Consider the following 144,179-nt stretch of genomic DNA (forward strand, 5'->3'; position numbering starts at 1 on the left):
GATTCAATCCTGGATAAGAAGGCTTTCATGGCCGGAATTACTGGGTTGTTGTGCATTTTCTGGGCTGTGTGGACATGTCTCAGAAGCATTATCTCCTGACGTTTCACCCACATCTATGACAAGCACCCTCAGAGGTTGTGAGGTATATTGGAAAATTAATCAAGGGAGGTTTATATATCTGTGGAAGGTCCAGGGTGGGGGAAAGGACTCTTGTCTTTGGATGCCAGTGTGAATGTTGTAATTAATCACCTTGATTAGCATTAATGGCCTTGCAAGCTTCATTCCTGCCTGGGGGAATCCTTTGTTTGGAGGTGTTAGCTGCCCCTGACTGATTCATGTCTGTAAGTCCTCTCTTTTTAGAGTGTTGTTCCTTATTTACTGTTGTGATTTTAGATTTTGTTCATTTTCATGGTTTCCTCCTTTCTGTTGAAATTTACCACATGCTTGTGGATTTCAGTGGCTTCTCTGTGTTGTCTGACATGGTGGTTGTTAGAGTAGTCCAACATTTCTGTGTTCTCAAATAATATACTGTGTCCGGGATGGTTCATCAAGTGCTATGGCTGACTTCTCTGGTTGAGTTAGTCTGCAGTGCCTTTCATGTTCTTTGACTCTTGTTTGGGCAATCCTGCGTTTGGTGGTCCCTATGTAGACTTGTCCACAGCTGAATGGTATACGGTAGACTCCTGCAGAGGTGAGAGGATCCCTCTTGTCCTTCGCTGACCATAGCATTTGTTGGATTTTCTTAGTGGGTCTGTAGATAGTTTGTAGGTTGTGTTTCTTCATCACCTTCCCTATGCGGTCAGTGGTTCCCTTGAGGTCTGGTAAGAACACTTTTCCTCTGGGTGATCTTTGTCTCCCCCCCAAGGGAATTTTTATTAATCATTATTATTTTATAATACATAATAATAGTTACATTTTCCTTTTCCATTCCCTTCTCCCTCCCCCACAGCCAACCCATCCCCCTTCCCTGCTGGCAACTTAAACCTTATTTTCTTGTTACATGAGCCTTCTTTCCATTCTTTCCAATTTTTTCTTCCAACTTTCGTCATATGGTTTAACAATCTGTAGCCATCTGCTAAATGGAGTCCATATTTCTTTAATTTTCTTCTGTTTCTCACGCACTGTTCCCACTTTATAATTAACTGGATGCCCATCCCCTGTAAACGATTAAATCTTTTTTCCATCTTGTCGTTTGTCCCACAGCACTTTATAACAATATTACTGCACTTTAGTTCAAATGTCCCCTCCATTCTATCTCCCTAAATTAACCTGGTGGTTCATTCCATTTTACTATTTCTGTACTCATTTTATGCTTTTAAATGAGTTTTATGATCATTGTAATGTATTGTTTTATAGTGTCGATTTTAATGTGGTTTTATTTACTGTAATGTGTTTTAACTGTTGTATTTGTTTTGTTAGCCGCCCCGAGTCCCTGTCGGGAGATGGTGGCGGGGTATAAGAATAAAGTTACTTACTTACTTTGTCTGACCATTTTTTTTGTTTCTTATAATGTCCATAATATCCAGTTGTATTTGATTCCACATATATTCATACCATTTTTCAAGTGTCCATTTCTTTTTATCCTTCCATCCCCACACTATTACTGTGTGTGCGGCTCTAAACATGATCATTCATTCTTGGTCTTGGTCCTTAATTCTTCTGTCCCCATATATCCCTATTAACAGAATTTGCATATTTATATCAAATTTGGTTTTAGTATGTAATTCAACCTGGGTTAGAATTTGGTTCCAATTTTTTTTTATCTCTTCAGATTCCCACCATAGACGAGAGTACCATGACTCCCTACTCCCACAATGCCAACATTTGGGATTTAACCCCTGAATCATGTGTGCCAGCTGAATTGGTGTTCTGTACCATTTCGTAATTATTTTCAGTTCTAATTTCTTATATTTGTCTATTTTTATTTTATTTAAACCATTGACTATCTTTTCTATCTTTTCTTTTCCTAGGCCCCCTTCCTTTTCCTACTTGTTTTCCATTATTCTATACATAGACTCCTTATCTTCTATCATTCTTCCATATATTTTATTTAATCTTTTTAAAAAAAGGTAAAGGTTTCCCCTGACGTTAAGTCCAGTTAAGACCGACTCTGGGGGTTGGTGCTCATCTCCATTTTTAAGCCAAAGAGCCGGCGTTGTCCATAGAAATCTCCAAGGTCATTTGGTCTGCAAGTTCAGCAGCTCAGCGCTTTAACGCACTGAGCCACTGGAGGCTCCTTCATTCTTCCATATATTTTATTTAATCCTTTTTTTTAAAAGGTAAAGGTTTCCCCTGATGTTAAGTCCAGTCGTGACCGACTCTGGGGGTTGGTGCTCATCTCCATTTCTAAGCCTAAGAGCCAGCGTTGTCCATAGACATCTCCAGGTCATGTGGCCGGCATGACTAAATGGAGCGCCGTTACCTTCCCGCCGGAGCGGTACCTATTGATCTACTCACATTTGCATGTTTTCGAACTGCTAGGTTGGCAGGAGCTGGGGCTAACAGCGGGTGCTCATTCAGCTCCCGGGATTTGAACCTGGGACCTTTTGGTCTGCAAGTTCAGCAGCTCAGCGCTTTAACACATTGTGCCACCAGGGGCCAATCCTTTTTTTTTACCAGATACAGTAGTCTCTCACTTAATAATAATAATAATAATAATAATAATAATAATAATAATAATAATAACTTTATTTTAATACCCCACCTCTATCTCCCCAAAGGGGACTCAGGGCGGCTTACATGGGGCCAAGCCCGAATAAAAACAATAGCAATATAAAACACAACAATAGACAAAAGACATGCACAATTATAAAAATTTAAACATTAGCCATTAAAAACAAATGACAAGAACTAATAAAAACATGGATTAAAATGGAGAGGTTGTAAAAATAGACTGGGTAAGGTGCACCATATAAATATTGGAAACACGAGGTGACTGATAAAGTGCTTATCCAACATAAACGGGCCAGCAGAACGTTGGATAAGCGAATATGTTGGATAATAAGGAGAGATTAAGGAGAAGCCTATTAAACATCAAATTAGGTTATGATTTTACAAATTAAGCACCAAAACATCATGTTATACAACAAATTTGACAGAAAAGGTAGTTCAATATGCAGTAATGCTATGTAGTAATTACTGTATTTATGAATTTAGCACCAAAATATCACAATATATTGAAAACATTGACTACAAAAATGTGTTGGATAATCCAGAACGTTGGATAAGTGAGACTCTACTGTAGTTCAATATGCAGTAATGTTATGTTGTAATTACTGTATTGACGAATTTAGCACCAAAATATCATGATGTTTTGAAAACATTGACTACTAAAATACGTTGGATAAACCAGAACGTTGGATAAGCGAATGTTGGATAAGTGAGACTCTACTGTATTAAAAAAATGGGTGATCTTTGTCTTGACCCTCATGGCTTGTTCTTGGCCTTGCAGTTCTTCTGATGTCTGTAGTGGAGCATCCATTGGCCTGTAGAGCCCAATTTAAGTGGTTTAGTTCACCTTGGAAGAGGTGGGATTTGCCTCCTCCAATAAAATAAGATGGCTGGGATTTCTGGGAGTTGAAGTCCAAAACACCTGGAGGGCTTGAGTTTGCCTGTCTAGGCTAACATCTACAGTAGAGTCTCACTTATCCAACACTCGCTTATCCAACGTTCTGGATTATCCAACGCATTTTTGTTGTCAATGTTTTCAATACATCATGATATTTTGGTGCTAAATGCACAAATACAGTAATTACTACATAGCATTACTGCGTATTGAACTATGTTTTCTGTCAAATTTGTTGTATAACATGATGTTTTGGTGCTTAATTTGTAAAATCATAACCTAATTTGATGTTTAATAGGCTTTTCCTTAATGCCTCCTTATTATCCAACATATTCACTTATCCAACATTCTGCCGGCCCGTTTATGTTGGATAAGTGAGACTCTACTGTACTTTGCTAGTTTTTTTGTGTGTGTGTGTGTCAGGAGTAACCGGAGTTGCTTCTGGAGTGAGAGAATTGGCCGTCTGCAAGGATGTTGCCCAGGGGACGCCCCGGATGTTTTACCATCTTTGTGGGAGGCTTCTCTCATGTCCCCGCATGGAGCTGGAGCTGATAGAAGGAGCTCATCCGCACTCTCCCTGGGTGGGATTCGAACCTGGCAGCCTTCAGGTCAGCAACCCAACCTTCAAAGCTTTTATCCCCTAGGCCATCGTAGGCTTTGCTAGTAAAACTGAATGACTGTCGCAAACTGATGCCTATCTGAAAAGCATGTCCCCAACAGGAAATGTTTGGGAAGCTCTGCCTTAAAGGGACAGGCCAGTTTGGCAACTCCAGTGGCGCTGCTTTTGGACCCAAAGGCCATTCATTCCTCCCAAAGTAAGTCAAAGCTGATCCGTTCCTCAGAAAAGGACGGTTTCCAATGACGTGGCAGCTGCAAGAGCCGGTCTCTCCTTCCTTCCCGCCTTTTTCCTGACGGAGCAAGGGCTCTCTCCGGCGCTACCTTAAAATCCGGAGCTTGCTGGACTCCACCCTCCTCGCTTCCAAATGCGAATGGGAACTCATCCCGTCCGGCTCCACTGAAAAATCGGGTGGAAAGAGAGCCGGAGGAGGCTCCGAAAGGGGAAAGCAGGACGGCGGACCCGGCGAGCCAGGCAGAGTCCAGTGGGGACCGTAAGGCAATGCTTGTGGGGCTTTTGGAAGGGATGAACCCGGGTTTTTTGAGCTGAGAGGAACGGGAGAGAAAGGAGGAAGCGCTTTGCCCCAGCTCTTTGGAGACGCTTGGTTTTGCAACCTCGGGTCGGAGTTAGAGATAAACTTGCTCTCCAGACTGAAGTTTGTCGGCTTGTGAGCTGTGTTAACAGATGCTATCAAAGCCTGGATCTACACCGCCACAGCATACACGTTGAGCTGTATTGTATGGTCAGTGTAGAGATCTATGCATACTACTATACAGTAGAGTCTCACTTATCCAACGCTCGCTTATCCAACGTTCTGGATTATCCAACGCATTTTTGTAGTCAATGTTTTCAATATATCGTGATATTTTGGTGCTATTTTGGTGATGTTGCCCAGGGGACGCCCCGGATGTTTTACCATCTTTGTGGGAGGCTTCTCTCATGTCCCCGCATGGAGCTGGAGCTGATAGAGGGAGCTCATCCGCATTCTCCCCGGGTGGGATTCGAACCTGGCAGCCTTCAGGTCAGCAACCCAACCTTCAAGTCACGAGGCTTTTATCCCCTAGGCCACCGGAGGCTTTGCTAGTAAAACTGAATGACTGTCGCAAACTGATGCCTATCTGAAAAGCATGTCCCCAACAGGAACTGTTTGGAAAGCTCTTCCTTAAAGGGACAGGCCAGTTTGGCAACTCCAGTGGCGCTGCTTTTGGACCCAAAGGCCATTCATTCCTCCCAAAGTGAGTCAAAGCTGATCCGTTCCTCAGAAAAGGACGGTTTCTAATGACGTGGCAGCTGCAAGAGCCGGTCTCTCCTTCCTTCCCGCCTTTTTCCTGACGGAGCAAGGGCTCTCTCCGGCGCTACCTTAAAATCCGGAGCTTGCTGGACTCCACCCTCCTCGCTTCCAAATGCGAATGGGAACTCATCCCGTCCGGCTCCACTGAAAAATCGGGGGGAAAAAGAGCCGGAGGAGGCTCCGAAAGGGGAAAGCAGGACGGCGGACCCGGCGAGCCAGGCAGAGTCCAGTGGGGACCGTAAGGCGATGCTTGTGGGGCTTTTGGAAGGGATGAACCCGGGTTTTTTGAGCTGAGAGGAAGGGGAGCGAAAGGAGGAAGCGCTTTGCCCCAGCTCTTTGGAGACGCTTGGTTTTGCAACCTCGGGTCGGAGTTAGAGATAAACTTGCTCTCCAGACTGAAGTTTGTCGGCTTGTGAGCTGTGTTAACAGATGCTATCAAAGCCTGGATCTACACCGCCACAGCATACACGTTGAGCTGTATTGTATGGTCAGTGTAGAGATCTATGCATACTACTATACAGTAGAGTCTCACTTATCCAACGCTCGCTTATCCAACGTTCTGGATTATCCAACGCATTTTTGTAGTCAATGTTTTCAATATATCGTGATATTTTGGTGCTAAATTCATAAATACAGTAATTACTACATAGCATTACTGTGTATTGAACTGCTTTTTCTGTCAAATGTGTTGTATAACATGATGTTTTGGTGCTTAATTTGTAAAATCATAACCTAATTTGATGTTTAATAGGCGTCTCCTTAATCTCTCCTTATTATCCAACATATTCACTTATCCAATGTTCTGCCGGCCCATTTATGTTGGATAAGTGAGACTCTACTGTATAATGCAGTCCGAAGCTGCAGGTCCTGACATGCTTTTGGGATGGAAGGGCCAGGCTCAGCCATAGAATGCATACAATGCAATTTAAACCGCATTAGAGGAATCTACACTTTAAAAAATATCATTTTATTAAGTACAGTAGAGTCTCACTTATCCAACATAAACGGGCCAGCAGAACGTTGGATAAGCGAATATGTTGGATAATTAGGGATTAAGGAAAACATCAAATTAGGTTATGATTTTACAAATTAAGCACCAAAACATCATGTTATACAACAAATTTGACAGAAAAAGTAGTTTAATATGCAGTAATGCTAAGTAGTAATTACTGTATTTACGAATTTAGCACCAAAATATCACTATGTATTGAAAACGTTGACTACAAAAATGCGTTGGATAATCCAGAACGTTGGATAAGCGAGACTCTACTGTACATCATAGAATAGTCTGGAAGTATATAATCGACAGCTGTTGCATATAAACATTTGATGTTGACAAGCTGGAATGTGTCCAGAGGAGGGAGAATAAAATGATCAAGGGTCTGGAGAACAAGCCCTATGAGGAGCGGCTGAAGGAGCCGGGCCTGTTTAGCCTGCAGAATGCTCTATGAGGCACATTCTTAAAGAAGTGGGTATGTTTAGCTTGCAGAAGAGAAGGCTGAGCGGAGACATGATAGCCATGTATAAATATGTGAGGGGAAGTCATAAGGAAGAGAGAGTAAGCTTGTTTTCTGTTGCCCTGGAGACTAGGACGTGGAGCAATAGCTTCAAACTACAGGAAAGGAGATTCAACCTGAACATTAGGAAGAACTTCCTCACTGTGAGAGATGTTCAGCAGTGGAACTCTCTGCCTCAGAGTGTGGTGGAGACTCTTTTTGAAGTTTTGAAATAGATGGCCATCTGTCAGGGTGCTTTGAATGCGATTTCCTGATTTTTAGCAGGGGGTTGGATTGGATAGAATAATAGAATAATAGAGTAAGAAGAGACCTCATGGGCCATCCAGTCCAACTTCCTGCCAAGAAGCAGGAAATAGCATTCAAAGCACCCCCGACAGATGGCCATCCAGCCTCTGTTTAAAAGCCTCCATGGCCCATGAGGTCTCTTTCAACTCTAGGATTCTATGATTCTATATAATATAATACAATATTACACCTTCGTTCTAGTTATATGAGTCTACACTGATTCAGTTTGCATTATATGACAATGTAGATCCAGACTCAACAAAGAAAGAATCAGCCTTTTTGTACCAAGGAAGGTTGTGCAATCTGAATGCAATTTTTACACGGCGGCTGCTTGTTTTGGCACGTACCGGTTAACATTAGTATTTCTGGATAATCTTAAGAATAATTGGCCAGGGCTTCTCTTTCTAGTCCTCACTGGGTGGAGATAGAGTCTTTCTTGATCTGAAGTTGGACATCCGGAGACGAGCTGCCATTTCCATGTGTTTTTCTAGCCAAAGCTTGTTAAAGAGCTGAGTTTGCCTCAACGGTTTGCCGCCCAGCAGGCCTTTGCATGCCAGGCACACATCTTCCAACATGCACAAATCATTTAGGGAAATGTTGTTACAAAGAACTCTATTTTCAAGGCATGTCAGAGAAGACTCCTAGGCCAAAGTCCATTTTACCACAGTCCTTGGTAAAATTAAAAAGAGACCCTGGTGGCACAGCGTGTTAAAGCGCTTAGCTGCTGATCTTGCGGACCGAAATGTTTCAGGTTTGAATCCAGGGAGCAGAGTGAGCGCCTGCTGTTAGGCCCAGCTTCTGCCAACCAAGCAGTTTGGAAACATGCAAATGTGAGTAGATCAATAGGTACCGCTCCAGCAGGAAGGTAATGGCACTCCATGCAGTCATGCCGGCCACATGACCTTGGAGGTATCTATGGACAACACCAGCTTTTTGGCTTAGAAATGGAGATGAACACCAACCAGAGTCGGACACAACTGGACTTAATGTCAGGGTAAAACCTTTACGTTTTACCTTGGATTAAAGAAGGGAAAAAGTCGGAATAGCTAAAGGACTGCATTATTCATGCAACAATAGAGATTGTAAGGCTTATCAATCTCTGTAAAGAAATTCCAGATGTTACGACTACTATAGGTGATCATTTGTGTCCAATGCTGATTGTCTTCTAAGGTAGAGTCTTGGTGGGTCAGTAAGTGAATGTAGAACTCTATTCTTCATCCACAAGGTCTTTTGCAATGAGAACATAGGTTTCCAGGTAGAAGGAGGTCATGTCAAGGGTTTGCCTGGCACACCTTCCTCCTCATAATCCACAGCACTGTTGATCCCAACTGATTTCCAGTTAAGAGCGCTAGAGGGCCAGGGCTTCCCAGATCAGGCAGGCCCCTACCCTCCTCTCCTTCAAAGGCTCTTTCAAAAGGCCTTTGACACTTAATTTGTTGTCGGACTGATCTATCTGCCCATTTTATAATAGCCCCATTCTCAAGCTGTTGCCAATGTTATATTGCATTTTGTCCATTTTGTCCATTTCTACTGTGAAATTACCTTCCCCATTTCGGCCCATTTTGGCACATTCTGCACTTTGCCTGGGTTCTATGAATTAGTCTCCTGTGTTAATATTGTATGTTTTATGTCAATTTTAACGATAGTTTTTACTGTAATTGATGTTTTTATTGGATAATTGTTTTATTGCTGTGTTTTGATATTTGATTGTTTTATCGGGCAAGGCCCCATGTAAGCCTCCCCGAGTCCCTTCGGGGAGATGGGGCGGGATATAAAAATAAAGTTATTATTATTATTATTATTATTATTATTATTATTATTATTATTATTATTGGTGTTTAAACCACACTGTGTAAGGTTAGCTTCAAGCCCATCTTTAAATCTCTTTTGTTAACCACCAACACTGCATTTTCCCTTCTTGAGCAGAGAATACAGTGTTCCCTCGCTACTTCGCACTTCACTTTTCGCTCCCTCGCTGTGTCGCGGAAAAAATTATTATTTATTTATTTACATATTTACCCCATTGCTGCTTCTCCTCCTCAGGACTGCCCCCTTGCTCCGTGCCCACCATGTTGCTCTGGCTGCCTCTGCTCCTGCAGATAGGGAAGAAGGAACATCGCTCCGCCCAGTGAGTGAGTGAGCAAGCAAGGGAGGCTGGGTGAGAGAGTGATGGTGGGCTGCTTCAGCTGGGCCACGCCGGGAAACATGGAAGAAGAGGGGGTGGAGTCCTCCACGAGTCCTGCCCTCTCTCCTGAGTCCTCCACGTTTCCCAGTGTGGCCCGGCTGGAGCCGTGACAGAAGCAGGAGCTACTGCTACTGCCACCCACCCTCACTTTCTCACTCTCTCACCCACCCTCCCTCACTAATTGGGCGGAGCAGCATTCCTTCTTCCTTGGCTGCAGGAGCAGAGGCAGCCAGAGCAACATGGCGGGCATGGAGCAAGGGGCCCCGCCGGTGGTGGTAGGGAAGGCTTCACTGGCTCCCCGGGGCTTGCAAGGGGGAGAAAGTCCACCTAACTATTAAAATAATGTATAAATATTAAAATAAATACAGTGTCCCTACTTCGTGGATTTTCATTTATTGCTGTTGGTCCTGGAACGTAACCCTGGCAATAAGTGAGGGAACACTTTAAAGTATAAAGCTGCTTTAGGAAATGATGATCAAGCATTAAGGGGACGTGGCCTGTCCAGCAAAGTTGATAGAGCAAAAAAAGAAAAAGAGGAAAGCCAAAATTTTAATGTGTGTTTTAAAGGATAGCAAAGATCTGCTTCTATTATTGAGACTGAAATCCCTTGCATACTTACCTGAAAGTAAGCGTAGTTGAGCACAATGGGAAAGAGCTTTGGGTGGATCTATGAGGGACTGAATTGTACAAATGTTCAGATATCTATCTTTGTTTACTCAAGTGCCAATGTAATTTGTAAAATGTTTTTGTGTTCCTTTCCTCTGTTTATCTGTGACCTCAGTCTACTACATTCCAGGCTTCAATTATTTCTCTTTCTGCCTCTTGATAAAAACAACCTGTAATCTAATATTAATATTTGCATTCCTGAGGGTTTTTTTTTTAAGTTCAGCCTGACGTTTTGGATATGTAGGGAAACTGATTGCAGTCTCAGAGAACAGCAAAATTATTACATAAACCTCAGTGTTGAGCATAGATTGTAAAATGTCTTTGGCGTATGACACAGCCTTAGTCAGAGTGCGGTTTTGGAGATGAATCTCGGTGCCAGGCTCAACTAACATAAAATACCACTGACTTTATTTTTTTTAATAAATTTAATCCTTTCCCCAAGGATAGTGCACATAATTTTTGCTCCTACAGATTTTGTTCTCATAACAATACTCTCAGGTACCTTGCTGAGAGAGAGAGAGTGAGTGACTCACCCAGGGTCATCTCTGTGAGCTTCATGGCCCAAGGGATTATTTGAATCTTGCTTTTCTGGATCCACAGGGATGACTGAGATGCTATGCTTTCCAGTGGTTCAATGTATAAAAACATTGTTTCATGCACATGTTTTTAAAGTTGTATAAAACTACTTTTGTATATGAAACATGTATACGAAGCATAAGAGAATTTCATATGTAGACTTGGGTCTCATCTCCAAATTACTCATTATGTATATATGTGTAAATGCATATATTCCAAACCTCCTCAAATTCCAGACCTAAAACACTTTTGGTCCCAACCAATTTCAGATAGGTTTAAAAGGTAAAGATTTTTCCCCGACTTAATGTCCAGTCGTGTCCGACTCTGGGGGTTCATCTCCATTTCTAAGCTGAAGAGCCAGTGTTGTCCGTAGACACCTCCAAGGTCATGTGGCCGGCATGATTGCATGGAACGCCATTACCTTCACACCAGAGTGGTACCTATTGATCTACTCACATTTGAATGTTTTCCAACTGCTAGGTTGGCAGAAGCTGGGGCTAACAGCGGGCGCTCATTCTGCTCCCTGGATTGGATTTCAGTCCGCAACTTCAGCAGCTCAGCGCTTTAACACGCTGCACCACCAGGGGCTCCCTAGTTTCAGATAAGGACTATTCAATTTGTACTCTGAAACAAAAAATGATCCACTTGGGTGACTGTGATAGTGATATTTTGGATAAGGAATGCTCAATCTGCATAGCATTTGGAGTGTCACTGTTGTGATTCTGGTAACTATGTATTCACAAGTTAAGGGCATCATTTTTCTGTAGGATGGGAGAAGGAGTCAAGCTCCAGATGTTGTGGGACCTCAATCCCATCTGAAATAGCCAGTGGTGAGGAATGCTGGGAGTCACAACCCTACAATCTTTGAAGGGCCATATGTTTCGCTTTACTGTATTGATGCTAACAATGATGAATATTTGATTTCATCTTCTTGAACTTCTTGAGCATATATCTATCTTACAGTATCCTGCCTTGAATTGCAACTTCCATCATCCCAGCATTTTTGGACATGCTTACTAGGGAAGATGGGAGTTATAGTCTAGCATATCTAAGAAAACAGATTTGGGAAACGCTATTTTACTGTAATGAGGATGTTGGGGTGGTTAACTAACATTGATTGAAATCACATAGACGACATCTTGGTTTAATTCACATTTTAAAATAAAGGTCTCCCCTGATATGACTTCACATGGTTCTTGAACAATGCCTAATGGTGCACCCATGCCACTACAGTACAGTCTCACTTATCCAAGCCTCGCGTATCCAAGCCTCTGGATTATCCAAGCCATTTTTGTCGTCAATGTTTTCAATATATCGTGATATCTTGGTGCTAAATTTGTAAATACAGTAATTACAACAGAACATTACGGCATATTGAACTACATTTTCTGTCAAATTTGTTGTATAACATGATGTTTTGGTGCTTAATTTGTAAAATCATAACCTAATTTGATGTTTAATAGGCTTTTCCGTAATCCCTCCTTATTATCCAAGATCTTCGCTTATCCAAGCTTCTGCTGGCCTGTTTAGTTTGGATAAGTGAGACTCTACTGTATATGTGTGTGTGAGATAAGGTGAATCAATTAAAGACCTTTATCAGACTTTAAGGGAGCTCTCCAGGGTGCTGAATTCCCTAATGGGCCCAGCATTTTGGACAACTTCTTTAAAGCCAGCCAAAATATAAAATGGATTCACATCTGCACTGACATTGGAGACATCAGCTGTAATAGCACAAAACTGATAACCAAACCATTTTAATTTGTAATTCAGTAGAACAGTTAGCAGCATCGATGACATGGTGACAAGTTTTTGTGTGTGTCAAGGTGTGGGGAATTTCCATTTGCTTTTCTGTATTGTCTCTCTGCCTTAAACCGTTCCTCCAACTCTTTTGATCCTGCATGAAAGCAGACTTATCGATGTCTTACCGTGCTATTCCCCCATGTCCCCTCTGGCCATTTTAGGCCAATGATGCCTAAAAGATGCTTTCAAAATACTTCCTGGTCTGACTCCTGGACATAAAGCTGCCCCCCATCAGTGCATGACAAAATTGCTCCCTAAGGCACTGGGTGGCACTTTAAATAAAAATGAGGATTTGAGGAATTCAGTGAGATGTGGGTAAAAATAGCCTTATGAGCTATATACAATGCATGAGATTTACTTTCCTCAACCCTGGAGTAGAGCCTTTTTGTGAAGTGAATGACCACATTGAATGACAAGTAACTAGGTGAGTTGGATAAGTCCTTCAATTAATTCAGTTGATTTATAATAATGTATTTTTATGACTATTTTAAGTGTAGTTTTAGCTACAATAGTTGTCAGACTTAAAACTGTTACTTTAAATGAGGAAGAAGTTTAGACCTGCTTACTAGGCCTGTGTGATCCATAAAAATGGCTCTAAAGTACTTGAAAAACTAGGGGCGATGGTGTTTCATTTCTAAAATGTTTCTAAAGTTTTGGTGGTGAAAATTTCAGAACTCTAACCAGACTAATGAAATTTTGTTACTATTTTGTTAATGGTGATTGCGCATGCACATTACCGCAATAATTATCACTGTTGGGGAAAATTTAGAGGCTCCCATCTCCCTCATTTTTAAAGCTTTTTGGGGTGAGGCTTGCTACAATGGTATAACACATTTACCACTTTTAGCCCACCAAATTTCAGAACGTTTCACTTATCCACAATTTTTTTGGGAATTTTCAAGGTTTTCATTAATAACATTTTTTTTAAAAAAACTACAAGAGCTATGTACTTGAATTCTATACACAATGCACAAGAAAATCAAGGCATCAATCGCCAGAAGTTTCAGAAAGATTCACACATCTACAGATTTTTGGGGATTTTTAAAACAATTTTCCTCTAAAATGCAACAACAGCAATCCCCTTGAATGTCTGTCTTTATGACACAAAACCACATAACTTCAACTTTGCACAGATTTATACTATTATTTACTTACTTTAGTCCTCTTTGCAGATTCAATAATTTTATTATTATATTAACTCTAAATGGCGACTGCTGCAGCCAGCCTTCATTTGGGTCCTTCAGCCCTCATTTACGTCCTGAGCAGCATTGCATTCTGGGAAATGTAGTTGATGGCAGGGCCTTTTGCACTATCTGCCACTGGGGGCCTCACTTTCCAAAATGACATTTAAAGTGGCTGTATTCTCAATCTCCATTAAGTTTAGCCACGCCCACAGCATTTTCCTTATGGCGACAATGGGGCAAAACTCTAAGGTAAAAGAATTGGTTTTAAAGCACTTTACCAAAGTTGTATGAATTTTAACTGCATCACAGCAAATTACAAAAGAATTGAAACTTAAGAATCAAAGCAATGAAAATATTCAATTTCTTAATATTTGGCGTGCAGCGTCTTTGCGCATCAGAATACGTGTCGTAAGTATCAAGCAAACAAAGAACATATGACTTATGACTATTTCCGCTATGGACACACATGCCTACTGATTACACCAAGCAGAGTAGACACTTTGAAGTAGTAGAACTCAAATAAGAATAGAGTCAGTAGGTCTAGTTGGGACTAATAATAGGATACATGCCTTAGTATTTTATGTATGATATTTTTTTAAATTCAAAAAGTAAACATCTACATTTTATATTTAAAAATATGAATTTTATGCACCCTAGCTTTACAATGAATGCAGACTTACCACAGTTAACAAAGCTTGTGAGACTGAAGCTCCCTTTTACAAAGTTTTTTTTATACTGTCCCTTTCACTTTTGTTGTCTACCTAGTTAAATATATATATTTATCAGCATCATCCTAAGAAGATGGTGGGAGAAACTTGGAGAAACACAACTTGCTGAAACATGTTAAACTGCTCTTTTTTTGGTGTGTGTGTGTGTGTTTGTGTGGTGCAAGCATGTATCTCTATTCTCTCTGTGGTATTTCTGTTCTCGGCACCACATTTTCTATTACAGCTATAATGCCCATAAAAATACATCCACTTTATTAACTGTCTATATGTAAAAAAATCTCTGTGTATCTAAAAAATCTTATGCTGTGATAGATTTTTTGAGTATTCATGGTGCTTAAATCTTAAATATACCTAAATACAATATTTGCCAGTTAAATACTGAGAAAACTGTATAAAATAGAACCGTGTTTCTTATGCAGTTCTTACTTGTCCTTCATCCCTAGTCCTTTTTCTTCATCCAGCAGTAAATATGATATAAAATGACTTGGTGGGGCTTAAAGATGGGAAGGACTGAGAAAAAACCAGAAAAATTGAGGGAAAAAAACAAGTTTAGTCTGTTTTTCCAAGTTGTTTCCCAATTTTTCTGGGGTTTTTCCCCCAGGCCTTCTTCCTCTAGTGGGGCTACTGGGGAGTGTAGAATAAGGCACATGCACACATGTGTTTGCACTCAGTAATGGCTGATTATATTTATCTCACTGGAGTGGTTAATCCCTATTGGGTTTTAATGTTAACTTTTGAGGACTGAACCCTATCTTGGAGACAGGGTTCAACACTGTGAATAGCTCCTTCCTAGATGAGTGCACACTTGTTCTGAGTTTCTTGGGAAAGGTGGCAGAGGCCATTTGAATTGAGTAAGTAATCTCTTACAGTGTCCTCAAAAACAATCCTCTGAGAAATTGGAACAATTCAATAGAGTTAAGAGTGGCCTGCATACCTTAGTTTTGATATTGGATGTGCACCAAGTTTCATTTTCAGTATTGTCATTTTTTATCTGGAGAGAATATTAGCTTTGTTATGTTTTGGAATTCTGCAGTTGGAATGAGAATCATGGGCTTTTCAGATGTTGTTAGAAGCTTCCAGCAGCTCTAGCTAGCTTACTCAATAGTAAGTTGCTGTTCAGAAACAGTCAGAGAATTGCACGATTCCCAACTCTTGCTTAGAATAAGTTGGTCATGCTTTCTTCTTCATAATTTGATTGTTTTAGTCTATGTATAGAAAATTGTGTCTAAGTTGGGTTGGGAACCCCGGCATCTACTTGGGTTTGGTTCTAGGATCTCCCCCCCCCCCCCCCAATGGATATCAAAATCTATGGGTGCTCAGGACCCATTATATGCAATGGCCTGGTAAATTGGTGTCCTTCAAATAATATGGCAAAATTAATCTCTTTTTTTTTGAGGGGAGAATTTACAAAAATATTTTCATAATCTAGAAGGTTGAATCCATGGTTGCAGAATCTGATGATACAAAGGGATGATAGTATGTTGTTTTGGGTATGTGACTGTACTCTTTCAGTTTTTGAATATTATGTTATATGGCAGTGGTTCTCACCCGGTGGGTCCCCAGATGTTTGGGCCTTCAACTCTCAGAAATCCTAACAGCTGGTAAACTGGCTGGGATTTCTGGGAGTTGTAGCCCAAAACACTTGGGGACCCACAGATTGAGAATCATTGTTATATGATAACTCAACAATGGAGTAGAATACTGAAACATTAAAGACACCCAATCCAGCTGGAAGAAATCCTCATGTTGAAGTTACTTGTTTTTCTTGTTTCTCTTTTTATTGTGACATGTTCCCCTGTGAAATGAATGTGAGTGCAGAGTGGTGCTCTTGTGCTCTGTTTAGAGCAGACCCAAGCCCTTCCCTTGTAATTATGATCTCACTTATCTCTTAAGCAATGTCTTGCCATTTCCCCTTTCTACTTTGTTGCTGCTTGCTGATGTACCAGCAAAATGTGAATTTCTTTAATGTGAATTGTCTAGCATGATCTTGGTCACAGACTAAAGCTCTGTCTTTGCAATCATGATATATGTCAGCATTTCCTTCGAAATCTCTAGGTCTTCCAGGCAAACTCTATGGTAAACATCCCCTGGAAACTCACTATAGAATTGGACTAGAACCACAAATGTGGAGAGCTTACTATATTTAGGACACATAATTCTTTTTAAAAATGGCAGCAAAAATAATAATCCATAATTATGACTTTTGTGGCAGTATCTTTCTTTGAAACTATGGGGCTTCAATTGAATTGATTCTGCTAAAGAGATGTATTTGTTGTCCATTTTTTGAGAAGGAATCCAATCACTGTGAGTGGTGGGCTCCAAAATTGCATTAGAGAGTGGTGGGTCGGGTGGCAGTAACAAAAAAAATATTTTTGATGGCTGCCTGTTAATGGAATACACAAGTGTAAATTAACGCTATGCCTACATATGTTTGTTTTTGTCATCAGGGAGGCTGACCTCCATACTCACCACAGGCCTCTGAGACCTATCATAGAGCCACGCAAGCACCTCCCCTTAACAGTCATGTCCAGAGGAGGATGGGGAAGGCATGACAGAAATGTTTGACCATATCCCTGTAGTAAAACTCAGAATGATCACATCAATCACTGGGTTGCAGAGGACACCAGTTGACCCCATAAGATGACATAATTGCTTCCTTGCTACAGTGGCATAGCCAGATGCTCCTGCTATTTTTTCCTCTCGTCCAGGCATGAATGGTGGTGATTGGGGGATTTTTGTAGCTTTGTGATAGGTCTTGGGGATGGTAAATGGCTCAGCTACCTGTATTTCTGCAGGCAGAACTTCTACTAGATAATTACAGCCATTGTTTCTTCTCAGGAATACCTGGGAATTGTCATTCTGTGAGTAATGGGCACTAAGGATTGATTCTACAGAGCATGTGATAATAGTCTTTTATTGTTTTATCATCTCGTTCTATTGCGAGGAACACAGTGCAGCCTTAGAGTCAGTTCTTTGATTGGGTTCAATTTATGGGAGTCAGTTGTATTTTATCTTGTGTCCTCTTCTCTTCTGAAGACTATTGTTAACCATTCTACCTTTTAAACTGATTGTGTAAGTTGCCTGTCGCAAGACATCCAAGGGACTGCCTTGAAATAACATTATGAAATGTAAAGAGAAGTAACCGATGCATCATTTTAAGCAAAATTCTTATGAAATTTCCTGCTTTGAAATCATTTCTCAACCAATCACAAAAACTGAGTGATCTCAGCAACATCTGTTGATGACTTCTTCAGCCTATCTAACATTGTATCTAAAAGTAGCCTTCTTCAGAATCTGAACTCTTCCCATCAAATCATTTCACCATCTTCAAGAACTGACTTCTGGGATTTTAACATAGATATGGGAGATCACATTCATGTTACAGAATCCTTTCTTCACCCCAGAAGTTATTATTGAAAACTGTAAGATGTGTAAGTTAGAAGCGAACCCTAATAGATCGTTTTAGTACTGTTACCAAAATACAATTATTATAAGGAGTCATGGGGAGAAGACATGGCTAAAATCATTACGAGATCAGTACTGGTTTGCCACTAGATTTGCTGCATGTTAGAAAGAAAGAAGGTTCATTCCAAGTAGAGAACCTCTCTTAAGGATAATCAACAATGGAGAGGGGATTTTGCCTTTTAATATTGGCAGCAGGGATCTGAAAGTGCTAAATGGAATAAATATATCTACAGAGTGAGTTTTTAAATTATGGAATTTGTTTTCACAAGAACTTGTGGGTTCTATCAAACAAGACATACCTAATTTAAGTGTTAACTTCATCTTTAAAAGGCCTTTAATTCTCAACCAACTTTTTTTCCCACCTCTTCCTCTGCCCCCTTCCACACAGCTGTATAAAATCCATATTGAACTGGATTAAATGGCGAGGTGGACTCAGATATTTCAGTTCAATCAGATATTTGGGATAATTCTGGATTATATAGCTGTGTGGAAGGGCCCTTAGTCGCTAGATAGTTATATTAAGGATATTGCTTTAATTTTTCAGCTTATGTGAAGCTGTATGTAAATTATTAAAATGGGTAGAAACCTGGTACCACTTTTTAGCAATCTCCATTAGGTATTGTGCTTTAAAAAACCGATAGCTGTCTGAAAGAATGACTATGAAAGAGATTTAGAGGTGAATGCATGTTTATTCATAGGTATGTACCAGTGTGTTCAGTGGTACTTATTCTTACATATATAGATACAAATTTTAATTTTAAGGCTTTCTGGAAATGTTCCTGACAGTCATTACTGCAAGGTCCTGAATCTGGCTGCAGCAAGGCACACTTGGTAATCTCTTGTGTTTGTCTGATTTTTAACAATCTCAGTCTCCACAGTTAAAAAGAAATTAAGAAACCGCAACCTGGGGGGGGGGGGGGGATTCATTAGTAAAACACTGTGAAATAAATATTTTTGGTTGCAATAACTTGTTCCAGCAGAGCAATCTAATCTCCCTTAGCATATTTACCATCATATTTTCCATATTATTTTATTAATTAAAGACATTCTATTTTTATCAAGATGTACCACTCACAATTATTTCATGCTAGTAACCCCAAGGCTCAAAGTCATCAGTTTAATAGAGACAGATTTGGCAGACCAGTTCAAACTTGACAGATTTTTTTGAAGACTGATTTTCTTTTATCAAAACCACAGAGATAGAAATGATTTGTGGTAAGGCGAGTTACAAAATATTTCTCCTCTCCCACCACTGTTCACATATAATTACTTTTCTTCCGAAGCCTCCCTCATTCATTTTTGGACTGAATTTGCTTTTTTTGCTCCCGAAACTGAAAAATGCTCTCGCCAGTGAAGCTTGCCTGTTGACAATTCTTCACCTTTTAGAATCAAGGTGATTTTTTTTCTCTTTTTCTTAGGTGAACGGTTTTCATGAACTCAAAGGCTTTGCTGTTCCCTGTTATGTTGGATGACTGATGTATTTTAGCCTTGAAGTTTTTTTTTTAAAGATTAAAAACATTGTAATGGTTTTTTAATGAATGTCTTATTATATGATATGTACTTTAGCAATGTTTTTTTTTAATTCTGATCTATTTCTGTTCATTGCTTCAGGGTCCCTTTTGGGTATGTCTTATTGTATTATATGTATGATTCCTTTTGGGCATAGGAATGATTAACACCTTTAATAACTAACTAAACCAGCTAACTTTAATTATTGTCTAAAATAGCTTTAACTGCCTAAATCAGCTGATGAACCTGTGTGAGGAGAGACACCATGAATATAGTGGGGGAGCTGCTTCTGTTTCATGTCCTCATAATTTTTCTGCTCCTCCCAGTTTTTGCTGGCAATTTACAAGTTCAGTAACAGCTTCCAGAATGGGGGGACTTCTGTGCTCATCTCATACAAGGGTTATGCTGAGAATAAATCAGTTCAATAGAAATGTTCCCCTGCTGTAGGAGTTGCAGCTGAAGTTTGAGCAGCCAGCGCAAGGCAGCAAGATGAGTATGCCAGTCCTGAAAGTGTACTCTTGATCAGAAATCAGAAAAAACTACTCTTTGAGAATGGGTGCTGGCCATGTTAGCAGAAGGATTCTGGGACTCATTTAAAACTTTTTAAAGTTTGCCTGTGCCCACCTTATACTTGTATTTCGTCCCACATGAATAAACACGCATTCCAAGATGTGAGGGAAGTTTCATGCGCAAGTACTCAGTGCATGTTCTATCAAGTCAGCCTTTACCAAGTCAGACTAATGTTTTGTCTGAGAGTTGTCTTATCAACATTGACTGGCAGTGTCCTCCCAGGATTTCTGATGGGTGTTTATGCCAATCCCCCATTATTTGTCAAAACAATATTCAAGGACAACATTTATATAGGGTCATGTACAGTATCAGTATTTTGTATTCCCGGGTTTAGGTGTTCCTTTCTTGGGTCTTTTTATAACAATGAGTTCAATGTCTTTCATATGGAGAACTAAAGGAGGGAAAATACATTTCTTTGTATTATTAATATACAGGTGTGATAAATAGGAATAGAGTTTGGCATTTATTGCTGAGATGAGGTTCTGAATTGGTAATTCCGACCATTTTCCATCATACCACAACATGGTATAAATAAACAATTTAGGATGGCAAAAATTAAAGCAATATGGATCATAGTTCATAGTAATTCTATTAGGGGTCTGCCTCCTGTGGTACCCTCCAAGGCATTTTCTTTTATGCTTTTCTTAGGCTGAATGTCTATTTAATTCCTTGTGGTGTAGAAAAGAGGATTGTGTCTGTGTGGTTGTATGACTGATAAAGGTGAATGGAACACATGCTGTATTTGTGTGTCTTAGGAGAAGAGTATAGTACTGATACATTTATGTGGCTGGGGCCAATGAACAGGGGGTATTTCTGTTTGTGGGTTTGATATGTGGTTTTTTGTGTAATTTTGTGTAATGTTTGCATCTAGAAAATACATTTTGGTGGAATATATTAATAGTTGAGGTGGTTTGGGGCAATAGTTGGCTTGCCCTTGTGTAGAATGGCTATTCTGTTGCACTAGATTCTGTGCATTCAGAAAAAACTGTCTCTTCCAGGGTGCAAGTGTGATCACTTTGAACATTGTTTTCCTTTTTATTTATATTTATTTCATAGTTATTTCTCAGTCTTCAGTTGCAAAGGCTCTCATAGCAGCCTACAATTATTAATTTGCCCTAGGGTTTATAATCTAATCTTTTACAAAGCATATTCTTTTGTCTGCCTTAGAGAGATCTACATTTCTGTTCACTGAACAGGGATGTAAAGAATATTTGAACATACTCAACAATGCTTAAAATATGTTTGTGAATGTTGAAGAACCCTGATGCAAGAATCCTAGGCTGATTAGAATCTTTTCAATATACTTTGCACAAGATTCACATATCGTTGATTTGTGCAGAAGGCCACAAAAATATTTTTAAACAGCACAAAAAAATCCTGTTTCTGCTCAGAAAATCCTGTATTTGGATTTTTTCTGCATAAAATTCACATGTAATAATTTGCATAAAAATGTTTTCAGCATATAAAATAGCATTTTGTGCCCAGAAATCATTGTTTCTGTCTTAAAATATTATTTTTGACACAGAAAATACAATTTCTTGCACAGAAAATGCTAATTTCTGTGGCGAACAACCACATGAAATTTTGCACGGAATACGTATGTCTAGAATGCCTGTTGGTAGTCCTGATTAGAGTTGACCTGTTGAATAACTGGGATTTACCCAATTTTTGACTCACCATTCAATAATGAGTGGGTGTTTCTACTCTAGTTGGCACGAACCAACAGGATGTCAACCACAGTGTATTCAGTTGTGACTGCATCAGTCTGAGAGGGTTCAAAATATGTTGATCCCTTCCTTTGAAAAGGACAAAGTACCTTTTAAGGAGTTGGTGTATTCCAAAATGCTTCATTGAATGGTACATTTCATTTGGACCTGGGTTCTGACGCTAATTATGTTCCAATTCACAGATTATACAGAAAGCAAATTTGGGCTTATCATGCTATATCCACCGAATAGGAAGATGACATACGCAGTATAGTACATCATGTTGCCTTTGACTTTGATCTGGTAGTATATGTTAATGTCTATGTTCTCTGGTTGAAAATATTTTTAGCACCATGCAAAGAAAATGATTTTCATTTAGCAGTGCTTTTGCCAGGTTATTGGTTTTATGTTATATTAAAAGCAGTTACTTTTCTGTATAAAATTACAGACATAATAGGCTTATAGAGTGAAAGTGGGTTTGCCATGCCCACCAACATTACAGATGAAAACTGGGACACGTGTAGCCACATAACTTTCGAATGTGGTCAAGGTATTATGAATGAGGACAAACACAGAATCTAGGAGTGGCTGCAGAAATTCACGTTTTCCTGAACTTATTGGACTTGCTCCTCTTGTCTCTTTGCTGTGCTGAGTTAAGTATTTTTTGCATTTCAAGCTCGGCTGATAAAAACTGTGTCTAGACCTCTACTTGACACCCCTATCTATTCTGATTACCTGTAAAACTGGTTTGGCCCCACTACCATCTCCAGGTTGCTGCTAGTGGTTGCATGTTTTCTTTATTACCTTCAGTTGGTCCAAGGTTGGATGAAATTCATTGTCTCATTTGCTGTCCCATTCAGATGGTGATTTTCTCAAGGGTTAGACATTATAAAAATGCTTTTTTGGGGCAGGATGGGATTGTCATTAGCAACACTGGAAGCAGTGGTTGTTTTTCTTTTTCCCCCTTAAAACTTTGAGTGCTTCCATCAACAGCAGTGGTAGCAAAGCTTTTCTCAGGCATTTTCCTCACAGAGAGCAATTCTATTGCAAGGTACAGGTTTATTCTTGGACATTGTGGTAAAAAAAATATGGCAATTCCAAATAATGATTATTACAGTTCATCATAAAGGGATACTGACAAGAAAAAAATGGCAATAGGTCTGCTGTTAGGTACTACACACTTTTCACATTGGCAAAAAATGATACTACTGTTAATGGAGCCACCAGTCATTAAGCCTCCAAAAACAACGCTCTATAATAGTTTCAAAATTTTTAGAGCTTGTAAACAATGCTTTTTGGACAATAACTTCCAAACAAGAAGCAAATAGTTTTAGTCTAAAAGTAACTTTCAAACTTTGATTTTGATGCTGCATGGTCCCAGCTCTCCAGCATTTCAGCAACTACAATTTCAATTCAAAAGTTGCTGCAAAGTTTGCATCTCTTGTACAGACTGAATAATTTTACAAATAACACTTTTTGTTTTTCTGTGCTTTCAAGCCATTCCCAATTTAGGACGACATTCAGTAAATCTGTCCTGTGGTTTTCATCTCAAGATTTTTTTTCAGATGAAGTTGCCTTTGTCTTCTGAGGCTGAGAAGGTGTTACTTGATAAGGTCACCCAATATGTGGATTACGATCTGGATTATGATTTTGGACTGCTAAGATGTTTTAAGATCAGGTTAGCACATCCCCTGCCCATTTTCCTCCGGGAATTGAAAACATGGTTGTTCCAGAGCACGTTTGAATGAATAGGCCCAATAGAGCTGTCATTAGAATACTTCTCTCTGTTTTAAAAGCGTATGGCACTTAATCATTGTTACTCATTTCCATGATACAGCAATTTATGAAACCTGTCCCTGCTGGTTTGCTTTTAATAACTCTGATTTTATCTGCTTGGATTTTAATGTATTGTCCATTATTTTATTTTGTGTATCGTTGGAATGTTTTAAGTTTTTGTCAAATATGTTGTGTTGTTGTTTCGGGCTTGTCCCTGTTGTGAGCCGCCCCGAGTCCCTTCGGGGAGATGGGGCGGGATATAAAAATAAAGTTTATTATTATTTATTATTTTAATTCCATGATTTTAATATAACTGTTTATTTTTAATTGGTTGATTGTTTTATACGGCATTGAATTGTTGCCTCTCTCTTAGGCCGCTCTGAGTCCCCTTGGGGTGAAAGGGGCAGGATATAAATATGGTAAATATATAAATATGTTTCTTAACCTTTGCAAATACTTGTTCCTGCCCTTCCAAGACGTTATGCTGCTGATCTGTACAAGGAAATTCAGGAAAAGAAGATAGACTATCCGGCCTAAGCAGTTTGTTTATTCAACCATTCTTTTGTTTTTATCTTCTTGTTTTCAATACATAGTCGCTCACAAGCCACGCATTCCAAAATGTCAGATTTGAAAGAATTTGCTCTGACTTGCAGGTCACAATAGGAGGAAACTAGGCTTAGTCCTGATCCCTCTCTCCCTTTTGCTTCTAGTCTTGGAATTTCTGCTGTGATAAAGTAAAGATAAGATGATGGATTCCACCACAGACATGAAATATTCTTGCAGAGTGGCTTGCCCAGCTCCCTATATCTCCCAACTTTAGAAATAGTTCTATTTACCCAAACAGACTGTAACACTTCCTTGATCTTTCTGTCATCACCTCGTTCTCTGACCCCATCTACTCTGACCATTAAGTGTAATTTTAAATAAGGCTATGTACATGATCTGATCATTGCAGATCCTAGTTTTGCTATACTCTTCTCAGTTCTTTTTATGGTAATGGTTGCATTGTATCTGCTTGACACTATGGGAGTGAATTGTCTCTATTTTCCTAACATTTTCTTTAGCATTTTCTTTATTGGTTTCTGCCTGCTCCCATCTTAAGTGGCAATACCAAAAATGTTCCTGTCGGATCAGGACCTTGTAAGAAAAAAATCATTTTAATGTAGGAGTTCCATCTTTATCTGTTGTCTGAATAGACTGATGTTTATTTAATATACCCAGTATGATACTTTTTATGCTGAAGAAAATTGTATGTAGTTATTATAGATATTTACATGAATTATATTGGGTATATAATTGATTTCATGTTCTTAAAGAAACGAAGTGTATTTCGGTCTGTAAAGGATTCTAATGCCATTCCTTCTCAATTTGTCAAAACAATTCCATTTTCCATCCCCGTCTGCTCCACTTTCCCCTTCCATGATTTTAAACATGCAACTTTCTTCCTTTTTTCTATCTAGGAAGTAATAAGTCACAAAGGGTAATGGAATTCACCAGAACCTCCTTGTATGCTGAAAGAATGTATAAGTGACTTGGGGATATACCATGTATCATAGGCCAGTCATTCATTGCCATTTGCAGCTTTACCTACCACATATTTTTTATTGTAGAAATTGATTTGCTGGACATTTAACTCTCTAAATATATAACACATATTTGCCTAGAAAACAAATATGAAATGGAATATAGGAAGGAGGGCTTTGGGCATCTCAGATATTGGATTAATGTATGACAGTTGAGATAATCTTTGCTCCAGACCTCCTCTGTGTGACATTAGGGCAACTGAGCCAATTGTTACCACAAAATTGTTATAATTTGCAATAAATTGTACCGTTACATTGATTACTAGCCCCATTCTTTTCTTCATCACAGCTAATAATACTTTTACTAACTGAGAATTGTTCTTTAGCTCATGTCTAATGTCTACCAGCAGACATAGGTTTTAAGATATAGATTCATTCAGGTTTAGTACAATTGTGTAGCCTTTGCAAGACTCCTGAATGACTTATTTGTCAACCAGTTAGGCAGTTATTAACTTGAGGAAAGTATGCTGAGAAAAACTAAGATCTTAATCTGCCCAGTAGCCTTTATACACAGCAACATCATGGGGAAAAAACTTTCATATATATTTTTGTTTGTTTGTACATCATGTTTAGAAGTTAATAAATACCAAAAAATATCAGTTTTCTAGATTTGTTTTCATATCGGATGTTAGTCAGAATTAAGTTCTCCAAGAGATGTAATGTATTCATAAACTGTAGAAAGACATCTGTATTACAACCTCATCAGACTTGCTGCTGGAATCGTCATGCATCATGGCAAATCTGGTGGTGCCCGTCGGGGGTCATGGGGAACCCATTGCCCCATGCCCCGCATTGCCCAACTCACCCGTTGCCCCATCCCATGGTGGGGGGGGGGGAAGTGTCGGCTGCCCTGCTTCCCCCGTTGATCTGTATAGTAACATGGGAAGCTTCCTATGTTGCCACGATTGCGGTATACACCAGTTGACCTTCCCTTTCATGATGGAGCTCTGCCTGAAAAGGGAAGGTCAAACAGCCGAAAAGCACCCCGTTTGTTGAGGTCATAAGTTTAACTACACTGCCCCCCCCCCCCAAAAAAAATCACGTGCTGTAGATCAGGGCTTCTTAAACTTTTCCAGTCTTGACTCCTTTTGGTCTGGGAAATATTTATGTCACCCCAGCAATATAGGTATATAAAATAGATATAAAAATCAAACTTTTCTTGATAACAAATCAGCATTTGCAAGGCTTGCTGAACAGATTGATTCAGCCAAAGTATCTTCTGCAGAGTCCACTGTAAACACTGCACAACAGATTCATGTAAATTTCTATAATAACTACTAGGCGATGTTCAGAAAACTTTTACTGTTGCCAGATTTTTGGGACCCCAACATTGAACTTAAGGGGATCCCATTTTGGGTCAAAATCCATAATTTAAGAAGCAGTGCTGTAGATTATATTTCAGAAAAAGGAACTAGCAAAATCATCTTTGAGTATTCCATTCCTAAGAGAACTCTGTGAAATTCCTGGGGACACCATATGTTGACAGGCATCTTGAAAGCACATATATACAAATGTGTGTGAGCAAAAGAAGTATAACTTTACAGGATTTTACATATGGTTTGAAAATACCATCAGTTGTCCCCAGGATTTACTGAGGGACTTATGCCCTTAATAGGATTTGAATACGTTTCCCCTTGGCTCCACATTTCTTGCTGTTAGAATAAATAATAAACACTTTATAATGCTGATGGTACACTATAGTAGGCCAAATCTGTGGTTTCTGGGCATTTCGATATCAACAATGAGCCTGCGTTGAATATATCCCTTTATCAAAAGAAAAGAAAGAGTGAATGATTTACTGCCTGTTAGTCACTGAGTTAAAAAGAGGCAACTAGAAGCCTATTGTTACTCATTGCAGTAAATATCCAGCACCTTCTTAGGCTTTTGAATAAATCACGGCTGTTAGATGAGCAGAATATGATTTCTTGTATGTATCTTTGAGTTGCTGGCTTAAGAAGAACCCTTTGTCTAACAGTATAATGATGATTCAGCTTTGAGGTTACAACATGGATCTGTTAAAGGATGGAGAAGCCCCCTTTTCACCATTGTGTGAACATCATATACTTTCAGCAGAGTGTTTTCAAACAATCTGTGATTATTGAGATAAATTGGGTTCATCCTAGAAAATAAGTTTTAAAAGCCACAGTGATAATATAGTTTTCTTCAGTTTTTCCCCCATGTATGTGGAAAAGATGGGTTTGGGAACCTGATTCATTTCCAAAAAATTGACAGCTTAATGTAATAGAGTCCAACTCCTTGGTCTGAATGCCTGGGCAGGAGACACATTATTATTAGGTCAGAGAGGTGATGGCAAAGCTAAATTATAGAATAATATATTTTTACATGCTTTGTACTTAAAACATATATTAAAGTGTTCCTGTTTAAGGAACTCCACTGGCTTCCGATCATTTCTGGTCCCAATTCAAGTTGCAGGTTATCACCTACAAAGCCCTGAATGGTCTGGGACCCACCTACCTTCGTGATCGCGTTTCTCCCTACGAACCTGTGTGGTCTCTTCGATCGTCAGGGGATGCTCTCCTCTCGCTCACACCTCCATCACAAGCTCGATGAGGGAGAGGGAAATCAGGCAGGCACCCACCCTGGCAGCTTTTAAGAAAGATCTGAAAACCTGACTCTTCCAGTGTGCTTTCAACAACTGATCATAAGAATAATTTCTTCAGCATTGATATTACCGGGCCTGGTGCATTGCTTTTTCTTCCCTTTCTTGGTAATTACTATCCTCTTTTAGCCCACCTCGAATTTCTCCTCTTTACTACATCACTTTTATCCTCCTCATCAGATTTTAATCATGCATTCTTTGCACCACTACCCAGCCTTTTATTTTAACCTGCTGTACTGTTCTTATTTGGCAGTGTTACTTACCATTATATTGTTGTTAAAATGTTGGTTTAATATGTGTAATGTTAAATGTCAATGATGTCTGTTTTATTGTGAATGTATTTTATTTTGTTTATTGTGGAAATTGGGCTTGGCTCCATGTTAGCCGCCCCGAGTTCCTGCGGGGAGATGGAGGTGGAGTATAAAAATAAAATTATTATTATTATTATTGACACAACGACATTGTATGACACAGCAAACAAGATAGATATGCTGGATTTAGTATCACAAAATCACAAGTCAAACACTTCCCAAGTGTCTAGGACTGTGTGATGTATTTTCGGATGATGTGCGCAGATCCCAGTAGGGTGGCCTTTCGTAATTTTGTCAATGTCTATTGTTTCCAAATGCCGGCTGAGATCTTTTGGCACGGCACCCAATGTGCCGATCACCACCAGGACCACCTGTACTGGTTTCTGCCAGAGTCTTTGAAGTTCAATCTTGAGGTCCTGATAGCGGCTGAGTTTTTCCTGTTGTTTTTCGTCAATGCGACTGTCACCTGGTATGGCGACATCAATGATCCAAACTTTTTTCTTTTCCACAACTATGAGGTCTGGTGTGTTGTGTTCCAGAACTTTGTCAGTCTGGATTCGGAAGTCCCACAGTATCTTTGTGTGTTCATTTTCCATTATCTTTGCAGGTTTGTGATCCCACCAGTTCTTTACTGCTGGGAGGTGGTACTTGAGGCATAAGTTCCAATGAATCATTTGGGCCACATAGTTGTGCCTCTGTTTGTAGTCTGTCTGTGTAATCTTCTTAAAGCAGCTGAGGATATGATCAATGGTTTCATCAGCTTCCTTGCACAGTCTGCATTTTGGGTCATCAGCTGATTTTTCAACCTTGGCCTTGATTGCATTTGTTCTGATAGCTTGCTCCTGGGCTGCAAGGATCAGGCCTTCTGTCTCCTTCTTCAGGGTCCCATTCGTGAGCCATAGCCAGGTTATTATTATTATTATTATTATTATTATTATTATTATTATTATTATTAGATATGATGGGTTTCAAAGAATTGTTTCTGATGTGTCTTAGGCAAGCTCAAATAATAATTTTGTCCTTGAATAGCAAATTTTCTTACTTTTATGAAAGTCCTGTCTACTTTGGAAGCTGTTTGTTCTGTACACTTCTGGTGAATTCAGGTTTGTTTTATGTCTTGGACTTGTGAAGCTCCCGAAGGGTCCAAGGGTAAAAAAATACCTGCCAAAGATGCTTACCACTGATCTAGATATTCCTGTAACCAACCTCTGCAGTGTGAACAGAAGGCCTTGTACCTTTGTGTGTTTTTTAGCTTTGAATATGGTTTTATGGATTTTAACTATGAATCTTTTAATACCATTGATATTTAATTCTGTTTTAATGTTTATATATTTGTAAATTTTAAATTGTATTGAAATGCTTTTAATGTAAGTCGCTTTGAATCTCCTTGTCGAGAGAAAAAGCAGAGTGTAACTAAACATGATGATGATGATGATGATGATGATGATGATGATGATGATAAGTAAAGGAGAATTTTGGTGAGGGAAGTTTTCTTGTGGACATTTAAAAAGCAGCACCTTCAAAAATTACCATTCTACACAATTATTAAATGCAGATGATTGTTATTCTCTTATTTATCTTGTTACCATGTGACACCGCTTGTTCTCAAGATAAGGCACAGATAGCTTAGGAACCTAAGACAAAACCCAATCAATGCTGTATCTAATCTGGAGCTCTATTTCATAGTGACCAACCTCTTATTTATCAGAAATGAACACTTAATACCCTCTTGGAGTACTCAATTATGCAATACTTTCTGCAGCAGAATGTGAGAAATGTGCATTTATTATCAGCCTCTCAAATGGTTATCAGTGCCTGCACTTAGTCACTCGGTTGTTACTTTATGATTCAGCCATCAGGTTACATTCCCAGTGGAGAATTGTGACAAGGATCATTGAAGGCTTTAAACAAAAATTAAAAGAGGCTTTACCCATAACTGGACAACCCACGGCCACCAAAAACTATCTGTGTCACACCAACCAATATCTGATACTTCTTTTTTGCATTCCCAATACTGTTGGCAAAAATGCTGTTTCTTGAACCTCCAGTTGGTAGCATATGATGTATTTGATCACAATTTGTACAAAGCTGGTGTCAGAGGAGCAGAAACTATTGTTAATAACAGTTCTGATTGTTCTGATTGGTTGCTACTCAACCTTTGAATGAACATAAGATATTACTGTATACTATTTCTTACTCTTAGTGGGTTTATATTGTCTGGTAGTGAATCTCCAGAATTTTGTACAGGGGCACTTGCTAGCTCTGCCTGAAGGTATCAGTGATGGAATCTTGGATCTATAAATATGTGGCAATCAAAACAGAGAAAATATTATACATTGCTGTGTCCATCATTACTACTTTTCAAAACATAAAAATGACTGGGCTCCATTTATCAGCTACAGTACATCCCTCATGTTTGCAGGGGATATGTTCCAAGAATCCCCGAGGATACCTAAAACTGGATAATGGTGAACTCTATATTTTGAATATATTTGGGCCAGACTATAGTCTGCTGCAGCCTGGAAATCACTGTAGCATGGAAGAGCAATGATGACCAGTGTTGATTCTACTGCAGTGCCACTCCAAAGTTTTTAACCATTCTGCTGTTTGTGCAGATTGGTCACTACCTGTTTAATTCACAACATCCCCTCTTCCAACCAGTAGAGAAATGCATTGTACTTGTATGCTTACAAAAGAATAACCTCTGACCACTTTCCACTCTGTCCAACCACCCAATCAGCACCAAAAACACTGCATCTGGTAATACGTAATACATATCTATTGGACTAGTGTTATGTTTCCTACCATTAGCAATCATTTAATATAGCTTTGAGTATAACCTTGGGTATGCAATGTCTATGGTGGGTATAGTAAAGGAGGAAATATGTTGAAGCCATCTGGTACCAGCAGTCATCCCTTAAAGGAAAATACCAATCTTATATGAAATGACTTTTTTGAGATGGAGTCAGAGAAGGAGACTAAGTCTCATGTTTTCAACATGGCTACCTGTACTAACATAAAGAGCAATACCACAATCAATGCCTTTAGCATAGCTAAATCTGTGTCCATATTTTTATGGCTTCAACTCATGGTTGAAGAAATGCTAGACATACTTACAATAAATTGCCTGTTCCCAAAAGGGAAATTTCTCTTCATATTAAACTCCCCCCACCCTTTATATTTAGTGTTATTCAATGGAAGTAACACAGACTTGCTTTTCTTTATGAATTCAAAGGAAAGTTGTCATATCGTACACAAACTCATAATAAGGTTCCAAGTAATAGCAGTGTTGAGTCATAATCTCTGGAAGATCTGAGTGCAGCATGACGTCTGAAAAAACCTTTCTTCTATTCTCTTTGGTCAAACTACACAGTAAGAAGAAAAGTATTCATTTATGGCTAACTACTTCTCACGTAACATGGTTGATCTGCTGAGATTTCTACCATTTGTTTAGTTCTCATAGCAACCTTATTGGGTAATAACTCCAGTTCCTGATTCACAGGAAAAAAAGAAAGGTGTGAAGAGGAGAAAAAAAATCACCCAAGATGGTCTGGTTCTTAACATTTTCCACTTGTGGGCTCTTTTGGCCTGATAATGTTTATGTCACCTTGAGTATATAGGCATAAAAATCAAACATTTATTGATAACAAATCAGCATTTTCAAGATTTGCTAAACAGACTGAATTTCACTTTTTATGAGGTGCAGCTGAAGCATCCTTTTGCAGAGTCTGCTGTAAACTTTGCACAACAGATTCATATCGATGTGCAAAACAGCCACTAGGTGACGTTATAATTTTTTTTTGCTGATGCCAAATTTTTCAAGACTCCAACATTGAACTAAGAGAAGCCCATTTGGGGTCAGGACCCACAATTTAAGAAGCAGTGGTTTAGTTGATCCTGGGAGATTTGAACTTTAGACCTGTGGATCTAGCATGCTCTCGGCTAGAGCTAATTGGGGATGATCATATGAATAAAATCTTTTAACTTATGTCTGCATAATTGCCATCTGGTTTGATCCGTAACGTTAATCTACCCTGTGTTAGCTGGGGTAACACTCTCCCTGAAGACACAGGCCCATAGTTTGTAGGCACTCTTGTACTTTTTGTAGTGATCAGGAGTGCCTTTGCACATTTAAAACTTGTGCATCACTTGAGCCACTGGATCTGGTCATGTTGATGCATGCTTTAACCACCTCATCACATGAGGCTTTGCCCCGTTGTAGGATGCTTTTTACACGGAGCCGGTACAGAGCCTGCTGGAGCTCATCACATGACATAGGACTACTTCCAGTGGGGCTCTGTGCCAGCTCCATGTGGAAAGCATGCTGGGAGGAAGAAATCAGAACATGGGTGACTGCCCATGTTCTGATTAAGAAAGCTGGGAACAGCATGGACGGGAAGCCAAATTGCAGGGTGCAGAGCCCACCAGATTTGCCTTACTGCCCCATGGATGCCCCCACTGTCACACAGCTTTAGGATCTCAATGTGATGAGGTCCTTAGTTTCATTTTGTTTGGATTACTGTAATGTGCTCTATGTGGGATTGCCTTTAAAGACTGTTCAGAAACTTCAGCTGATTCAAATAGCTGCAATCAGGCTGTTAACTGGGGCTGGCTACAGTGAGTGTACAACTATCCTCACCTTCCCCTGGTTGCAACAGCTCCTTTAGCTGCCAGTTTATTTCTGGCCACAATTCAAAGTGCTGGTAATAAGCTTAAAAGTCACATAAAGCTCAAATCAAGACTACTTGGTAGACTATCATTTTGTAGGAATCAACTGGGTTCTGAAATCTTCCAAAAAGGTCTTTCTCTTAGTTCCACCACCATTACAAACAATATTGGTGGTGACACAAGAGAGGACCTTCTCAGTGGCTGCCCCTCTACTCTCGAACTCCATACCTAGGGAAACCAATATGGCCCTTTAATTGCTATACTTCTGGCAGCAAGATCAAACATTTCCTTTCAGGCAGGCTTTTAAGGAAGATTTTTTAAAATTCTTAGTCAGGGGTTGTGGTGGGGTCTTTTATTTATTCTAAAAACATTTTAATGGTTTAAACTATTTTTAAATAGCGTTCAGTTTAAATGTACTTTAAAGTTTACAGTCTTTGGGTTTTATATTATACATTGCATTGTTTTTAACATTGTTTATTGTTTGAATCTCTCTTAAGAAAAAGCAGCATACAAATACATTATTATTATTATTATTATTATTATTATTATTATTATTATTATTATTATTATATTTAATTCATTAAAGGTAAAAAAGGTAAAGGTTTCCCCTGACATTAAGTCCAGTCGTGACTGACTCTGGGGGTTGGTGCTCATCTCCATTTCTAAGCCGAAGAGCCGGCGTTGTCCGTAGACACCTCCAAGGTCATGTGGCCGGCATGACTTCATGGAGCACCGTTGCCTTCTTGCCGGAGCGATACCTATTGATCTACTCACATTTGCATGTTTTTGAACTGCTAGGTTGGCAGGAGCTGGGACTAAGAGCGGGCGCTAATTCCGCTCCCAGGATTTGAACCTGGCACTTTTTGGTCTGCAAGTTCAGCAGCTCAGTGTTTTAACACAGTGTGCCACCAGGGGCCCCCTTGAATTCATTATAACTGTGTAATTATAAAAACCATCATTATAACACATAAAGGGAAGTTGAGAGGGCTACACAGTTTGAGTATCTCTTATCTAAAATGTTTGGAACCAGACGTACTCTGTATTTTGGATATTGTGTTTTTTTTGTATTTTGCAGTATAGTACAGGTACCTGTATATAAAATAGTTTAGAACATGAGTGGAAGTGTTGGTAAATCCCAACCACTAGGGGGCATTCTTCAGCCCCACCCCCACTCCCCACTTTCAAGGAGAAAAAGAGAGGGAAGAAGATGGAATGGCTTAGTTTGCAACCTAGCTGTGCACAACCATGGTGGCTGTTGATGTTGCTCCTCCTCCACTACCATTCCACACCTGATGTGAGGTCTAAAGTACCATGCGGCATCAGGGGCACTTCTGCTTGTTTGTCCATTGTAAGCAGGGGTGTCACATTCATTTTCATCGAGGGCTATATGAGCCTTATGATTGCCTTTAAAGGGCCAGTGAATCTATGGACAGAGAATCCATAGAAACAGAGAACCAACTATATTATTTTACATAGTGGTCAGTGCTCTTGAGCTTTTACTCAATTTGGGTTCCCAAATACAGTAGAGTCTCACTTATCCAACACTCGCTTATCCAACATTCTGGATTATCCATTGCATTTTTGTAGTCAATGTTTTCAATACATTGTGATATTTTGGTGCTAAATTAGTAAATACAGTAATTACTACATAGCATTACTGCGTATTGAACTACTTTTTCTGTCAAATTTGTTGTATAACATGATGTTTTGGTGCTTAATTTGTAAAATCATAACCTAATTTGATGTTTAATAGGCTTTTCCTTAATCCCTCCTTATTATCCAACATATTCGCTTATCCAACGTTCTGCCGGCCCGTTTATGTTGGATAAGTGAGACTCTACTGTATTACTAAACAACAGCTCTCATCACTTTTAATTATCTGCCTTGTGGACTGGGGGTAATAGGAATTGCAAGCCAATCGCTCTTGTGGATCTGAGGTTGGGGAAAGGTTAAAAAGCATTTTAAAGTCTGAAATCATATCCACAAACCTTGTATCCAGATTTAAACCCACTGTTCTGAACAAAACAAACTGCAGCCTTCCAGATGTTACTGTATCATGACTCCCATTGGCTCTATTAATGATGTCTAATGATGAGGAATATAGGAATTGTAGTCCAGGAGGAACATATAAAATAATATTCAGACCACAAGCCTTGAGTTTGACACATGGGTTCTATGACCTCATCAGACCGGCTTGTTTTTGGCGGCATTCACCATCCCATCCCACGATGTAAAACTACTTCTGGAAGGGCTCCATCATAAAACTATCGAGGAATTGGCAGCAATACAGGAGGCTTCCCACGTTCAATTGCAGACAGGGTCTGGGCGGTGGGTGCTTCCCCTGTGGAATGAGGTAAGGTGGAAGCTGGCCAATGTGCGGCATGGGGTGACATGTTCTCCACGCCCCCCACTGGGCACCCATGGATTCACCACAATGTGTGGCGATTCCAGCGGCCGATCTGATGAGGTCCCTAGAGAGAGATGTGAGGATATGTGAAATGGCAGAAAATATGAATTCATGTCATTTCACAGATCTTTCTGTTTCTCTGAGTGAATCTTTTCCCATCCTTCAGGTATGAATACGCTCCAAAGGTTTTGGATAGGATATACTCAACTTGTATATTGTATGAGCTGTACTTCTGCATAAAATGTATTCAAACTTTCTTTGACTTACATCTGTGTCGATTCTTTGTGTACTCCTTTTTATCCTCCGTGATCCATGTTTTTAAGAGAAGAATTCGATTTGGCTCATTCCCCAACAGTCTCTATTGGATTTTGATCATGTTGTCCATTGTTAATCTGGCATGCTTCAGATTCACTGATTACAACACTTCTTTTCTGGCCTCCAGGTCATACATAGAAATACTGACTTGTAAGATAAAGGCAGCTATTGAAAATAGACAGGACTCAATCTACATAGTGCATTTCTGGGTTTATATGCAGAAGAGTGATGCAATAGTGCAATAAAAAGCTTGTGTACAGGGCCATAGCCAGAGGGGGGTTAAAAGTTCAATCCCCCCCCCCCCCAAATGTGTCAGGTTAAAAAAAACTGGTTTACTTATAAATTGGTTAATCCAGTTAAAATTCATGAGTAAACCAGGTTTTTTGGGGGGGGGGGGTGTTGAACCATGGCTAACCATAAAAGGAAACCAAAAGGGGGGGGGCATTTCCTGTTTCTATTCCCTAGAAAATGAAGATACACTGAATTAGTTTATCTTACTTCCTTCATTCAAAGAGGGAGATAGAAAAAAGAATCAGGAACAGTCTAAATTAGGGATGACTGGCACCCATATTCTTCTGTGCCCTGTTGTTAAGTTGTTGTACAACAAATCAGGTTTTTTTTAATAGGCCATACAACAAAATCCAAAATATACATCGTAAAGATACCATTATTATGCCAATCAAAGACCTCAAAATGCATCACACTAGCTTTATAAATCCATTTCTTCATTAGTGATGATGCAGAGGATAATTCATAATATCAGAGGCTAAGAGCTGCATTTTATTTCAAATTTTGGCTTGAGCTGGTTGGTCAGGAAATTCCACTCAGTCTCTTCCTTATAGATCTGTACACTCTGATTATTATTATGTGAGTTAAAGGTTGTGTGTCTTTTAAAAAAGAAAACCACAAAGAAATAAGGCAAAAGATGCTTGCTTAGGATTTTTCTGGCTACTAAGAGCTTTATCTACACTGTAGAATTAATGCACTTCGACACCACTTTATCTGCAGTGGCTCAAGACTATGGAGTCATGGGCATTCAGGTTTTATAAGGCTTTCTATGCCTTGCCGAACTACAAACTGCTGATGCCTTGCCAAACTATAAACCCCTGGATTCCTTAAGAATTTTTCTTTAATTTTAATTACACGGAGTAGGGGCAATTTTTTTCAAGATCAAAAAAGATATTTACATGTGTGTGTTTGCATGAGGTGTTGTTGGACTAATTGAGTGAAAATATAAAGAAATGAATTAGGAAGAAAGAGATGAATTTATCTATTGCTCTCCTAAATATTTAAGCAATCAGAATAGGGGATTTTTTTTTGGTCGGACAAGTGAGTGTGGAGAGAGTACCAAGGTAGGTGGATCCAATGGAAAGGGTTCACTTTCTTCATCTACATGTCCCCTTTGATACAGTTGGACCCACAGGTCAGTGGTGGCTGGTGGCGTCAATTGCAGTGGGATGGTGAATGTGCCCAATACTTCAGTGCAAAATTTAATGGAGCTGTCCATTACTGAATCCCATGGCCAAAATAGCTTCATTACCTTTATGGATAATCCCTTTGAAGTTCAGAAAAAGTTCATCACCCCATTCAAATTAAAGCTGTAATCCACCACATTCCTAAGATATCTATTTAGTATGTAAATAAGCAAATAATGGACCAACAAATATAGCTGCCTTAGCTTCCCTTTTCTTCATATGTTCAGGCTGGCAACCTTTTATGTTTACTTTCTTCTTCTTCTTTATCCTTTTAACCAATAATTGACATACTGCACTGTTTAGTGAAGTAGGCGAGCCTCTGGTGGCCTAGGGGATAAAAGCCTCGTGACTTGAAGGTTGGGTTGCTGACCTGAAAGCTGCCAGGTTCGAATCCCACCCAGGGAGAGCATGGATGAGCTCCCTCTTTCAGCTCCAGCTCCATGCGGGGACATGAGAGAAGCCTCCCGCAAGGATGGTAAAACATCAAAACATCCTTGCAGACGGCCAATTCTCTCACTCCAGAAGCAACTCCAGTTGCTCCTGACGCAAAAAAAAGTGAAGTAGGTAGTGTAGGAATTTGCATGCATTTGTTACTATTGTTGGACAAACAGCAATGAGTGGGTGTCCCATCAGTCAGTCACATCTAACATGTCGGCATAATGTGTCCCATTCTAGACAATCTTGGAACAGTTTTCTGATTATATTCTGAAAGGCCAGCAAGGTTGCTACTTTATAGTTAAGCTATAGTTGTGCTTCATTGATAGTTGGAAACTTAACAAGTAGTCTCCATTCTGTTTCCTCCTTGCTGATTGTGGGTTGTTTTTCCCTTGCTTATTTTCCAATCTTATTTTGGCTTCTACAGTCTCAGTCCAATGAAATTTTGATCTGCCACAAGAAAGCTTTTCAGGGTTAGGGGGATGATTATATTTCATCTGGAGATATACTGAAGAATAGGAAGATAAATATAAACAAGATGTTTGAACTTCTTTCTTTCTCTTATGCAGACATTGAAAAGAACATATCAATTGAAGTTATCCAGTGTGAAAGAAATATTACATCTGCAAGCAATATCTCTCATCTTGTGATCCAAGTTCAGTTACTGAACCAAAAATGTCCAGTATAGATCCTTATCAGCAAATTACAGTAAGTAAATATGATTTTAGTTTCTGTTGCTCAGGATGTTCTTCCTGATTTTAGGAACTATGCATGCGTAGTTTTGAGTACACCAGTATATGTTTTCAGTACATGATATATATTCTGAAATAGTGTCAAGAAAAAACATAATTTAAATGCTTTTAATAACTCAAAGCATTGAGTTCTGGCTAAAAACCCTGGAAAGAAAGCTATTGTTTTTAAAATGGCAGTTTGTCCTGAACGCCAGTGTGTCAAGTTAATTAAATATTAAATTGCTTTCAAAAATGAGTAATTCATGATTTTTAAAAGAAGCAAAGATATACCCCATTTACTTATGTATAAGTCTAGAAATTTTAGTAAAAAAACAAACACACAAAAATCTGGGTCAACTTGATTTATTGTCAGCTATTCCATCCTGGGAAGACCTAAAAGGAACACTACCCCTTCTATTCTCTTAGCCATAGCACCATATCTCACTTGGTTGACTGCCTGGGTAAGAAAACAGTAGCCGCTTCCAGTCCTGTAGATGGGGCAGGGGGGAGGTTAAGGGTTCAAACCCCCTCCCAAAATGTGTCAGGTTAAAAAAAAAACTGGTTTACTCATGAATTTTAACTGGTTAAACCAGTTTTTTTTATAACCTGACACATTTGGGGGGGGGGAGGATGTTGAACCCTTAACCATTACCCCCCTGACTACGGGCCTGGCCGAATCGGCCTGTGGTGGCTGGCCTCTTGAGTTGGCATTGGTGCTTTCTCCTCTCCTTGGAATGATCATTGATTATCCACATGTCATATCAAAATCCATAATCCAAGCCTGCCCTAGACTTATGAGGTTGACTTGTACATGAGTATATAGGTTTTGACTTGTTTATTCACATTGTCATGATACAATTTCTTCTTTTCACATTTTTTAAAAAAGAAAAAGACCTTTGAAATATATATAAACTTCTGAGATACCTTTCATACTGACATCAGGGACAAATGGCTGGCGAAGCTCCACTGTTTTACTGGATTCCAAACAATAGTTTTAGTGATCAAGAAATGCCATAGCTTTGTATACGTTATTTTCCTTTCCACAGCTATGCTCTTTGCATTATATGTAGCGCTAGCAAGGATGTTGCATAAAGTGCTTTTAAATTCTGGTTTCCAATTAATTCTGCTTTGTGATGTGTTTTTAGTTGGACTTTCTTGTGACATATTTATCGGGACATACCAAACACTGGCTGTAACAGGCTACTGGAAGGCAGGGAATTAGCATGTTCTTTCTATGAATATCTAGGTCTTCCAGAGTGGCTCTGTGGTTCACTTCTGATGAAGTTGACCATAGAGTTGGCCTGGAGGTGTTCTATCAAGTACAAATATAGCAGTTTTTAAAATGTGCATGTTCTAACCCCTGAAAGTGGAGGACACTGCATTGTTATTATTGTTGTTATTGTTATTGAATTATAGTTTTTCAGAATTAGTGGAAGATTATTTTGAACAGTTCTAATTGTTTGAATTGAATCATTTTGAATTATTACTGTTACCATCATCATAGCCATTGTTGGAGCTTAAGGTGATTTACAAAAAATACAGATAAAACACATTTTGTATATAGATTAAATGATAGAAAATGTTAATACTGAAATACCAACTATGAATTTAAAATAATTTAAAATATTTCCATTTAAAAGGTAAAAATAAAAATAGTATAGAATATTATTAACAGTTGTTTCTTTATAAATAGAGTTCTGCATCTTGTTGAAAAAGATTTTTTTTTTTCATTTGCTGACATAAGAAAAACTACTCTACTCTGCCTAGTAAGGACATTCTAGAGCCTGGGACCAGCCACCAAGAAAGCTTTCTTCTGTGTTCACACAGATATTCCTATATGAGTAACAGGACTGAGAAAACAGAAAATAACCAGGGAAACCATGAAGTATCCTATTGATGTATAGTTTCTTATCATAAAGTAATACATGGGCTCCTTGTTTAATCAGAAGTATAGAAAAATACTGTATAGAATGTACTTGGATTCTCTGAAACTAACTAGCAACATGTGCCCAGAAACAGCTACCAATTTATTTGTCACAATGCTGAACTAGTTTGCTGCTAAAAATATCCCACTCCACTTCCTCAAAGTAATCCAATATCTGCTCTGTGGCTTTGGGTTTTCCTTCACACAGTCATATCCTTTTTAAGTGAGTCTATTGTGAATACTTTTCGATAGTGTTTCACCATTCTAGAATTTTACTAAGAGTAGTGTAACATACTGGTTTTCTTTTCTTTTTTTCCCTTTTAATGGAGAGATGCATTGGGAAACATTACAGGTTTTCATGAGGTAACTGTGCATAACTGTCTGCTGTCTGTAAGCAGCTAAGACAAGCTGGTACTGCCACCTCCTGGATGAAAAGTTTCATTTGGAATGAATGCAATAATGTTTAAAAGATAGATTGAGGGCCCATCTACACAGTACCTAAAACTCAGGATTTCCCTTGTTAAAAAGTGGGGTGGATACATGACGTTAGTGCTAAATGTGCACTGATTCACTGCAATGGCCAAAAAAATAGGATAAAAAGTTCCCCCTTTTTAACAAGGGAAATCTCTATTTATATTTATATTAAGATATTTGCATGTGCACATGCACGATTCAGCACAGAACGCTGAAAACTTCCAGTGGATGTTCCCCGTCCGCCCTCCATCTTGTTCTGAGACAGAGGAGACCTGTGAGTATGGTGGGGGAAGAAATCTTGGGATGCACAGGTCTTTGTGGGGACCTGCTCTCAATTCCCGGGTTTTTTTGCCCTCCCTTTAAAGCCGTGCTTTCATTCTGTCTGGAAGCACCCTGAGTTTCCCTTATCCAAAATGCTTGGGACCAGAGGGGTTTTTATTTTTATTTTAGACCTTTGGGGTTTTGGAATATTTGTCTTTGCATATACATAGTGAATAAGGGATGGGGGAAAGGGGAGCTAGTTACACATCCAGCTTCCATTGATTTTTAAAGGAGCTGTCAATCCACCATAGCTTGCAATTTGAAGTGGGAAAGGGAGGCAGAGAGGACTCCTGGTTCTGTAGGGTTTGCACAAATCTCCATTAAAAAGCAGGCACCACAGGAGGAAAACGTGCTTGAAAAAAAGTCAGCAAAAATGGATATGCAACTAGCCCCCTTTCCTCAAAGGCAGAATTGGGGTAGCAAAAGGTTTTGAGTTTTGGAGTCTTCCAGATTTTGGGAAATATTTTCAACTAGTTTCAGAAGCCTACTGCAACAACTGAACAAATGTGGCAACAAGTCAATGTATGTAATATAGGTTGTTTTAGAAAGATGGACCCAATTTGAAACCACTATACTTTGAAATTGGGTTCATCATTTTGAAACTCCCAAACAACCCTGAAAGGAAACATAAAAACAGCAACCAGGGATGATAAACTGTGGTATACCTGGCCACCACAAACAAATTGTCTTAAAAGGCAGAAACTGCAGAAACCTATAGTTATGTGTCAGTTACTCTGTGTGTGTCTGTATATACACACACAAGATTTGGACAATTTGGAAAGTGGGAAGGGAAAAGTGTCAATAAACTACACATGTGCCTTACACAGACTGTGGGTTGCATGATTTTCACCTCTGCTTTTATCACTGCTATCTATGCTTACATCTTATCCGTATCATATGTGTTCTTCCATTTTAAAGTTGTGTCCTATGGATTGTAAGCCTGTTGTCAGGAACTACTATCTCCTTTATTCATCTTAGGTAAACTGCTCCAGGAGATTCCTAATTTTATTTTATTATTTGTTGCAATAGTATCCTGCCTTTCCTCTTATGAACTCAAGATGACATACATGGCTCTCTTTCTTCTCACTATATATTTTTACAGCAATTTTGTGAAGTAGGTCAGGCTGAGAGAGTGGCTAATTCAAGGCTATCCAATGAGTTTCATGGCTCAAGGGAAACTGGAAACTCGTTCTCCCAAGTTCAAGTGCCTTAATTGCTAAATCACACTTAGTTTTTTAATAATCAAACTAAGTAAAATGCTTTTTAAAAGTAAACAAATCCCACTTCTCTGTCATACAAGTATTTGGAAGGGTAGCAGTTTCTGTGAACACAGAAGTGTGAAGTGGCTGATCTCAATTCACATAGATTGGTTTGAACAGAGAACCAGAGTGCATCTGTCCATAAATACAGACTGCAGGCATCTAATGTTGTGTGTGCCCCCTTTTCTTTACTCGGCAGCTGCTCTTCGGAAGGACTGGAGAAGAGTTATTTTCAGCTTAAGTTCTCCAAGTTTATCCTTTCTGAGTGTAATTATACAATACAGTTGAAACAAAGCAGGCAGCTAAAATACCACAAACCTATATTTGTCTAAATCCCATTTGCAACTCTTGTGGCACATGTAACATAAACATTATCCTAAGTCCCCAGAGGTGCAGCAACCCCCTGTATTCACGCTGACATTTAAAGAATGATAAATGCATACATTTTCCTTACCTTTCAGTGTGTGTTTATGAGTAAAAGGACAAAATTATTTTTTGAGCAATTGTGTTTAAGTACCTAAGACATTAGATGTAAGATAACTAGAGAAATAGGTTAAAATATTTGTGGACCCTTTAACTGAGGAAACGTGCAGAGAAGGGTGTATAATTTGATTAGACTGATGGATGGAGCATTAATGTGATTTTTCAGTGTTGCCATGTCTGTTAAGCAGAATTTCACTAAACCAGTTTGGATATAATTTCACTAAACCAGTTTGGATATTTGGATATATTGGATGGTTGCGTTCCAGTAGGTTGAGGGTGAATCCAGCAAAGACGGAGATCCTATGGCTGGGCCGACCGGGCAGTGGGGATATCCAGTTGCCAATCTTGGATGGCGAAGCGCTACGCCCGTCTTCACTAGTAAAGAGTCTGGGAGTCCTCTTGGACCCTTCACTGACGATGGAGGCCCAGGTCTCCGCTGTTAGCAAAACCGCCTTTTTTCATCTTCGGCAGGCTAGACGGCTAGCCCCCTATCTGTCTAGGGACAACCTGGCTACGGTGATCCAGGCTACGGTCATCTCGAGACTGGACTACTGTAATGCCCTTTACATTGGCCTTCCTGTGTCGGTGATCCGGAAGCTCAAATTGGTGCAAAATGCAGCTGCCCGGCTCCTTGCGGGAGTCCCGATGAGATGCCACATAACACCAATCTTACGGCAGCTGCACTGGTTACCAATTGAGCACCGGATCACTTTCAAAGTGATGGTACTTACCTTTAAGGCCTTACATGGTCTAGGGCCGATGTACCTGAGGGACCGCCTCACTCCCTACAAACCCCAGAGATCCCTCCATTCTGAGGACCAAGACCTGTTGGAAGTCCCCAGTTTTAAGACCTTGCGTCTAACAGCAACTGGACACAGAGCCTTTTCAGCAGTGGCGCCATCTCTCTGGAACACCTTACCACCTGAAGTCCGTGCCTTGCGGGACTTGTCGGCTTTCCGCAGGGCATGTAAGACACAACTGTTTCGGCAGGCCTTTGAGTTCTTTAGATGTTTTAAAAGGTGCTTTTAGGATGTTTTTAAAGATGTTTTAAAGATGTTTTAAGATGTTTTTAAATTGTTGATTTTAGCCGGTTCTTGTAAGCCACCCCGAGCTCTAGGGGAGTGGTGGCATATAAGTTTGAAAAATAAATAAATAACTAAATAAATATAATGGAACCTTTCATGTAGTTGCCAATTGCTCCTTCTGAAGAATAGGAAGGAAGATATTACTGATTTCTGTTAAGTGTCCCATGTTTATTGCCAAGAGAATACCGTTTCCCCTAAAATAAGACATCTCCAGAAAATAAGACCTAGTAGAGGTTTTGCTGAATTGCTAAATATAAGGCCTCCCCCGAAAGTAAGACCTAGCAAAGTTTTTGTTTGGAAGCATGCTCATTGAACAGAACACCAGAACATGCAGGATCGGTAAATGTATGTACCATAGACTGTTGTACATGGAAATATTGGTAGTAACAAAAAATTCTTGATAGGATTCACAGTTTGTCTGGTTATGCTGGTTTGTGATGACAACTACTGTACAGTATATAATAAATGTTCTTTTTTTGTTCAACAATAAATGTGAATTCTTCTTCATGGAAAAATAAGACATCCCCTGAAAATAAGACCTAGCGCATTTTCGCGAGCAAAAATTGATATAAGACACTGTCTTATTTTCGGGAAAACACGGTACGATCATGGTGTTGTTAGTCAAGAGACTGTGGCCATGATGATGTGTTTGTTTTTTCTTACAAAGCTTTTTAATTCTCACTGTAACATTTTTCTTGACTTTATTTATTTAATTTTTTTTAATTCATTCAAATATACATACATTTCTGAGTGTTTGTTGCATACAGTACAATATTTTTCATCTATTAGTCTTTCATAATCTTTTCCCAGATAATTCTTTTCAATAAGGGGTCATAGTCTTCTATTTGAATAGTACATATAAAGATATTATACACTCCAAATTAATATCCGTTTCCTCCTTGCCTTCAGTCTATTAGCTTCCTCTATGTACATTTTAAAGTTAATTTTATATTGAGATATTGGATCATTGGTTGCCATTCATTAACAAAGTTCTCTAAAGGTTCTCCTCTTAAGTGTACAGTTATTTTATCCATTATCAGCAAGTCTGTAATGTATTGTTCCAATTCTGCTAAGGGAGGTACCTTTGAGGTTTTTCAATATCTAGCGTATACTATCTGAGCTGCCACTGTCACGTAAAACAACATTCTTTCAAAATTTTCTTTCCAGTTCTTCTTTGAGGATGTTCAAAAGGTACATTTTCTTGACTTTAAATGTGGTAACTCTTTGATCATTTCTATTATTTTGGTAACATGGAGCAGCAACTTTGTCCAGGTCAAACTATCTTGTTATCAGATTTATCTATAGGGTTGGGATGAATGTTCTCATCTTCTGAGCAGTGTTGATGTGCAGCTTAAAAGGACAATACATGGCTTATTCAGTCTCACTCAGTGAGACTCTCTGGAATTTTGCTGGCATAGAGTAGTTGTATTGTCAGTTGTTATTTCACTTGATATGCTGAAATTAATATTTTCTTTCAGTTTTGGAAAAAAACCATCAGAACATATGTCTTCAATAAGGGTATAATCAAATGAGGTTGAAATCTCCTAATTATCATGGAAAGTTCTGTCTGCATATATTTGGAAGGTGTTAGTTGTTAGAAAGAAAAAGACATGTTAAAACGCTCAAGATCCCTCCAAAAAACAAAACCCCAACAACAATAATAGTTGTTGGGTTGGGAACAGAGCTGTGCCCTGGTGCTATACAGCATTGCACACTTTTGGCAAACGCTGTTGTTTCAGAAAATAATTGATACCTCTTTATACAACATCCAAATGTCAGTAATGTATGTATAAAACTTACACAAATGTAAGTCACCCAAAGGATCTTAGCTAGTCAGTGTTTGATTTTACTTAAGTTATTTGGGAACAGACTTGGTTATCGGGGAACAGATAATATTTTTTGTAGATCATGCTGACATTCTAAGTGTAGTTTGTTTGTGCCTGTGTTATATCTTTTCCTTCTTATGAATCTCACCAAGGGTTTCTACTATGTGAGGAGTGTAAAGCACAAAGACATATGTGACGGCTTTGCATGACAAAATAAACAGAGAGCACATTTTCTTATTTGTGTACACTTTCCACGTTGTGAAGCAGAATGGTCCAAATTGAATCATGTTGTGATAGCTCTCCACCAAGTTGGCAGTTGATGGCATCTGTGGTGCCACTAGCCAAAGAGGTCTTTTTGGCATTATAGAATAGGAAGATTGGGCATTAGAGATGATGTTCAATATTTTTGTAAAGGCCCGATATGATCTTCCAAATGAGGCTGTGCTGGATTAATAGAAATACCTCTGTTGAGATGCCCTGGAAACATCACCTTATATAGTCCAAAATCTAGACAACATCTTACTTCAGTAGTCATCCTCTTACTGGTTAGTTACAGAAGGCTTTGGCATGTCATTATATTTATTCCTATTAAAATAACATGCCTGGCTGTGGAAAATAGTTTTAAGGATTATTCACATAATGTAAACAAAGTATTTGAAGGGTCACATACATTGCCAAGTACTTTGCAGAGACATGCTTGTCACTTTAAAGCATGTTGTTAGATTCATTCTTTTGAAAGGAAACACATGCACTTTATGAAGGGTGGTGGTGGTGAAACAAATGTTTCTTCATTCTTAAATATCTACTTAAATTTCCTTGCCAATCCCAAGGAAGTGAAAGAAGAACAGAGACGCAGTAATTATATGTTCAGTTTCAGTGTCATGACTTAGCATTCCTTCTATAAATTCTATAGACTCTATAGAAGTTGGTAATAGAAAACCAGTAGGCTTAGAAAGATCATAATCAGCTTACCTTTCTAAACCAGCTTGGTGACTCTTTGTTAGCAAGTGCTGGTTGCAAGATTAGAAGCTAGAACAATATTTCTTTTGCTCACCTTGCTTCAACAAATGGACATATTTGTCTCAGTAATTTGTGGCATGTTGGTGAAAGAAGGGAAATATTCTGATTCTCCCTGATCATTCAAGGAGACTTTATAAGCCCACATTATGAAGTATGTTTTAATTATGTAAAACATACTTCATAGCAACCCCGCTAACCAGTCTCCATGGCTTCAGTAACCATAGTGACAGGCATCCTTCCATCCCATTTGCTTGCCTTGTTCCCTGTGGCAGGCTGCAACTCCCACAGAATCTAGACACTGGAGCCTCCATGGACAAAGCAAAGGCAGTGGGGTATTAGGCTCTCTGCACCAAACTCCCCAAAGCAACCAACTTCCCAGGTGCCAAATCTTGGGGAAGGCCTAGATGCCAGATCAACTGGTTCATTGATGAAGAAAAGATGCCCTTCATTTACTTGGCTAAAGTAGGGGAACTGGGGAGAAGCTGCCTTACCTTTGCCCAACTAAAAGGAACAGAGGGAGTGCTTTGTTGGCGGGCAGACATGGAGAAGCCTGGATTTGGCACCCATCAATGTGGCTGCTTTTGGGTTCTTAACAGAAACAGCCTATGCCCCAACATATAAGTCTTTCTTTCACCTAGTCTCCTCTGCATGGGCAGCAAAGTCACTGAGGGACAAGGGATTACAAAAATTCTATTTTTGCTCTGAAGGCAAAAATACAGCAGTTTCACATATTCGTGCAAAGTCATGGGAGGTATCCCCCCCATGGATAAAGAATTTATACTGTACACTAATATTCTGAGAAGAGTAATGAAATCAGGTTAAGCCAATCAGTGTACCATTTAAGTCCAGCCTAGTAGAGCATATGAAGTGCTGCAGAAAGGAAAACGCCATCAGCAATAACCTTATCTGGGTTGTAACAGCAGGAATTTCCAACCAACATCTTGTCTAACCAGTTTGTTTGGTCTTCAGTGTATTCTCTCTGTTTAAGCCATCTTCTAGTTGACTGGATAAAAGAATAACAGGACTACTTCTGGCGAGCTTGCCAATAAGTACAATTGACATGCGTATTAAGCGAGCTTGTTAAAAATGATTTAAGGTTTATGTGAAGAGCTATGAACTGTTTCTCTATGTAATTCTGTTTGGTCACTCTCCACTAGAAATTCTACTAGATGTTACCCAGAAGTCTAGTAGAATCGTACTGGAAGCCCAAAATCATATTGGAATCATAGAATTGTATTGGAAGCAGTGAGAGAACCCTTCTCAAGACATTACTAGGTCCTCTTGCATAATTTTATGGCACGTTTCAACTGCAAAGTCCAAGACATCGTTCATTTCAGATTTTAAAAAATAGCAGTCATGATAGTGCCCTGGTACCAATCCCAGGCATAATACATGAGCTCCTGTCTAGTATTCCCACATAGGCACAGAATTTGTTTGCCAATCCATTCATGATGTCAGAAATACATTTAGAATTGAAGGAGCTTCATTGGAATTAAGTGGAAAGGAGAAAAAGAACTAGGTAGCATCAGCATATTGGTGGCACTGAATTTCAGATCTTTGGACGCCCTCTCACAGTGGATAATAATAATAACCATATTATAATTTTAACCATATGTTTTATATTGTATTTAACTGTCTGTAATAGATTTTATATGCGGTTTGTTTTTAATGATGTGTCGGCATCGAATTGTTGCCAATTGTACGCCGCCCTGAGTCCCTTCGGGTGAGAAGGGCGGGATAGAAATATTGGAAATAAATAAATAAATAAACTTTATTTATACCCCCCACTATCTCCCCGCAGGGACTCGGGGCGGCTTACATGGGGCAGAGGCCCAAACAACATAAGGACAAAATATAAGCGACATAATACAAATCACAATATAAAAAAGATAAAACAGTAATAAAATATATCAATTAAAACAACAATACAAGGATAAAAAATTTGCTTTTAAAACACATAAATGGATTCATGCATATATTCAATTGCATGAAGGTTAAACAAAGCCTCAAGGAACTACATAGGCCGGTTGCCAAGGCACTGAAAAGGAATCCATTTGCACCACGTTTGGGAATTTTTACGACAGGAAAGTTAAGTGTCATGGGAAAACTGTGCAAGCATGCTCTATCCCGGTGAAGCAGCCCCAGAGGATACCAAGGATGTGACGACTATTGTTCCCCATTACACACTTCCCAAGAGTTGCATGCCATGCCTGATGTGACTTGAAGTGACACTAAATCATAGTGCAGAAGAACAGGAACATATTTCCTGATGTAGATAATTTACCAAGGTACAATGCTGATGTAGATGAGCTACAAAGGTACAATCTACAGTGCTTTCTCTGTACCTCTTCTTCACACATCGGGGGGGGGGGGGATGCCATTTTGCTAGAAATGGCAGGCATGCGGGGTGTCTCATCTTGTGGTGCCCCACACGGCCTCCCTCTTTCCCCCATCAGACGAGGACAACAGGACAAGGCACATGGATGCCCTGTCCCTGTCATATGGGAGAAAGGGCAGTAACACTTGTTGCCGTGTTGGCCTTCAGATGAGAGAAAGGCCCCATAGGCCACCCTTTTTCTGGTTTAAAAGGGGGAGGCAAATTGTTTCTCCTGGAAGCATAGGACTACTTTGAGTTTTGCATTTTTCACTTTTTTTGTAATCCAAACACAGATCTCAGAGAATCTCAAAGACAGAAGTTTGGCTTTTGTTTTATACCACTAGCCACACCTAACCAGAATAATTTATTCTGTGTACAAGCAGCTACCTTTGAAAAGTACTAAAAAACTTCCATATTTTTAACAAAACAAACCATATACTCCTCACCTCCACCTCCAAATTTTTCCAGGCTATTGAGTGGTTTTGATTGGTGGTACTACCATGGAAAGAAAATACCTTACTTCTGGTTCATCTCCAAACACAGTTCAGAGCTAGTGCTTACTTTTATAGTCCCAAATAGCCTAACCACGTTATTACACCAGGGCTTTAAATTCTGTCACCTGCAGAATTCTGGGAAATGTAGTTTAGGGTGGGGTCTTTTGAATTCTCAGCTACAGGTCCTCACTTTCCCAAACTACATTTCCCAGAATTCTGCAGGCAGGAGAAATATGGAGCTGCTCACTTTAAATCCCTGGTGTGATAATGTGGTAAGAGCCAGATACCCAAAATAACTCCTATATTTACAGCATATGTACCAGAGTTATCCTACTCCATCCCACTATTCCAATAAAAGACTGTATATGTAAATGTGTAAGACTGGAAAAGTTTTCGTTTTTGAATTGGTATACCTTCTACTGTTTCAGTCGAAAATATGTCCAGAATTCTCTGCAGCATTTTATTAGAATGTATTAGGAATCTCACCATCAAAGTTGTCTTGCATCACAGTCTTGGAAGAAAAGCTCAACAAAAATCAAACAATTCTTGGCAGATAAGTCAGTATAGAAAGAGAAAATGAAGGTTTATAAATATGCAAACATGCTGTCTATCAGGCAATATATATTAAATTGTATATCAAATACAATATTAAGGGCAGTATGGCAAGCACAGAACAAAGTAAAAGCTCTTGTAGAACAACTTTTGTCTTCTCTAGCCAAGAGACGACTACACTCTTGGTGACTAATGAATTGTTTGAACTGTACCTGTGGTTGAAGGGGAGGAGTGAGGATTTGGTGAAGCTAAAATTAAAAGCATAAAAGTGTGTGTATGAGGCAGAGGACAACATTTTTGTAGGAGTGGTTGCAGACGGTTATGTTCAATGCAGCTGAATTTAAGCTGAAGGCAGCTCATTTTCTAATTCGAGATGCTGTGTCTTCCAGTGAGTGATTCAATTATTTTGGCTAGAGGGTGTAAAAACCTTACATGAATGAAAACAGTATTGGTTTCATTTATTTCATTGGCTGTAATTTATTTCCTTCCTAAATCAATTGCTGTTTTACCATTCAGGTGGAACACCAATATTCTCACAAATTTACTGTGACAGTGAAACGAGCCAAGAATGTCACCAAGGGAGCCTTTGGAGATATGCGTGAGTATGGCTTAAGCTTTGTGCTCCATTTGTCGGGGGTTCGTTTTGTTGCGTGTTGCAATTTTTTTTCATGTGAAAGGGCATAATATTAATGGAAACTTAACCCTAATCTTATCCCTCCCAGCTTTTAAAATACAATTATCCACTGAAAAAATGCAGGTGCTTTTAATAGCATTTTAACTGGGGTTTTTTAATGACAGTTTTCTGTTTTTACTGCATTTAAGTGCAGTAAAGGTAAATGAGCATGTTCGCTGCTTTCAGCAACTAGAATTAAAATAGTACACTGAATAGGATTTACAGTCTCATCCTCTTGAAACATAGAAGATACCTGCTAAGAAAATACACAGATAAGTCATTAGTGCAAACCACACAGTAAAATAGATTGAAATAATTATTTGGCTTTTCAATAGCAATACAGTAGGAGGACATTGAAATTGTTATGTATTAGTCTAGTAAATCACTCCATAACTCTTTCATTTGCATACCCATTCTTATTCAGTTGTATTAGAGCCAATTACAAACATTTTAGATATGGAAGATTTGAAATTCCTCTGACACTTACTGTTTGATTGTAATACTGAGGAAGCCGTGTTTTCTCCCTCTTAACTTCTCCCATATATATATTTTAAAAAGCCGGGTTCAGACACAGAATGAAGCAATCTAAATTTCCTCTCATAATATGCTCCTGGCAAAGATTTCAGATAAGTATTTCACCACAAGGAAAATGTCAAGTATTAAATCACTTAAAAGACATGCTTGCTGAAGGGGCAGCATGAACTGGTTGATCCTCAGGGTCAAGAGCTGGTTATGCTAAGTTCAGTATATTATACACACAATTGCCTAGATCATTTTATTTTAATTATTTACTGTATTTTTACCCTGCTCTATCTCAACCCCAAAGGGGATTCAGAGTGGCTTCCAATTTGGCAAGAATTCAATGCCACATTAACACAGGACAAACAAAATAGAATATACAAAATACAATATATCATGGGTGGAATCTGCTCATCCGAAGCTTTCTTTTACAGAAAACACAGTCCCCAATGTCCCAATTTTCACCAAATCAAGGCTACTCCCAGCAACTAATATGGCAACAATGGTGGGATAGACCGGGTACTGATACACACACACACACGCACACACACACATATATATGTTGGTAACAAAGATTTTCAGCTGAAATATAGAACCCAATAGTTTAAATAAACTTTACACTATAAACATTGTTATTTACATAAAAGTTAATTTCAACTATCAAAGATATAGTGTGTGTGTTAATCTCACTACCATGGCCATCACGAAAAAAATCTTGTCTGAAGCAAGTGCTTCTCTTGGGAGGAAATCCCCCATTTATATCAATGGAAACTTTCACCCAAACCCAAAGAAATACCAGTTTCATAAATTTCTTCTCTATACCTCACAAAGTTACAGCAGGACTTAATTCATCCTTTTATTATCTTCATTGTTATAAGCCTATTTCCAATTAAAGCAATTTAATTTGCAATCAACTCTTTCTTTGTTGAAATCAAGTAGAAAAGCAGCCATTCTTATGATGTAACAATGTTTGTGGCATGTCAGTGCCAGTTGTTAATGTAAATTAAGAACCTGTTTACTCCATGCACAATATTCTCCTTCACATTCAGATATGATGCAGAGATATTTGGTCCTGCCTTATACATCTTTTCATCTGAGTTGCATTCTCCTTTTTGGTTGATTTATGTATCTGCATTGGGAACAGAAATAATATTTTAAAACATTATTTCAAATAGTTTAAAGTATGTGCTCTTCAGTGATATGATGAGGAAACTCTTGGAGTTATGAGAATTTTTGCAATTTGGAGCTTATGTTGAAAATTCACGTTTTTTGTGCAGAAAATACTGTAGTTGACGTTTTCTGTGCACAAATATTATTTTCTGTGCAGAAAGTGTTGTTTCCTGCACAATAAACCCCATGTCCAAACCCAAAATTTCTAATAGTCTTTGAAAAACAATAGTTCTGTAAGACTTTGTCATAAGGTAGTTGGTAAAATTACCTCTCTTTTTTCCTTTAAGAACATCAGTGAAAAATCCCCTCCCTAATTGACACACATGTGCTGTATCTGTGAATATTGTTGGCTAGAAAACTGTTCTCTACAAATTGTGGAATCAGGTGGGAGGCATTTCACCTCTCTGTTAAGAACTAGTGGGAACTGTAATTTACAGTACTTATTTTGTTGGTTTACTTTTATGCAACTAAATTAGGAGAGAGTTCTGATAGAGTACCCATGGCAAATGAAAGACCTGCAGGCTGACTCCAACACGCCATGTGAATTTATTTATTGTATATTATGATACTATTTAAATGTTTTAACTGTTTTAATGTTATTTTATTGTATATCGGTGTATTGGCATTAATTGCCATTTTTGTAAGCTGCCCTGAGTCCCCTCGGGTGAGAAGGGCAGGGTAGAAATGATATAAATAAATAAATAAATTTATATCGCCCACAAGGCTTTCAATGCCAGAGCAAGGTAGTTAATTTATACAGTCTTCTAGGTAGAGTGAACTTATTTAAATGAATGAAGTTTGTTAGTGAGTAGCAAACCGCTTAGAAAATTTCACATTATTTCAGTGGATGTTGTGATTTACCAGATAAGCTACTGGAGAAGTTGTTTTTGAGACATGCATGTTGTCATTTTATTTTAGTTGACACTCCAGACCCCTATGTGGAACTGTTCATCCCAACAGCCCCAGACAGCAGAAAGAGAACAAAGCATATCAATAATAATATAAACCCTGAGTGGAATGAGACCTTTGAGATAATTTTGGATCCCAACCAGGAAAATGTTCTAGAGGTAACATTTTGATTTGGGAACCATATTTAAGGCTGTTTTATTGTGTGTAGATGTGTGTGTTGTTGATGTTGTTACAAACTATATACCTTTTAATTTGCATTTTAATTTAGATAAAATCCAAGGCTGGAAGACAAATGAATAATAATAATAATAATAATAATAATAATAATAATAATAATTTTATTTTTGTACCACGCTTCCATCTCCCCAAAGGGACTCGGGGTGGCTTACATATGGCACACAGTACAATACAAAATAAAACCACTAGTATATAAAACAACAATTTGAACTCAGAACAGTGCCAATAACCTAAAGTGTCACCATCTTTACTATGCATTCTGGCCAAGGGTCCACATTGACCAAATTCAGGAATGGGAAGTACCAGGGTCAGTGAGTCGCATAATCATTTCTTCCAAGAGATCAGCTACAGCTAATTGCACGTGATATACTCACGTTTCAATATAAATACACCTCTGCATAACAGGATGGCTAAAGAGGAACCAGCCAGAAATACATATATCCACATATATAATGGTAAAAAGAAAAGAGCAATAAGATTAATCGTGAAAATCTATATATATATAAAAGAGTGATGGCATCAGGGCAGCGGACAAAACAACAAAACTACAGGCCCCCCAACCTCGAAATTTGACAACACAACCCATCACCCACGGCTCTAGGTTGATACAACAAAAAGAAAAGAAAAATAAAGTCCTAATTAGAGGGAGAGGAATAATTGTTTTTATCCAATTGCTGCCAGTTTGAAGGCTAAGCTCCGCCCACTTGGTCTCCTAGCAACCTCCTCAGCCCAGGGGACAGGCACAGTTAGGACTCACTTAGGTCTCTTCCACAGATTATCAGATTTTAACTGAATTATATGGCAGTGTAGACTCAAGTGTGATGACTCATGGGCCTTGTAGTCCTGTTCCTAGTACTATTGTGGCAGACGAAGAGGAAAACATGGGGTTTTCGCCGGTTCAGCAAGAGCCGGAGTCTCTTCACCTGCAGGATGTTGATGTTTGCCCTCAAGAATTCAGCCAACAGGCCTTGGGCAGAACTCCCCCCCGTTTTCCAGGAGGGAAAATTATTCTAAAGATAGGGGAGTCAGGGAGGCTAATCGGAGAAGCCTGAGAATCGCTGCCAAACAAATGGCTGATTAGGTCTGCTTCCCTTGGGAAATTCTAAGGAGTCATGCATCTGGACAGAGTTGGGTTTCGCTTCTCGTTCTCTAGGGAAAGAGTTCTGTTGGTGGGAAAACGAGACCCAATATAGGTGTTTGGCGCGAGGGATTCTTTGCGGAGTCAATTGATCAGCTTGAGGAGAGAGATCGTGTGTGGACTTCGTAATCCCAGTTCCTTGCTTTCCGGATCTAGCTTCAAGCCTTGCCTTGTCTCACGGTTTTACCACGGACTCTGTTCATGCTTCATGTTCGTCTTGCCTCCAGTCACGGATCTAGTCAAGAATCAAGTTTATTTCCAGCCTTGTTGTCAAGCTTCATTGGACTTTAAAGACTCCGTTATTTCCCCACACTATTGCTTGGCAAAGTGTGTGTTTCGGTCAAGTGGATTAAAACTTTGAACTCTAATATCTTATATTGGACAATACATTTCTGGACTATATTTGACCTCATCTGAAAGGTCTGCTTCTGAACTATATTCTTCACTTGTTTTTATTGATTTTATATATTTCTTTAATAAAGATATTAGATAGAGACTGGCCTCTGTGTAAGGTTATTGGTGCTCTGCAGCCAGGGACCTGACAGAGGCCCTTCCACACAGCTATATAACCCATTTAGAATCTTATATTATCTGATTTGAATTGGATTATCTTGACTCCACACTGCCATATAATCCACTTCAGTGCGCATACTAAACATAAAGACAACCATACAACAGACATTCAATACCACCACTACCTCAACAATTTCTCACCAACACCACCAGACAACGCCACAGCAACGCGTGGCCGGGCACAGCTAGTATTTTCATAAGCAAGAAAAGATGTGGCAAGAAAAAAAAGATATCTCCAATCTTTCCAGGATGTTTTTTAGTGCCTTTCTTGATGGTGGCACAGCTTCACCATTAATAACATATCTTCCCCTGCTCCTGATTTCAATACTATTCCCTATCTGTTCTCTTTCTTTATTCATGTTCTTCATTATGTATTGCTAGGATGAGGCTCCTTTGTATTTCTACCTCTTTTCCAAATTTTTTACTTATCTCAAGGTTCCACTCTGAAGGGGCAAAGATGCAAAAAGTACTCCTTTTAATCCGAAGTCAAAAGCAGGAGCCCGCTTCCAGTGGAGAGGGCGAGGAAAGACATCACGAAGGTTGGATCTTCAAACTGCAAAAAGCTGTTTTATTGTGTGGCTATAGCCCCGGTGGCGAAGTGCGTTAAAGCACTGAGCTGCTGAACTTGCAGACCGAAAGGTCCCAGGTTCAAACCCCGGGAGCGGCGTGAGTGCCCACTGTTAGATCCAGCTTCTGCCAACCTAGCAGTTCGAAAACATGCCAATGTGAGTAGATCAATAGGTACCGCTCCGGCGGGAAGGTAACAGTGCTCCATGCAGTCATGCCACCACATGACCTTGGAGGTGTCTACGGGCAATGCCGGCTCTTCGGCTTAGAAATGGAGATGAGCACCAACCCCCAGAGTCAGACATGACTGGAATTAACGTCAGGGGAAAACCTTTACCTTTTTATAGCAATAATGACAAAAATGCATACAGGAATGTAATCAAAAGATTTGTCACAACCTTAAAATGGCTGCAAGGCTTTTTATCACTTTTACAGAAAGTAGAAAACATATTCTTATTGGCTTACAAAGATCTATCCCATTCGTCTAATATCGGCTACGTCACAAGCATCTTAACTATCATGCAATTCCATTGGTTTTCTTTGTTGTAACAACACGTGACTCTTTAGACAATGGTGCTTTCATATCATTGACCCTGATCACAGCCCCCTGCTTATCTATTCCTGTTGCAAGCATAGGTTCAAAATTGCTGGGAATCATAGGGAGTGTTGGCTAACCAGTTTAGTCCTGATGTACTGTTATCCTTGAAAAGAAACTTCCTTTCTGGAACAACTCTTTTCCCAAACATCAGCATTGTTTTCTCAAACATAAGCTCCACTCAAACATAGGCCTCGCAAAGGCCTTTTGCAAATTAGGTTAAATAGTAGTCAATCAGAACATATGGAACTTATAGTATCTCTGAAAATTCTCTTTTTAAACCCACGTCCCCCTTAACTTGATATCTTCACATTGTGACCTAGAGAGGCATTTGGAAAAATAGCCTTGTTCTAGGCATGGGTCAAACACTGGATCCTCCAACTATCATACCAAACACATAAGATATATTTCCATTAAACTTACCCTTCATCATTAGGACCAAACTGACCAATCCGAATAGGGCAGGAGCTCAGAAACAGTGATATATATCCACTGAGCAGAAGACCCTTTGTTTTTTCCTTCTGGAGTCCGCCTCTTCCACCAGGAATTCAACCCCCCCCCCCCCCCCACACACACAAAGCCCCAACTTTACCTTCCTCATCCTTTTTGTGTTTAGACCTGTTTTCTTCCATGTACTCAACACTCTTCTTCCTGAAGTGAAACAAAAACCCTTCATTCTTGGAAGTGCAGAGACCCAAACTAGCAAATGCATTTGGGCTCCTGAGGCAGAAAATTCCAGGGGAAAAGGCCCCTCTCTCCTTTCCTCAAAGCAAAGTAGAATCAACAAGATAAAACTAAGAAAAATAACTCCCCTTTGCCTGCCCCTTTGTGGTTTTCCTTACTGCCCAACTGACGAAGCCAACTGCTTCACCCTTACTCCAGCCTTAACTGCCACGGAACCATTGGTGCACCACAATGGAAAACTTAGCGCATCATCCATACCCTGTTAAAGTCATGAGTATCCTGCTTAGGGAATAGGGCTACTTTGAAAGATGCTCCTGGTTGCTCTATGAAACAATAAGAGCAAATGAATATATTTTCTTTAATGTCCCGAGCTTCTCACAATAGGATATGTTAGAGTGTGAGAACAGAATCTGGATTTAAGGAGCAAACAGGGTTTGTTTCGAGAAAGGAAACTAAACTTTATAATAGCCCAAATATTATTATTAATTTACAGTACATAAAAAGTGGCCTGATGAAAAATGTTCACATTCCAACAAGCTCTTTGGCCCTTGAACCACTTTCAAAAACAATAGCCTTTTACCATGCATTCTGGCCAAGGGTCCACATTGGCCCAAATTCAGGAGTGGGAAGGACCAGGGACACTGAGTCGCATGATCATTTCTTCCAAGAGATCAGCTACAGCTGAATTTTTAATTTTATTTTGTGGCTGATGTATATTAAAGGAATGTGTGTGCAGATAATTACAGGTCAATGTACTCACGTATCAATATAAATGCACCTCTGCACAACAGGACTGCTAAAAAGGACCTAGCCAGAAATACATATATTCACATATATAATTATAAAAAGAAAAGAGCAATAACATTAATGGTGAAAATATTTTCATAAGTAAGAAAATATGTGGCAAAAAAAGATAACTCCAATCTTTTCAGGATGTTTTAGTGCTGCTCTTGATGGTGGTACAGCTTTACCATTAATACTCATAACATTATTTCTTCCCTCCCTCCAAATTTCTCTTTTCAATACTGTTCCCTATCTGTTCTCTTTCTTTATACATGTTCTTCATTGTGTATTGCTAGGATGAGGCTTCTTTGTATTTCTACCTCTTTTCCAAAAAAATTACTTATCTTAAGGATCCACTTGATATCTTCACATTATGACCCTGAGAGGCATTTGGAGCAACAGCCTTTTTAAAGGCACGAATCAAACACTGGATCCTCCAACTATCATGCCAAACACATAAGATATATTTCCATTAAACTTACCCTTCATCATTAGGAACAAACTGACCAACCCGAATAGGGCAGGAGCTCAGAAACAGTGATATATAGAAGCCCTTTTGTTTTTTTTCCTTCTGGAGTCCGCCTCTTCCACCAGCAATTCAAAATCCCCCCCAAACCTCAGCTTTACCTTCCTCATCCTTTATGTGTTTAGACCTGTTTTCTTCCATGTACTCAACACTGTTCTTCCTGAAGTGAAACAAAAACCCTTCATTCTTGGAAGTGCAAAGACCCAAACTAACAAATGCATTTGGGCTCCTGAGGCTGAAAATCCCAGGGGAAAAGGCCCCTCTCTCCTTTCCTCAAAGGAAAGTAGAATCAACAAGACAAAACTAAGAAAAATAACCCCCCTTTGCCTGCCCCTTTGTGGTCTTCCTTACTGCCCAACTGATGAAGCCAACTGCTTCACTCCTACTCCAGCCTTAACTGCCACGGAACCATTGGTGTATCACAATGGAAAACTTAGCGCATCATCCATACCCTGTTAAAGTCATGAGTATCCTGCCTGGGGAATATGGCTACTTTGAAAGATGCTCCTGGTTGCTCTATGAAATAATAATAAGAGCAAATGAATATATTTTCTTTAATGTTCCAAGTTCTCACAATAGGGTTTGTTAGAGCATGAGACCAGAAATATGGATTTAGGAAGCAAACAGGGTTTGTTTGGAGAAAAGAAACTAAACTTTATAATAGCCCAAACATTCTTATTAATTTCCAGTACATAAAAGCTGCTCTGATGAAAAATGTTCAGGGACCAGGGTCATTGAGACACATGATCATTTCTTCCATTTCTTTGCTTTTAGCAAATAAACAAAGCAGACTGTACATATAACACAAGTTAATACATAAGAAGTTGTTCCATTTGAAAACACAAGAAGAAAATATAATTCTGGATAAAATATACATACATTATCTTTATTTCTGTTTTTGGCCAGTTTTTGCTTTATACTTTAGTGTATGTGTGCATGTGCTTCCCATGTTGTCTATCTATTTGTGATGGCCCCATGAATTTGATAGTACTCATATTGTAATTTCTCCCTATTCTTCAAGATTTGGAAGAAACTAGAATAGCATTTTACCTAATTCATTTTCTTTTCTGGGGGCTAGCAAGCCATTTCCATGGAATGAATCATTCACTTGCTGTGAAACTGTGGTTAGATGAATTAATTTCCCGCTATAAGTTGGAGCCCGCAGTGGTACAATGGATTAAACCCTTGTGTCTGCAGGATTGCTGACTGAAAGGTCAGCGGTTCGAATCCGGGGAGTGGGGTGAGCTCCCATCTGTCAGCTCCAGCTTCCCATGTGGGGACATGAGAGAAGCCTCCCACAGGATGGTAAAACATCAGGGCATGCCCTGGGCAATGTCCATGCAGACGGGCAAATCTCTCACACCAGAAGCAACTTGTAGTTTCTCAAGTTGCTTCTGACATGAAAAAAGCTGAGAAGTTGGAAAGTTTCCAAAACAAGCATCGGAAGCCTGCTTTTATTATATGAGATGTTCTTGGCTTTGCTTTTTAATAGAAGGTTCATAAAGTCCTCAGAAAGCATTCAATTTTATGTGTTTAGTGACTAGTCAGTTTTCCATACACACACACACACACACATATATATATACATACCTTTAGTTGACCTGGCTAATTTACAGACTTCCTTATGGGAGGTTGCTCCAGGCACATTGACCTCTGAGTGTGTGAAGTGACAGTTTTGGAATCTCCCATCAGAGTTCAATATGCTGTCAGTAAGCGGAGTAATAATTGGGAAAAAAAAAACATATTGTAATTATTACTTTGCAGTCACTGCACCATAAAGGATAGTAATAGTCATATTGTAAAATTAATACTAAATTAAATTAGAATAAATTACAGGAAGTAAACTAAGCCCCAAATCGCCAAATGTTGTGTGTGTGTGTGTGTGCTTGCGGTGTGGTTATGTGTATATACTGTATGATTTTCTTTCCCCTTTCCATGTTCTGTTCAATGTATATTACAGTACAAAACTGTTTGGATTTTGTTCTATTTAATTCGGCTTATTTTCTTATAAAACTTCATTTTTTATACCTTTATTCCAGCATTGGGCAGAGATTCCATTGTATGCATGATGTTTGGAAAACAATAGTGATGCTGTTTTGATGTGAACTGTGTAGATGTTGAATGAAATGTACACAGGGACTGAGGCATAACCTTCCCTGTCATTTTTAAAAAGTGAGATGTAAAATGGACCACTTGAAAGAAGAACTAGTAGCAAAGGTGTGACTGTCAGGAAGCCCGATGCAGCCATGTGAAGAGGCTGTCCAGGTTGTACTGACCTGAAGAGAGGCCATGCTGGAGAGAAGGGGGAGGACGGGAAGTAACTGGGGAATGTTACATACTTAAGAGCATCTGGCAGTGTTTTGAGAATTGAAGGAGTAGACTGTGAGAATGCCAACTGGAGGGGGTGGAGGTGGGGATTATTTTCTAGGTATATACCAGGAGCAGAGAGAGGATAGTTAGAACTGACTTTCTGGGATTCTGGCAAGAAAGAAAATAAAAGACTTGTTTTCAGTGATCTTCATTGTGAGCTTTCAGGTTCTGACAGTGACCTTCTAAAACAAAAGTGATGTCTTTTGTAGATCACTCTTATGGATGCAAATTATGTAATGGATGAGACTATTGGAACAGCAACATTTCCCATATCATCTTTGAAAGTCGGAGATAAGAAAGATGTCTCTTTCACCATTAGCAAAGTAAGTTTCAAAAATTCTGCTGTTTAAATATCAGTGCTATTATTGTCAGTATAGTACAGATGGATATTTTTGGGTTTCAGTTCCCATAATTCTTCAGCTTTATTAGCTAAGACACCTGGGATTTGCAGTCTGAGACATCTGGTTATGGTTGCTTACCTTTGCAGTACAATTTTATGATCAACTAAGAATCTATTTGTTAATTTAAAGCTCATGTGTCAAACGCAAGGTCCACGGGCCTAATGTGGCCCACCACATCATTTTATGGGCCTGTAAGGCTTTCAGTCCCAAGACAACACAGTTACATTCATACAGAATTACAATTACAAACAGCCCTTTGAAAGCAACCATACAGCTGATGTGGCCCTTACTGAAAATGAATATGACACCCCTGATTTTAGAGAACAACACCAGAGGAATACTTAACATTTTGCATTATTGTGATTTGGTGTCAAATGCTTATTGTCATCCAGGTAATTTTATGATAACTGACTTACCAGGACTGGGTGAAGTTTGTATGGACTTTCCCTCTTCCTTTTTCTGTTACCACACTACGATTGTCAAGGATTGCATTTGGAAGTATTCCAATTAATTCCCTTCCTACCCTTTTAGCACTCTTAAATTTCTCAGTAGTATATGTTAATGATGGCTTCATTTTCCATAAGTGCACTAGACAGGGTGTCACATATTGAAATCTAGCAAATATAGCAAGATGCTGAAAATGATTGACCAAACAAACTTAAGAAACAACATCCTGTTTTTCATCCAGAATAAGTGACTGAGGAAGAAACCAATTGTTCCCTCCAAAGTCAATATAGTTCAAAGCCTTTACTCAAGCACTAGTGCCAGGGAGGATTGACATAACTGCCCCAGCATTTTTCTGTGTAACCTCCATTGATTTTAAATCACTTTATTTACTTATTATTTACTTTAATTTTTTCCTGCCTCGTTTATCTGGTTTCAAGTTATTCATTTGTTTTAATTTTTTATAATTCATTTTATTGTACAGTTCTAGATTTATTATACTGTAAAATAAAATGGAATATTTGTGTGTTAATAAGTAATTTACAAAGAAAGATAGTTAGTGTAATGCCAAATAATAATACTATTATAATGTTTTTGTTTAGGTCACCGAAATTATTTTGGAAGTATCTCTGGAAGTTTGGTAAGTATCTTTCCATGAGAAAAAGAGAACTAAGGAAATAATTACAGAAGCAGCATGGTTTTGGATTAGGCTTTATCACAATTTGATTATGATTTATAAAGTGAAATGTGAAGACATACATATTGGAACAAGCTAGGGTTGAAAATATCAAGTAAAAGTTGGACTTGATGCACAACGAGTTTTATTATGTCTTAGAAGTAAATTTCTGGTTCAAGGCTGAGTTCAGAATTGCATAAAACTCTGAAAACCATCCAACACAAGCTGAATCCCTATTCCCTGATCTGCCTTACATCTCACCAGGACTGCTTCTTGCCTTGTCTGCATTGAGCTTGAATTTTTTTGTCCTCATCTAGTCTATTATTACTGCCAGAAAATGATTTAGAACAGTAACAATTTGCTTTGAATTAGTTGGAAAGGAGAAATAGTTGTATGTGAACAGTATACCTGTCGTACCAGGGTCCAAATCTCCAGACAGCCTCTCCCAGTGAATACACAGAATGGAGGACAGAATGGACCCCTAAGGAATCCCATACAACAATGGCCAAAGAATTGAACAGGAAGCTCTCAGTGCCACCTGTGGTTTCATCCCTTCAAAAGGGAATGGAGATATTTTAAAGGGTAAAGGTAAAGGTTTCCCCCGATATTAAGTCTAGTTTTGTCAGACTCTGGGGGTTGGTGCTCATCTCCATTTCTAAGCCGAAGAGCCAGCGTTGTCTATAGACACCTCCAAGGTCATATGACCAGCATGACTGCATGGAGGGCCATTACCTCTCTGCCGGAGTGGTACCTATTGATTTACTCTCATTTGCATGTTTTCGAACTGCTAGGTTGGCAGAAACTGGGGCTAATAGCGGGATTTGAACCACCCTTTCGGTCAGCAAGTTCAGCAGCTCAGCGGTTTAACCCACAGTGCCACCAGGGACTCCAAATCCCATACCTGCAAGATGGTCCAGCAGAACCAGTAGACACCCTGTTTAGTTCCCAGCATAGGGTACTGAATATGACAACCAAATGTTTATCTGTCCCATGATCAAGCCTAAAGCCACAGAGTAAGCTTTCAAGGTTACAGAACATGTTCAATCAGGCTGACTTTGAGTCTTTCTCTAATATTGCTCTACACATTATATCATTGTTACAGTATTTCTGATGCCCACTTTTAAATTACTTTATAATACAGTAATGGAAATAATTCAATTATTTTATTATTATATAAAGTTCTTCCTTGTTTTGTTTACAGTAAAGTCTTCTGTAATTATTGCACAAAGTTATTTTTTTGTCTTTAAATTTCTTTGTTTTGAAAGCCATGATCACCTCTCTCCCCACCTTCCTTATATGCAAGTCAACCTGCCAGTCTTTCCTGTAGTGCACTTAGCCATGCAGAACACAATACAGGGAGGGGTAACTAACAAAGGTGCTGGAATCGGGGCAGAGTTCCAAATTTCCTTTTCAGAGGTTTGATGGGACATTTTGCTCACTATCTTCTTTTCTTCTGTTAATTCAAATTATTTTTTTAAAATTGAGCTTTTTTTAAAAAAAAAAAGTTGCAGCGATAATCTGAAGTGTTGCTTTGTCAGTGTGTACAAATAATTCATCCAGTTTTTAAAAATACATTTCAGAAATCATTTTATTTTTCTATTAATTCTAGTGTTCTAAATCTTTCTTGTAATGACTAGCCCTTAATCAAACTAAACTCTGCCAAGAATGTTTAATATGATGCCATGCCAGGTATAAAATGAAACAAAAGGAGGCAAACCTTGAGGATGTGCTCTAAGGTCATGTACAAAGAGATGTTCTGCCAGTCCTTGGAGGGTGGAGTGATTTTGCCTACTGCATATGTATTGGTCCACAAGTGTATTCTAGTTTGAACACTCAAGTTTTATCAAGCTTCCTGGTGTTTTTTAGACCTTATTTTCATGGAGTCCAGATCTTAAGAATATTAAATAGTAAGGAGTTTCATGTTTTACTTTTACAAAGCCTTGAGGATTCAGACTTTGTGCAAAATATCCCAAGAACATCCCTGTGGTGCTGCTAACAGTCATGGTAGAAATATCTTTTAAAATTTGAAGAAGTTCAGTACTCGTGTTTATAACGGATTTTAGCTGATAAAGAAAATTGAAAGGTAGCAGTCAGTCACCAGTAATTTAAGTTAAATTGAAATTCCTTCTTAAATTTAAAATCATTGTCAAAATTTTAAAATCTTCGAGAGACATACTACATAGTTTTTTTTCTTTTTGATAGAATGCAAAAGAAGCAAAGTTACAGCTGAAAAGGATGTAGATCTTATCACACATGGCAAAACAAGTGTCCTAGGACGTTTCTGCCCCAATTCAGCTATGGAGCCCAACACCACCCATCAGATGATGTAGAGTGATGTCTGGTGGGGCTCAGTGGGTGAACTGGGGTAGCAGTGTGGTGGGACGCTGGCGCCACCAACACAGAAGTCTCCACATGTTCTGTAAGGAAAAAGTGGGCTTTGGCGGACTCAAGCCGCATGGGATGGGGAAGTATCAGCTGGCGGCTGGGGCACTGGGATTTCCCCGCTGCCACCCTGATTCACCACAGAGGCTGGTGGATTACAATGCTGGACCTCATCCATGTGATGAAGTCCTTAGTTATATATTGCTGCCCAGCCACAGGAACAAAGAGATTGGACACAAGATACTGGATGAAATAAGGGCAGTTTTATTCTTACCTATTTAATTTGATGCTTGGTGGTAAGCAAAACTAAGAATGGGGGGAGCAAACTGGTGTTGGAGTGGCAGTGGTCTAATCCAAACTACGCCTCCCAGGGTAAAAGTAACGTAGCTTTCTCAGGAATCTCTGAGATCCATGGTTGCTTCTAGACCAGCCACAAACTGAAAGACAGACCAGAGGTTGTAAGCCCTCAAACTACATGGCCTATAACCCAGAGACCCATTTCAAGGATGATCAATTTTCACCAATCCCCAAATCATAGGATACCTAAGGGCAGTTCCAAGAACCCATCTTTCACCAAAATTGTGACAGAAAGTGCTCACCGACTCTTATCTCTCCCTTACATCAGCTATAAATAGGAGTCAAGCATCTGCGTAACCCCTGTGCTCACTAAGCTAACCAAAATACCTTCAATTCTCTTTTTCAAATCATCAAGAAACAACTCTTTGCCAAGGTCAGATAAATGATTGGTTATAGATGATTTCAGAGTGTACAATGTTTGTACAGAGTGTACAAACTGTTCTGCAAAGCATGCCAAAAATCATTGCTGACCCATTTATAGGCAACATTTTGCTGGCAAACATCACCCCTCAGCCCCATTTCAATGTTGGGAAATGAGAGCAGACCATTTACATTTGGTCTTGGGTCACATATCCAGTATTTTTCCAAAACCCTAAATGGCCTGGTCAGAAGGGAAATTGGATTTCGGTTTTCCTTATTTATTCTAGTGTAGTTGCTAAAGCCCATGAGTTCTATAGTATTAAGGGCCATCTGCAATGTCATATAATGCAATCTGAAAATGCATTATGTGATAAGTGTAGACTACAATAATTATATAATGGAGTTTCAAGTTGCATTGTATGGCAGTGTAAATGGGGTTCCAGACAAAGCCCAAGAGTTGCTTTTCCTCCCCCTCAATTTCAGTTAAAAAGCATCAATATTTTCTCAGTCAAAGGTATGGGAAAACACTAGGAAATAATTTGCATTCAGTCACCTGGTCTTGCTCCCATTGATTTCACTGGAACATTCACAGTCTACAGTGAGGATTTTCCAGTCAATAGCTTCACTTTGACACTGATATTGTATAAACAACTTGAGCTAATCACAACCCATTTGAATTACTATTAATTCATCTAACAATAAACATGTCCTGAAATTGAATAAATAAATAAAAATTAGAGCAAGGGACTAGTTCTGCATATTTTGCCCTTGTGTCAGGCTAGAGCATAGAATACTTTAGTTCTTTTAACCTTAAGGCTTATAAAACCCATCTGTTTTGCACCCAATAGCTCTCAAACAGACCTCCGCTTCAGCATGGCACTGTGTGATGAAGAAAAGGAATTTCGGCACCAGCGGAAGCTCAGAGTAATGAAACATCTAAACAATTTCCTGGGCACCGATTTGACCTCTGTTCGTGATGTAAGTTTACATTGTTTGTGACTATTTTTCTTTGAAAAATGTATGCCCCTTCTCTCAATGAGAGAAAGACAGTAATACATTCAGAATTTTAACCATTTGAGCACTTCTTCTCTTCCATTTTCATTACTATGAATCTATTGGGTTTATTTTATATTCCACCTCTTTCCATAAGTCAATGGATTCTTGTCTTAATGTTCTTCCATTAGCACAGCTTCCCAGTCTTGGTTGTTCCTGGAAAACATTAGTTGCCCTTTATGTGTGTACATTGATGTATGGGCATGTGTTTAAGGGTGACTGGAGGCTTCCATGATAGGGTGGCAGTGAATCTATTCTGGGTTTTACTCCAAGCTTTAAGAGTTTATAAACCTACTTTTGGAATGGGATCCAGCATCCTAAATAGTTCATTTGGAGGTCAAATTAAAGCCCATACAGATTTACTTTCTATTAATACAGAAGGTGCCAGCCACCACTTGGTGCACATTTGGGTGCGTACCTAAGTATTGGATTTCAGTGTAGCTGTTCACCAAAAAAGAATGCTAAAAATTAAACCAATAAAGCAGGTACAATTAAAATATAAAACAGATCAATAGGCAACAGATTAACAAATAAATAAATAAACAATAGAAATCTCCCTCTCACCTACCAAGAGAAAATCTCTAGTTAACAGCTTGGAAACAGCCACCATGAAAGCTTTGTCTTTCATCTCCATCAAACAGTCAATCCTGATTTTCTCAAAAATCTGAATAGGCACTAGAGTCTTTTCTCCTAAAGTTTTTTTTATAGTTCCAGACTTTGGATTTCTCTTTATTTTTACTTCGTTTTATCACTTTGCATCTCTCTTGAAAAGAAAAACAGTTTGCAATTTTTTCATGTAGCATCAGCTCATTTGTGTAAAACATAAACAGATGCTAATACCAACTGGTTTTAGAGGTTGAAAAGATGCAGTCTTATATATCCTTTCTTGCAGTAAGTTATAGGATCTCTGTATGCAGAGCTGGCATACAGTATCAAGTCAATAAACTGGGTGCCAGCTCTGCATACAAAAATTTATCAGAGGAATTGGCAAAACATTATTTATACTGCACCATAAATTTACAATGTGATTTACAGAATAATATAAGGGGAGAATTACAAGTAGAGGCCTCTAAGCTAGGGAGCTCAAAATGTAACATTTGATAGCGGGGGGGGGGGGGGGCAATAAAGAGATATCTTTGTAGAATAAAGGCTTTTGAGGAACTGACAGTGCCACAGAGTTTCTCTTGGAATGATTTTTATTACATACATAAAAAGTAGCAAAGGAATGGTCAGAATCAATTAAGATTTAACCCAGTGAAATAAAGGAGTAGAAATGATGGACTGGAATATATATAGGCTGAGTATCTCTCACCTAAAATGCTTGGGACTATAAGGGTGTTGGATGTTTATTTCTTATATTGGAAGATTTGCATATGCATAATGAGATATCTTGGACCCAAGTCTAAATGCAAAGTTTATGTATTTTTATGTACATCTTATCCAGATAGCCTGATGGTCATTTTATACAATATTTTTAACAATTTTGTGCAAGTCACAATATTTGTATACACTGAACCATCAGGGGGAAAATATGTCAATTGTCTCTGCCATCCAAGTGGACAACTTCATATATTAGAGTATTTTGGATTTTGAAATTTTGGATAAAAGTTGCTCAGTCTGTATCTTCAAAATAAAATCTAAGAAAGGCAGATTGGGAGATCACAGAGGGTTGAATGTTAAGGATAAGAAACCACTGTTTTTTGAAGACTTTGTGTATTTGTCTTCTGTGCCTTTCATTTCTTGCTATGGTACATTTGTTGCATGTTTCCCCAATATGGAGTTTCCCCTTACACTGTCAGTAAAGAGTGTTTCTGTCTTCAGTGTTTCTATCCTGCAGAAGTGTAATAGGAAAATAATTCCTAACATTAATATTGTAATTGGAAACATTCAAAGCAGCACCAGACTTCTGGCCACATACATACACCACTCCCCAAAATGCAACCCCCCCCCAATTACTGTGATACTATTAGAGCTCACTATGTATTTTCATTAGTAGAATAAGAAAGGTATCTTATGTGGCATTTATATGTTCTTCCATTTTTTATCGTGTCGGAAGCAACTTAAAAACATACAGCAAATCGCTTCTGGTGTGAGAGAATTGTCCGTCTACAAAGACGTTGCCCACGGGACGCCTGGATGTTCTACCATCCTTCTGGGAGGCTTCTCTCATGTCCCTGCAAGTTAGAGCTATCAGACAGGAACACACTCCATCTCACGATTCGAACTGGCAACCATCAGGAGAGCAACCAACCTTTAGGTCAGCAGTCCAGCTGGCACAAGGGTTTTACCCGTTATACCACTTCGGCTCTTCCATTGAAAGTGTACAACAGGAGAGGGAAGTTGACAGTTCCTTCCAGTACAAGATATCACTGACTCTTGAACTTCCTAAAGCAGTGATTCCCAAACTATGATTTTCCAGATGTTTTAGATTTTAGAAGCACCAGCTAAATTGGCTAACAGTCAGGAATTCTGAGAGATGAAGTGAAAAACATTCAGATGACCAAAGTTTACGAACCATTGTCCAAAGGTTTTCCTTCTAGGAGGATATTCATACCTCTCTCTGTTGCCTTGTCACTGTTGAGCAATAATTTCTTGAGTGTCTTTTCTCTTCACTACCCTCTGACAATCTTGTTGAGATCTGCCTTTATAGATCAGTTAAATAATATATAAAGGGTGTTTTCAAAGTTTAAAGCCAATGTGGAAAACTGTAACAGTGTAGGCCTTCTGTTCAGAAAAACTGTATCATTAACGCAGAAAATAAGGAAGTCTTTGTATATAAACATGTGTAGACAATGTTTACCTTATTCTTTATGTGTGTTTTACTATCATATCCTTTCTGCAAGAAGCTTCAAGTAGTGTAAATGGCTAGAGTATATAATGTTTGTTTATTAAAACTGGTTTTACAGCCACTGCTCCATGCTTTCCTGCTATTCTGGAAGAGTTAAAAGACTGAACCCAGAGAGGATCTACTGGCCTTTCTTTGGTGTAAGACAAAGAAGTTTTTATTTGCTTAGGCTTTTCAAGGTAGTGGTGATTTTGTGCTGAGGTTGTTTAGCTGTCACTGCATTTGTATTTTGCTGTGATTTTATGCAGTTTGGTCTGTTCAGTTATCATAATACCATTTTGAACCCAAGAGCACACACTATGGGTGCTGCGGATAAGGAGATTATTGTGATGGCCTCTCTGGATATAGGGCTATTAAAATTGGTTTGGCATATGCAGTGAGGCTGGCTACATCTCACACATCTTTGCATGACCCACCTTCCTGCCTTCAGTTCAGTATGAAGGCTAGCAGGTCTGGTTGCCTATCAGGTTGCCTATCAGGTCTGGATAGGAATTCTTTCGCTTCTTTGAATTTTTTCTCCTAATGAGGAATTGGCTTTAGGGTGATGTCTTTAATTATGCTTCACTGGCTGGCTTTGGAGGAGAATAGCAAAAGTTGGTGTACACCTTGGCACTCTTTGGGTGGAGCTTTTGAACAGCTTTTTTGGGTCCTCAGGTATAAGACCTGGAAAGGAACCTGCCATTGGTAGTGACCTGGTGGTTGACTTTCCCTTTTGAGGTCTGAGGCTTTCAGTGGTGGTGATGGCTGAGTGTGTGTCTGTTTCCCTAGGACTTCCTTCAACAATATGAGTGTCTGGAATGAGCAACCCATAAGGCTGGATTGCTTTTGCAGTCTGGTGTTTTCACCCAAAGATAAACCTGGGTGGTTTGTCACAGGTAGACACCAGCCCCAGCTAAGTCCCCATCCACGTTGCCTTCCCCCCACCACTCTAGCATGTTTTCCAGGTTTTAAACTTAAATAGTTAATAGATCAAATAAGGTGGCCCGTATTTCATCCAACTTTATGTGTCTGATCTCATTATTTCAGGGTTGGCAATTAATGGGTTAAGGTGATGTGCACACGGACTGTTAAAATTGGAGTAGGTCAACAAAACAGCTTTGCTTGTGTAACACTGGGGAAAAACACACAAGTACTCTGGCTTGTGTGTCTTGTGACAAGACAGAATAATAACTGATAGTTTGGTAGTTTTGTTTAAAACTGATTTGTAAGGAAAATGTTGGCTTAGGCTGTTAACATCATATTTGTCTGCAGCCAGAACAATTGGTTAATATTGTTTGTTATACCATGTAAAGTCACTCATAGCAGACTTGCATTTGATTTTGTGAATAAGACTGTAAGCTGCAACACAAAATGGCCAACATATGTTTTAAAAATAAATGTATAGATAGCTCCTTTCATCTGCTTCCTCCTGTCAAATTTTATCAGACTTCACTTTTATCAGACTTCACTAGCACTTGTCCTAGTTCCTGCTTCCTATTGCTCCTTCATTCACACTGATGTCTAGAACTTCCTCTTTTTCAACTGTGTTTCCACATGCCTGATCATCACATTGGTGACCCCTTTAATCTCACAGATAATCCTGAAAATATCTAGGTTAGGTTTAATTTTGCTTCTGGGGTATGTTCCATTGAATGAAGTCTAGTAGTGAATTTCACATTTTTCAATTGAAGTTGATTAATTTTAGTTACTGAGCACAATGCTTCCATGGCTAAAATCACACCTTGCTATTACATTCCTCAGGTGGTCTTATGCAAGACCTAATCATGAAGCCACAACTCTGAATGTTAGATTTAAAATAAAAATATATGCAGAGCTCTTTGAATACAGCATCTTAAATCAAAAGAGCAGTACTAGCAGTCAGTAAATGTATGAAATGTGTCCACGTAAACATACAAAGGATTGTGGTTTTTTGGATATTTCCTGAGCCACACTGTTTGGTATCTCTTGAACAAATCTGCTTACAAATCAGTGGCTAGGAATCTTCCTGATTGTAAGGCGTCTATAAAAATGTTACTCCCTGGTGTGCTAGTTCTGCTTGTAGTTCCTCTTTGCGGTACCACCACTGCAGTACTACATTTCAAGGGTACCTTGATCATTCCTCTGTCTTCTATGTTACCTTCATGTCACATATTGCTCCAATACCTGATTGGGGCATATCGAGGGTGAGTAACAGCCAGCATAACACAGTTTAGCCACATAAGGCCAGTCTCACAAATGGGCACATTCAGGATTGGACAGAGAAGATGGTTCAAAGAGATGGAAGACTTATAGGCCAAAGAAAAGATAGGGTAGGGTCTAACAGTGTAAAGATATCTTGTGTAATATAGTATTTTCCAACTTACATAGCTTTAGCATATTATTAGTTTCATATTTTTCTACCTATTCCCATCATGTATTGATTCTCTCCCTCTCTTTTGCACTGTTTTATAATGATGCCAGAAAACAATAATTTTAATAATGGGCGTTCCCATTCATTTCCCAGAATAAATAAAATAGGCTGAGACAAGAGTGGGAATGACTCTTTATTCTGCGTAGATCAACACCTTTTCAGATTGATATCTCCTAGTATATTGTCATGTTTAACCTCATTAAATCCCAAATGAGGAATTTTCTATTAATGCATGTACCAGCTTTCAGAAGTTTTTAATTTATAGTTATACTTTGTGGTGAAATCTCACACCTTAGATATAAAAAATTTCTTTCGTCTGCCAGAAGAAAATTATTGAATGACTTTCCCTAAGGAAAACTACTGCATGGTGGTAACTCTCAGATGTGGTTTCAAGAAGATACAGTGCTCTAAAAGTGTTAATATTCTGGAAGGTGTGTACTAACTTACATTTTTTGTCTCACATAATAAAGTGATTTTGTTCCTCTGAACAATCTATGTCATGAGAAGCAGCTGAATTTCAGTAGGTAGACTGAAATTCATTAAGCATCATCAACAACAACAATTCTTTATTGATTAGTCACTTAAGCATCATATATCTGCACGTTGTAGCCTAAAACTAAAATGAGAAAAGGCTGATTTCCTTTTGTATTAATGGACAATGCAAAAGAAGAGTCTAAATACATGTTACATGCTAACATTCATAGGGCGCTTCCAGGCAGGGCCCAAAATGCAGGCCCTATCAGGCTTTTACCCAAGGCGTCCAAACAACCAGTCTAAAAGCGCCCATAGTTGCTCAAAGAAGGAAAATCTTGAAGTGCCAAACTACTGGGAGGATAAATAGCCCTTTCTCTAACTGCTGTTTTCAATGCTACAAATCCCCCAATTGGAATGGATATTTATCCTTGGAAATGTATATGGAAGCCTGTGCGTTGGGAGGAGGTGAACACACACTTCAGATTTATGATCTGAAATGGGGAAAGGGTTTACTATAGAAGGGAAAAGTACCACCTTTTCAGTTCCTCCTCCCTGAATATTGCTTCCATGGAGGAATTGTTCTGCAAAACAGCATATATTCTGTTATTTATTCCAATTGAGGATGTTTCAAAATGTATCTTAATTTTTGTCCAGGTGCCAGTGATTGCAATACTTGGATCTGGTGGTGGATTTCGTGCTACGGTGGGATTTGCAGGAGTGATGAAAGCACTGTATGAATCTGGCATTTTAGACTGTGCAACATATATTGCTGGCTTATCTGGATCCACATGGTATATCCCCTTTAAAGCCTTTTTATTATCGTGGTTTCTAAAATATATACAAATAAAGTTAAAAAAATTAGCTGTGTGTATGCTTATCTGTAAATAAAAATCTTGTAAATCAAGATGGAAAATTTAGATTCCTACTCTTGGCAATCCTAGGCGGCATAACCAATGAGAAGGAACAGAGTCTAAAAACATCTGGAGAGCTAGATGTTATTTACTACTTAATTAAAAGAAACAAACCATATTCTCTTTCTTTAAAAAAACCCAAATAAATAAATGTTAATACTTTATTAAGTTGTAAAAACAAACCAGGTTTTCCAGTAACTGAAATGTTGCCCGGATTTAATTAAGCATTGCAGCATAGGGATGTTTTTGCAACCCTTTCCACGTTTGAGAAACCTAAAATCCACAAAATCTGTGTGCCTTTAATTCATTCATTTTGTGTGATCCTTCTTTTCTCTCATATGGGACCATACAGACAAACAAATGCACATGAATGGAATACACACACACTATCTTAAATTATCTTGATGATACAGACTAATTTCCCCTTTATTCAGTCATTCTTATCCTGCCTTTTTCTGGCAAGGAACATCATGGGGAGTTTTCAGGCATGTAGCCCATGCGCTCCCTCCCCTGCCTTTATACTTAGAACTGGAACATACAAAGCAGTAGCATGTGATTAATTGCAGTGTGTACTTTATCTCTTCAGCTTATATTTTGCCATTCAGGAAAGAGAGAAAATATTCCCTGCAGCCAAGAAACAGCTGGAATAATATCCAGAAGCCTCTGTATAAATTTTTGCTCTCATGATTTTTGTAGGAGGGAAGTTTGTGAACAGGAGGAAAGGCCATATGGAAAGAAAGGAAAATAGAAGATTGAGCAGCAGAAGCCAACCCAGGCAGTAAACAATGAAAGTCAAACACTGGGGGCATTAGTAGTCAAGAATGCTGTCTATGGACCCAGGAATCAAACTTTATTGAACTTGAATTCTTACCTATAGGACCCAAATTTGTCTGTGATCAATATGGCACATATTGATCATATGGCACACCCAAACTACACACAGAAGATATCAGATCTAATACCTTGCATTTCCATTTAAAAGATCCAAGAACCAAGTGATGGAAACCGAAGTCTAAGGGCCCTTCTACACTGCCATATATCCTGATCCCGGCGTCATGTAGCCGGGGGGGGGGGGGGGGGCTTGAGGGGCTTCAGCCCCCCGCCCAAAAAAAATTCTCAGGGTGGTCCACGAGAAGGCCTTATTGGTATTATTTAAACTGTTATGTTTATTTATATCATGATCTGATCACCATGCTCACTATATCCCATATGCATGGGGGAATTGGGATAACGATACAAAAGGTTTGCTAGGGTAGATCCTTTCTCACTCAGACTCCCCCTCCCCCCCCCAAAAAAAAAAATCAAAATCCTGGCTATGGGCCTGGATCCTGGATGATATGCTTTACATTGGATTATAATGCATCCCCACTGGCAGATAATCTGTGATCAGATCCTGGGATATAGGAGCAGTGTGAAAAGGGGCCTAAGTGAATTATTGCCAGAGTATACAGTACTGCAGTAAATGGGTAGATTTTTTTTCGTGTCAGGAGTGACTTGAGAAACTGTAAGTCGCTTCTGGTGTAAGAGAATTGGCCGCCTGCAAGGACGTTGCTCAGGGGATGCCCGGATTTTTTTGATGTTTTTACCATCCTTGTGGGAGGCTTCTCTCATGTCCCCGCATGGAGCTGGAGTTGATAGAGGGAGCTCATCCGTGCTCACCTTGGGTTGGATTCGAACCTGGCAGCCTTCAGGTCAGCAACCCAACCTTCAAGTCACAAGGCTTTAATCCACTACGCCATTGGGGGCTCCAGTGGGTAGATAATCTTATCTGGACAAAGCAGGTTAAAGACTAAAGTTGGTGGGCAGTCTTGCCAAGAATAAGTTGAGGGATGATCAGGTTGGACTGGTTCTGGTTCAGAATGGGCTGCAGCTGCTCACACAGCTATCCCACATTCCCTATGTCCCTCTTGTCAGCAGCAACCACTGAGTGCACAATTGCTAGTGTTCATCACTAGCGGTGATTCCTCATTTCCCATTTCCCTCTCTAGTGGACCAGTGTCAGTAGATTCAAGAAGCAATGGCTACCAGCAGTGTCATGCCTGATGATTGTTGCTAAGCCAAGGACTAGAGGGGGAAGATTAGGCTTGTGATCCAGTGGCACCAAATCGGGTTTGGCACTTTGGACCATACAGACTTCATCTAGATCCTGGGTTGGCTCAATGCTGCACCATCTGGACTCCCACAATGCTGATTTGGAGCACCCCCTTCTGCATCAACTCTGAGATATGTGGTCCATGTAAGATGGGCACTAGGTGAATAATGAATGATATATAAAACATGGATAGCTTTATATGTTGTTATTTCTATCCCTCCTCAGCTCTCCCTTTCTAGTGAATTTGTGAGTATCTTAAAACCACTCTTCATATACTAAAACACTTTTGTTTATTTACAGGTATATGTCAACACTGTATTCTCATCCAGATTTTCCAGTGAAAGGACCAAAAGAGATAAATGAAGAGTTGAGAAACAGTGTCAGTCACAACCCACTGAAGTTGCTCACTCCTCAAAAAGTAAAGCGATACATTGAAGCATTGTGGAAAAAGAAGAGATCTGGGCAACCTGTTACATTTACAGATATCTTTGGAATGCTGATTGGAGAGACACTTGTCCAAAATGTAAGTTTCTATTTAAATGAATGTGGAAATTGTAATAATATTGGAAAGCAGGACAACAAAAATGGCGGAGCTATCACTGCATTTTATAATATTTCCAACATCAAAAATTCTCAAATTCTCATTTGCGTCATTGAATACCTGTGACTTTGTGACAAGTTTTTTCTTTGTCATACAAACCACAGTTATCTGGTACCAACTAACACTTGTAAACTGACATCTAAAATTGGGAAATGTAGTTGCTTTTGCAATTATATTTCCCAAAAATGGAAGCAAACAGGGATATTGTGTTGTCGAAGGCTTTTATGGCCAGAATCTATGGCCGTTTTACAGAAATTTAAGTAAATGCAGAATCTCTTGACTTTGAATTTTAAATTGTTTTTGTTCTTAATTTCTTTATAGAGAATGGATACAACTTTATCTGCCATGAAAGAGAAAGTGAACAAGGCCCAGTCTGCTTTGCCACTTTTTACGTGCCTCCATGTTAAACCTGATGTATCAGAATTGATGTTTGCAGGTATGTGTTTTCCATTGCATTATCTAAACTATCTTAAGGGACACACTTTCCAAAAGCTGCTGAATAAGGTGTGCTGAACTAAATATTCAGGCAACCCAGGGACACAGAATGACAGTCCTCTCCTCTGCCTTCCACAACAAGCATAGTTTCTTTTTCTTAACTGTGCTTCACCCTGATTCAGATTCAGAAGTTGTCACTCATGTCCCAGTGCTTTGTTTCCAATCGCGTCTTGGTTCTGGGATTCTAATTGGGAATGGTTCTAGACTACCAATGCTAACTGTTCAGGGGTAAACACTGTTCCCACCACTTCTGGTGCTTTGCTGTCATGGTCCCAGGCAGTTATTCTTGCCTGGAAAATAATTTAGTGTGAAGTTGAATCTACTGAAAAATTCAGACCACCTGACTTGTTTTGGGCTCAATCTTTGGGGGGGGGGGGGGTGTTTATAGGGCCTTCAGATTTTTATGATCAGTCCACCCCTCAAAAGGGTGTTGGACCCCTTCCAGTAAATGTCACCAAGCCAGCAGCACTCCTTTCATGACAAACGCCCCCAGTGGTGCAATGGGTTAAATCCTTGTGCCGGCAAGACTGATGACTGACAGATCAGAAGTTTCAATCTGGGGAGAGCGCGGATGAGCTCCCTCTGTCAGCTCCAGCTCCCTATGCAGGAACATGAGAGGAGCCTTCCACAAGGATGGTAAAACATCAAAATATTTGGGCCTCCTCTGGGCAACGTCCTTGCAGACAGCCAATTCTCTCACACCAGAAGTGACTTGCAGTTTCTCAAGAAAAAAAATGACGAACGGTTCTTTCTCCCAAAGTTATATGTTTCAGATAACTTTTTTGACAAGTAGGCAAACAGTACTAGTCCCTTCCCGGGAGGATTCTGGAGGGCTGAGGACAACAAGGAGGAGGAGAATGACTGGGCTTTGCACTGTCAAGTGGCCACTGCCACTGTCGCTCCCACTGGTGCCTCCTTCCTTCTCCAGAGGTGGCCAATGCATTCTCTCACCAGGCGGCCTTTGGAGAGGTGGGCATTTTTCATGCAACACACTGGTGGACAACAGCTGACACACCAGTGTGTCACAACACACAGTTTGGAAAGTTCTGCCCTAACACATCAGCACCCAAACATGACCACTCAGATATTGCTGGACTCCACTCCTCAATGCTCCAGTATGTGTGGCCAGTAGTCAGGTCATTTAGAGAACCAGAGGTTTTGGAATGTTAAAGGGCTGTTGTTATAGCTTCTTTGTGCTAATGGGATTGAATTTATTATATGAAATTTCCAAAATGTGGCCATTCTTTCAAATATTTAATGTGAAGAATTTCAAATGAGTATGCTTTTTAAAAGAATATGAAACAAATAGATTCATCCATAGCTAGTCTTGGCCTGTGTTCTGTGGCAACTAGCACAAAACATCTGTGTTAATGAGTGCTTGTTCTTCACAGATTGGGTAGAATTCAATCCTTATGAGATTGGGATGGCTAAATATGGGACCTTCATGACTCCTGATGTGTTTGGCAGCAAATTTTTTATGGGAACAGTAGTGAACAAATACAAAGAGAACCCCTTGCATTTCTTAATGGGTAAGTAATTGATTGAACTATATTAGAAATGAAATAATATAGAAGAATATGAAATGAGACTTTCCATCATTTGCTGTTGAATATTTACATTTGTGGTGGGAGAAGTGGTGTTTCCAAATATATTTCAATTTTTAAAAATGTATTTTTGACTAAAAAAAATGCCCCTATGGTTATTTTAAAAGTCTAATGACAATGTTTCCGTATTTGAGGTCCTCTAGCTATCTTAATGTCAAAAAACTTTAAAAAAATAGGAAGTGATCAGGAAGTTTAAAAATTTCAGGATGGTGGCATTATGTGGAACGGCCTTAGACTATGATTTCTGGATGGCATGATTTTAATATTGAATGTAATGTTTTTAAATGTTAATATGTATTAATTTTAATTCAATCTATTATAAGCTTAATGTTGTATGTGTTAAGGCATTGAATAATTGCTACATGTAAGCCGCCTTGAGTCCCCTTTGGGGTAGAGAAAGGCAGGGTAGAAATAGGGTAAACAAATAAATAAATAAATACATGTGAAATTCAGCCATCAGAGTCCTATAAAGGATTAATGCATTTCTAGCAGTTGCCTCCCCTACTGCCTTATTTGGTACTTTCTTTGAGAGTTATATGGGCAAATACTATGTACTATAGAAACATATAATCTAAGAGTTAACAGTGTTTGATCTAAGGCATTTCCTTAATACTGAAATAAATTTACATATTTTAGTTTAATCGTGTTGGTAATTTGTGACAGGACATCATCATGTTTAATGAATGATTAAACCAGAGCTATGTCTAGTTATTTATATTAATTACTCATGGAAGTTAAAATGTTTTGTACTACTTGGTTGATTACAAAACTGCTTTCTGTGGACTGTAGTACACAATATTGTGATGGCGAACACGATGCGAAAGTGGGTTTTAGCTTCTTCAATTCATTGAAGTCTGATATTGAGCCAACAGAAAGATCCTATCCAATGTAAGGACTCTGAATCTTGATATGCGTTTGTCCCATTTCTAAGATCTGCTCTAGTGCTTTAGATGCTTTCCAGTTAAGAAACACCAGTATATCATAATGTATGATTTTTTTCAGGTGTATGGGGAAGTGCATTTGCTATATTATTTAACAGAGTCCTCGGAGTTTCCAACTCTCAAAATACAGGACCAACCATGGAAGAAGAACTAGGTATTGCAATTTTTGATTTACAAGAAATACTGCTAAATTTTAAAGCTGTATACAGTTATCATTTCTGCCCTCCATTTCTTGGTACTGTGTGTTGTGTTCCCTTGTTGGAAAAGGTTTTTTTTAGCTGCCTGCCTAAGGCAGGGTCTACACTGTCCTGCCCTGTTTCCCCGAAAATAAGACATCCCTGGAAAATAAGACCTAGTAGAGGTTTTGCTGAATTGCTAAATATAAGGCCTCCCCCGAAAGTAAGACCTAGCAATGTTTTTTGTTTGGAAGCATACCCAATGAACAGAACACCAGAGCATGCAGGATCGGTAAATGTACGTATTGTAACATAGATTGTTGTACATGGAAATAATGGTAGTAACAAGAAATTCTTGATAGGATTTCAGTTTGTCTGGTTTTGCTGGTTTGTGATGACAACTACTGTACAGTATATAATAAATGTTCATTTTTTGGTTCAACAATAAATGTGAATTCTTCATGGAAAAATAAGACATCCCCTGAAAATAAGACCTAGCGCATCTTTGGGAGCAAAAATTAATATAAGACACTGTCTTATTTTCGGGGAAACACGGTATATCCCAGAATCTGATCCCAGATTATCTGCTTTGAACTGGATTATATGTGTCTACACTGCCAGATAATCTGGTACAAACAGAAAATCTGGGATCAGATCCTGAGATAGAGAGAAGTATAGAAGGGGCCTCAGAAAATTAAACTGTCTTTACCGAACATTAAAAAGATCACTGTTAACTGTACCATGTGAGCCTCTGGCTAGAGCATTCCATAGTTGCAGTCTCACAGAGACCAGATGATTTCTAGATCTCAAAGGATTCTACTTTAGTGCTGCTAATGGAGGTGGAAATGTTATCATCTGACTTTTACTAACTATGTCTCCTGTCCTTACGTGGCCAAGAAGGAGTCAGGTCTCTACTTGCATTATCACTCTTTCCAGACCACCTTAAATGCTATCTTAAGCAAACATCTCAACTATCATGCAAGACTCTTATCACTGACAGTTTTCGTTTCCTGTGTGATTTGTAAGAACTTTGCTTCATGAAAACGTCTCTGAGCTTTGAAAGCTTGTGTACTGCACTTTGGCTTTTGATTGGGCTGATAAAGGTATAGCTGCACTGTATTGCTTGGAGATTGTTATATGTATTTTATATGTTTTATTCAGTTATGTCCCACCTTTCTCCCAATAAAGGGAACTCAAGGAGGCTAACAATACATTGAAAAAAAAACGCATTTAAACCATTTATAGTAATTAAAAAGTAGTACTGTATAAGATAAGAGCATACAAACCCATAGCACCAATCAGCATTCAAACTCCATCCCAGTCCATTGTTAAAAGCCTAGCAGTATAATGTTTGGATTTGCTGGCAGGAGGAGAGCAAGGACAGAGCCATCCTATCCTCTTGAGAGATGGAATTTAAAAGTCTGAGAGCAGCCACCAAAATGATCTCTTGTTCCTACAAAACAAACCTGGGAAGAAGGTGGGACAGAGATAATGTGATATATAGGGCTTTATAAGTCAAAACCAGCTCTTTGCCTTGTTTCTAAAAATGAACCAGCAGCTTCTGGTTCATTTCTAGCTCCTGAGTCTATAATGCCATATAATCCAGTTCAAATTAGATAATCTGGATTTTATATGACAGTGTAGATGGGCCACAAACTTCAGCTGCACAAATGCACACCTTGTCGCTGCTGGAACATAGGTTTCTAGACTCGGAGCTAGAACCCAAGAGTGCCCCAGACTGCAAATGTATATCTTCAGGAAGAATATCACTCCAGCTAAGACCCCTTCTATGGTCCCTCCTAGACTGCCATAAAATCCAGATTATCAATGCAGATAATCCACATTATCTGCTTTGACCCTGATTATCAGAGTCTACACTGCCATGTAATCCAGTTCAAAGCAGATAATCTGGATTTTATATGGCAGTGTAGAAGGGGCCCATCCTGTCATATAAAATCCAGATTATCTGCTTTGAACTTGATTATATGACAGTGTAGACTCAGGGCCCTTCCACACAGCCCTATATCTCAGAATATCAATACAGAAAATCCCACAATATCTGCTTTGAACTGGGTTATCTGAATCCACACTCAGATAATGTGGGATTAAATCTAAATAGTTCTGAAAGTTCTGAAAGTATATCTTAGTTGGATGAAATCCAACCAAGCACAGTTACGTCAGTTGCTTCAGTGAAACTAGGTGTGAGTAGCACTTGTGCTAGATTGTGGGAAAGACATTTAAAACTACAATGGGTGGTTGTGTTTCCTTTTTTGGTCATTTCTTTCATCTTGATCTCATTCTACTGCCTCTCTTAAATTTCTGTTGCTTCATTTTTACTATTTGAGTAGTAGCTGAGTAAACGTACAGCTGTGAACTAAAATATACAAACCTTCCATGACATAATCTTGCTATACTCATGAATTAAGATGCAATTTGCACACAGGCATGACTTTTGTAATAATATTTGTGTATGTGTTTATTTTCTGGAATGTAGAAATATCCATATTAAATGTCCACACATGAGGTAAAAAACCTCCTTGGTAGAAACACTTTTGTAATTATCCTCGAGCAAAGAGTCATGTTCTTGTTCTATTTTTATTCACATATGGAGTGACGTCCTTTACAGTAAGTCAATGTGAGGATTTTTTATGTGGCTGGAAAGTAGTACCCATTTTGAATATTTCTTTGGTGTTTTAAAATTCTAATTTAGAAAACTAAGAATAAATTCCAGGACCAAATGTACTTTCACAACTCCTCCTATTAATACACACCAGTTATAGCATTCCAGTCCTGTTTTGTTTTAATTAAAGTTTCCCATTACATTAAAATGGGAAAGTGGAGATAATGTAACCAAGTTTTGTATTATGTATATATATTGAATGTTTTTATGATCTGTAAACCGCTCTGAGTCCTTATCAGAGATAGAGCGGTATATAAATAAAGTTTTGTTGTTGTTATTAAACTTGGATCAAATCCTTGTATAAATACATTATATGATCCTTTTTAAAGGCAGTGTTGATGTGCAGAGAATCAGCAGAACTTGGACTGCCTCTAGATTTTTGTTTCCTTCTCTTGCTTTGGCATCGTTCTTGCCTTGATGGTGTGGTTTCTTCTGCAAATTCATTTTCATGGCTGGGTCTGTAATGTTGGTAATCCATACTGTGTACATTCCTATCTCTATTTGGTGGTCTTTGTGAAGGCCCAAAGGACCTGAAAGGTGCAGTCTACTTAGATGTGAAAATATTTTAGTATATTACAATAATAATGTGGAAACCAGCCATAAGAGAGTTGTTTTGTGGTAGTAACCACACTTCCAAGGCAGGGTACAACTGGGCTTTGATGTGGTTCTTACGTGTACTTGAAAAGATTCAGCAAAGTATAAGAGTGGGGAAGTAGCTGGTATAGCAGCTTTTTCATACAGATAGCTCTTTTGAATTGAAGAGATTGCCTGTATTCTTCTAAATCCTGTATTAAAAATAGGGAGGGGAAAGTCGTTATTTGGTTTTGAATGAAAGAGGTAACAACCTAGCAAAGTGCAAACTAAGATGAACATATTACAACAATATGAACTGCTAGAGGTCATTGGTGGTAAAATATTTTGGATTTCTTTTTTGTGGGGGTGATACAATAAAAGAAGAAGAAAGTACAGAGAGCCTCTGAAGTCCTGAGAGACCAACACTACCCTAAATTCTGATAGTTGCCTTACTATACCATCTTATGGATTAAATCAAGTGATTAAAGAAAAGTTACTATTTTTGAAAAAAATGGTTTTGATAAAAGTAATGTAAATATTTTAAATGGGTTAGTAGAGAAGGAGAGAGAGAGAGACAGGGAGAATAGGTTATCGGTCTCTACGTTGTGTTTTGTCAAGGGTCAGCATATAATATAGTTTTCAAGCTTTGTCTGCTTTTGGCATTTCACATTACTATTTTTTATTTTAATGAAATCAGAGTAAAATTATGAATGATCTGAACCTAATTTTGCAATTCTTTGAATATGACATTGCTGTTGCTTCCATTAAAACAATTGTATAGGTGACTACGTACAAGCCCCTCTACACATCAAACACATGTGCAAAGTGTACATATGAACTGTTCTTGCTCATTTCCATCATTGTGTATGGCTGCTATGCTTTTTTTTAAAGGAATATGTACTTAATATTCCCTGTAATCAAGTTGTATGAATAGGTTCATAGAGAGTTCCTACATTGGAGAAGGGATTTTTCTCCATGCCTCCAACTTCAAGATCTTTTGTAATTGCTATTGTGTTTCTGTTCCTATTTGACTATTTAAGGCATTAACGTTTTTCTTCATGTTTATTTACAGAAAATATCAGACTGCGACATATAGTGAGCAATGATTCAGACAGTGACGATGAGTCACAAAGTCCAAAAGGTAAGTCACATCAGTTATCATGACAGTTCTTACAAAATGTTTCTGTTGATGTGTATCCCCAAAAGAAAAAAAGGCAAGAATCACAAAAATAATACAATATATCAGTTAGAAGTAGTGAAATTAATGCGTAGATTGCTTTTTAATGGTGTGATTATCGTTTTTGGTTTTTCTTAAAGATATCTTGAATTATTTTGCATCAGATTGAAAAGAATCTAGCTAATATGTGCTTTAAAATATTATATTGCTGCTGCTGTTGCCTTCAAGTCATTCCTGACTCATAGTGATCCTAAAGTGAACCTATCACAAGTTCCTTTTGGGCCCGAGAGTGTGCAACTCACCTAAGATTACTCAGTAGCCATGGAAATCATGGCTGAGCAGGGAATCAAACTATGGTCTCCAGAGTTGTAGACCAATGATCAAACCACTGCACCATGCTGACTCATATGATACAGTTCTGTTGTCCTTAAAGTGGGTGGGTAAAGTATAAGTGGCCTTCCAGGTGTTGTTGGAAGTCAGCTTCCAGTATCCCTTATACTGGATAGGTGGCTTCTTCTTTGTGGTCTCTGTAAAATCATACATATGGGTCTTGTATGTAGGTGAAAGACAGGTCAGAATTCTCTAGAGTTCTTCAAAACCTTCTGGTGTTAGTTCCACCTATTCCCCCTGAGTATATAGCCAGCTGTAGAGGCTAACATCTCAGTTCCTTTTCGCCCACAGCAGTAGCAACAATGGCGGAATTGCTCTAAGTGCTTACTCTAACTAAAAAGCATATATTTGACTTAGAATGGATTTGACCATTCTTGTGGATATCTCTTGAACAACTTACCCCTTTCTGGTGCTGACTTCAGATTGTTTAATGACAATGCTTTGTATTACTCCTGGACTATACTTAGCCCTAGTGCCGTGAGTGCCATTCAGGGCTTGTTTCTTCTTATCAGATATTTGCCCCGAGAGTACATCAGCAAGATAGGCTAGTGAGCTCTGTGCTTTCAAGGTGGATCGCCCTTATCTTGGTTTTCATAAAGGCAAGGCGATCTTCTGCATTCTTGCCAAAAGTCGTGTCTCACTTTCACATGTGCCAGAACATAGTTTTACCAGCGTTTTTCCAGAACCCCATTTCTCCTCTGGAACACTCCCTACTTATGCTTGATGTCAGACGAGCTGTGACTTTTTCGTAGATTGTACCCAATCTCACAGGAAGTCACCTAGACTTTTTCTGAAATATCACCAAGATCCCCCTGGCGGTCCAGTTTCTTCCCAGAGGTTTTCTTCCTGGATCTTGTGCACCATACAGCTTGCTTGTCAGCTTTCTGACAGACCCCCGCTGCTCCAGCTCAAGGATCATTCCACCAGGGCTATTGCCACCCCACAGGCCTTTCTATGAGGAATGCCTCTTGAGTACAACTGCAGGGCAGCGACGTGTTGACTCCATTCACCTGGATCAATTCCCCCAGGAGAAATGCTGCCTTTGGTAGAATGGTGCTTTTTTCCTTCCATGGCATGACTCCCCTCCTCCAAGGTGTGTAGCTTTCTAGTCAACCATATGTGCGATTTCACAGAGAACATGAAGAAGAAGACTGGGTTGCTTGCCTGTGACCATGTTTCTTCAATTGGTCATCTGTGAAATTCACACATCCTCGCCCATCCTCCCCACTGTTTGTCATGCCTTGGTTTCTCTAAGCTGCTGTTACAGCGGCCGAGGAACTGAGGTGTTAGCCCCTACAGCTGGCTATATACTCAGAGGGAATGGCTGGGGATAACACCATAAGGTTTTTAAGAGTTCTAGAGAATTCCAACCTGTCTTACACCTGCATACAAGATCCATATGTGCAAATTTCACAGATGACCACTCGAAGAAACATGATCACAGGCAAGCAGCACATTCTTCAACAGTATCTGGAGAATCACACAATCTCCATACTTTCTTAAAACAAGTTGAAAGGCATGGCAGAATGATCATATCCATATTACAATGATGCCGGGAGTGGTTTTCCTGAGCATACCTTGTCAGTTTATGGCACAGATATAATCTGGATCTGGAAATTACAGATTCTTTACTCAGCCCCAGTTGCATTGTGTTATTGCATGTGATGTTTCTTTTTACTCACCTTGTCAGTAACACATATGTATTGTTTAAGTCACTGAGAAATGGTGGAAGCATCTTGTGAAAAGCCATGGACAAGGCGTTGAGAAAGTAAAAAACTTAAACCATCAGTGCAAGTGATGAAACATTTGAATTCCTGGTTTGGAGTGATTAGAAATGTGAAAATTTGGTTCTTTGTTTTTTAGATCAATCAGAGATACAGGTAAGTGTTATGCAGGAGTCTATATTTTCTTTGCTTTGGTTTGAAAAGCACATGGACATCTCTGTCTATGAAAATACTGTGAACCAACATGCCAGCCACAGAATTAACTTTTTTGCTTTTATGAGGAAAGGATTTGGAGCAAGTCAGAGGTTTATTTCTGTCTTGTTCTATCTGGTTTTAGTGACAGCGGAAACAGAATGTTAAAACTTTTCAGGCAACAGCTTCCAGAGTCCCTATGCCAGCATGGCATTCATATATATACATTCATATATATCTTTTCCATATTCTTTCATGTGGTCATGTTCTTTCTGTTTCTCATCCTTATAAAGGTTCCGAAAATCCAGATGCCGAAAAAGTGCGTGAACAGACCAGCCAGGAAAGCTGGGTCCAGCGCATGTTTATGGCTCTAGTGGGTGACAGTGCCCTTTTCACCACCCGGGAAGGCCGTGCAGGCAAAGTACACAATTTTATGTTGGGTTTAAATCTCAACACATGTTATCCACTTTCTCCTCTGGTTGGCTTAATCTCTCAAGAGTCTGTGGATGAAGATGAAACGGATACAGCTGTTGCAGGTTAGTAACATACACCTTTTCATTCTTTTCCTCTCAGAGTGAGAGAGACAGACTGAGTGAAGTGCAAATGTTAAATTCAGTCCAATTCTGTGCATGTTTCTTTTTGCACTTTAATTTAAGCCCAGTTTTCAATCATAATTGTTTCTAAGTATTTTACTTGTATGGACATTAGTGTATGGTCTTAGTTTGACTAGAATACCTTTAATTTGGATCCTATATAAAGGAAATATTTATCAGAAAGCTTAATAACCCACTGCTAGGATGCAGAATCTTAAACTCTCCAGAGGTTGTTAGACTCCATGTCCCATCAGTCATAGCCAGCATAGCCAATTCATTATTTACTGTGTCAGAAGCAAACCGAGGATACAAGTTGTAATGTATTTGAAAACACAATGTTTTAAAAAAGCCACAACAACAACAACAACAACAACAACTTGGAATTATATTAAATGTTCTTTGATCAGTAGCTGGCCACTTGGAGTGCCTTGCTGTTGCTGTAAGAAGGTCCTCCACTGTGCATGTGGCAGATTGCATTGTAATAAGAAGTCTGTGGTTTGCTCTTCTCCACACTCGCATGTCGTGGACTCCACTTTGTAGCCCCATTTCTTAAGGTTGGGTCTGCATCTTGTGGTGCCAGAGCGCAGACTGTTCAACGCCTTCCAAGTCACACAGTCCTCTGTGTGCCCAGGAGGGAATTTCTCATTTGTTTAAGGTTCCACTGATTAAGGTTCCAGGTTTTAATCTGCCACCTTTGGACTCTCACTTGCAGAGGTGTTCCTGTGAGTATCTCTGTAGATCTTAGGAAGCTATTTCTTGATTTAAGGCTTTGGCTTCCTGACTGATATTTGAACAGAGGATGGGCCAGAGATGTCAATGCCTTGGTCCTCTCATTACAGGCTGCTACTTTCCAGTGGATGTCAGATGGTGCAATGCCGGCTAAACAGTATAATTTCTCCAGCAGTGTAGGGCGTAGGCATCCTGTTTCAATGCAGTATGTCTCATTAAGAGCCACATCCATAGTTGTAATGTGATAAGATGTATTCCACACTGGGCACACATATTCAGCAGCAGAGTAGCAAAGCACAAAGGCAGATGGCTTCACTGTGTCTAGTAGTGATCCCCAGGTTGTGCCAATGAGTTTTCGTATGATGATATTTCTTGCATCCATTTTTTGCTTGATATTCAAACAGTGCTTTTTGTAAGTCAGAGCACGTTCCAGAGTAACTCCCAGGTATTTTGGTGTACTGCAATGCTCCAATAAGATTCCTTCCCAGGTGATCCTCAGAGCTTGAGATGCTTGTCTGTTCTTAAGTTGAAAAGCACACATTTGTGTTTTAGATGGATTAGGAATCAGCTGGTTAGAAGAAGGGGCGGGTACTAGTCTGAAGCACCTTACATTTTGTTCCTATCATTTTAAGTCATAGATTAATGTGACACATGAACCAGGATTGCTTCATATTTGACATCAAGCATAGCGTATGATATCAAAAATCCATGTGTTCCTGCATGACTGTCCTTTGTCCACTTATTACTTTATGTCATCCGTCATTTGCTTCTGCTACCAATACATTATTTACAAAAAACCCTAGATACAAGGACTGCAAATCAGTTTCAGATTCATGTAGAAGTCTTGTTCAGAAGCATACTGTAAGCAATGTAGATTCTTTTTGTTTGGTTGTTAAAGGAGGAGGAGGGCAGTTTTCACTAGGTCTGTATTGAATCAGCTGTTTCTAGATTTCCAACAAACCCATCAACTGTAAACAGAAACAGACATATTTCTCTTTTCATAGTTATGGGGATGGAGGAGACAAGTATTTCATGGATATTGTGACAGTGGCATGTTAATAATTTTCATTTTTATTGTGTTAGAAGCGACTTAAGATCGCTTCTGGTGTGAGAGAATTGGCCATCTACAGAGACGTTGCCCAGGGGATTCCCGGATGTGTTACTGGGAGGCTTCTGTCATGTCCCTACAAGCTAGAGTTGACAGACAGAAGCTCACCCCATCTCGCAGATTTGAACCAGCAACCTTCAGGGCAGCAACCCAACTTTTAGATCAGCAGTTCATAAGAATTTAACTCATTTCACACCTGTGGCTCATAATTTTCATGATAACACCTGAGAGGGCAATGCAGTACTACTTCTTTCTTCTATCTTCCCATGTCACCCTAGTCCTCTACAGTGAAAGAGGTTTCCCAGAATAATTTATAAAAGTAACTGTAGGTTGCTATTGAAACTGTGTGAAAGGTTGGACATGTGAAGTTTTGTATCTATATTAAATTATGACAGTTGTATTAAGAAATGAGCCAGCTGGCAAGTACTGAATAGAACCCATGGTAAAAAAGACACAAATATATTGTAACAGTGACTTAGCATTAAACTCTGGTTCACTTGAAATAAGTTAAATGAGATTTCAAGTAGTTTTAGGATTGCTGTATGAAAAATCTTTAGTTATCTAGTGTGAGAGAATTGGCTGTCTACAAAGACGTTGCCCAGATCTGTTACCATCCTGCTGGAAGACTTCTCTCATGTCCCCACAAGCTAGAGCTGACAGACGGGAGCTCACCCCATCTTACGGATTCGTACCAGCAACCTTCAGGTCAGCAACACAAACTTCAGGTCCAGCTGACACAAGGGTTTAACCCTACTGTATGAGAAATGTAATTTGATAATAACTAATGCTACACCATTTGCCTCCCTATTTCTAGATCCTGATGAGTTTGAGAGGATATATGAGCCTTTGGATGTAAAGAGCAAAAAAATTCACATTGTGGATAGCGGACTGACTTTTAACTTGCCTTATCCACTTATCTTAAGACCACAACGAGGGGTTGACCTTATAATCTCGTTTGATTTTTCTGCACGTCCTAGTGATTCCAGTCCTCCTTTTAAGGTGAGTCATCCAAACCAACATTGTCCATAAATTGCTGAATAAAGTTCAGATTTAAATCTTTATATTCATGCTTAGTTCCTGCTGAATTCAAGGCATGATATAAAATGGGGGAGATTACTTGCCTGTGCTGAACATTTTTTATGGGGGAAGAGGTATTTCACCTACTGAAAACAGACCTTGATTGATTTGCTTATGCTGATTTTTTAAAGTATAGATAAATGCTTGAAGCTTAAGTGAGCTTAAAGATGTCAGATCACACATTAAGATCTATTTATCCTGTTCTGGCTAGAGAAATTATTCACGTTCTTATTTTTACCTTTATTTTAAGGTAATTCACATGATTGATTCACATGATACAAAGGAGGCATGATAAAATGAATAATAAGCTCAGTCCAAACATAATGTTCTTGATCATTGGGTTATGTTTACAACATGATATCCTAATGGTTTTCAGATGTTCTCTCTTCTCTTTCCATTTTCATGCCTATAGGATGCAATGTTATGCCTCTGTAATGAGCGGTATACATTTAGGCAAAAACCGTGCTGTTTTCGGGGTCTGGTTTTCGGCTGCCCCATTTCATTTTTAGGGAGTTTCCCGAATTCAGGAGGGTTTTCTGTTTTCACCACCATGTCTGCCTCAGGTAGTGTACCTCTTGCTCAACCCCATTGGTCCCTATTAGCCCCATCAGCCAAAAAAAAATCCAGTTACTGTGATTTGTTTCGGCTAAGGCTTCAGCTCTCCCCCCCCCCCCCCCAAGCCTGGTTTGTTTACATGGATTCAACAGCGAATCCTCCAAACCATACGGAACCTGTTTTCAAAAAGTGAACAATATAGAGTACCAATTGCTGCTATGATAGAAAAGAGCACAGCAAACAGGTTTCCTAATCATAGTTAGATTATCAGGTAATACTTTGGTTGCCTATGAAAAATTGAAGAGAAAAGAACAATTTGAACATGAAGGAAGAAATGTGCAAATACATTGTGTGGTGTCTCCAGGATCCATTATTAGGAAACAGAGAACAATATGTTTACACCGGGACACATTCTGTTTTCAGTGAAACTCATTTAATACTTTCCTCTGCTCCTTCTCTCCCGTATCTAGCTAGATTTTCCTTACCATGATGTGCTTTCTTTGATTACATGTTCATTTGATCTGATATAGAAGAATCGGATTGTTTTACACAATTATTTTATTTGCAAAAATAGAGATAGAAATTCTTCTTAAATAACCCTGTTATGACCAGCAGAGATAGTATCAAAAAGATCAAATGTAGTGTCTTAAGATACAGCTGGATGCAAAGATCATATGCCAGATGCTTAAGACGAATGTTCTGTTTCTTGTGGAACATGAAAAGAATGTAAAAACTGGGAAGCAAGCCACAAGCGTCTTCGTAATTTCCAAGCACTATAGAGAAACTACTTGCATGAGGCGAAGACATTTCTCTTTCAACTTGTTTTGTAATAGTCTACTCTTTTTTTCCAATGAGTAAAATTCCCATAACCATTGAGATCTTTTACAGCTGTCATGAAAACATGCTCTGAAGACAGAAGACAGAACTTTATACTGAAAAACAATTTTGCATCTCAAAACTTAGATTGTTAAAGTAGACAAAGTTATTTTCTCTGTCTTCTGATAAATCCCTGGAATCTGTTCCTTCCATTTTTGTAGTTATCTTTGAGGTGAAAGACACAAAAATCACTCTACTATTCTGTAGCTTGACCACCATTGCCCCTATGCTTACCGAAATATGTTAAAGAAGTATTTGTCTATCACTTCACAGCCTGACACGGTCCCATAAAATTTTAAATACATTAAATGTTTGAAATCAGACTAAAACAATTTCTTTAGAAATCCTAAATTAACTTAGATTCTAAGTTAATACTCGCTTCCTCCTTGTCTATAGTCTTATCGGATCCCCTATGTGCCTTTTTAGTTTGCTTTTATTATTAAGATATGGAATCACTGGTTGCCATTCATTAACAAGATTCTCTAGTTGTTCTCCTCTTAAGAGTACAGTTACTTTGTCCATTATTACCGTGTTTCCCTGAAAATAAGACAGTGTCTTATATTAATTTTTGTTCCCAAAGATGTGCTAGGTCTTATTTTCAGGAGATGTCTTATTTTTCCATGAAGAAGAATTTACCTTTATTGTTGAACAAAAAAAATGAACATTTATTCTATACTGTACAGTAGTTGTCATCACAAACCAGCAGAACCAGACAAACTCTGAATCCTATCAAGAATTTCTTGTTACTACCATTATTTCCATGTATAACACTCTATGGTACGTACATTTACCGATCCTGCATGCTCTGGTGTTCTGTTCGGCGGGCATGCTTCCAAACAAAAACTTTGCTAGGTCTTACTTTCAGGGGAGGCCTTATATTTAGCAATTCAGCAAAACCTCTACTAGGTCTTATTTTCTGGGGATGTCTTATTTTAGGGGAAACAGGGTAGCAAATCTATAATGTATTTTCCCCATTCTTCTAAGATATCTGTGAGGTTTTCCAATATCTAGCATATACTGTTCAAACTGTTACGGTCATGTAAAGTATAATTTTTCTGAATTTACTGTCATTTAGAAGTTCGTATGAAGCATCTTTTCGAGGTATACATGAATCTGTTTCCAGTTGCTTACTTTGTTGCATGTCCACCACATATAGTGAAATGTACTTTTTTCTTTTCCACATTTCCAGCAGTTATACATCTTTGCTAATCTCTCTGGAGGGAGATACCAACACAGATGCATTTTATAGACCTTTTCCTTCAGTTTTTGGCATGCCATGTATTTCATTCTTCTCTTCCATATCTTTTCCCGTTGGTTTATTTTTATCTCTTGGCATATGTTTTGAGTCTTTTACTACTTCCTCTTCCTCTTACAATTGAGTCTTTTACTACTTCCTCTTCCATGTATCAAGTCAATAGATGTTTATATATATATATATATATATATATATATATATATACACACACACACACACACACACATACATACACACACACACACACACATACATACACACACACACACACACACACACACACACATATATACATAAATACACATACATACATACATTTTGGCTTCTGGAACATAGCCACATCGAACCATGTTTTCACAGTCTTGAAGCCCAAGGTTCTAAGTTGTTCTTTAAATTTCTCACACAACTATCTATATAGAAGCCAATTGCATTTAGGGGCCATTTGGTTCAATTTTTCTAGCAATTTCATTTCTGGGTTTTCTAAGTCAGTCTGGATCAGCTCTCTGTAAGTTAACCATTTTCCTTCTAGGATATTCTCCCTTTTGTAGTATGCCTCATGTTGGGATATCCACCCCATGTCTTTGCGTAAATTATTTTTTTAATATCTTTTCTAGGTGTTTAGAATTGGTCTCTGTATATAATGGTCATTAAATATGCCTGTTGGTTTGGCCTTTTATATGTCCAAATATACATACCATCCAAATGGGAGATTTATGCCTTCTAAATCTAGTAGCTCATTTTTTAATCCAGTCCAAACAGCATGCATGGAAGTAGAGTTGAAGATTTGCAACTGAGGAGGATTTTGTATACCCCTCAGTGATGTACATATCTTTAGAAATGTTTAAAAACCACAATCAGTTAAAACAGGGGGAGAGCAGCTGCCACTGGTTTTAAAGATTTGAGGACCATGTGAAATAATATAATCTTGGCTGCTTATCAGATATTCAAAAGGGACAGGACCAACCTGACATCCCTTGGTACTGCTGCAGAGAAATTCCTGTTGCATGGACCCACTAGCTTTTGCTTGTAGTGTGATGGACTTCTGAGGATCTGATGTGGGTCAGGCTGATGTATTCCCTCAAACATCCCTTTCACTGATATCTGCTTATTATGAACACATGTGTTTTTGTTTTCTTCTTAGGAAATTCTGCTGGCTGAAAAATGGGCCAAAATGAACAAACTTCCTTTCCCCAAAATAGACCCAAATGTATTTGATCGTGAGGGTTTAAAGGAGTGCTACATCTTCAGACCCAAGAATCCTGCTTCTGACATAGATTGTCCAACAATTATCCATTTTGTTTTGGCCAATATCAACTTTAGAGACTACAAAGCACCAGGTCAGTAGGAAAAAATAAAACCTAAGGAATTTCTTTTAAAAATACTTTCTATTGTTTAAAGATTTTTTACCAAACAGTCGAAGATTTTTGTATCCCCCAGTGATGTACATATCTTTTGTTCACATGTGTAAACAAATTATGTTCTGGACATCTTTTTTCCTTCTCTCATTCATCATTTCCTAGAGCAAACCTATGCTGAGAATCAAGGGCATATGCTCTGCTCAGGATTTGTGACAAGCAACAAATCCAAGGTCACATAAAGACTAATTTTTGTTCCTCCCTGCAAGTGTTTTCTCCCCACACTATACATTACAGTGGGAGGACATCTTTTGCATTGCTATGCTGCAACTGGGATTTAGGAACGCCTCCACTGACATTATCCATTGCACTGGTGTAATTTTAAGGGAGCTACACACTGGAGACAATTGCGATAATTCTTTCCTTCCCAGCAGCTGGAAAAGACCACAATTGACCTTTACAGACTTCTGCTGGCATCAATGGAGGTTGCAAATAATAATAATCATCATCATCATCATCATCATCACCATCATCATGTATCACTATGGGGGGAATATAAGTCTGTTATATCTGCTTAATGAGTGGACTTTTTAGCAGAGAAGATTTCTTACCTCTAATCTATTGCTGAATAGAGATATGAGATGTATGTGGGAAATCAGATGAGTTCTGGGGTAGAAACTGACAGACCACCTGGGGACTTTCTGCAGGCTATTACCATTGACTTCAACACTTTGTATTCTATGTTCTTCTACTGAACAATCTGGCTGTAAAATGCCTTCTCTGTTGTGACCTATTCACAGGTGTTCCAAGGGAAACACAAGAAGAGAAAGATTTTGCTGAATTTGATATTTTTGATGATCCTGATACACCATTCTCCACATTTAACTTCCAGTATCCAAATGAAGCTTTTAACAGACTGCATGATCTGATGGAATTCAATACACTGAACAACTTAGACGTATGTATAATGTACAGCCTTGTTTGATCCAAGAAGGCTTTAGATACTTTGTGGAAGTTAATGAATGATTTATGCCTTTTTTCATTTCGGCCTCACACCACCTTGCAGTCTACTTATTCCTAAATAAATGGCTTTAGTTTCCCAAAGCTTTTAACTTGTATGTGACAAATAAAACACAGCCAGATAACATGATACCATAGATAGGTTACAGTGGTAAAGCCACTTCACTTATTGATCCAGTTATGTTGTCTGAGTTTAGTTCATTGCAATTATTGGGCAACCTTAGAATACTAGGGAGAAATACTAGGGAGAAATTTCACTGGGATGTTTGAATGTCAATAACAAGAACAACTGTGACTGTTCTTTACATCTTTAGACTCAGTTTATAGTATAATCTCAACAAATGAATTTGTTCACCAAACGGCTAAAGGGAGGGATAGGCACATAGTCTCAGAGAATGTTTCAGAAATAGTCCTTCACCAAATTCCATTTTTAAATATTATTGAGGTTATAATTAAAAATAAATACTGTAGCATTATGGTTATCTTTTATAGGTAGAATTCTTCTTTCCATCACTTGATTTCAGTCGAATCCAAGGCCTCTTCTACACTGCCATATAAAATCCAGATAATCTAATTTGAACTTGATTATATGAAAGTGTAGACTCACAAAATCCAGTTCAAAGAAGATAATGTGGATGATCTGATTTGATAATCTAGATTATATGGCAGTGTAGAGCGGGGCTGGGAAACACTACAGAGATTTCCAAAATAAAATTGATTTGGAAAAAAAACTTAGGCCTTCTATAGACTTTTTTTCATATCTCAAGAGGCTCCTATTGATTTGAACAGTTGTATCAGAAGGGATTCTAATTTTTTGTCTGAATGTAAGTAGAACTGTCTACACAGAAAGCAATTCTAATGAAAGAGATTTCCTGATTGTATGGAGGTTTATGTTGAAATTATTATGAGTAGGTACTGGCTGGATAATGCATGGAAATTAGAGACCATCTATCTTGTCACATGGTTGCCAGAAATGTTACGCATCGTCAGGGGGCATGGGGAACCTGGCACCCCACATTGCCTAGCTCCAGTTGAGGGTGATTCCATGGGGGGAAATGTTGATCATGTAGCTTCTTCCCATGGATTCCATTGGCAACACGGGAAGCCTACCATGTCGCCGAAGTGGCTGCATGTGCCAGCTCCATCCTATTTCACCCAAAGCACCCCACCAGTGTCATTTCATGGAAGCTGGCAGGCCACCCTTTGTGATGCGGTAGTAAATGGGTATGGGTGAAGATAATGGGGAGAAGACTTCTGTGCACATTGATGTCTGAGAATGAAAAAATCCACTTTTTGGATAACTGTCACGACCCAGGCTACAGGGCACCAATAACCATACGCAGAAGCCAGAATCTATCTAATATCTTTATTAAGGAAATATATAAAGTTAGTAAAAGCAAATGTAAAAGATAGTCCAGAAGCAGACCTTTCAGGAAAGGTCAAAATTAGTCCAAGGAAATAATGTCCAATATGAAATATTAAGGTCCAAAGTTGTAATCCAATAACCGAAACACTCACTTTGCCAAGCAAAGTGAGGGGAGATGACAAGGTCCTTTAGTCCATAAAACTTGAGCGTGGCTAGGAAATAACTTGATACTTGAAACAAGGCTTGAACGTGGAACAAGGTAACTAAGAACAAGAGCAAGGTCCGTGGAATAACTTGGTAAAATCCGTGAAACAAGGCAAGGATTAGTCCTGGGAAACAAGGCAAGGTCCGCAGGTAAACAAGGCTGGGAAGCAAGGCGAAGGCTGGATAGCAAGGCAAGGCTTGAGCAAGAGCGAGGCTTGAATCGGAACGCGCTGTCCAGACACGACTCGCTCCGTAGGCTGACGAATTGACTCCGCGAAGTTGCTACGCGGGCAAAACACCTATATAGAGTCCAACTTTCTCACCAAAGCGGTTCTCTGGGAATCAGAAACGAAAGCTAAACTCTGAGACCAGATGTTAAACTCCTTAAAGATTCTCACGAGAACCAGTGTTAATTGGCAACATTCTTAGCTGCTATCCTCGCACTCCTGCGCGAAGCTGAATCCAAACTTCTCTGTTGTTTACAAAACTCCCGGCGCAAGAACACGGGAGAAGTAGGCTCTGGGGTTGTTTGACATACTTCTGGGGCACAACTTTCTTGCAGGTGCAAGGTTCCCAGATCTGCCTGGGAAAGATCTGGCTGAGAGGAATCCAGTTCAGACTGGGAAGGTAAAAAACCCAAGTTTTCATCTTCATCAGGAATTACAATGTCCTGAGCAGGACTACAAGGCCCATGGTTCATCACACTATCCCCCTCCTCAGGGCCCCTCCCAAACTGGGATCCTCTCCCCGAGGCGCGAGGTCGCGGTTTGGTGGGATAGGTCAGATGAAAGCGACGGGTTAGATCAGGAGCATGGACTGTGGAGGCGTCTTCCCAAGAGCGTTCCTCAGGCCCAAAACCCACCCAGTCAATGAGATATTGTAGGCGGCGGCGATGAAAGCGAGAATCCAAAATGTCCTCAACCTCGAACTCCTCCTCCCCATTCATCAAAACAGGAGGGGGGGCCGGTTGGTCTGTATCAGGACGCACACCATCCGCCGGAAGGAGCAGGGAACGGTGAAACACTGGGTGGATGCGCATTGAACGCGGAAGTTGGAGTTTGAAAGTCACGGGGTTTAATTGCGCCACCACTGGATAGGGGCCGATGAAACGGGCATCTAACTTCCGGCAAGGGCGGTGGGAGGGCAGAAAGCGAGTGGACAGAAAAACCCGATCTCCTACCTTGATTTCAGGGCCCGGCTGGCGGTGTTTGTCAGCGTGGCGTTTATAGTCCTCTTTGGCTTGGTCCAGTTGCTGGAGCAAAAGTTGTTGCACCGCTGTGAGTTCCTGCAGCCAATCCTCTGCTGCGGGAACTTCTGAAGTTTCAATGACAGGGGGAAAGAAACGTGGATGGAAGCCGTAGTTTGCAAAGAACGGCGTTTCTTTTGTAGAAGCTTGAACTCCATTATTGTAGGCAAACTCAGACAGTGGTAACAGAGAAGCCCAATTGTCCTGTTGGTAGTTTACATAACAGCGAAGATACTGCTCTAAAGTGGCATTGGTGCGCTCCGTTTGCCCATCTGTTTGGGGATGATGAGCTGAAGATAAGCGAGAGTCTATGCCCAGTAGTTTTTGTAGTGCCTTCCAAAAACGAGAGGTGAATTGAGATCCACGGTCTGTGACTAAACTCTTGGGCAATCCATGTAGTCTGAAAACATGCTGAAGAAATAGATCCGCAGTTTCTTTGGCCGTGGGGAGGCCTTCGCAGGGAATGAAATGGGCTAACTTGGTGAAAAGGTCCACCACCACTAAGATCGTGGTGAATCCACAGGAAGGTGGTAGGTCAGTGATGAAATCCGCGGAAATTATTTCCCATGGGCGAGATGGGGTAGGAAGGGGGTGTAAAAGCCCTGAGGGCTTTTCCCTTCGTATCTTGGAGCGCTGGCATACTGGGCAGGTGTTGACATATTTTTCTACATCCTTGCGGATCTTGGGCCACCAAAAATCCCTTAGGATCAAATGCATAGTTTTAAATAGTCCGAAGTGTCCTGCTGGTTTGCAGTCATGACACAGGCGAAGCGCTTTTTCCCTGCCCGGTCCGGGTGGGATATAAACATGATTTCTATAGCAGAGCAGCCCATCTTTAAGCGAAAAGGGAAAATGCAGACCTTGGCGAAGTTGGTCCTGCGCCCAGGCATCTGCTTGCTGACTAGCCCTGATTTCTTGAGCACAGATGGGTCCTGGAGTAGGGGAAGTTGAACCAATGGGAATGGATTTGGTGTTCCCCACCGTGAGCGTGGCAAAGTTCTCGGGTTGTAGCAGTTGGGATTCAAAGGTCTCCTTGCGTCCTGCAGCGTATTCCGGTTTACGTGACAGGGCGTCTGCTTGCTTGGTTTGGGCTGGGGTCACATAATGGATCTGGAAGTTGAAACGTTCAAAGAATAAAGCCCAACGTTGCTGCCTCTGGTTTAGTTTGCGGGCAGTTCTTAGGTGTTCTAGATTACGATGATCAGTGTGGACTTCAATGGGAAATTTGGCCCCTTCTAGCCAATGTCTCCAAGTTTCAAAAGCTGCCTTTATGGCCAGTAGTTCTTTTTCCCAAATGGTATAATTTTTCTCTGGTGTGGTTAGTTGACGGGAGTAAAAGGCACAGGGATGAAGGTGGTCTCCCACCGGTTGTAAGAGTACAGCCCCAATTGCCACATCCGAGGCGTCCGTTTGCACAACAAAAGGGGTTCCAGGATCTGGGTGCTGTAGAATTGGCTGGGACGTGAATAATTTCTTTAGTTGCTGGAACCCTTTCTCTGCTTGATCAGTCCAACGGAAGGGCTGTTTTCCACGGATGCAGCTAGTGATTGGGTCAGACCAGTGGGCAAAATCTGGAATGAACTTGCGGTAATAATTCGCGAACCCCAAGAAACGCTGCACCTCTTTCTTGTTAGTTGGCGCCCGCCATTCCAATACTGCTGAAACCTTGGCTGGATCCATGGAGAGCCCTAAAGGCGAGATGCGGTAACCAAGGAAATCTACCTCTTGTAGATCAAAGGCGCATTTTTCCAGTTTGGCATAAAGTCCATGATCCCGCAATCGTTGTAACACCATTTTGACGTGGTTCTCATGTTCTGATTGTGATCTAGAAAACACCAAAAAATCGTCCAGGTAGATTATCAAGAACCTGTCCAGATAGTCCTGAAAAATGTCATTGACAAAATGCTGGAACGTTGCGGGGGCTCCGCATAAACCGAAATTCATAACTCGGGACTCGAATAATCCGAATTTGGTCTGGAAGGCGGTCTTCCACTCGTCCCCTTCCCTGATGCGAACTAAGTTGTAAGCCCCCCGAAGATCCAGCTTGGTGTAAACCTTGGCTCCTCGAAGCCGATCCAGTAGATCCGAGATTAAGGGCAGGGGATAGCTGTTCCGCTTGGTGATATTGTTCAATGCTCTGTAGTCCACCACCAATCGTAGTTCCCCTGACTTCTTCTTCACAAACATCACTGGAGAGGCGGCTGGGGATTGAGAGGGTCTGATGAATCCCTTGCGAAGGTTTGTCTCTAGGAATTCCCTGAGAGCTTCTTGCTCTGGTTCAGTCAGGGAGTAGAGATGCCCTCGCGGGATCGGGGCCCCCTCCACCAAGTCAATGGCACAGTCATAAGGTCTATGTGGGGGTAATTTCTCGGCTTCTTTCTCATTGAATACATCCCAATACTCGGAGTACTTCTTTGGCAAGGTGATGATGGGCTCGGTGTCTGTGGCATGGCATACCTTGGCTACGAGGCAATGGTTTTGGCAGTACGGTGAAGCAAACTGCAGTTCTCTGTTGGACCAGGAGATGTTAGGGTCGTGGAGAGTCAGCCATGGAATTCCCAAAATCACAGGGAAATGGGGAACCTCGGTAACAAAGAAGGAAATCTCTTCCATATGTTCTCTTATCCACATCCTGGTGGGTTCCGACCATTGACTTACGGGGCCCGTCTTGAGGGGGCGGCCGTCTATGGCTTGCACCACACGGGCATTCTTGAAATCATGATATTGTAATCCCAGAGAGTCGGCATACTCTCTATCAATGAAGTTGTTGGTAGCTCCAGAGTCTATCATGGCGTGGATCATGACGGGTCCCCTTTTTGCTGACCATAATGTGACCACGAGAAGGAACAGGACCCCGGTTGGCGGCTCTTGAATGGATTTTTTGACCGGGTTGGCGAGCCTCTCTACACCCGGTCGTTGGCTTCCCCCGCCGGCTGTGTGCCAGTCGGCTCAGACGTCTTCGTCTCCGTGGAGGACGCCGCCGCAAGCCGGGCGGCAGGCTTCCCCTTGGCTGGGCACTCTCTGGCGAAGTGGCCCCCGTTCCCGCAGTACCAACAGAGGTTTAAGCGTTGACGACGGGCCTTCTCGGCGGCATCTAGTCTGGGACGCACATTGCCCAACTGCATCGGCACCTCCTCGCCTCCTCTGGGGTATGGGGTTGGCGGTGGGGGTCTCCACACTGGACGTGGCTGAACGCTGGCGGGAGCGGGGGGTTTTGCCCCGGCTCTACTGCCCTGGCCTCGAACCCACTGTTTCCTGTTGGCAATCATGACTTCAGCCCGTAAACATTGATCAATGAGTGCCTCGAGGGTCTGGGGAGGATCCACCTTGGAGATTTCTTCCAGCATTTCAATGTTGAGACCCTCCCGGAATTGTCCTCTGAGGGCTACATCGTTCCAGCCGGTGTTGTGGGCCAGCACTCGGAACTCGGCTATATACTGAGACATAGGTCTGTCTCCTTGGAAAAGGCGACGGAGTTTGTGGCCGGCTGCCTCCAAATTGTCCTCGATTCCCCAAGTCTCCTTGAGGTGGTCCAAGAAATGTTGCGCTGATCTTAGGTGTGGAGAGGCTTGGTCGAACAGTGCCGTCGCCCAGTTGGCCGCTGGCCCGTCTAGAAGACTGTAAACCCATGCCACTTTGATGTCTTCTTGGGGAAACTCGGCATCACGGGCCTCTAGATAAGCTTGACATTGGCGACGGAAAACATGAACCTTGGAAGCTTCTCCAGTAAACTTGGTAGGCAACGCCATGGCCGGGAGGCGGATTCCGCGCTCCCGCAAGCCCTTTATTTCTCCATCCTGGGCGTTGAGTCTGTCGCGGATGCGATCCACTTCGTCCTTGCTGATGGTGTAGCTCAGTGGCTGCCCACCGGGTACGGTTCCGGTAGACATTCTGGCCAAGGTTAATTGGTGCTTAGGGTGGCGGAGTCAAACTGTCACGACCCAGGCTACAGGGCACCAATAACCATACGCAGAAGCCAGAATCTATCTAATATCTTTATTAAGGAAATATATAAAGTTAGTAAAAGCAAATGTAAAAGATAGTCCAGAAGCAGACCTTTCAGGAAAGGTCAAAATTAGTCCAAGGAAATAATGTCCAATATGAAATATTAAGGTCCAAAGTTGTAATCCAATAACCGAAACACTCACTTTGCCAAGCAAAGTGAGGGGAGATGACAAGGTCCTTTAGTCCATAAAACTTGAGCGTGGCTAGGAAATAACTTGATACTTGAAACAAGGCTTGAACGTGGAACAAGGTAACTAAGAACAAGAGCAAGGTCCGTGGAATAACTTGGTAAAATCCGTGAAACAAGGCAAGGATTAGTCCTGGGAAACAAGGCAAGGTCCGCAGGTAAACAAGGCTGGGAAGCAAGGCGAAGGCTGGATAGCAAGGCAAGGCTTGAGCAAGAGCGAGGCTTGAATCGGAACGCGCTGTCCAGACACGACTCGCTCCGTAGGCTGACGAATTGACTCCGCGAAGTTGCTACGCGGGCAAAACACCTATATAGAGTCCAACTTTCTCACCAAAGCGGTTCTCTGGGAATCAGAAACGAAAGCTAAACTCTGAGACCAGATGTTAAACTCCTTAAAGATTCTCACGAGAACCAGTGTTAATTGGCAACATTCTTAGCTGCTATCCTCGCACTCCTGCGCGAAGCTGAATCCAAACTTCTCTGTTGTTTACAAAACTCCCGGCGCAAGAACACGGGAGAAGTAGGCTCTGGGGTTGTTTGACATACTTCTGGGGCACAACTTTCTTGCAGGTGCAAGGTTCCCAGATCTGCCTGGGAAAGATCTGGCTGAGAGGAATCCAGTTCAGACTGGGAAGGTAAAAAACCCAAGTTTTCATCTTCATCAGGAATTACAATGTCCTGAGCAGGACTACAAGGCCCATGGTTCATCACAATAACTTCCGTAATTCCTAAACCGCCAGACTTGCTGCAGGGTTCTTAGAGTTCTCATCCAAAAAGTAACTTTTTCAAATTCATATATTCTTGTCCAATTTTAACTCCCCCATAAGAAGGCTGAACACCTGCACAGGTTTAATATTAAGTGCACTTCTATTGCCAAAGGAAATGACTCACTACATAAACATCCTTGGTAACATCACAGTTATAAGCTTCAATAAGCAACAGATTAGAGCTGGAACAAGCTTTATCCTTTTGCCAGCAATTTCATTAAACAAAGATTTTTGCTACAGATGTGGTTAATCTGTGGTCGCATCATGCCATCTACTGGCTAAGTTTCATTCTCTTCTTCAAAATTAATTTCCAGTGTGTGCAAAGTTAAAAAAAGAGAGAGAGAGAGAGAGACAAAAACACAATCTTAATGTCTACTGCAAAAAGAAGACAAGCATTTCAAGAGTGAATAGATAATATTTTCATATGAAATCTTAGTATCTTCTGTGCACATATGATACTGTACTCAAGCTTGCCAATCAAGCTGGGATAGTCAGATTTGGATAAGGAATGTGTGTATATATGCCTTCAAGTTGCTTGTTGACTTGTAGTGATTCCATGAAGTATAGATGTTAAGTTTTCTGTAGGCAAGGAATACTCAAAGGTGGTTTTCCATTGCTTTCATCTTGAATTGAAAACCTAACATCTATATTTTCATGCATATAAGCCAGCGATAAATGGAACATTATGACTTTCTAAATATTCTTGAACTGCAACTTCCTTCCCTATCATTGGGCATCCTGGCTGGGATTGATGATAAATACAGTCTGATTACATTGGAAGACTCCATGGTCTTCAAAGAAGCTAGAAACCAACCCAAAAGCTGTCCAGAGAGAATTACAGAGATTGGGTCAAACTGACTATAATCTGCTTGCACATCAAGACATCTCTGTACCTGAAACTGAAACTGATGAACTTTAACTCATGAGAATAATATAAGAAAAGTCTCCTCCTAGAACTGAATGTCTTTGTCAATTGTATATCCTGAAAACAAAAAGGAGTTGTAGATATAAAAAGATGGGATTATTTCTTCTTCTTCATTCGGTCAGTCGTTTCCGACTCTTCGTGACCTCATGGACCAGTCCACGCCAGAGCTCCCTGTCGGCCATCGCCGTCCCCAGTTCCCTCAAGGTCAAGCCAGTCACTTCAAGGATACCATCCATCCATCTTGCCCTTGGTCGGTCTCTCTTCCTTTTTCCTTCCATTTTCCCCAGCATCATGATCTTTTCCAAACTTCTCTGTCTTCTCATGATGTGGCCAAAATACTTCACCTTTCCCTCCAATATCCTTCCCTCCAGTGAGCAGCCGGGCATTATTTCCTGGAGGATGGACTGGTTGGATCTTCTTGCAGCCCAAGGCACTCTCAGGATTTTCCTCCAGCACCAGAGTTCAAAAGCATCTATCTTCCTTCGCTCAGCCTTCCTTATGGTCCAGTTCTCGCATCCATAGGTTACTATGTGGAATACCATTGCTTTCACTATGCGGACCTTCATTGCCAGTGTGATGTCTCTGTTTTTCACTATTTTATTGAGGTTGGCCATTGCTCTTCTCCCAAGATTTCCTGGCTGCAGTCTGCATCTGCAGTAATCTTCGCGCCTAGAAATATAAAGCCTGTCACTGCCTCCATGCTTTCTCCCTCTATTTGCCAGTTATCAGTCAGTCTGGTTGCCATAATCTTCATTTTCTTGATTAACTGCAGCCCGGCTTTTGTTATTTACAGTAGTTCAAAGTAAAATAAATGATATTTTTCAAAAATCTGAATCACTATTTGTTACATAAACTATGATAGAACTCCAGAGCGCATTCTCTATAATAAACTAATAGTAAAGGTTGACTGAGAAGGAACCAAGCGGACAACAGAGGGAAATTTCCAGCTCTCGGATAGTAATCTCAGTGGGACTCACCAGAGCAATGGGAGAGGTGAAAACTTGTACCAATCTCCAGTGACACCTGCTGAGATTGCTGTTTTTCTTGAAACAGGAAAACAGAGATTGTTGTGGTATAGGAGATGCTGCCATTGCTCCTGTCCACTATTAATACAGCTTCCAAGATTTCTCTTTTCCTGTTATCAGTAATCTGGGGATTACCATATAGTAGAAGGCTGCAGGAGGAATTTAATGCAGGTTAAAAACTCCCCATTCCTGTGTATTAAGATTTATGTATGTATATGGTCCCTGTTTCCCCATCCAGATGCATTCACAAGAAAGACCAGTCACAGAGATGTCAGTGTCGTTATTATACATTTATTTAGTTAATGTACTTGCTATTTCTCTTATCTAACAATTTTCAGTGCCTGTGAAGGATGGTCAATTTGTATAGATAAATATAAATAAATTTCATAATCCTGGAACTTGTATCTGCTGTTTCACTTACATATTCCAGGGAAAATATGATTTCTTTAGGAATTTGCTACGTTCTTTAGGGGATTCTATGGTTTCATACACACACCCTTTACAATAGCATTGCCATGGAGGACCAGCAATTTCCTAAAGATATTGCTCTAGGAATCTCTAGGTCCTCCAATGCAACTCTATGGTATGATGGAACTGGATGTAAGCTAATTTAATGCCATTTGGTCATATCTGTAGTCACACATCCCATGGATATGGGGTGGGTGCTGTACTTCTAATCCTTATTTAGAAATTTAAGTACTATCCTTTAGCTGTATTGAACAATTATTTGGGCTGGGTTTGATGGTCTGTCTAGGAATTATGTTGAGATAATTTTGTTAATATAACTGTACAGGAAATGTGGAAATCCTTCTGTTATTTCAATAATGCTTGAAGGGTTATATTACTACATGGTTTTCTTAAATATTTTTTTAATTTAAGAGGACAGCAACAGCAGTTGTATGTGTTGGCTTTCTTCAGGGTATTTCCTTTCTTCGTGGTATGTACAAGTTTAGAAAAGCAGGCACATCATTTCCACTTAAAGTCTGATGGTGCTTACAGGAATTGAGGACAGCTGGAAGGCATGGCTTTGCTGCATTTGTTTCTAGTACTGTACTGATTCTAATGCATTTTTTTGCTTTCTGTTTGCAGATAATCAAGGAAGCAATAGCAGAAAGCATTGAGTACAGAAGACAGAACCCATCGCGTTGCTCAGTATCCCTCAGTAGTGTTGAAGCAAGGAGGTACTTCAACAAGCCACAGAGCAATAACCACACATGAACTCACGCACTGAAGCTTCTCTTCCTCAGAAGCAAGTGCAGTTGGATTGATCAAACAGATTTTATTCTGCAGAAAATTGCTGCTTGGGAATGAAACATTTTAGAACCAAAGAGGACAATTACATCAGTTATTCCAGTTCCATCTCTTTCTCTCTTTTCGAAGAAATATATCCATTTCCTATTTTAAGAAATTTAGAAATGCAATAATATATAAAAAGACTTCCTGTGTTTCATGAACATTTAAATTCAACAGCCTAATTTTTCATTGTGATTTTGTTTGCTTTTCAACATTCAAAGGCTCTCCATTCTCCTATGTTATATGTAGAGAAAATGTAGTTGTTAATGTTATAAATCTAATTTAAATAATGTTGAGATGTTAATATTACAGCCTTAGTATAACAAGATAATATATGTTACTGCACAAATGTACTTCATCCAAAAAATCATCCGTGCCATTATCTGATGGTGAACTCATGTTACAGTCTCCTAACGAAATGCCTTATTAACTCTTGATATTAGTAACATTGAAAATGTAATCAGCTTTGTGTTTGTTTGTTGTTTGTTTTTTAAAAAAGTCAGTTTTATCTTGTTGTTTTTCATCCTATTGGCATGTTGCCTTGGTTGATAAAAGGGCTAAAACTTTAAAAATCTGAACCTAAAAAGGTCTTAAAAGGAATCTAAATATCCCTAGGGCAGTCAGTTCTCTCTCTTTTGCTGTGACTCTATTTATACTACTTTTCAGAGATATTCTCATTGCAAAAGAAATTTCGGAATGCATGAATCCATTATTCCCCAAGATAATTCCTACATTCCACCTTTCCCCTTCTACCATATTTTATTTGTCATTTTACTGTGTGCCCTGGTTGCTATAAGTGCATTGTTTCTCTTTTTCTGATTACTTGGAAGTTTGGATCTTTGAAAGTATTAATTTCTTACCCAAAGGCTGCTGCATTATATTGTGAATTATTTCATTTTTAATTGTCTAAATATGCAAAGATCACAAGAAAGAGCCCATTACAGTTGCTTATTTTCTTTAATAGCTACTTCTTCAGCCTTCCTTAAATTCACATCTTATGCTAAGGGATTAATAAAAGCCCTATCATATTGATTAACTGGGTTTATGTTGGTATGAATTAGAACATGTTTTAAAAAACGAGAGGAGAATAAATGCAATTGATGTTACAGTTTGTAATTTTGTAAATGGTTTGCTGAGAAAAACGGTGATTCACTTTTTTTGTACAAAAGCACATACAATATGCATTTTAATTTTTCTAGTACAGTTTTATTTGTACATACAAAAATGCAGAGAACTGGTCAATTTTATAAAGAATCAAAATTTATATTGTTTATAGTGTTATATTCTGGAACTGTATTTTCACATGGTGATATTTGTATTGTAATTATCTTATTACTGGATCCTGAATAAGTACTTAATAAAATATGAAAATGTAAAATAATTTCTAAAAGGTGCAGTCATGTTATGCAAAATATATGCAATAATACTTTTCTCTGTCATTGTTCTAAAAATTAGTGCAAACCAAGATTTTCCATCCATCTTCTTTTGAATTTCGCATTCCAGTGACATGTGCCTGGCAAAGTAGTCGTGCAGAATGAGGAAGATGAGCTGGGAGCCATTTTATACAAGTAATTTATTCAAAGTAAACCAACAGACTACATTGCATCCCTTTAAAAAAAGCTAATGTTCAAGCCATTTCTGATTTGTCAGAATAGCATCCTGGGTCTTTTAGAAGTGTGTGTAAGAGATGAATAGTGGTTCTACAAAGAACTGTGTGTCTGGATTTGGAGATGCAATTCCCTGGTTTTCAAAAAACATTTATTTGGATCAGGAACACTAAAATATCCACATAAAAGTCTTCTATAAACTGCACAAAAGGCCCATCTAACCTCAAATGTACAGTTGGGGAATATGATTTAAGTAACAACGAAGAGAAAACAGATGGGTTTCACCATCACCAGGGAAATTGTCAGAGTTGTACCCCATTTCTTGGCAAAGCCATTTCATTTCATTTTAGTAGTCATGGCTACAGGCAGTTCATGGGATTTATTCATTCATAACATTTATTTATCACCTTTGGACATCAAAACGTGTAAAATATGTCAAAACATCAAATAAATAGTTAAAGACCAACAAAACACTCTAAAAGACATTTTTTTAAAAAAAGCTCTAAAGCCAGACAAACAATTTAGAATGCAGCTAGAATAGACAGCTCTAATCATAAAATCCAAAAACCAATATTCTCTGTCTGCCAAAAACTCAGAAGGGTTGGAGCTAACCTGACATTCAGCAGAGAGTTTCTCAAGTGGGATATTGCTACACAGAAAGTATTGACATGGATTCACCAACCAAGCTTCATTAGGCTATGGGCTATGTAATACATCATCTCATTAAGATCTTAGATTTCAGGGAGGCTCATAGGAGAGGAAATTGTCTTTCAGTTATCCTGGCCCCATACTCTAAAGCAGCACCTTGAACTATACTCAGTTCAATCCTTGTAAGGGTGGTGTAATGTAGTCTGTTGTATGATAACACTTTCATTGCTATGTTTTTCACTAGCTTCTGAACATTTTTTAATGACAGGCTGATCTGATCAAGGTTGGTGTAATGGAGAGGTGATTAAGACATGAGCCACTATGGCTACAGCCAACTTTCCTAGTTGACAGACTAGTTAAAGCTGGGCAAAGGCACACCTAGCTCCAACAACCATTTGGCTTTTCAGAACCAATGCCTATGTGCTTCAAACCTGATCTTTCATAATTCAGCCCTATCTAGGTTGGCTTTTTTCTGATGAACAACACATCTGCCTTACCTGGATTAAGTCCTTCACTGCATCCCGCTATTTGCCCCAGCTTCTGCCAACCTAGCAGTTTGAAAACATGCAAATGTGAGTAGTTCAATAGGTACCGCTCCGGCGGGAAGGTAACGGCGCTCCATGCAGTCATGCCGGCCACATGACCTTGGAGGTGTCTATGGACAATGCCGGTTCTTTGGCTAAGAAATGGAGATGAGCACAAACCCCCAGAGTCAGACACGACTGGACTTAATGTCAGGGGAAAGCCTTTACCTTTACCTATTGAGTCCAGACCTATTCATTCTTAGAAAAAATCTACTGAAATCAATGGCTTATGGTTGTTGTGACTAAACTTGCAATGATTTATATGGTCTATTCTAACCAAGTATACTTCTACCCCAATTGGTAATGTATAAATATGTGGAAGCATCACAGAGCTATATAACATTCAATTACAAATGTCAAATACTATGGCAGTTATTGATCACTGGTTGTTCATTACAGAAAAGGAAGTAAAAAAGCCGTTGGCCTAAATTTTTTTTTAAGTTTACTCCTTTGCTTACTCATAGCAGAACCAAGTGGATATTTTGTAAGGCTCTCGAAACCGAACCCTTGTTAATTCTTAAGTTGCATAAGAGTACCGGGGATACCTTTTTTGGCTCATGAGTTCAGCAGATAAGCCTTTGCATATAGTGGAGTTAGAAAAGTTGACACAATTACATTTAGAAAATATCGTGGAAGTGTATATATATATATGACTCATTCACTGGGTACATTTCAAGTTAGTGAATGGTACGGAACTAGGACATAACCCCAGACTTGCAAAATAATTATTTTTGTCGTTGGTTTGCTTCCCATGCTGCTATGGTGTTATATCTCTTCAGCTTATCTCTTCAGCTGATATTGCATTTATGCTGTATCCAGCAAATACCACTGAAGTTCCTATACAGGGTACCCAATTACTTTGGCGGAGGGACAAAGTGATAATGGTGGTTAGGGAACACTTGGAGCTGTAGCCTAAAAACATTAAATTGCCAAGTTGTGGTGAGTTTATTCCCCCCAGCTCATCCAACCAAGATCTGCATGGTCATCCAGGATCAAGTCCTGGATGGCAGTTATTTTGTCATTAATGGACCTGGCATTCAACAGCAGGACTTTAAGCCCAGGGGGCCTGTCATTTTGGCAATCCAATCTATCTCGCCTTAAGGTCACAAAAACTCTGTTGCTCTTCTCCCTTGGAAGGTCTTTTTGACCGCATCTCCTCCCCAGCACGAACTCTATTGTTGCACCCCGGCCCCGGGTGTCCATCATTTTAAAGTAGCTTGAACACACATCGACACTGCTTGTGCCGTCGCACCTGGGGCTATAACTCTTAGCGAAAGAGGCATAGACGTGACATCTTTCCCCAGGGGATTGCTTCTTGCCCTCCTTTAGGGAAACAAACTCCCAAGGACCAAAAACACTGTAGATAACTCAAAACTGGTTTTATTGTTCACAAAAGGTTATCCCAATAAGCTGGAAGTTTCAAAGGGGTAAAGGAAAATATACATTACAGTCTTTGGTTGTCTTAAGTCCAAGGAACTCTGTAGCTGAGAAGCTTTTCCAGGTCCCTCTTTCTCAATGGCTGTGAATGACGGAGCAATCCTCAGCCTCAGTCCAAATGGCCTATGTTTGAAGACACAGTCTTCCTCTGATGCCAAAGAACTGATTTGAAGGTGTTTGAGACTCCTCAACATCGTCCAGGTTGGCCCTGAACATGAAGCAATCCTCAGCCTCAGTCCAAATGGCCTATGTTTGAAGACACAGTCTTCCTCTGATGCCAAAGAACTGATTTGAAGGTGTTTGAGACTCCTCAACATCGTCCAGGTTGGCCCTGAACATGAAGCATAAGTCTCAAGGGTAAAAACCTTAGAATTGGTGCTGTGAGGTAACTTAATCAAGGGCTTTTAGAGCCAAGTCTCTCTCTCACGTCCATCTGGTAGAAAGCTTGATGGTGGAATGAAAAAAGGAAACACTGTCCTACTCCAGGAAGAGGTGGAGCCAAACAATTGAGCTGAGGGAGCAATATAATTGGTGCAAACAACACTGATTGACAGCTATAAATAACCAATCAATCCAACTACATTTACAGGGTAAAGGCAAAATCAGGCATGATACAATTCAAATCTTGCAACTTACAGTTTGACATATAGATGGCGCCACTCGCGCCGTCACACTGCTCTAGTCTAGGCTCAGCACTATTCCAAATAATTACCTCCTAGGTTTACTATATCTAATAAGGAAACATCAATCCTTTACCTGACAATCTGTCTTTTTGAGGCATCTTTATATGGAGGAAGCCTTCACGAATATACTTGGTGTTTGAATGTAAGTCAACAACATCCCTAAGGCTGCAGAGTTAGTTGGCTTCCAGCAGAACCCTTCACAAGCGCTAGCTTCCTTCTCCAAAATCAGCACTGCAACCTCTAGAGACAATTAGGTGCTCTCTGATCCCTCGTGTTGTCATTTCCCCAATTACAAAACCATCTTTCTTTACTAGAGCACAAAGTTTATGCAGTACTTCTATGGAACAGGCAGAAGCAAGCGGGATTTTTGACAGAACAGACAAGCAAGGATCTTCTCTGTGGCTCTCAACAGGAGAACAAAGACAGCTGAACAAACTCTTGAGATAAGTAAGAGAAAAGTACTGCTGAGAATGTGCTTCACTTTTTCTTCAGTAATAATGACAGTATAGGGAACAGTAGAAATAAAAATAGCAGCAATTCACTGAGGACGAATGGTTAGCTAGTTTCTAAAATGCTTTGGATTGTCCAAAAGTTTGGAAAAGACATTAATTATTGTTGCTGAGTGTGACCCCCCCTCCCCATTTAAGAGAGAGTTTATAATTAAGGAATTTATAGTTTTGCCAAGGATACCAGGCATAATAAGGATTAAGCCTTGGCCAATTTGCAAAAGGACTAACAACCAGAAGAAGGATCCCTACCCATGTTAGATAAAGGTAAAGGTAAAGGTTTCTCCTGACGTTAAGTCCAGTCATGACGGACTCTGGGGGTTGGTGCTTATCTCCATTTCTAAGCCGAAGAGCCGGCGTTATCCATAGACATCTCCAGGTCATGTGGCCGGCATGACTGCATGGAGCACTGTTACCTTCCCGCCAGAGCGGTACCTATTAATCTACTCATATTTGCATGTTTTCGAACTGCTAGGTTGGTAGGAGCTGGGGCTAACAGCAGGCGCTCATTCCGCTCCGGGGATTTGAACCTGGCACCTTTCGGTCCGCAAGTTCAGCAGCTCATTTATTTATTTATTTATTTATTTATTACATGCATTTATACCCCGCCCTCCTCCCCAAGGGGACTCAGAGCGGCTTACATTCTGCCACAAGGGCCAGCAACAAATATACTATAAAACAACCAATTAAAACATGATAAAAAGTATACAAAAATTAAAACGCTGCAAGGCAGCGATATTGCACCATTCTCAGTCATTCAATACTGCTACAATTACAGATTTGCGACCCGATTACATCAGCCAATGAGCTTATTCGCTGAATGCCTGGGTGCAGAGCCAAGTTTTTAGTTTTCTTCTAAATCCCAGGAGGGATGGGGTTTGCCGGATATCACTGGGGAGGGAGTTCCACAGCCGAGGAGCCACCACCGAGAAGGCCCTGTCCCTCGTCCCCACCAGCCGCGCCTGCGAGGCAGGTGGGATCGAGAGCAGGGCCTCCCCGGAAGATCTTAAGGTTCTAACGGGCTCATAGGAGGAGATACGTTCGGATAGATAGGCAGGACCAGAACCGTTTAGGGCTTTGTAGGTCAAAACCAGCACTTTGAATTGGGCTCGGTAGCATATTGGCAGCCAGTGGAGCTGGCTTAGCAGGGGGGTTGTACGCTCCCTGTAAGCCACTCCCGTTATTAACCTGGCTGCCGCCCGCTGCACCAGCTGGAGCTTCCGGGCCGTCTTCAAAGGCAGCCCCACATAGAGTGCGTTGCAGTAATCCAGCGCTTTAACACACTGTGCCACCAGGGGCCCCATGTTAGATAGTGTGTACATTTAATCAAAAGTCACATTTGTCAGTTTTTTTTGCTTTATCAGTGACTCGTTGACTAAAATAGCATTGATCTGGGGAAGAGGGCAAGATGAGTAGGAGGTACGATTTCTCTATACTGTATACCATAAGCTGGAAAATAATGGTGAGAGGGGGAGAACAGGATTTCTAATTCATAGGATTTGTTTTAAGGTACTTGGGATAAGGAGTAAAGATAACAGAGCTAAGGAGCTTAATAGCTGTTCTCCATGCTAAGGTGCTTGCTCTCCCTTTTTTTTATATAAAAGGCCAGCTGTTTCAAGAGAAACATCATAAATGGCTGCTGTCTTTGGTGTGCAAAGAGCTCTCTTTCTAAAGTGAATAATTCAGCTTTGGTTGTAAAATGTCACAGTGTTGGAGACTAGCCCGGAGGGGAAGTAAAGGAGAGAATTCCAAGAGAGCAATAAAACAAGCCTTTTATTGTTATCACAGCTGATGATAAGGCAAAACAGCCGTAGGTATCCACTCTAGTGGGTCCGTACCATGCAAATGGTCGTTGTAACGTGCGTAGCAAACAAAGAATTTATATCTCAGCTTATCTAAAATTGACCAATGGCTGAGGGTCTTCCTCACCTTCTACACCTACTTGGCATAAGTGATACCAATGACCTAACTTGTTTACTCTGAGCTTTCTTCTTCCTTTGGAACTTCCTGGAGAAAGGCACCAACTCACAGGAAGGGAGGGGCATACGCACAGGCAAATCTACATAGGCAATAGTTTACTATTTTTCTGGCTTATGGTCCCTACAACAGTGGGACATTTTGTGCTTGATCCCAATTTTGCTGCCAGATCAATTAATCTTAATCTCCAAAGTTTTAAAAATGCTCTAATGTTAAACTTTAGTAAGCCCATCTAGCTGTCACAATGATTAGTAAAGGTAAAGGTTTCCTCTTGACATTAAGTCTAGTTGAGTCCATCAGACCTCGCAACCTCTGAGGATGTCTGACATAGATGTGGGCAAAATGTCAGGAAAGGATGCTTCTGGAACATGGCCATACAGCCCATAAAACTCACAGCAACCGAATGATTCTGGCCATGAAAGCCTTCGACAACCCATGGATGGGTGACTTTAATAGATAAGCTGTTATGATATGGGGCTGATAGGGTCCTTGTCCATTAAACCAGCAAACCTCTTAATTTGGGGGGGGGGGGGGAGTCATGGCTTGGAGAAAGTCTGTGATACAGTTTTTAAATGTATAGCTCACTATCTCTGACCCACAGAGACAGTTGTTTTCTTTGCTCTCATGAGACCCTGAAATAAACAACAGACTTGAGTGTTTGTAGGTAAGTTGATATCCCATAGCTGGTCCAGGTTGATTCAATGTCTTCTCTAATTTTACACGTACTGCAAAGTGAAGCTCCCTCAGGAATCCTGTTGAGCAAAACTGCTAGTGGAGCTGATCCAACAGGGAAATGCTAGAAGGATATTGCTGCACCAGAAAAATAAACAACACAACCCTTCACATTTCTTGTAGGCGGACATGAATGTTTGGTGAAGACACATGAAGGACAAGACAGTAATGAAATGGGGGAAGTGAGATAAAAAGTAATCTTGGATGGGAGGAAGACAGGGACTTGTAAAATATATCAACCTCTTTTTTTAAAGTGAATATTTGTTATGTCTCAAATTCATACATATTGGGTAAAGCATTTCTGTTGACAAATTGAATCGTAACAAAAGTGAGAAGGAATCAATATCCTTCACCATGTCATAAGTTTGGTTCTAAAAACAGCAGTGGCTTTTGTGTGGAGCAGTGGTTTCCAAGCAACCAAGGAGTTATCCAAAAGACAGCTATCTCTCACACTTCCTTAGACTTTTTGATCCCATTTCATTGTGTTAGGTTCATCCAAAAGGTTTGCAAAATGTACGATCCTTTTCTTTGGATTATAGGCAGCATATTTTGTACATGTCTTCCCCCACAAGACCTATTTATCCCTGTTTTGTCCAGAGAAAATACATTCAGGAATATTCATGTTAGCCATACCGCAAATTACAACATCCATAATTCACAAAACAGTGTTGCCTCTATTGGGTCAACTAATAATGCACAAAATACAAGCTTTCAAAGCTCAATTTCTTCACCAGGCAAAGGTAGCAAAAACATACAAGAGAAGGAAAAAAATGACAGCATTAGACTCACAGGTTAAGATCTTGTTTTGTGTTGTTGTCAGTGAAAATGGTCTAGAGAGATATCAATGCATACAGAGGAAATTTTATTGCCTGGATTTTTTTTTACTTTTGTCTCACTCCTAATGGTCACATCTCCAAATAGAGGAGTGGCCACCTTTTCTTTTCTTCTGTATAAACACTTTTACTTGATGAAGAAGCCAGTAGAGCTTCAAAAGCTTGCCTGATACATTTTGTGCATTTTTTATTGGTCCTTCGTTGTCTGATTTGAAACTCACTTATGAAGCTCATCTCCCATTCACTCCCAGGTTCACAGTGCCAGAATTTACATCTGAAAAGAAGAAAAGGAAAAAAATAAAAAAATAAAAAAAAAATATCCAAGTCAGGGAAGGCGTTATTAGGCACTTCTGTAAAGAGGGTTGACAGTTTACTACTAAGGACACTCATCAGAACGCCCCTTTTCACCATGGCAAGGTCCCTTTCTCGCGCGGCACGGGTAAGGCACCCAAGCCGCCCGTCCACGTGAGCAATGGAAGCCCTGCAAACAGGAGCTGGGCCTTCCGTGACCGCGTGAGCGAGCGACCCCCTGCGCATGCGAGGAAGGGTCCCATCGGCCATTTTAGGAATTCTGCCCCGGAAAAACTAAAGAGAAGTGGCAGTGGGTGATAGCGGGGCCATGGCAGCACCACATTTTCACGTGCCAACGGCGGCCGCCTACTTAGCCTCGCCGTTGGACTGCCTCTGCTTGCAAGTGTGATGAGGTAGTTATAGACCTCCTGCTGCATATTATAGGAGAAGATTGGGAATGTTGTCTCTTGGGAAGGCATGTCTGCCATCAGATACCTTTTTGTTGACACTTCTGATAAGTTTCTAAACACAGTTGAATCTTGGTATTAGCATGCTGTATACATTTTCTATTTCTGAAGGTGCCGTGGAGTGACACTTCACTGAGGCACTGTTGGGAATTTAAAGTGGATAATGTGTCCCTCACAGATACAGCAGGGGTTTACTGAGAAAAGCACCCAATTTAAATTGGGTTCATTATGCCTAAAAATTATTTTTCCAAAAAGGAGGGGTGAAAATTGCTTGGCCTCGCTTCCCATCATGCTGTTGAACTGGGACACATTTCTCCCTGTTGAAATTCATTTTGTTAATTTTGGCACAGCTTCCAATCTGCTAAGATTATTTTGTTATTTATTTATTTATTTACAGTATTTATATTCTGCCCTTCTCACCACGAAGGGGACTCAGGGCGGATCACACTGTACACATATAAGGCAAACATTCAATGCCATATAACATAGAACAGAGACAGAGACAGACACAGAGGCAATTTAAACCTTCTCCAGCTTCCAGCTTCCAGCTTCCCGAGGGTATGCTTGATTCCGGCCACAGGGGGAGCAGCTGCTTCATCATCCACTGCGATGATTTTTGTGGTGTCATAAATTTGCCTCCCCACATATAAGTGGTACCTACATTTCCTACTTGATAGATGCAACTATCTTTCGGGTTGCTTAGGTCAGCAACGAGCAGGGGCTATATTTTATTTTTAATTGTCGGGTGCTCACCCTGACACGGGCTGGCCTCGAACTCATGTCCTCTTGGTCAGAGTGATTTATTGCAGCTGGCTGCTAACCAGCCTGCGCCACAGCCCTTTTCTGTCATCTTTAGTATCAGATACCCTTAATACTCTTGAGAATGACTGTGGAGAGCTGAGGTGGCAGAGAAATGGAATCCCCTTTGAATCCCACCGCTGCCACCAATAATGTACAGAGGTGAGGTGTCTGACAGGAATGTGTGTCAGAGATGGAACCCTTTTGATCCCACACACGCACACACACAGGTACCACCACTTAATAAAGATGTTTTATGAGAGATGATGTTAATTAATTATTTGTTTGATTATCTTCTTCTTCGCTGCCACCAATGGAGACGTCAGGCAGATGGTATTGGTTCTTATAAGCTTTCTCTATTTGTTCCACTACAGATGTTGATGTTGCTTAATTTAATATGAGAGTATGACAGAGGCTTAGTTAGAATAAAATCAAAACAAGTTTATTGCAGGTACAGAGCTTGATGGTTTCAGATAGCTTGGTAAAGGCACTTCGCTTAATGGTTACAAACGGTTATGAGGTGGTTAAACTTTCAAAATACTTCTTTCTTTAAGTTACACTAAACCCTGATCCTACTGGATCCCCTGGGATTAATGTCCCCTACTCCACAGACTCTACAACTGACCCTAGAAAAATCACCTAACTTGCCTAGTCTGGTCTATCCTAAATCTGACTCAAATCTCTCTATTTAAGTCAGCCTGATTCTCCACACAAGAATCAGATCCACCACTGTGACTAGAAAATCACAGACTCCTAAAATAAATCCTTTATTTTAGGCCTGACTCAAATTCTTTTGAGTCACCCTGATCCTCTACGCAAGGATCAGTTCCTTCCCTGTGAATGGATATCACAGACTGCTGGGTTTTAAAATATTCCCCCTCTTCTTTTCCAGGCGGCGGTTGGCTCCGCCCCTGTTGCTATGGTAACCTGCTCTAGCACTCTAAGATGGCTACCTTCCCCCATACATATTACCAACTCCAATACTCACCCATTTTAAACACAGCCAAACCTGACTGTTCAAACAAATCAAATAAACATGTCATCATTAAACAAAATAAAATCATACACTTCTTTACAATGACAAATTCCTATAATAGCAGCACACATTTCTTAAAATGTTTTTCTGATTTTCCATTCTGCAGGCCTGGGAATCTGAGCCTAAAGCTGCTTTCTTTTCCATGGGACAATTCTCAAGATGGTTTCTGCTGCACATTTCCTTCACATTATGGCACTTCATGCTTTCACTGGTCATCATTGTTCTTTGTTGGTGTTTCCCTGCTCACGTTCCACCAAATGAAAGCTCTTTGGGGTCGGCGTGGGCTCCTCCATAAATGGTGGGACTCTCCAGCTCAAAGCTCCACTTGCTCACTCGCTTATCATTTCCTGACTGGGTCAGTTTTCATAGCCAACATTTCATGCAGTTCACGTTCAGCGTCTAAATCTCTGCAGGAAACCTGCCTTGGACAAACAGGCTGGGATTGCCAAGAAATGCAGCTCTGGTCCCCGAAGGAATCAGCAGATGATGGTTTAATCAGCTCTAACAGAGAGTTCAAGTTACACAAGCTGCTTCCCTTGGGTCTGAGAACAAAGCATATCAGCAAATTACCCACCGGTTGTCATTCCATTTGGAGGCCTTGACACATCACAGAACACATTGAAATAAAAGCAAGAAAGTTTCAGACCCTGTGCAGATCCAAGAGGAAGCTGCATCCTATTCTAGATGACTGACAAATGCTTCTGGATGAAACATCTGTTTTCAACCATATGTTTCCTTTCCATAGAGGGACCAGAGCTTGGAGGGAGCAAGTGCTGTCTGGTTTGAGCACTGAACTACAACTCTGGAAATGAGGATTTGAACCCCAGCTTAGCTGTGGAAACCCATAGGCAAGTCATACTCTCTCAGCCTCAGAGGAAGGCAAAAGCAAATCCCTCTGAACAAATCTTGCCAAGAAAACTCCATGATACGTTTGCCTGATGAGTGCTATAATTAATTCTGTCTTAAGGTTTATATGCTTTTGGTTTTAATTTGCACTTTTTTATGTTTTTTGTGTTAGCCGCTCTGTGTACGGAAGAATGAGAACTTGATGTCACAGTGGAAGACATCTTGCAATTAAAAGCCATGTCCAGCTTGCAAAACCTCTAGCCTCAGGGAAAACGCTAAAAGAGCTTCAGGGAAAAAAAGGTTATGTGGACCATTTTAAAAATCATAATGCATATATAATAAAAAGGTGTTTGTTATATAAAATTGGAAAATCAAAGGTTTGAAACTGATTTTTTAATTGTTTGGAATCCAGCTGTATTTGGTTGAATCCAAAGATGCAGAATCACTAGATATGGATGGCTGACTGTAGATCAAAGTAAACACTCAGTAAGTGAGCAAGAATGTGCATGTGGGAATATGGTTATAAAGGGAAAACACATAGGCTGTGACAAAGTGGAAATAATTAGACAGGTAGAGCATAAGCGTTTCATTAAACATTCCACCAACAAAGCAGTCTCAGAGGGGCAAGTTTATTATATACGAGGGTTATCCAGAAAGTTGATTACGTTTTGGAATTAAAAATGAACGAAGTAGAGGAGAAAACATTTACCATATGCAGTTGAAAGCCACACTCAAATACCACTTCTCAACATAGTTGCTATTCAAATCTAGGCACTTATCATAGTGATAAATGAGCTTGGCAACTCCTTCCCCACAAAACTCTGCCGCTTGGTTCCTCAACCAGCTGGTCACCTGTCAAGACACAGAGGCCTTAAAGAGCCACACACGCTATTTAGACCAACAAAAAGTTTATTATAAAGCAATAATATGCTCAGAGACACTTAACTTCAGTGTCTCTAGCCAAAACTCAAAGGGTTTGCACAAACTGGGCTTCAAAAAGCAACCAGAAAATAACCCGGATTAAACAGAAAGAAAACCCGGAATTAAACTCAGTCAAAATAAACAGCAAGCAAACAGCACTGTAACAAAAGGGTTCCAACAGACAGCGCTGCATCCAAAGAGTCAGTTGCAAATAGGAGTTGCCAAAGCCAGCCAAAGTCCCAGGGTCGCCGTAAAAAGAGTCCAAACAAATGTCGTTTCCCAGGTGGTCAAACAGAGCCGTAGTTGAATTAATCCAAGGGTCCAGGAAGGGAGAAAGCCACACTCACAATAAGCCAGTCCAAACGTCGTCACTAAGGTGATCAAACAGAACCGTTGTCGAATCAATCCAAGAGTCCAGGAAGGGAGAAAGCCACACTCACGATAAGCCAGTCCAAACGTCATCACTATCGTGGTCAAACAGAGCCGTTGTCAAATCAATCCAAGAGTCCAGGAAGGGAGGAAGCCACACTCATGATAAGCCAGTCCAAACGTCGAGAATACTCAGGAAACAGAACTCCAGGCTGCAGAACCCAAACCCAAAACCCAACATGAGAACAGGCAGTGACAAAATACACACAATACAAAATCGACACTTTGCCTTCTGCAAAGATTCACCATTTCAGAGCCTACTTTTAACTTATACATAATTATCCGATGATGAGCTGGCCTCCACCCCATCATCATCTCTAAAAGCTGTCCTTGTCTTCACACATGATCCCCTGTTTCCATCCCTCCAGTTCCTCCATCTCCTGTCAAGACTTAGGTTTCCCCATGAATCAGATGTATCTTCCATTTGCCAATCCTCATGTCCCGAAAACCCCACAAACGTGTCGCTAGAAGTTGGTTCTGCACATATATTCCTAAACTCTTGTACCTTAGTCCAATCCATTGTGTTCTACCCATCCTCATCATCCCCAGACCCATCATTCCCAGAGAAATCCATAAACGATTCATCATCTGTGGGAGCAGTTAATATATCCCGGATCTTCTTCCTCTCCCGTTCTTCATCTGATTCCTGCTCCCGAGTAACCCTTTTTGTGTCTCTATTCCCATCCACCACATTTCCTTCCTCACTCATCGACTCCCTGCCACTTGAAAACCCTTCGAATGTGTCTTCAGTAGGTGCCATAAGTATATCCCGGAACCGTTCCCTTTGCTGTTCTTCATCTGACACCTGCTCATGATTACCCCTTTTCCCCCTACTGGTACTGCTATTACTGCTTGCAGCATTACTTTCTGGCTCAACTACAACATCACCCCTTCCCGCAGCTGTGCATCATCGCCAAAACGCTGCGTTGAGGACACAATCATAACATCTTAGAGTTGAGAGGGACCACTAGGTACACCTAGTCCAATCTCCCAACTCTGTTACTAAAGCACCCCTAAAAATATCCATCCAACTTTTACTTAAAGCCTTCAAAAGATGGAGAATTGATTATCACCCAAGATTGCTTATTCCACTATTGAACAGCTCTAACAGTTAAGAAATTCTTCCTAACGTTTAGGTGAAACCTCTTGTAATTTGAATCCTTAGTTTTGCATTCCAGCCTCTGCAACATCAGAAAGCAAGCTTGCTCCATCTTCTACATGATGCCCCTTCAGATATTTGAAGATAGCTATCATGTCTCAAGCTAAATCTATTCAGCTCTCTATGTTATTCCTTCAAAAGGCTTGGATTCCAGATCTTTGATGAAACACATAAACTGCATTATTCCAAATTAGATTACTTGGCTATCTAGTACTGCCTACTCTATCCAGTATTATTTACTCTATCAACAGCAGCTCACTGCAGGCTCAGACAGGGGTCTTTTCCTTTTCCTACTTTTAAACTAGAGATGCCAAAGATTGAATTTAGGGATATGTCTATGATATATGCACTACTACGAAACTCAAGAGCATATAAAAATACTTTTCTGAACTAGTGGCCATACTGCATTCTGGGGGCGATTATTCAACAAATAACGTTTCCAAATGTTGGCAAACATTGCCTTGTGAAATGAAATGCGACTCCGTTCATCCCAAGGGAAACTAAAACTTTTATAACAACGCCTACAAACCTTTCAATTCCCTTCTTGCTGCTACAGTGTAGGAGTACTTTCTATAACACTAGTAGTTGGGTGTCATTGAAATCATTGGCAGCAGGTTCAGTATTTTAAACAGAAGAAAAAAGAGTTTCTTCACACAGTGCATTATACACAGATGGAATTCCCTGCCAAAAGAGATGTTAATAATGACCACAGACTTCAGTCTGGTTGATACATGCAACAGCATGAGCAGCATGAAGCAGGAATCAGGCAGGATAATGAAATGCAGGTAGAGAGGTAGGTGCCAACCTTTTAAGATTCTTTTTGGATGTGGGAGAAAAATCTATTTGCAAGCTGAAAGCTAACAAGGGTTGAAACCAATTTTTTTAAAAAAATTAGGGATGAGCTTTTTTAACGCAGAGAGGAATTTTTAGACGGTAGAAGAATAGGTGCTTTTTCGATCTGAATTTGCTTTGATCTATTTATTTTTTTCATTATTTATAGTCTGCCCTTCTCACCCTGAAGGGGACTCAGAGGGGGATCACAATGCACCTATACATGGCAAATATTCAATGCCATTAGACATACGAGATATATAGACAGACACAGAGGCAATTTAACATTTTCCAGCTTCCGGCTGAGGGTATGCTCGATTCCAGCCACAGAGGGAGCTGCCGCTTCACCATCCACTTATGATACTGAGTCCTTGAGGGAGTACTTCCTCATTCTTCCACTGCTGGAAGGTTTTATGGTGTCGTAAATTAGTTAAATTCACCTTCCCGCATAAAGTGGTACCTAAATTTTCTACTTGACAGATGCAACTGTCTTTTGAGCTGCATAGGTCAACAGCAAGCTAGACTTTTAATGGTGGAGAGCTTACTCTGACCCAGGCTGGCTTTGAACTCATGACCCCTCAGTCAGTAGTGATTTATTGCAGCTGGTTACTAACCAGCTGCACCACAGCCTGGCCTATCCTTCTTATTCCACCAAACCTTCTTTGACCTTGAAAGAAATGGCATCTTTCAAAATCCCCTAGTCCACTGGCTGGAGGAAACTGGGATTGCAATCCAAAATCTAATACTGCATAGCTAAATTAAATTTTATTTGGTATTTAGATGTTCCAGTGAACCTATGAGCAAAGCCATTGGGGTCATATAATATTAGGAATATATTCATAACCTGTTAGGATTATGATACAAATATGGTTAGATACTGGTGCAGAGTAGCAAAAATGCAGATGACTAGGGGTTTATGTGAGCAGAGGTGAGAAAAAAGCAAAATAGCCAGCCTCCCTTTCCCTTTAAAGAGTCATGCACATAAAATAAGCATCAGAGACATCAAAAATAAAATAGTAAAAATATGTTTACGATGGTCATACAGGTAAAAACATCTTAGTTCCAAAAGAATACAGTTCAGGATACTACATATCTCTTAACAAAGAAGTAACATCAGCATGGCATGGCAGGAAGAGCATGAAGAGCCAAAGAGACGAAGAGAGAGAACAAAAGAAAGTCTCTCCTTTTATGCCCCAAATTCTAAAGGCATATGTCACTTCCTGTAAGTCTCCAGGAAGTATACTCCCATTTCCCACATTTCCCATTTCCCTAAAATGGTGCCATCAACTCTGAAATGCAGCTTTGGCTTCAGGTTACTAAGCAACAAACAAAACTGACTACATAAACCATCCCACATTGAAAATGCACGCATGATTGCTAGATAACCCAACATATACTCCCAAAAGAGTCACCCATGGTTGCAAGGTCACAGGAGAGGAATCAGACAAAGAACAGAACAGGGGGATCGTAACATGGTGCAAGCTACAATGATTTTGAAGACGGACCAAGTCTGCAACCAATCAATGTGGTATCCATGCCACTGGATTAGGACAGGCATGGGCAAACTTCGGCCCGCTAGGTGTTTTACACTTCAACTCCCACAACTCCAAACAGCCTAGGAGTTGTTGTATGTCTTCCGGGCTGTGTGGCCATGTTTCAGAAGTATTCTCTCCTGACGTTTCGCCCACATCTATGGCAGGCATCTTCAGAGGCTGTGTAGCATGGATAAACTAGGCAAGGCAAGGAAAAAAATATCTGTGGAGAGTCCAGGGTGTGGCAAGAGTCCTTTTTCACTGGGAAGCCAGCATTAATGTTTCAGTTAATCGCCCTAATTAGCATTGGAAAGGTTTTGTCTCTTGCCTGAGGGGCATCCTTTGTTCAGTCATTAGTGTCCTTGGGTCTCCTCTGTCCTCAGAATGTTGGTTCCCATCTACTGTTTTGATTTTAGAGTTTTTTAAATACTGGTAGCCAGATTTTGTTCAGTTTCATGGTTTCCTCTTTTCTGTTGAAGTTGTCCACATGCTTGTGGATTTCAATGGCTTCTTTGTGTAGTCTGATATGATAGTTGTTGGAGTGGCCCAGCATTTCTGTGTTCTCAAATAATATACTGTTGGTTCATCAAGTGCTCTAGGAGTTGAAGTCCAAAACACCTGGAGGGCCGAAGTTTGCCCATGCCTGGATTAGAACCTCTTTTTTGTGAAGACTGTGTGTTGGTTGCTGTGCACTGATCCCCACATATAAAACAAATTCCCACACGTGTCTTCCAAATGAACCAAAACCAACAAAAGTCCCATGGCAATTGGCAAATGGCAATGGAGGCAGAACTGTGAAATCTGGAAGCGCCTAACTAAGGATCAGCCCATGGGAGGCAGATATGGATTCGGTCATTCTAGCATGGATCCACCACCAAGACTCTAGAATTGGAAATAGCATTTTGATGTAGTTTGAGATTGAGCTATTGGGTCAAATTGAGGTTTCAAAAAGGCCCAGATGTCAGGTTCTGGGGTCCCTCAAATAAATACATCTCACAATGTTCATGCACACTGGATACACTTTATTATTGACCATCAGAACACAAGTAAAATGGTTCTATCTGTCGTGGTGCCGGCATTGCACTCCATCTTCTCTAGGATCTCTAGGCTGCTGCTGTATTTGTTCTAGTGTTGTACATTTGCATAAGCCAGTCAGCTGCTGGCCCTTTCAGGTTTGCGCCCCATAGTCCTCCATAAAATGCTTTACGTTCATGATGAAATAGGAGAGTTGTGTCAGGTCTCTGTTGAAATCACCCGCAGCTCTCCTCTCCCAGTCACCATTTGGAGCTGACTTCTCCCTGACAATCCTGAGGGGAAGGTTGATGCGCCAGGCAGTTCTGCTTCCCCCAAGGTGTCTGCGAATATCACTTGGCCTAAGGGTCACGATGCATCTCTTATGGAGATCTACAGTCATCTGTAGAGCTGAGGAGCCTTATCACCAAGGTGAAAGAAGAAAGTGCAAAAGCTGCGTTGCAGTTAAATGTCAAGAAAACCAAGATCATGGCAACCACACCTATTGATAATTGGCAAACAGAGGGAGAAAACGTGGAGGCAGTGACAGACTTTATATTTCTAGGCGCGAAGATCACTGCAGATGCAGACTGCAGCCAGGAAATCAGAAGACGTTTACTTCTTGGGAGGAGAGCAATGGCCAACCTTGACAAAATAGTGAAGAGCAGAGACATCACACTGGCAACGAAGGTCCGCATAGTCAAAGCAATTGTATTTCCCATAGTAACCTATGGATGCGAGAGCTGGACCATAAGGAAGGCTGAGTGAAGGAAGATAGACGCTTTTGAACTCTGGTGCTAGAGGAAAATCCTGAGAGTGCCTTGGACTGCAAGAAGATCCAACCAGTCCATCCTCCAGGAAATAATGCCCGGCTGCTCACTGGAGGGAAGGATATTAGAGGCAAAGCTAAAGTATTTTGGCCACATCATGAGGAGACAGGAAAGCTTGGAAAAGATCATGATGCTGGGGAAAATGGAAGGAAAAAGGAAGAGAGGCCGACCAAGGGCAAGATGGATGGATGTTATCCTTGAAGTGACTGGCTTGACCTTGAAGGAACTGGGGGCGGTGACGGCCGACAGGGAGCTCTGGCGTGGACTGGTCCATGAGGTCACGAAGAGTCAGAGACGACTAAACGACTGAGCAGCAGCAGCAACAGCCAACACAGATTCTGTAGGAAACATCAACTTTATCAAGCCAATCCATGTGCTATCACCCCAAAAGCCAAATGTCTATGACTATACTCTTTTGAGATACTTGTCACATAAAGCACATTTTCTCAGATAAAAATCAATGGATCCAATATAGTAGTACGGTAGCACAATATGGGAATTATCGTGTTATAGCTAAAATTTTGAAACTTTGTGCTCCCCAGATGTTTTTTGCTACCGAGACCATTGGTCATGCTGACAATGGAAATTTTAGTCACTAAACATTTGGAGGGGATAGCTTTTCCTATAAGAACATACTTGTGAGGTAGCGAATTTGTTGTTGCACAAGGCAATGTAAGCTGGATAGGAATTAATCAATTGTAGAACTAATGCAATTGGAATCATTTTAACTGCAATGGCTCAGTGCTTTGGGATCACAGGAGTTGTAGTTTTATAAAGTCTTTTGCTTTCTCTGTCAAAGACTGCTGGGGACTCACCAAATTACAAATCCCAGTTAGACTGGTATCAAACTGCATTAATTCTACAGTGTAGCTGCCCTTTTGCCATCTGTTCTAGGGTAACTTTGGATCCGTGCCATGTTGGCTAACCCTACATTCTAATTTCTTAACTGAGCTAAGTCTTCTATAAACTCTATTTCTACTTGATTCTAGCATTGGTGACTGCATTACACCCAAGAGAGGCAGAATTTCACAAGACATATTTGACAATACACTCAATTCACGGTCTTGTTTCCAATTAGTTATATTTCAGCTTACAATTTTTAACATAAATATAGCGGGAGTAAGTTTAGAAAACTGTTTTGAGATGTAATTTTTCAGTTTGCCATGTTCACAAACAACTGTGAGTCAAAGTAATTGTAAGAGATGTTTTTCATTGGATCAATGGCAAATGGAATAGGGAAAAGTCAGACGAGAGTCATTTACATTTTATAATGAGAAAAGATGAATATTAGATGTAAAGAGGGTTCTTGGGCTCGATATTCCTGATTATAGTATCATAACTAATAGGCCAACATTTACTGTGGTATTTGATGAGAAAGAGAATGAATGCTTTTAAAAAAATTTAATACACAAAAATGTTTTGGTCATCAGTTTGTATTGAATTTTGTTTAGCAGAGAAGGAAATGTAGAAGTGACATCAATCATCTATCTAACATGCAATCCATTATTTTAAAAACATTTAATTTAATATTTTAATTTTCAAACATTAAGCAAAGAACTGTATATAAAAACAGGCTATAATTTCTGTGTTGCATTCACTTTCTAGGTTGATTTATCCTTTGGAAAACTATCAGTTGAACAAGGAAGAATTCTCTGGATCAGAACGCTAAAGTTTAAATGTGAATCAGGAAAAGATTCCTCAAAATAAAGTTCCTTACATTTTGTGGGGTTGTAATAGAAGGCCTTTAGCCAAACAGCAGTCCAGGTAATTTAAGGCCTAGATCACAGATGTTGTAAAGCATGACCAGCCCGCTCAAACATCCTTTCCATGTTTTCCTATCTCGGGAGAGATTCTTGTTTGGATTCTATATCTCTGTCTTGGTGTAAATTGTCTAAACCAGGGGTCCGCAAACTTTTTAAACAGGGGGCCAGTTCACGGTCCCTCAGACCGTTGGAGTGTTGGATTATAGTTGAAAAAAACAACAACCCCTATAAACAAATTCCTTTGCACACTACACATCTCTTATTTTGAAGTAAATAAAAACATAATGGGAAGAAATACAGCCTCAATGTTAATAATAATCATAATCATAGTAAAAATAACAAAGAGGGTTGGAAGAGACACTTTGGACCATCTTGTCCAACCCCCTTCTACCTTTGTGCACCAAAAGCACAAGCAAAGCACCCCTGGCAGATGACCACCCAGCCTTAATGTTAATCATCATCATCATCATCATCATCATCACCATCATCATCATCATACATCACACAGTCCTAAACGCCGGGGAAGTGTTTAACTTATGATTTTGTGATATCAAATCCAGCATATATAAATATCTCGTTTGCTGTGTTATACTGTGTCTTTGTGCCAATAATAATAATAATAATAATAATAATAATAATAATAATAATAATAAAGAGGGTTGGAAGAGATCCCTTGGGCCATTTAGTCCAACCCCCTTTTGCACCAAAAGCACTGGCAAAGCACCCCTTAGTAAATTATTAATTAAATAATAATTAAAATACCATTATAAACAAGCAAAGCTTTAGAAGGCGCACAACAGGTGAGGGAGGAGGCAGGAAAGGCGGAGGAAGGAGCCACTGTCACGGGGGCCGGATAAATGGCTTCAATGGGCCGCATGTGGCCCCCAGGCCTTAGTTTGGGGACCCCTGGTCTAAACCATGGTCAAAAGAGTTTGGAAGTTATCCAAAGACTTTTTCATTTCCACTTGTTCTCTCTTTTCTACCTCCTCCTTCTCCTCAGTATTAACAGACCTTAACCTTGGTTACAAAAGGAGAGTTGTTGTGTGTTTTCTGGGCTGTATGGCCATGTTCCAGAAGTATTCTCTCCTGACATTTTGCCCACATCTATGGCAGGCATCCTCAGAGGTACGAAAGCCGGGGGTATGAAAGCCTTCGACAACAAAAAGAAGAGCATGTTTGGGCTTTGTTAGATGCTCACCTTTATATGGTCTGCATCTTCAGATGTCCTGCCTTTCTTCATAAGTATGTCCAGTCCATGCCATTATGGACTGCAATTGTGGAACAAGATCTTCACTTATTAATTTTTCAGATTTCCAATTGTATATATTGCCTTAATATAAGCAACAAAGGAAATGATACCCTTTCTTGACTAAAGCATGTTTAGGCAGTGTTTTGCCCACAATTAATCCCCCCAATACATTTCTATATGCATCCACCAGCAGATAATTTTAGAGTGCAAAAAAGGAGACAGTGGTAAGTCCTTTGAAATTTGGAGTGAAATATATCCCTAGTTGCTTGTTTAGGATATCAATGGTTTATGGAAAATACATAGCTGTATCTGAACCAAATCATATTGTATTCTAGTCACGACTAAAAGAGCAGAGGAATAATATCACAAATCTGTGTCAGTCCTATTATTATTGCCTTGGTTTGTTGTTACTTATTATTGTCCCGTTTCTGCTTCTTTAATTGCTGTCAACCCTCCTAGTGTCCAGGCAAGTTTCTCTAGTTTACTCCAAGAGATCTGTTTGTAAAGAGTTTGTTAGCTCAAAATGACAGTTGGCTTGTGTATTGAGTCTGAGTTGCTGGTATAGTTGATTTTATTTGTGAAAATCATTCCTGTTTTTTTCCCCTAAGGTACAATATTTGCAGACATTTTAATGAGTGTTTATATCTTTCAGGAATATATGTATATGTTAGTCACATTCATGGACTGGGTCCTCTATGACAAATGTCAAAACACAGCATCAACACACAAATTTCCCCTCTGTTACTGAAATGTTTGAAACTGGTGAAAAAGAATTAGCTCTTTGATTCCATTTTTATTGTAGGGCATCAAACACTTTAAAGCAGTGGTTCTCAACCTGTGGATCCCCAGGTGTTTGGCCTAAAACTCCCAGAAGTCCCAGACATTTTACCAGCTGTTAGAATTTCTGGGAGTTGAAGGCCAAAACATCTGGGGACCTACAGGTTGAGAACCACTGCTTTAAAGGGTGAGTGATGCAGAAACCTATGTCTTTTCCATGTTATTTGTCCCTTTGGAATTAATTTTTCAGTTAAAGAATGCACCTGTATTGTTAACTAAAAGCCCATCTACACAAGCCACACCATTTGGGACTGGTCTGAATCATTACTATTTTGAACCAGCCCCAGATTCTGCCATGGTGTTTACATTTCTTCATTCCTGATCATCATCAGCAGGAGCAGAATCCTAATGATTCTGCCCCACTGGACAGTCACTCTTACCTTTTGTTGTCACTGTAGCACCAGCTATGGAGCTCAGCACCTTTGCGGATGCTAGCAAAGGATACTTTTTGATCTCCCTTAAAATAGTGAAGTTTCAGAATGCAGTTTAACTACATTAAATTGGATGATATGAATCTATGCTACATTCTGCAATTGCATTATATGGCAGTAGGGATCTGGCTTTGAACAGGGGAGAAGGAAAGGGAGAGATGATCTCCCTCTCCTCTCTAAGGGCCCTTCCACACAGCCATATAACCTAGACTATCAACGCAGATAATCCACAATATCTGCTTTGAACTGAGTTATCTGAGTCCACACTGCCATATAAAACATTTTAATATGGATTTTATACAGCTGTGTGGAAGGGGCCTTAATCACATGTATACCTTTGCTAACATCAGCAAAGGTGCTACTGATGACCCAGAGCTCTCTGGAGCTCAGTAACTGCTGCTACAGCAACAAAAAAACCCAAAAAGATAAGTGCCATCTAGTTTTCTTTGCACTGGCACCCAAATGTTGACACACAAACAGCGGTGCGGAGCTGGTTAGGAGCTTCAAAGAAGCTCTGAGAATTTTCCAACTTTTACACAAAATCGCAGAATACTTGTAAAGCATCTACACAAACACAAGATGGTCTATGTACAAAGAAAATATGTCCAAACAGCTCTAACACAAAAGTTATCCAAGTCTTTCTTGAGAGCGGTGCTCCATCGTTATTTTCTTCATTCCAGTATACAGCAACATGACCAACCGTCTGTTTACTTTGTTTGGAAGATATTTTCATTGATTATGTATCCCTGAAGCCTATATACATTGGAACCAATATCAGACTTGGATAACTTTTGTGTTAGAGCTGTTGCTCCTTTTCATTTTGTCTGGTACTACCAAATTGAGCTTTGTACGGGGAGCTTTAATAATACTATATGCTATTTGTTCATATTTTCTTTGTACATAGACCATCTTGTGTTTGTGTAGAGAATATTCCAACTTTACCTAATGTTGAACAAAGCCACATTAACTGGTTTTACCTTGTGCATCATTTGGATCTCCAGCAATGAATGTTAGTGGAACTCAGAGTTTGTGGTCCATGTAGAAAGGCCCTGAAATATACCTGTAGTTTGTATTTACAAAGTGTGATCATTGGGTATGATATGTTATGGAAAACTGCCAACATTTTGAAAATTTCAGAATGTACTAAGGAAGTCCAGAAGAGTTACACCATATGATTGTTTTTTTAAAATTATTCCCCCTCCCTCTCTTATCTAAAGTAACATTGGTTTAAGCACTGGACTATGGACACTGGGCTAAAGTCCCCTTCTATACTGCCATATAATCCAGATTATAAAAGTAGATATTCAACAAGTCTACACTGCCATATAATCCACTTCAAAGCAGATAATCTGGATTTTATATGGTAGTGTAGAAGGAGTCTAGAAAATTGCCTGTGTTGCCACTTTATTTCACAGCTTTGATGGGGCCTACCATGCACCATCGCACAACGCATGGCAGGCCCCATCCACTTTCTTCCCAAAGTGGAGGCAAAATGCTGAAAGCCACTTTGTTCTTCACTACGGGGAGGAAAGTGTTGTTTGGGTTGCTCCATCAGAGCTACTTGCACTTTCCTCTCCAAATTCCCGTGTGATAGCAGAAAGGGTGGTGGGGCAACATGTTACCACTGTTTCTGGCATCTGATGGGGGAAGGAAAGGGTGCCAATACACCCTTTCCTATCTCTACCATGTGATGCGGGGAGAAGGGCGCGTGGGATGCTACAAGCTGCTCTGAGCATCTTAATATTAAATAATATAATAAAACTTTATTTATATGCCACCCTATCTTCTCAAGAGGGCTCAGGGCAGTTTCCAACATAGTGAAACATTCAATTGCTGAAAATTTTATTTATTTATTTATTTCCATCATTTCTATGCCGCCCTTCTCACCCGAAGGGACTCAGGGCGGCTCACAATCTGGCAAAATTCAATGCCGTATACAGTACAAAAAATAAAACATAGGCAATTAAAACAATCAATTTAGCATAATACAATAAATACATTTAAAACAGTACAATAAAAATACTTAAACCATTTGTCCACAAAAACCTTGCACGTAACCATACAACAAATTAAACATAGTAAAAATAATAAATATAAAACAGGACAATACAATTCAAAACCACAAAAATTAAAATCCAGTTACACCTTCCCTTTCACTGGTGGTAGTTGGCAAAATGGCACGGCCTAAAATAGCCATTTGACAAAGTCGTATGACTCAAATAGCACTGGACTATGAACCTCTTCATATGTACTTTTTTGGCAGCAGCAGTTGGATTTTTATTCTTCAGCCTGATGGCTCCCATCACATTCCAGTCAACTACTTCTGGGGTGGCTCCGTGGCTGGAGTGCTGCTGCCACTGAAAAAGTGGGACAAAGTGATCCAGGACTCCTTTGGCGGCACATGTGACAAGGTCCTTAGATTAATATCCCCACTTGTATATGGAAACCCACTGGGTGACTTTGTACAAGCCATGTTTCTCAGTCTCAGATGAAGGCAAAAACAAACTGCCTCTGAACAAAATTTGCAAGGAAAACCCTGCTATAAGTTTACCTTACAGTTGCTAAGAATTAAAAAATGAACTCTAGTACACATCAGCAAAAATATCCAGGAAGATAATTTTTCCAACTTCTGTAATACAAACACTATTGTTGTCAGGCCAGAAAAGCCAGACAATAGGAGCTATGTTAGCAAGCCGATAATGGCAATCATATGAAGACTGATACATGAAATGACAGATACGTGAAATGTTCTTCTGATGAGAGAAGAACATCAACGAAGCTTAAAAGGATTATCTTGTCAGGAGGTTTAAAGACTGAGATGGCAGTCTCTTGTTTTCTTCCAAACAGACAGTAGGTGTTGATGCACAAAGAAAATAAAAAATCGTCTTTAGAATATTTTAGTACCAAGGCAAGTTTGTATGGAGAAAGAACATAGTCCTTCGAGCCCCTTCCACACATCCATATAACCCAGAATATTAAGGCAGATAATCCACAATATCTGCTTTGAACTGGTTTATCTGAGTCCACACTGCTATATAATCCAGTTCAATGTGGATGTTATACAGCTGTGTGAAAGGGGTCTCTATTGCATACAGAAGGTGTATGTCTCGTAGCCTAATGTTTTCTACATCTGACCCAGTCAACTAGCTCAATGGCAGAATTTCTAAACTAGCTAAGCCTTCTGAACTGTCCTCAAAAGTGACACCCCCTCCCCCGAATATATTGCAGCAGTCAAAGCAAAGTGTAAATTTATTTATTTATTTATTTATTTATTTATTTACTTACTTACAGTATTTATATTCCGCTCTTCTCACCCCAAAGGGGACTCAGGGCGGATCACATTACACATATAAGGCAAACATTCAATGCCTTGACATAGAACAAAGACAAAGACAAATGTAGGCTCTGAGCTGGCCTCGAACTCATGACCTCTTGGTCAGAGTGATTGGTCTCATCTGGCTGCTCACCAGCTTGTGCCACAGCCCGGGCCTAAATAAGGAAGGTGTCACCATAGTGAGAAATCATATAAATGGGCACAATGGATCTACTATTCCCGCTAAAAATTTAAAATATTTAGCATGCCTTTAGTGGAAACCAGTTGTTTTGACCAATCCCCAAATTCTTTACTGTTATTTATTTATTATATACTTATTTGCTTTATTTTTATCCCACCATTCTCCCAATATAGGGACTTAAGAAGTTAACAGAAAACATGACACAATACAAATTAAAAACAGAGCAAATGCATGGAAGTATGAATAGTTTAATTATATTGTTTGTGTCATGAAGTATTAAAATTAAAGTACAATAAAAAATACAACTAAAACTACATTTAAAAACTACTCCATGCCAAAATCCCACTCAGACCATCTTCTTTGGAGGGACTTCCGGAGTCTAGTATAGCCGTTGAAAAGGCCCTCTCCCATGTTCCTATGAAACCCACTGTTCCCACTTCTCCAGATAATCGAAGAATTCTAACAGGCAAATGTAGATAATGGAGCCCCCGGTGGCACAGTGTGTTAAAGCTTTGAGCTGCTGAACTTGCAGACCGAAAGGTTGCAGGTTCGAATCCGGGGAATTGAGTGAGCGCCCGCTATTAGCTTCAGCTTCTGCCAACCTAGCAGTTTGAAAATGCAAATATGAGTAGATCAATAGGTACCGCTCCGGCGGGTAGGTAACGGCACTCCATGCAGTCATGCCACCCACGTGACCTTGGAAGTGTCTATAGACAACGTCGGTTCTTCGGCTTAGAAATGGAGATGATCACCAACCCCCAGAATCAGACACGACTGGACTTAACGTCAGTGAAACCTTTACCTTTACCTAATATAGATAATAACTTGGCCCCAAATAGGACTTGGAGATGAGCAGAAGGACTATTTTCAGTAAACAGATGTGCTTTATGGCAAATAACTTTTCACTTGTGTCCTCCACCTTTAAATGACATTGGTATTTTCAGCAATGTAATATCTAAAGCAAAGATTTCTGTTGATCCTTCCACACAACTGTATAAAATCCACATTGAACTGGATTATCTGGTAGTGTGGACTCAAATCAGTTCAAAGCAGATATTGTGGATTATCTGCCTTAATATTCTAGGTTATATGGCTTTGTGGAAGAGCCCTTTGTGACAGGTAGGCTAGTTACCGTATATACTCGAAGATAAGCCGAGTTTTTCAGCCCTTATTTATGAGCTGAAAAAGCCTCCCCCAGCTTATATTCGGGTCAAGATCAAGCCAGCAGCGGAGCCTGGAGGCCACAGTATGTTTTCTTTTCCAAAACCTCCCTCTCCTCTGCTTCTCCTCCCAGGCTGGTTATCTTATTTTTTTTTGAGAGAGAGACACAGAGAAGAAGCAAATGTTTTCAAAAGCGAAAGGAGAGTGTGAGACAAACCCTTGTAAGCCAGATTGCATGGGCAGAAGGGGAAGAAAAAAAAAGATATTCTTGCAAATTTGCACGATTCATTGCTATTATTAGTATTACTACTACTACTACTACTACTACTACTACTACTATTGGAAGAACATTTGAGTCCAAAGGGAGGGAAGGAGGGAAAAGAGAGCAACAGAAGGTGCATATTTCTTATTATTCCTAAGGAAAACAAAAATGAGGTGGGCTTTTTTGGGAGGGGGAGAGAAGTTTTAAAAAGCCCTTTCTGGCTACTTTTAGAGTTTGAAAAAGGGAGAAAGAAAAGAGATGGGAAAAGGCAGAAGAAAAGAGGACAAAGTTGTTTTTAGGGGGCTTTGCTTGCATTTCTTCCTTGGGTAAATGCATGCCCCAAAGCTTCTAAATATTTATATAGATGTTCCCCCTACAAATATATTAATATATGAATTTTCCCCTCATATGTTTACAGGTCTTTGCAAATGCTATGTAAATATAGATAACTAGAGATTTCCATGTACCTGTATATCTGTTCCTATATGTATACATTAATTTTATATATGAATTTTACTCTCACATGTTTGCAAGTGCAGAGGGAAAATGCGCGCGCGCACACACACATACACACACAGATGTCTAGATAGATATAAACATTGATAAATAGGGCTTACAAATATTGCAGGAGGAAAATGCACATAGAGAGAGGACTTGCAAAGGTTTCAGGGGGAAATACACATGTGAAATTAGTATATATAATGATAGATCTATATCTAGCTCTGCATTGTTTATGTAGGCATTATATGTTTGCCTGTTACTACCTTGTTTCCCCGAAAATAAGACAGTGTCTTATATTAATTTTTGCTTTCAAAGATGCGCTAGGTCTTATTTTCAGGGGATGTCTTATTTTTCCACAAAGATGAATTCACATTTATGGTTGAATTTTTAAAAATGAAAATTTATTATCTACTGTACAGTAGTTGTCATCACAAAACAGCATAACCAAACTGTGAATCCTTTCAAGAATTTCTATATTATATTTTTTTGCTATACTGTTTTAAAATTACTGTTTTAAATTTCTGTTTGTATGTAAATTTATGTTGGTGTTGGGCTTATCCCTGTGTAAGCTGCCCTGAGTCCCTTCTGGGAGATGGAGGTGGGATACAAGAATAAAGTTATTATTATATTATTATTATTATTATTTCTTGTTACTACCTTTATTTCCATGTACAACAATCTATGGTATGTACATTTACCGATCCTGCATGCTTCCAAACAAAAACTTTACTAAGTCTTACTTTCGAGGGAGGCCTTATATTTAGCAATTCAGCAAAACCTCTACTAGGTCTTATTTTCTGGGGATGTCTTATTTTCAGGGAAACAGGGTATGTTGGAAGCTGGCCTGAGTCCCCGGGAGATAGATAGGGCAGGGTACAAATGAAGCTGTTGTTGTTTATGATGATGATGATTATAAAGTTATTGTTGCTTTTCCACTTATAGAGTTAGTTTACTGTTTTTCTTTGAAATACAGTAAATATTCAAAACATTTAACCCACTGATGCCTCAATTAATGTAATTTTATTGGTATCTAATTTTATTTTTGAAATTTACCAGTAGCTGCTGCATTTCCCACCCTCGGCTTATACTCGAGTCACTAAGTTTTCCCAGTTTTTTGTGGTAAAATTAGGTGCCTTGGCTTATATTCGGGTCGGCTTATACTCGAGTATATACGGTAGTCATGAAAAGGGCTGAAATACATTTGAGGGGGATCATGTTGGGTGCATCTGCTACATCAGCTTCATATACTTGTGAAGATTACATCTGGGCATCATTCTAGGATTACCTTTAAAAATTGTATAACAGTGAAGTCTGCTTCCATTTTAGTCTATGATGGTGTGTCGGAAGCTGTACGTGTTTGGGAAGGACTGTTCAGAAGAAGGTGCTGTTTCCAATATCCACTGAAATTAATCATCAGGTCTGTGACACAGCATGTACTCCTTTTCCCCCTTAGAAATCTTTTTATTCCTAATTGGTTACTAGCTGGCATCCTTGATCATCTATCCTGTCTTGTTTGCCATCAGGGAAAAAAGTAAAGCAGTGTGGTAAAACTGCTCTTGAATTTGATTAAATTACCATTTAATGTAACTTAAAAAAAACATGTGGTGGTGTGCTATACAGGAAGGTTACAAAATCCAATTAAATGTGAGTTTCTGTCCCCGATGAGATCATATTCAGAAAAATGCCCGATGACTGTAAGTGGAAATTTCAAAGAGAACCAGTAGATGTCATCCTAGTCATGCAGGACTCCAATGCTGTGTAATTATTTTGTTCTACTTTAAACTTTATTTAAGAATTTGTCTTTGCTTCCAATTTTTCCACCCACGACAATTTCCAAAATAGTTGTTGATTTGCTTTCGCGTTGTTGATGCCTTATCTTGAATTCAGAAGATGGCAACTCTTCAAAGGGCACAAAGAAGAACAAATAATATGGCCTCACTAATTCCCACAATCTTGATGACATAATCTATATTTGAACAGCTTCCAGGATGTGGATGTTATTTTTGAGACATTTCACCACTTGTTTTCTGTGTTCTGTTTGTTCACAGAGTTACAAAAAAAAAGTACTGAAATAAAATTGGTGCTTACAATTTTTAGCTGGTAACTCTGCCTAGGGAGCATGACCCATGGTATAATTTAAGGAAAAAGTAGCAGTCAGAATGAGTAGACAAAATGTCACTTCAGAAAGGAGTTATTTTTTGTCACTTAAGGACTGAATAGCCCAGTTCAGAACCTGAAAGCCTGACATTCATTTCTCTGTGATTTTCTTACGATAGTACATTCTATTCATCTTCACTTATGCTCATCTTGGAGAATATAATGCTGATTTTTTCAGGTCCACTGGGGCCCTTCCACACAACTATACAACCCAGAACATCAAGGCAGATAATCCAAAATATCTGCTTTGAACTGGAATATCTTAGTCCACACTACCATATAATCCAGTTCAATGTGGATTTTATACAGCTGTGTGGAAGGGACTTTAGTCAAGCACACTGCATATTGTGGGAAATTTAAAATGGCAGGTCAGACTTGGTAAAAGAAGCAAATAGTCGGGCCTTGAGTGGAGTAGGGACTACTTTGTCAAAGAACTCCTGAGCCCTGGAAGAGATTATTTGAAGAGAATGGAAATGCAACCTGAAGCAAATGATGTACAAAATCATTGTACAAATTCTCATTGCAACATAAATGGTAAAAGGTAAAGGTTTCCCCTGACGTTAAGTCCAGTCATGTCTGACTCTGGGGGTTGGTGCTCATCTCCATTTCTAAGCCAAAGAGCCAGCGTTGTCCGTAGACACCTCCAAGGTCATGTGGCCGACATAACTGCATCGAGCGCCGTTATCTTCCCGCCGGAGCGGTACCTATTGATCTACTCACATTGGCATGTTTTCGAACTGCTAGGTTGGCAGGAGCTGGAGCTAATAGCGGCCACTCACGCTGCTCCAGGGATTTCAACCTGGGACCTTTCGGTCTCCAGCTCAGTGCTTTAACGCACTTCGCCACCGGGGCTCCTCAGGCAACATAAATGATCTCAACTTATTTAGAATTTTTTTTAGTTCACAGTTTAAATACAGAAACCTTTTCAATTGTACAATAAGGTTTCTGTAAACTCAATAGGAGATTGGCATTGATGGAGAGCCTTCCATGAAAGGCAGCTAGCTTCTTCACTCATTAGATTCCTCCTCTGTAACTCAGCATAGCAAGGGAGTATTAGGGATACTATGTAATGTATGCTGATGGAAGCAAAATGGCCAGTCCAAGGCAGCATCTTTAGGAAAAATTCTCTGTAGTATAAGTAAAGGTAAAGGTTTCCCCTGACGTTAAGTCCAGTCATGTCTGACTCTGGGGGTTGGTGCTCATCTCCATTTCTAAGCCAAAGAGCCGGCATTGTCTGTAGACACCTCCAAGGTCATGTGGCCAGCATGACTGCATGGAGCGCCGTTACCTTCCCGCCTGAGCGGTACCTATTGATTTACTCACATTGGCATGTTTTCGAACTGCTAGGTTGGCAGAAGCTGGAGCTAAAAGCGGGCGCTCACTCCACTCCCGGGATTTGAACCTGGGATCTTTCAGTCTGCAAGTTCAGCAGCTCAGTGCTTTAACACACTTTGCCACCGGGGCTCCTTCTCTGTAGTATAGGAGGGTTCTATACTGAGAAGATCAAGTTACCACAGCAGAAAAATTGTTATAGAAAGTATGCTCATGGAGTAGCAATTTTGTCCAAGATATCACTGCTACGAAGGTAAATCATTTATTACAAAATGTAAATACATCCTCACATATTTCCCTGGTGGGACTAACAGCATTTCTCTATTTATACATTTCTTCCCTCCTCATTCCAGTCCTTCCCTGACTTGATGCTCTTGTCCACTTGCATTTGTCATTTTTCATTCTGTTACATGCTCAATCTGTATGGGAAAATTTGAACTGCTACAATACAAAAACTATTTCCATGGAAAGTAAAAAATCTATCTCCTCCGATGGTAATCATTTTGAATAAATCAGTACAAATCTTTTTAAGAACAGACAAAATCTATGTATGCCTTATGTTGCTTACCAGTTATTTATTTCCATGTTTTCAGTTATTGGATTTATATTCTGAGCCTTTTAAAAATGACAAATAAAATCCCAGAAAAAAATGTTCATACCCACCATGACATTATATCTGAGTGTGACAAACTATTATTAAAATTCCTATCAGACCTTTCCACCAATCAACATCCAAGGCAAATAGATCTTTAAACCTTCAGTTAATTAGCAGCCAGGAATGGACAACCCTTTTAACCAATGTGACCACGAATCCTGAAACTTCCTCTAAACATCATGATTTCTCATTAATTTTAATGCCTGTAAAATCTCTGTAAAATGTCAATGCTGATGACTATTTGGCATGTTAGATTTGGGATCATTCTGTCCCCTGACAGAATGGCCATAGCTGAATAAAATTTTCTGTGCCTGTCATCACCTTGCTTGTCTTCATTGGGAATCAAACAGCGCTCAGCATGCCGGGAGAACCTGTTGCACCCCAAGGCAGTGTGAGCACTGGAAACCAGACAGAGACCAATAATCATATAGTATCTTTATTAAAACAATTATAAATTCAGGAATGAATAAGTTGAAAGGATGACTGGATAATAGTCCTTTGTAAAAAGGTATGAATTAGTCCAAAGAGTTAAAGAGAAATGTCCAATATTATTGTCCAAAGTCCAGAAACTGAAACACACTCAAAACTGCTGGAAAGTTCTTGAGCGGGGAACAACAAGGAAGCAAGACTGAATAACAAAGTTCAAAGACACTAGGAAGTCTTTGATATCAAGGCAGGAACGAGACAAAGCTAAGTCCAAACTTGATTCAGGAACAAGGCAAGGAAGTGGATTGACTCCGGGTCTACTCGAGAGTCATGGCTCGGTTTGGCTGCCAGTAACAGGAAACTTGGCTTGGTAAAATCAGGAGCTAGAGTCGGTGAACTGTTCTCAGGAAATAGCTACGTTGACACCACAAAGTGTTCACTGTACAAGACACTTTTATGGAACTTAGATCTGATCACAACAAAGGGAAGCCAAACTCTCCAGAGGTTCCCAAGGGAATCTTCTATCCATTATCCCTTCGAGATGCCAAGCGGTTACTCCTTGGGAGCCCTTGTTTTTCTGATCTCTGGTGATGCAGAAACTCCCTTTTGTTGAAGGACACATTCTCTGGGGAACTCAGAACATCTGGTTCAGCCATGGGAGTAATATTTCCAGTTTCTCTCCCAATTAAGGAATCATCCGAGCTATCAACAGCCGGCAGCTGTAATTGGAAGGAGCTCTGCAGACTAGGTAAAAAGTCAGAATAAGCTTCATCCTGGTCAAAGTTCATTTCTGAATCAGGTTCAAAAACCAAAGGTGGCTGGGGTATGACAGAACCCAAAGAAAACCATAGAATGAAAGTTGAGTAGACCATAAAGGCCATCAAGTCCAACTACCACCATGCAGGAATCAATATTGAATCTTTGTAGAAACTGACATTTTATTTATATTTATAGTTTCTAAAAATAAATTATACCTGTCCTGAATCAGAAGCAAATCAAAAATCGGTTGGTGGGGACAAGAGAGAGGGCCTTCTCCGTCGTGGCCCCCTGGGTTTGGAACTCGCTCCCTAGAGAGATCAGGCAGGCCCCTACCCTCCTCTCCTTCCGGAAGAGCCTAAAAACCTGGCTCTTCCAAAAGGCCTTTGATGATTAATTGTTGTGGGTTTGATTTATCTGCCCATTCTACAATAGCTCCGTCGTTGATGCTTTGCCATTATTACATTGCACTTTATTGTCCATTTTAGCTGTGAAACTACCTCTCCCCATTTTGGAATATTCTGCACTTTGGCCTAGATCTGTGTATTACTCTCTTGTTTTTAACATTTTATGCTGTATGTTGATTTTAATGACTGTTTTATTGATGCTGATGTTTTTATTGTTGGGATATTTGTTTTATTGTTTTGTTGTTGTTATTATATTGTTGTATCGGGCAAGGCCCCATGTAAGCCGCCCCGAGTCCCTTCAAGGAGATGGGGCGGGGTATAAAAATAAAGTTATTATTATATTATTATTATATTCATATAATTTATAGTACATTGGAGTCCACATTTGAGGCCATGACTGGCAACTATGTAGATATAACTGCTATGTCTCTTCAGATACTGTTAAATGTTATTCTAGTATTCAATTTCATTTCTCCAATAAATGTGAACCTGACTTTTAAAATAAAGACTATTTTCTCTGCAGCAATTCCTCTAGCCATTCAGAGTCATCCTGTTCCAACTCAAGATGCTTTGCCAATTCATGAAGCAAATTGCTTCCGCCCAGGTCAATGTCAAAAGTGAATTGTATCCAAGGTTAGCATTTTGAGATCTTAGGCAGAACATCAGTCACCACATCTTCCTCCTCCCAGCACTAAAAATACAACAATAAGGAACTGAGTAAGCAATTCCTTGCTTCCCTTACAATATTGTGCCGCAAATGAAGTGCCTGAGGCTGCCATCTCAACTTTTTTCTAGTGGATAGCCAGCCATGTAAAAACACTTGACATGAATAAATGCAAACTTGATCTAACAATAATTGGGTTACTGAAATGCTCTTTATGTGGGGCTGTCTTTGAAAAATGCTCAGAAACTTCAGTTGGATTATCCCACCTCAGGGTTATACCCTGGAGACCATGTGGTGACTGGCATTGTGAGTGAGGAGGCTATTTGATGACTTCTATGAAAAGAGGCCAGGATTAATTAATTAATTGATCAATTAAGTATATTTATATCCCGTCCTTCTCAACCTGAAGAGGACTCAGTGTGGCTTACAAACTATGGCAAAAATTCAATGCTACAACATACACACAACAATAAACATATCATATTAAATTATAAACAGTTAAAACACATGAACAGTAAAAACATATAAATACAATAAATCAGATTAAAAACATATAAAGTGCCCAGTATTGATTTCCATACTTCTTAGTTTTCCCATAATCATCATTCAAACTGCTAGCTAGAGGTTGAATTCCATATTACCCTACTCCCCAAATGCTTGTGTACAAAGTCAGGTCTTTAGCTCTTTTCCTGAAGACCAGGAAGAATGTCCATCATGCTGCCTAAATATCCTAAAATTGCTAATAGGAATGATTGAATCAATAATCTGTGACGAAATGAAAAATCATGTGTAGTCCATGTTTGATCAGCCCACACACTGCCTTGTCAGAAAAAGAAAATATGCCACGCAGATGAACAATAAAGAACAAGTGTCAAGAATTTATAACGACTGCCACCAATTTGTAAAGGACTAAGAACGACTAAGGTTCTTTCAGGCAGGAGGGATCTTTTTGTCCCACCGCTGCCACCGATTTGTAAAAGGAGGGTAGCCTAGAAGACCCAATTAATAACGAATAGTTGTCCCAAATAATAAAAGATAACTGCCACCAATTAGTGGAAATGCAGCCACCACTGTGTGGAGAGACACCTTTAGATTATAAAAGTGCTCAACCACCCAATAGCTCAGAGGAAGCCTTTTATTTTATTCAGTGTTAAAATGGTAGCACAATTGTGCTGAGGGAGTCTATAGACAACAGAGGCTTTGATGTAAAAAGAACAATATCAAGTTTATTCAGGCACAAGTTTGGTGGTTACAAAAGATGTTTCACTTAGAGGTATTCTTATTAACAGTTACAATACTAGAATGAGATGAATCAAACTATCTAAAGTATCATTTCTTTTACTTAAAGTAGTTAAAACTTCTTCCTCTGCTCCTTTTAAACTGTTACTTCAATGGATCTCTGTGAGTCCAGCTGGGATTGCTTCCCAAAGTCTGAAACTTGGACTATCCAGTGACTTCAAACCACAGTCACCCCTCTGATATACTATTACAGATTCTCTGTGCCTTTCCAGGACACAGACTACATTAAATAAGTCACCAAAATTATTTAAAACAGACTCAAAATGAACAATTAAGTCTCCTTGATCCCATCAACCTGGAATCAATCTTCCCTGTGCCTCATCAGAGCACAGACTGAGGCTTCACTTTTAAAAACCTCTTCACTTCTCTTCCCCTTGGCAGATGGCTCCGCCCACATCTCCATGGCAACTGCCTCAGAGGAGACCCATTAAATGGCTGCCGCCGTCTCACACCTACCCAACCAAACCACAAGCACATAGTTAAACACAACAAACATGAATACAAAACTCATACTTCATTACAAGTAGTTCACTTTTTGTAGTTCAGAACAACATTTACAATCATGTGATCAGTGTCATTGACTCAATGTCCTTTTATGAGAGATTTAAAATGATCTTTCTCTGTCCATGTGGAGAATCTCCCTTCAGCAGCTCATGAAGCAGGAGGCACACTTCAAAATCTGTCTCCAGCAGACCAGAGAGCTGATCGAGCAGTGCCACAAAACATTGGGCTACTTCCACCGCATTGTAAATGGTGGAAGACTTCTGAGGAGAAAGCAGGCCGAAAAGGGGGTCTCCAAACAGAAACTCCTTCAGGTCATCAGCATCCATTGGAACTCCACTTTCCTAATGCTGCAATGGTTGGTGGAGCAGCAGAAAGTGATACACAACTTGTCACTGGCAAGTTGCTGCCCAAGCATGTGCTACCTGACAAAGCTGCAGTGGACCTCATGGCCCAGCTGGTCTCGATGCTCCATCCCTTCCTGGAGACTACAGAGGCTATTAATGCAGAAGAATGGAATGTTTTTAAGGACATTTTATTTCTAGAAAGAAAGAAAATTCCTAAAAATCAGGGAATGACCCAAACATTGTAAAACTTGGTGAGTTAAGAGTGGTAGTTGGGCCCTCCAAGTGTGGTGATTTTCACCCCTCTAGCCCTAAAACTGAGGGGAAGGGGAGCCTGGAAAGTCTGCATGTTGCTGCCTATGATTGAAAATATTCATTTTTTCATATGCCCTTTCGGGAGTGCACCCATTTTTCGGAAGGCACATGAAAACAGAAATGGGAGACTTTCAGATGATAGTGATTCTCCCAAAATGCACAACTCCAATAAATATGTGAAAGGATGACATAAGGAAGAGGGAGCAGACCTGTTTTCTGCTGCCCTGGAAACTAGGACTAGGAGCAATGGATTCAAATTACATGAAAGGAGATTCTACCCAAATATTAGGAAGTACTTCTGGACTGTAAGAGGTGTTCCACAGTGGAACTCTGCCTTGGAGTGTGGTGGAAGCTCCTTCCTTGGAAGCTTTTAAACAAAGGCTGGATGGCCATCTTTTGGGGCTGCTTTGATTGTGCTTTTTCTGCATGGCAGGGGGTTGGACTAGGTGGCCCATGTGTTCTCTTTCAACTCTATGATTCTATGAAGTACAGCAGGTGACAACGGAAAAAAAAAACATTTATTCTATGGTGCTCCCTTACATAGAAGTAATGTCACTTGCCTAACATGTTACTTTTTTTTGGGGGGGGGCTCTCTTTGTTCAGGCTTTTCCAACAACCAATTTTAGGATTTTTGATAGAGCAGTTTTTATTTAATTATATGTTTGAACCTTGTGGTTTTGATTTGCATGCTTATAACTTGTGTTATATACTACTTGTGTTTTACCATACTACTTTCTTGGCTGCCCTAGAATATATACGTGTGTGTGTGTGTGTGTGTGTGTGTGTGTGTGTGTGAAAGGAATGAGATATAAATTATGTTAGGTAGTTAATTAACTTTCAGTGTCTTCTGGCATTTCAGCAATATAATAAATAATGTCTTCAAATGAGATCTATTAACTGATTAAAGAATGTTTAGCTGGGAAATTACCTGTCATTTGAGTGGCTGATATGTTGAGTTTACAAACATATTTTATGCTCTAAACATACTGTTATCAATAACAAGTTTTCAATTAGAATACATTTGTTAAGACAATTAAATCTGAAGAAAAATGGACACACAGCTAGAACATATGTACAGCAATCACTTGATATATATATATACCCCTATTCCTTAGAAGTACTCTGTTTGAAAACTGAACAGTGGCCTTTCTCTTTGATTGTAAGACCTTTGGTAGGGAAAATGTCTAAAAATGCTTTGCTGTGTGGATCAAATTCTTATTCATGTGTACATTCGTACTCAGAATTGGATCTTGATCACCTCTGAGGCCATAGGAAAAATGTTAAATATGGTTTTGTTGATCGGCTTCAATTAAATAAAAAAATGTCATTTTCCAATAATGCATTGTCTATTTTTAGTGGAATGTTTAGTAGCAATAACAA

General features: G+C 39.7%; 1 protein-coding gene across 3 annotated transcripts; it reads left to right on the plus strand.

Moving 5' to 3' along the window:
• The first annotated feature begins 5,473 nt into the window (after positions 1 to 5,473).
• On the plus strand, positions 5,474 to 106,447 carry pla2g4a (phospholipase A2 group IVA). Of its 3 annotated transcripts, XM_003223419.4 has the most exons (18): positions 5,474 to 5,710; positions 37,823 to 37,961; positions 50,316 to 50,397; positions 53,080 to 53,228; positions 60,753 to 60,866; positions 61,991 to 62,028; positions 66,012 to 66,141; positions 72,579 to 72,715; positions 75,228 to 75,450; positions 75,850 to 75,964; positions 77,415 to 77,552; positions 78,630 to 78,722; positions 83,070 to 83,138; positions 85,774 to 86,016; positions 88,725 to 88,909; positions 92,815 to 93,010; positions 93,829 to 93,986; positions 104,863 to 106,447. In XM_003223419.4, the coding sequence occupies exons 2-18, from the start codon at positions 37,929 to 37,931 to the stop codon at positions 104,989 to 104,991; spliced, it is 2,232 nt and encodes a 743-aa protein (XP_003223467.1). In that variant the 5' UTR covers positions 5,474 to 5,710; positions 37,823 to 37,928; the 3' UTR covers positions 104,992 to 106,447. The 3 variants fall into 3 exon arrangements, with proteins under 3 accessions (XP_003223467.1, XP_008112906.1, XP_062836816.1); XM_008114699.3 differs by lacking the exons at positions 5,474 to 5,710; positions 37,823 to 37,961 and adding an exon at positions 50,054 to 50,187; XM_062980746.1 differs by lacking the exons at positions 5,474 to 5,710; positions 37,823 to 37,961; positions 50,316 to 50,397; positions 53,080 to 53,228 and adding an exon at positions 58,680 to 58,801.
• Positions 106,448 to 144,179: the final 37,732 nt, after the last annotated feature.

Source organism: Anolis carolinensis, chromosome 4 (genome assembly GCF_035594765.1).
Source record: "Anolis carolinensis isolate JA03-04 chromosome 4, rAnoCar3.1.pri, whole genome shotgun sequence".
Classification (NCBI taxonomy): Eukaryota; Metazoa; Chordata; class Lepidosauria; order Squamata; family Dactyloidae; genus Anolis; species Anolis carolinensis.

What these genes read in the sequence shown, in the direction of transcription:
- pla2g4a (XM_003223419.4), top strand. Translation starts at nt 37,929, where the DNA reads ATGTCCAGTATAGATCCTTATCAGCAAATTACA. An exon ending in TCTCTTTCACCATTAGCAAA is followed by an intron (nt 60,867 to 61,990) that starts GTAAGTTTCAAA and finishes GTTTTTGTTTAG; the next exon opens with GTCACCGAAATTATTTTGGA. An exon ending in ATCAGAATTGATGTTTGCAG is followed by an intron (nt 75,965 to 77,414) that starts GTATGTGTTTTC and finishes TGTTCTTCACAG; the next exon opens with ATTGGGTAGAATTCAATCCT.